The sequence below is a fragment of the Thermobia domestica genome, chromosome 13, assembly GCF_964235325.1.
Source record: "Thermobia domestica chromosome 13, izTheDome1.hap1.1, whole genome shotgun sequence".
Taxonomy (NCBI): Eukaryota; Metazoa; Arthropoda; class Insecta; order Zygentoma; family Lepismatidae; genus Thermobia; species Thermobia domestica.
Genome location: NC_137466.1, coordinates 142,735,793 through 142,879,971, shown reverse-complemented (window position 1 = coordinate 142,879,971; position 144,179 = coordinate 142,735,793). Strand labels below are relative to the sequence as shown.

The following is a 144,179-nucleotide window of genomic DNA, read 5'->3' as shown; positions in this document are numbered from 1 at the left end:
TGATACTGCAAGGATGCGATGACGAAAAGTTATGATTTAAAATGTCCACGCTGTTACACAACGGCACTTATGCTTTCGAAAGCTTGAACTCTCCCTGACTAGTAGCAGGAATTCTGAGAATTCTATAACTTTTCTTGAAATTTCAAATTCCCTGACTCCTCCAGAATATCTCGCTTACCTCGCCACCATATTGCAAGTAATACAAAGGTCCTCATAAGAAAGAGTAAGCAAAAGATTCCTGTAGTTTTCTTTTTAATTTTTAACGCTGATCCTTCTTTTTGTCATTTCATTTTGTTTTATCCTTCCTTAATTTTTTCATTTCTGGTCTCGAAGGGGGGGGGGGTAGGGATGCCCCGGACCCCCCTTCCTTGGCTACGTGCCTGGTAGGGGTAAAACTGAGGGGGAACGCGAGGGGAACATTATATATATAATAACATAGCATATTTCTTTCCAAAATTTTATAAAAACTACGTAAACATCTCCGCGAATAATTACCTGTACAAGATTATTGCAGCTAACAAGGTACGACAGTTTCAGAAAATCTGTCTATGTTGTTTTCAAGTGAGGGAAGTCTATTCATCTTATAAAATGAGTTTCGAACTGTAGAGCGTAGAGCAAACTCGCTTATTTGTTGCATCAACTGACAAAAGTTTACATACAGATCAAAGAGAAGTCTTAGGAAAAACGGACGACATACTAAATTTTGGTACTTACTGTCTGTTAGATATATTTATATCAAAATTGTCTAATAAATCTAGAAATGAGTAAAAATAAAGAACGGTCCGTACGATTCTTTTACTATATATATTTTATTTACATATCTGCGTTTTGAATGACATCGAGAACCCAATTCGTTTCCTTTTTTAAAAATCAAACTTGAGACCACAGGGGCGTACGCCTCAAAACGACTAGTCTTGTAATGCTAGTGAAACTTCTCAAAATCAAATATTTTACACTTGTATATACTGTAAAAAAGCGGCAAATTAAAATTGTCAGCAATAGTACTTAGAAATGAATTTTACTATTATTCTAGTATTTCTGCGTCATGATATTTGATGGATTCTCAAAAAACATTACAAGACGAGTAGTTTTGAGAAATAGACCGCTGCTGTGTTAGACACACACACAACTGGGGAGTAAATTTAAATGCATTAATTAATATTTATTTTAGAAAACGAAATGTCAAATGGAGCCGAAAGGCCATTTTATGCCGAAACATTAATAACAAAGGCAAAGAAATATGGAAATCAGGCAGAGCATAAGTGCGGAGTACATCATCCCGGGGGCCGCGGTGGCTCAGTGGTAGAGCGTTCACCTCTGGTGCTTGGGGTCCCGGGTTCGTTCCCAGCCCCCGCCAAGTGAACTTTGTGGTGGACAAACACCGTGTGCGTGGGTTTTCTCGGGGTTCTCCCGTTTCCTCCCACTATCTTCATGTCACCATTTCATTCATTACTCATCATCACCGTCTCCTTTAGCCTAATCGGCATATCCGTGGGACGTAAAACTCAAAGATTTCATTTACATCATCCTGGTGATATTCGCCTGGTGGGACAGAAGAAAATTGTGGGTGAACTTTAATAATAATGAAAAAATTGCTTCTTGATATCACTTATTGATTTTGCTTTATAGATCTATGGATCTATGGATTTGATTTTAGTTTGATTTCAGCTTCGAGTACCGTTCAGCAGGGAGGCTATATAAGACATGGGCCTCCAGCGAGGGAATACGAACCCACCGGAAATCGAACCCGGGTTTCCCGCGCCAAAGACGCGTATGCTACCCACATAGGCCTGAGGGAGCTCAATGGAGCTATAGGGATCAATATTGAAACTGGAAGAGTAAAATTGTTTTACGATTTCCGGTTTCAGTAGAGAGAAATAGGTGAAGATGGTATTTTTATGGCGATCAATGTTAAAAACGAAAACGGTTTATTCCTACCACTTCTGATTTCAATGCAGGATTAACGGAAGAAAGAAAGCTTATTCTTGAGACGTTGTTTGAATTCCCGAACACTTCTCGGCCTCTCTGACAGTTTTTACTCTATGAAACTGAATATTGAGACCGGAAATAGTAGTAAATTTCTACCACTTCTGGTTTTAATAATGAGATACGGTATAGGTGGTAAATTTTCTTGACGTTTGATCGATTTCCGAAATCCTCTCGTCCCTAGTTATTTCCGTCTTTGATTTATGTCCATTAATGTTGAAACTGGTTGTATTCGATTTTTACCACTTACGGTTTAAATATAAGGTTGTTGGAGGAGACGGACACGGAACCTATTCTTGGGGTGCTGAATGGATTCCAGAAAACTGCTTCTCGATATATCTTATCGTCTTTGCTCTATGAAAATCAATATTGAAACTGGAAGTAGTAGTAAATTTCTACCAGTTCCGGTTTTGATAGAAAGATAGGGGAAGAAATGGCACATTTTTGAGGGACATTGAATCAATTCCCTAAACTTGCTTGTCGCTAGCTATTATGACCCGCAAGTAGTCGATCTCTATAACTTCCGATTTATATAGAAAATTGACGGAGGAGATAGAACCTATTCTTATGACGCTAAATCTATTCCGGAAAATCCTTCTCAATATTTTTTTACAGCTTTTGGTCTGATACCTGTCAACAGGCAGAGCCGTTCTATTAGACTTCCAATACTTATGCATAACATCGTTTGGAAGCATAATAAACACAGAAAGAAGAAATATTATTCATTAAATCTATTTTCGTGCAGATTAAGGATATGGGAATTTCAAGAATTCTTTTTGCATCAGTTATTATGCCCTGAATAATAACGGGGCCATAGTGGCTCAGTGGTAGAGTGCTCACCTCTGGTGTATGAGGCTTCAGGTTCGATTTCAGCTCGCGCCAAGTAAGCTTTGTGGTGGACAAACGCCATGTGTGGGGGTTTTCTTGGGGTCCTCACGTTTCTCTCACTTTCTTCATTACAGCATTTCGTGTTCATTCTCATCATCAGAGTCTCCTTTAGTGTATCCGGTATAAGAGTGGGATGTAAAACTAAAAGACTTCATTTCATTCCTAAATAATAACCTAATGCATTCTACAGCGTTCTATTCTTGGCTAATAACCAAAAATAGCGTACAGATTGATGATATGCTTGGAAATTGATATGCCATAAAATCGACTATTCATGCAAAAAAAAAAAAAAAAAAAAAAATGCACCAACATCTCTCAGCTAGTCACTACAAGCAAGAATGATATCTGCTTCGTTCAGATAATGTTCCTCATGAGACGAGACGAGAAGTAAGGTTTAATAGGCCTAGACTAGTCTCGATCATTGAAGACTTTTTTCGCTCTTGTCTCGAAATTTTATTGCTGAGTTTTGTTAATTTATGTTTAAAAAATTTATGTCTTATTTTTCTTAATTTCAATTAGGAGTTTTCACAACCGTTCCGCGTCACGATTGTTCCACGAATAGTGTGATATAAGAACATTTAAACCACATTTATTATTGGAGTAAATTGTGTAATGACTAGGATATTTTAAACGTAGGTAAATGCTCTTCATATTGCTTTTATATCATCATTTGTGTTGTACGTATGATGCGAAAACGTAATAATGAAATTATTTCTGTGGGTATTAGCCCGATAGCTCCTAAATACGCCACTGATCAAAAGATTTTTTCATAATTTTTAGTCCATAAATACAAGTTACACTTCATAATTTTACTAAATACGTATGTTCATTGCATTGTTCATATAGAACAATATCATGGTGATGCACAGTGGTCCAGAGACCCTCAAAACCTGGCCAAAATTACATGACGCAAATCTCGGAACTAGTAGTAGTGCTCGATAGGTATTGACCTTGGGCAGTCATATCGACATGGGTGTTTCAAATAATAGCCTCCCGCAGTCTGTGACTGGCGTCCAATGTAAGAGGTTGCCTGTGCACAAAACAGCAGTCGTGTATCAGCTAGATACAACAAAGTTACGAGTGTTGTGTTATGTATGTCCTTCGTCAACTGAACAAGGGGTTCAGGATATATTATATATGCAAAGCTTATACTTGCTGTTGGTGTGCGTAGATGTGTGATGTGATTGCAGTGTCCTGTTGGAATGAGCGTTAAAGGTAAGCGTAGCAAAGGAAACAAAAGTATGCGTGTATTTTTGTGTTTCTAGACTTTTCTTTTGAGTGAAGCCAAGTGAAGCTCAGATGTTTCTCGTACATATGAGCCCAATATCCTCGGAGTTAGACACTACAAACAAACTTTGCTCCATTTTGCTCGGTTGTGTAAAATCGAGGGATGTTTGTGGGAAGCTGATAGTAAACAAAAATGTACGAAGTGACTGAACAACAAGGGTAAACTGTCGTATATATGGAAATATGTTGTTCTAAAGCATTATGTCATGAGAAGTGTAAATCCGAAACCAGAAACATGCTAACAGGATCAGTTTGTAGTTGAAGTAATGAAAATAAATGAAAGTAAGGGGTGGCCGGACCCTCTGGAAGGCAAACGTTTGATATTCATTCGTTTGCTATTGTCTCATAAACGAATAGAGATAATGAACAGTAACGTACCATGACCATAGATAATGTTAGTCGACACAAAGGAGATGGAAAAAGCACCTTCAGTATTGCCATCTGTAGATATTCAGTGTTGCTAGTCTAAAGATTTGCAAAGAAAGCTGGAGTAAGGTATTGAGTAGACAAATGAAACCAACGGCATTTCATAACAGAGTATATTATACGACGAATGTGTGTTCGACTTTGCAAACGATGCTCTCATTGTGTTTGTAATAAAATAGTTGTGACATAAAAGCTATTCAAACTAACTAAAAGCATGTACAATTGAAACGATTGGAAATTGAAACCCTAATAACGAGAAATTGTGCATGAAGGAATAAATAGAAGACTATATGCGATGTCAGCACATACATTGCCATACAAATCACAATGACAGACCTCAGCAATACAACAACAGTATGTTGTGTGTATAACAGAGTTATGACTTACAGTATCAGTAATTATGATAATCGTAATGTGACGAACTGTATAGGTCATTAATGCTGAATAGGCATTTTCTTTTCGTTTCAGACAAGGCGTATCACACATCAAGACGAAAACTTGTCCACGTTTTACGAGCCACTGCAGGACGTAGGTATGCAAAAAAGAAGCACCTTGTCGCGTTCCTGAGGGAGGAAACAGCAGCGGAACTAGCAGAAGAAGCGAAGCGAACTGTGAATGAGTTTTGCTACAAAATATTTCAGAAGCTATATCAGTGCAACAAAAATTATGAAAGATTAGAAGCGGAACATGGAGAGTGGTTGAACGATGCGTTAGTGTTAGTGCTTCGACCGGACAGTGCAGCTAAGCCTGAACCTCCGAGCCGCGAGCGCTCAAAGCGGAGAAAGACGGAGTCATTACGATCGTCGGCAGAAAGTGGTGAGTGTCTCGTATATGCGGCTGCTATGAAATACAGAGAGGAGTGTGAGTTGGAAAAGACCAAACTGCTGCATGAAATAAAAAAAATCACCAACCAGGGCTGCCAAAATGAGGAGGGCTTGGACAACAGACAACTGCAAAGTGTTATACTGCGGACGAAGCTCTGGCGTTGCTCCTTGAAGGAAATCTGACATGCCATCAGTACCAGCTGCTGTGAAACGGCGCAAAGAACTTATCATGTGATATATATATCCTGCATATAATCGTGTGCTTGACGCAAAAAAAAAGCGTGCTACCCGGAACTGATCGACATTACCGAGTCCCGGGCCGAGGTGTCTCTGCAATAGCTGCTAGACCACACAGCTGCACGAATTGTACAAACACAGGAACCTGTGCTAGAAAGAATTCCAGCAAAATATAGTATGTCACTTCAGCTCATCACCAAATGGGAATGCGATGGTACTACTGGACACGCTGAATACAAACAAGTTGCACAAGAGGAGGTCTTTACAGACACTGACATTGTGTTCACGTCAATTGTACCAATTCAACTGTTCTATGAAAGGAAGGGATTACGAGTCGTAGTGTTGCAGAATCAGCGGCCATCATCCCCGAGATTCTGCCGGCCCATAAGGTTGCAGTTTAAGAAGGAAACAACTGAACTGATACGACAAGAATTTGAATGTATGCAGGGACAAATACGAGAACTGACGCCTAGCCAAACCACCATCGCAGGAAAGGTATTTGAAGTCACACACAGCCTGCATTTCAAATGGTTGACGGCAAAGTCTGTAACGCGATTACGCACACAAAATCAGCACAGACCTGCTATGTGTGTGGCGCAACGCCAAAGGAGATTAACACATTGACAAAGGGCCCTAAGCCAGTGAAACCTGACAATCTTGGCTTCGGACTGTCTCCTCTTCATACATGGATCCGTTTTATGGACTGGCTGCTTCATGTTGCATACCGCTTGGATCTTCGAAGATGGCAAATTCGTAAAGAACACAAACCGATCATGAAGAAGAAGCAAGCCGACATATAAAAGGCCATGAAGGCCCAGCTAGGGCTGATCATCGATGAACCAAGGCAAGGCGGAAGCGGTACTTCAAATGACGGAAACACTGCTCGTCGTTTCTTTCAATATCCCGATAAGGTTGCATTCATAACAGGTCTGAACCGGGATCTTATCGAGAAGTGTGCTGTGTTGCTTCACGCCTTATCTTGTGGGCTGGAGATAAATCCACGTAAATTTGAAGCTTGGTCAAATTATATACTGGAACTGTACCTTCAACACTATTCGTGGTTCTACATGCCCGCTTCAGTGCATAAAGTTCTTGTTCATGGATCCCCAATTATCAGTCATTGCATATTACCGATTGGGCAGATGACCGAAGAGGCCCGAAACAAGCATATCAAACAGTATAGGGAACATCATTCTTGTAAGTGCACACGAGGGGACACGTTACGAGATGTATTTCTGCGACTCCTGGTCACAAGTGATCCCAAAATCTCGACGCTTCGCGAACCCATGGCACAGAAGCATAGGAAGAAGCAACTGTCTCCAGCTGTACTCATGCTTTTGAAAGATATCGAGGCTCCGCACGCACAGTCTTCTGATGATCAGTCCGAATAACTGTGTTAAAGACTATTAACTGCTTATCTGTCACGTTCGTTATTGTTCTGAACAAAATACTTGTGTTGTATGTACAATGCAACACGGACTGAGGAGTGTGCACATTTTGCAACCAACGTGGTACATATTTCAGTTAGAAAATATATATTTGTTTACTTTATATATATATTGCATGCTATTATACAAATTTGGTGACTACATGTTTTATGTTTCCATAATCCGCCATATTGCATCCGCCATATTGGATCCGCAATTTTGCATTTTTTCATTTGGATATCAGATTCGTATCCAGCGACCCCCAAAACCTTTATTTACCCAATTTCAGCTCCATGGCTTGATTTTTTCTTTTTTTCTGTCCGCCATATTGGATCCGCCATTTTGAAGTTTTTAATTTGGATATCAGAATCGTACTCAGCGACCTCACAAATCTTTATTTGTCAAGTTTCATGGACATGGAACCACATCTTCCTATTTTGGCCACATTTTCAAGGTTTCTGGAACCCTGTGATGGAACAAACTTTCTAGTGCTGTATCTCAGTTACATGAGTTACAAGTTATCCGCCTACATAAATAAGTTCTTCGTTTTTGAGTTGACGGGTTTTATCCGTAAACTTTCTAATACAAGTGGCCACCGAATTCTTGTTCTGTCTCTCTATTTAATTAAATTATTTGGTGAGCGTGAAATGTAAAGATCTATTTTCGACGCAAGTGTTAATAAACCGGGAAGTAACTACTTACCTATCTTTCTTTTCCTCTTTTAAAAATTAATAAAATCACTTATGTTCTGTCTTGTAGTTTATTTATAATAATTATTATTATTTTCAAAGTGTACAGTGAATATTTTAAATATATATTTTAAACATTCTATACAGAAGAAATCGCTACTGCAAGGTTTGGTCCCGCGAGAGTTTAGATGGCTAAGTTTTATCCCTCGAGGATCTAGCCAGGCTAGATTTCGTCTGGCAAGATTTTCTTTATGTGAGATTTTCGCCAGGCAAGATTCTGGGCCGTGAGATTTTGGTTGCGATGTTTCATTCGCAAATCATCAACAAATTTGGGTGGATATACGGACCAATATAGCTTTCTGTGGATATATTTTTATTGATTTCATGCAATTTGTGATCATTCCTCTGCGACAAGACCATTACTTTTCATGTGTCGGCCAAATGTGATTGAGAGTTTGATAAGATTCCTCAGCGGAAAATAATAATCCCAGTTTGCGACCAACCGATAATTGGTTCCTTATGTAAATCAGCAGAGTAGAAGTGATACACATTACAGGTATTTTTCTCTAAAATTATGAAGTGTTATGAACTACATAGGGAAAACGAGAATAAACGTCTCTTTGTTCAAAAGTGACGCAATTGTAGATTCCTAAGAAGTAACGTAACGTTGGTCAGAAAACTGAGTCAAAATACTATAACACACACACACACACACACACACACACACACACATATATATATATATATATATATATATATATATATATATATATATATATATATATATATATATATATATATATATATATATATACAGGCCATACTGTTCCATAATTCGTGTAATTTTCTACAGCACTGGGAGAGGATGAAGTTTTCACACCATTAATATAAAATTTGGCACTCTTATTGAGAAATATCTGAATTTTTCGAATTTTTAAAGGAAATAGGAGAAAATTGCTGTTTACCCCTCCTTTTGGGGATGTAAACACAAAAGTTCATTTTTCCTTATGGGAGATTCAATGTTAAATTTTGGAAGCAGTTTTCTCCAATAATTATTCGTAAAGATTTTGTGGGCAAATGAGTTGTATTTGTTACGAAATGCAAAAACACTCATTCACAAAGCTAGTGAAGCCGTCTCAAACATTATTTTGGGAAGCCCCCCTTTCGGGGGGCAAGGGGCGTAAAAAGATGGTGGGTGATGTGTTACCAAAATCCCAAAATGTATTTTCGGAGTGCCAGTAAACGTCAGATTAATCACGAATGTCACAGAATCAATGCTCCAATGCTCCTTACATGTAAGAGTGACTGATAATGGAAAATGAAAAAAATGAAATTTTGAGTTTTACGTCCCACGGGTATGCCGGTTAGGCTAAAGGAGACGGTGATAATGAGTAATGAATGAGATGGTGGAATGAAGAAAGTGGGAGGAAACGGGAGAACCCCGAGAAAACCCACGCACACGGTGTTTGTCCACCACAAAGTTCACTTGGCGGGAGCAGGGTTTGAACCCGAGACCCCAAGCACCAGAGGTGAACGCTCTACCACTGAGCCACCGCGGCCCTGACTGATAATGGGGCTACAGCCCCCTTTCAAAAGTAAGAAAATCAACATAAAAATCCTTAGTAGAGACATAAGGGAAAATGTTATTTTTTGTTAATTAATGTGAAATTTGGCGTCATTGGTCATTGTAGCCAAGGAACGCATATATTGTAAAACTAGTTGAATATACACATGCTTCGCACAGGGGCTGTATTTGGAAGTCAACGCCTGTGGGAGTATCACCATTGATCTCAGCGACCGCGAAAACTATGTATTTGATACTAATATCGGTCATTTTGGACTATTTCTTTACATGTGTCGCTATCCACCCCCCGCTGACTCCCGGCCCGCATACTTGCAAGTCATTGCTAATGGAAGTGTCACCATTGATTTCAGCGACCGCGAAAACTATGGGTTTGACACTAATATCGGTCATTTTGGATTACTTTTACATGTCTTGGTATCTCACCCCCCTCCGGTGACCCCCGGCCCGGAGCCGCATAGCGTGAATTTAGAAGTTAATGCGACTGGAGTTTCACCATTGATTTCAGAGACCGCGAAAATATGAATTCGACACTAATAGCTCAAGTGGTAGAGCGTTGGTTTCGCATTCGGGAGGTCGTGACTTCGAATCCCGCTGCCTACCATTCTGACAGGTTTTCCAGAGTTTCCCTCAGTCCTACCAGGCAAATGCCGGGATGGCACCTACTAAACAGGCCCTGGTCGATACCTTCCCAAATCCTTTCCATTGTGATTGTTGTTGGATATTCAATGTAAAATGTCCTCTGAGCTGTATCTGGTGATTGTTAAATAAATAAATAAATAAATAAATATCGGTCATTTTCTACTACTTTTACATGTATCGGTAAATGTCCCCCTGAGACCCCCCTGGTTTGAATTTGGACAAAAACGTTTAACTCTGGTCTGGAGCCTGGACCAAGGTATTCGTGACTAAAATTTGGTAACTCTCGGACAATTTGTCTGGTTCCCAAGCCGGTTCCGGTAAACGCTCCCCCTGATACCCCACTGTTTCGAAATTAAAAAAAAACGCTTCGTCTTGATCTGGGGCCTGGGCCAAGGTACCCCTGACCAAAATTTGGTAACTCTCGGTCCACTCGCCTGGTCCCCAGGTCGAACACAGACAGACAGACAGACAAACACACCAACAAACTTTTTATTTTATTTATATTAGAAGATAGTTTACAAGACAGTATCCAGTGTGTACTTTTTATACTAATTGAGGTCATAACGAAAGGAAAATTGTTAAATTTGAATAAACAGGAGAAGGTCGTAAATATTGCAAAATCTTTTTCAATCCTTTTTTTTATTATTATTTTGCTCGATTGATTTTGATTTTAGTACTTTAGTACACTCAGGCAAAAAAAAGCAAAATGCCCGAAGGCTTCTGTGCCTTGTAACATTGTGCTAAAAAAAACAGACAGAAGGTCAGTTGTGAGTTCCTTACTTCTTTCTAAAACACCTAATAATACTTTTATACAAATCGTTGTTGTTTGAAGCCTCTTTATTCCTCATAAAAACAATACATCCAGATTCGCGAAAGCCCACAGGGATTGTATTAGAAAGTTAAAAAAATATATTTATCATTCAGATCCTTTATTATTATTATTATTATTATTATTATTATTATTATTATTATTATTATTAGTAGTAGTAGTAGTAGTAGTAGTAGTAGTAGTAGTACCACATAATATTTTTCGTTAGTCCTTACAGCAATTAATACTTAGCAGCAGAGGTAAAAGTGCTTGGGAATGCAGGGGACGCTGTCCCCCACCTCCAAAAAATGTGTACGGCGTCCCCCCAGTTCCTAAGAAATTACAATGGGCAAAGATAGGCATGGGGGACGGCGTGACGTCATGCCGCTACCTACCGTTCCCCTACCTTTTAAGATTCATTTTATCTTTGCTTAGCAGGAAATCGATACAAGAGTTAGTAGGACAGCTACTCTTTATTGATAAAAATCGTAATTTGGAGGTTATTAAAAACAATATTTCTGTGTCTAGAAGTAGAAGAGAGGGGACCATGGAAGTTACTATTGCCACGTACAAAAATGAAACCTGTATTCAACACTGACTATGTATAATTCAAGGATTTTTTTTAAGAAAAGCAAAATGCTTACACCTTTTCAAAAATAAAATTAAAATAATTACTAAGAAATACATTCATTGAAAAACTCAGAGGTGGCAAGTCCACCGTCTCAAATCCGCTTGAGGGGTCGCGGCGGCTCAGTGGTAGAGCGTTCACCTCTGGTGCTCGGGGTCCCGGGTTCGATCTCAGCCCCCGCCAAGTGAACTTTGTGGTGGGCAAACTCCGTGTGCGTGGGTTTTCTCGGGGTTCTCCCGTTTCCTCCCACTTTCTTCATTCCAGGTGTTTTTTCTCCAGGAGTAGAGTTAAGCAAACATTAAGTTTAGTTTTTTTTTGCTTTTGTTCGTTTTATCTTTATTTTTTGTCCAATCCCTTGTTTTGGTTTCACGTCCTTTTCCCCTTCCCTTTCCTTCTTCAAAATTATGAAATAAATAAACCCAAAAGAGAAATCATTCGCAATGATGATACTTCGCCGGTTTTGAATGCTCAAGGCACCGGCTGACAGTAACGCGGCTGAGCGAATGAAAAAAAAAAACTTTCTTCATTCCACCATTTCATTCATTACTCATCATCACCGTCTCCTTTAGCCTAACCGGCATAACCGTGGGACGTAAAACTCAAAGATTTCATTTCATTTTTTCATTTTTTTTCAAATCCGCTTGAAAGCGCTCGAGTCCAAATTCAATAAAGTTAACACATGGAAGACCTAGGTCCGATTCCCGGTGGGAGTTCATGTGATTCGGATTCGACGTTAATTAATATAGCTTCGCTGCTGAAAGGGACGTTAAGCTCAAAATCAACTCAAGAAAAGTTAAAACAATGAGAATGTTTTCTACTGTTTTGGCGTATGCAATTCTATGTTAAATAAAACTACATACATTATTTGATAATGGAAGCATTGTCAGAAATACAGTATCCAATAAATCAAACTTTTCGAGGAGGGTTTATCTGAAGATACATACAAATATTGAAAATAGTTTAAGAAGGTGCATAATGCAGAAATACTATTTTATCGCGTATGAACTTGAGGCTTCTAGAACAGCAAGTTCTGACCAGATATTAACACCGCAGAACCAGGATATGATCAAGGGATGGACTAAACCATAGTTTCCAACTTTACCCAGTGTAAATAAAGTAGGATTGAAACCCACTCTACCCAGTGTATACCTGAGCGTCATGGGGGGGGGCTGTAGACCCTATAAAATTCCTCTTGGATCCGCGCCTGTTGAAACCAATTCATATTTCATAACTTCATACACGGCACAATCAAGCACTGAATCTATTGAAATCTTACTATGTAAAATAATTATCGAGTGTCTACACTTTTTCTATTAAAGCTCATAGTATATTCTATCATGACATAAATTGTCACTCATGTAGTGTGTGCTAATGTAACTAGGGATGCGCACGAGACAAGATTTGTGGCTGTCTCGTCTCGAAAATGTGCTGTAAAAGTGATGTCTCGACTCGAAAAATGTATATTCTCTATTGGAAGTGCCGTGTCTCGACTCGAATTTTGTCAGGAAAATCCTGTCTCGATTCGTCTCGTGCGCATCCCTAAATGTAACTCATGACAAAAATGTTTCGTTTTAAAACAAAATGAAACGGTTGAGGTGGACTCTGCCGAGTAGAAGACATCCAATTTATTAAATCGCCTCGCAACCCACTTGGCCGCACACTTAGGTTACAGTTTTTACCTTTTTCCCATGCTATCTAAAGTATTGGCTAATCTTAAATTCGCATTGCCGACTCGGATTTTCTAACAAAAATTATTATGTTCCAACTTAATTTGGATGTGAAATCCTTACTAAATTATCATTTAAAAACTTCGCAGTGTGCATTAAAATCATGACAGAAATATAGTTAAATCTCTGTTTTAATTTTCATGTCTACTTTGCATCCAAATACTTGTGCTGTCATTTCTTTCAATGTTGGTAAGAGCCGAAAGTTTCAATTGATCCCAATTTTTCGCTTTAATTCCCTCTATTTGTTCATACAATTTTAAAGAAATATTATTATTAACAAGCAACACTTCTGAAATGTAACACTCCGATTTTGGTAAAATTTGGAAGGTAGATACTACACATGAAATAAACGAATACGTGTTTCTTATTTTCTGCGGAAAAACGGTTTTAAGTCGCAAAAGACCCCACCCACAATTTTGAAAGTTGACGCCCCAAAGGCAAAAACCAAGGAAACCGAAGTAAACGAAATTTTACACACATATTGCAGACATAAAATGAGGGAACACGTGTTTCGTATTTTCCGGGAAAAAACGGTTAGGTGGGGATCGGACCCCTCCAAAACTTTCATCATGAAATATTGAAAGTGATAATAACAATATGACAAATGTGTGTAAAGGACACAAAGAAATGCAACGAAACTTTGTGTATGAAGAACATACCAAAAAAATAAAGGAACACGGGTTTTTTATTTTGTGCTGAAAAACAGTTTCAGGGGGCAAAAGCTATCACCCAAAATTTTGAAAGTTAAGGCCCGAAGGCCAGAGGAAGTGAACAGAAGTGAATGAAATTGTGCACAGATATTGTAGACATAAAATGAGGGAATACGTTTTTCTTATTTTCCAGAAAAAAAGAAAACCATTTAGGTGGGACACACACACCTCCAGAACTTTGAAACACACACCTCGTGAAAAATCAAATCTGCTAATAACAGAAGTGTTTGAAGGACATGACGAATTGGAACGACACATTGTGTACAATACGCAAAAAATAAACGAATGCGGTTTTTCTTTTTTTCTGCGGAAAAAACGGTTTTAGGGGCAAAAGCCCCCACCCCAAATTTTGAAATTTGAGGCCCATAATGCAAGAAGGAGTGCACCGAATTAAATGAAATTGTGCGCAGATATTGTAGACAAAAAATGAGATAATTGGGTTTCGTATTTTCTTGGGAAAAGCGGTTGAGTGAGCACGGTCCTTCTAACCGTTGATTACGGAATATCAAAAGTGCAAATAAGCATACGCAAAAGTTCCTAAAGAATATGGAGAATTGCAACGAAACTTCGTAAAGGGACTATTTGCAAAACAGTATATGAAACATGTTTTAATTTTTGCGGAAAAACAGTGTTGGGGCCTAGGTCCCATCCGAAAGAAAAGAAAATATTACCGTAATAGCTCAGAAAGGAATGGACCCAAGCAAATCAAATTGTGTGTAGATATTATATGTAAAATAAGGGCTCTCGCGTTTCTCAAGTGTTCCTATCCGTTTTGCTTCAAATTTGGCATATCAATAGCAAACTGAAAATAAATCGACACGTGTTTTTCTTTATGCTGAAAAAACATTGCAAGGATTAAAGGTGCCTCCTGAAATACTATAAAAGACGCTTTACTGTTTGTGTTTGCTGTTACTTGATCTGCCAAATTTGAAAAAATCGGATGGAGACACGACACTTGTGAAACACGGAAGGCCATATTTTACATATCCAATATCTACATACAATTGCTTTTGCTTCGGTATACTTCTCCCGCAACTCAACGCCTCGGTTCACTCACATTTTTTTTTCTTTCAGGAAAATACGAAACACGTATTCCCTCACCTTACCTTTACAATATTAATTCACATTTCATTCACTTCGGTCCACTCCTTCTTGACTTTTGGGGTCAAATTCCAAAATTGTAGACGGGGGCTTTTGCAAACAAAACCGTTTTTAACCAAAATTTAAAAATATATTCGTTTATTTTTTCCGTATTGTCCACACACGCAGTTTGATGCAATTCCTCATGTCCGTTACATACATCTAATATACTGTTACTCGATATTTTGATATTCAGTGATGAAGGGTTTGGAGGGTTCCCCGCCCCACCTAACCGTTTCTTCCAGGAAAATACGAAAACCATATTCCCTAATTTTGTGTCTACAATATCTGTATAAATTTCGTTCACTTCAGTTCACTTCTTCTTACCTTTCGCGCGTCAACTTTCAAAATTTTGGTTTTGGGTTTATTTTGCCCCTAAAACCGTCTTTCCGCAGAAAAGAAAAAACATATTCCTTTATTTTTTGTCCATACAAAAAGTTTTGTTGCAATTCTTCATGTCTTTTACACACATCTGACATCTTGTTACTAGCATTTTCATTTTTTGTGATCAGAGGTTTGGAGGGGTAGGTGCCCCACCCAACCGATTTCTCCAGGAAAATACGAAACCCGTATTCACTCACTTTATGTCTACAATATCTGTGCACAATTTCACTCCCTTCGGTTCGCTTCTTTTTGCCTTTCGGGAGTCAACATTCAAAATTTTGTTTGGGAGGTTTTGCCCCCAAAAAACCGTTTTCCCTCAGAACATAAAAACACCCGTATTCATTTACTTTCTGCGTATTGTCCATACACAAAGTTAGGTTGCAATTCTTCATTTCCTTTACACACATCTGACATACTGTTACTATTACTTTTGATTTTTCGTGATAAAAGGTCTGGAGGGGTCTGTGCACCACCCTACTTTTTTTCCCAGGAAAGTACAAAACTCGTATTCTCATTTCACGTCTGCAATATCTGTACACAATTTCATTCACTTCGGCTCACTTCTTCTTGCCTTTCGGACGTCAACTTTCAAAATTTCGGGTGGTGGCTTTTGCCCCTGAAGCCGTTTTTCCGCAGAACAAAAAAAAAAGTATTCTTTTTTGTGTATTGTTAATACACAAAGTTATGTTAGAATTATTCATGTTGTTTGCACACATCTGACACACTGTTGGTAGCACTTTTAATATTTCGTGATCACAGGTTTTGAGGTGTCCATGCAGCACCCAACCCTTTTTTCCAGGAAAATAGGAAACCGTATTCCCTCATTTTACGTAGAAATTCATTCACTTCGGTTCATTTCCTTTTGCTTTTCGGACGTCAATTTTCAAAATTTTGTGTGGGAGCATTTGCCCCCTAATACAATTTTTCAGCAGAACATAAAAGAACCCGTATTGCTTTATTTCTGGCGTATTATCCATACATAAATTTCATTGCAATTCTTCATGTCCTTTATACACTTTCTACATACTGTTATTAGCATTTTAATTTTTTGTTATCAAACGTTAGGAGGGGTCCGTGCCCCACACGTCCATTTTCTCCAGGAAAATATAAAACTCGTATCCTCATTTTATGTCTACAATATATGTGCACATTTGCACTCACTTCGGTTCACTTCTTTTTGCCTTTCGAACTCAACTTTCAAACTTTAGGGTGGGAGCTTTTGCCCCTAAAACCGTTTTCCCGCAGAACTTAGAAAAACCTGTATTCGTTTACTTTTTGCGTGTTGTCCATACACAAAGTTATGTTGCAATTCTTCATGTCTTTGACACACATCTGACATACTAGCACTTTTGATATTTTGTGATCAAACGTTAGGAAGGGTCCGTGCCCCACCCAGGGCCGGATTTCCCAATAGGCCCGGTAGGCCCGGGCCTATGGGCGCAAGCTCCCAGGGGGCGCATGGCCGAGAGAAAAAAATTAAAAAATATCTAGAAATAAAAATAAATAGCCATAACTTAACATATTTTTTGAATTGATTAAAAAAAATCAGGCTAATAAAGCATTCTGAATTTGAAGTTCATTGGAACAAATAATTGTTGGTAAAGTTAAAGATAAAATTGCATCGTGGAGTGGTGTTTAAGCAATTAACATATAGGCCTGATATATTTTTAAATGAAGGTTTTTAAGAAAGTAACTTTAACCAGACTAGGGGGCGGAAAAAATTATTGGACCTAGGGGCGCCAAAATGCTAAATCCGGCCCTGGCCCCACCCACCCCTTTTCTCCAGGAAAATAGCAAACTCATATTCCCTCATTTTATGTCTACACCGTCCGTGCACAATTTGATTCACTTCGGTTTACTTCTTTTTGCCTTTCCGGCGCCAACTTTCATAATTTTGTGTCAGAGCTTTTGACCCTAAAACCGTTTTGCCGCAGAAAAAACCCTTCTAAATTTTTTGCGTATTGCCCGTACATAAAGTTTCATTGGAATTCTTCATGTCCTTTACACAAATCTGATATACTGTTACTAGCACTTTTGATATTTCCTGTGCAAATGTTTGGAGGGGTCCGTGCCCCACCTAACAGTTTTTTTTTCATTAAATACGGAACTAGTATTCCCACTTTGTATTTTCACAATATGTGTGCAAAATTTCATTCACTTCGGTTCATTTCTTCTTGCTTTCCCGGCGTCAAATTTCAAACTTTTGGGGTGGGTTCTTTTGTCCCCTTAAACCGCTTTCCTGCAGAACATTAAAAAACGTATTCTTTTATTTTTTGCGTATTGTTCATACACAAAGTTTCGTTGCAATTCTTCATGTCCTTTACACACATTTGACATATTGTTACTAGAATTTTTTTTCGTGGTCAAATGTTTGGAGGGGTCCGTGCCCCACGCGGCCGTTTTTTCCAAGGAAATACGAAACTCGTATCCTCCTTTTCGTATGCAATATCTGTGAAAATTTTTATTCACTTCGGTTTACTTCTGCCTTTCAGGGGCCGCGGTGGCTCAGTGGTAGATTTCACCTCTGGTGCTTGGGGTCCCGGATTCGATCCAAGTCCCCGCCAAGTGAACCTTGTGGTGAACAAACACCGTGTGCGTGAGTTTTCTCGGGGTTCTCCGTTTCCTCCCACTTTCTTCATTCCACCATTTCATTCATTACTCATCATCACCGTCTCCTTTATTCTAACCGGCATAACCGTGGGACGTAAAACTCACAGATTTCATTTTTTTCTTCTGCCTTTCGGGCGTCAACTTCCAAAATTTTGGGTGGGAGCTTTTTCCCTCTTAAAACGTTTTTCCGCGGGAAATAAAAAAACAATATTCATAGATTTTTTTATCCATACATAAAGTTTCGTTGCAATTCTTCATGTCCTTTACACACATCTCAGATACGGTTACTAGCACTTTTGATATTTCGTGATCAAAGGTTTGGAGGGGTTAGTGCCCCACCTAATCGTTTCTTCCAGAAAAATACTAAACCCGTATTCCTACATTTTATATCTACAATACCTGAGAAAAATTTCTTTCACTTCGGTTCACTTCAATTTTGAGGTTGTCCCCTAAAACCGTCTTTGCGAAGAACATAGAAAATCCTGTGTTCCTTTATTTTTTTGTGTATTATCCATACAAGAAGTTTCGTTTCACTATTTCATGTTTTTTACACACATCTGACTGACATACTGTTACTAGCCTTTTCACTTTTCGTGATCAAATATTTGGAGGGATCGGCGCCCCTCTCAACAGTTCTTTCCAGGAAAATACGAAACGCGGATTCCCCGTTTTGTCTACAATATCTGTACACAATTTCATTCGCTTCGGTTCACTTCCTTTTGCATTTCGGGCGTCAACTTTCAAAATTTTGGGTTTGAGCTTTTTCCCCTTAAAACCGTTTTTTCACAGAAAATTTAAATAAATGTTTTCTTTTATTTTTTGCGTATTGTCCGTACACGAAGTTTGATTAAATTCTTCATGTCCTTTACACACATCTGACATGCTGTTACCAGCACATTTGATTTTCCGTGATCAAAGGTTTGGAGGGGTCCGCGTCCCACCCAACCGTTTTTTCGAGAAAAATGCAAAACTCGTATCCTCATGTTACGTTTGCAACATCTGCCTTAATTTCGTTCACTTCGGTTCACTTCTTGTCCCCTTTCGGACGTTAAGTTTCAAAATTTTGGGTGGGACCTTTTGCCCCTAAATCCGTTTTTCCGCAGAAAATTTAAAAATCCCGTATTCCTTTAGTTTTTGCGTATTTTCAATACAAAAAGTTCCGTTGCAATTCTTCATGTCTTTTACACACTTCTGACATACTGTTACTAGCAGTTATGATATTTCGTGATCAAAGGTTTGGAGGGGTCCGTGCCCCACCCAGCCGTTTTTTCCAGGAAAATACGAAACTCGTATTCCCTCCTTTTACGTCTACAATATCTGTGCACAATTTCATTGATTTTGGTTCAGTTGTTCTTGCGTTTTGGGTGTCAACTTTCACAATATAGAGTGGGACTTTTATATTAAAACTTACGTAACTTTATGTAACTTTTTCTTTTTTATGAGATTCTTTTTTTGGGAGGTGAGGAGAGAAATGCTTTCCTCTTATATATGTTTCTTTCCATTCATCTTGTTTGAACTGCTTAAGTAAGATCATTTTGTAACTTTTGATGTCATCCATCTCCGTCACGATAATATTATTGTCATTTATAACAATTTGTTTTATTCCCTTATTTGCAGTTTGCCACACTGATATATTTATTACAGAATTGAGGTTTGGTCCAGCGCCTTTCCAATTCGGAACCAACCGAACCGCCGAGCGTTTTGGGTTGCCTTCTTTTGCAGGAAAACGAGAATTGCAGGTGGTAATGCACTTTTGGAGTCGTGTATACATCTCTCTTTTTGAGTTGTTCGAAAAATATACAAATAATAAAGAGGAATTTTTATCAGAAATCAGAAAACTAAAAAGTAAAATTAAAAGCTGTTGCTTTAAATATTTTTCCTGCTAGCGAAATACATTGTACCTATGTATACATTCTGCATACACGTTATAGCAAATAAGATTAACATCAGGCGAAGAAATAGTTTTTAAATTATATTTTCCAGCTTTTGCCAATATTTCCGAACAAAAGATTTTTTGTAATGGGTTCAAAATTTCCGGAAATTTTCCACGGCACAAGGAAGATACGTATCTCCATAAAAAGATATATATATATATATATATATATATATATATATACAGTATATATATATATATATATATATATATATATATATATATATATATATATATATATTTCATTTTAACGTAGTTCTTATAAGGAAAATGATTCTGGCCCTGTTATTTTAACACTTCCCTGCCGTAAAACGGTAACTTTATAATATTACTCAACGTAATTTAAATACGTCTATATTAATTAATCTACCCTGGATTATATTTTAATATCTTTTGTAGACATAACTCCATTCTATCACGGTGCTTACTTTAAAGGAGTGGTGCAAATATATTTGCTGCCACAAAATTTCCCTATTCTAATACAAGAAATATAGCTATTCACTGATTTTAATTGTAAACAAGTAAATATAAAATAGTTTTCATTTTAAAAGCATAACGTAGTAAAATATTCGAAAATTTCATTTTTTTCCAATTTTTCCGTTTTTTCCAAGCTCGGGAAAAAATCAGTAAAAGACTGTTTTTTCTTCCAAACTTTCTGTTTTTTTTTCCAGACCTTTACAACACTTGTCATAACTATGAGGTGTGCGGAATAAGCTACAATGTTTTCGAGTAAAGAAAAGAAGTAATGTATATTGAACCAAGTGTGACTTTATAATATTACAATATCTTCTAAGCAGAATATTCACTGAAAACATAATTCTGAGTGCTAAAACACACCATTAAAAATGTATCCTATCAAGTACTTAGTATATTCTATGTTCTAATTTTCAATTCCATATGTAATTTTTCTGTACTAATATTGTGAAGAAATATATAAATAATTGAGACCTACAAAAACATATTTTTGTGTTAAAATCAGTTGATGCTATCAATATTATTTTATATCGCACAAAGTGCCGAATGCTTCTGCTGGTATTATGGCGTGATGCGCGCCCGCTCGAAGGTTAATTTCTCGAATCTAGATAAAGGAAATTATCTTAGAAATTGGCAGGATATACGGGATTTTTCACGTACTGTATTTACTTCATCAAAGCCAGTAAAAAAGTAATGAGCGGAAAGTAGACTAATGATTCTTTAGTATAGGCGTGGAATCGATGCTAATTGTCAAATTTTGTTACCGTAAAATACACGCTACTACTGAGGTGAATTACAAAGTATTTATGAATCTCAGAAACAAGTGCCAAAGGACGTAAATTGTAATTTGATATTAAAAAAAACGAAGAAAGTAAACTTACCGTCAAGATGTTCACTCTTGCCGTAAAATGCTTCTTACTTGACGTCAAAAACCTCACATTTGACGTCAAAATGTTCACCATTAGTGCCAATTGTTTCACACCTGCCGTCAAAATCCTCACAGTTGCCGTCAGTTCACAATTACCTTCAGAATGTTCATTGTTGCTATTAATTCTGCACATTTGCCGTCAAATGTTCCACACTTGAAAGTATACACACTTACGAACTTTAAATTGCACTATTTTATATGAGATGTGAACCCGCATGTTAATGTGGAATGCTACGACAATATTTTTCATTATAACTATCGACATTTGAAACGATAAATTTTAAATTTTTTAGAGAATCATTATCAAACATTATTATGAGAAATTCTAAGGTTTATTGAAAAAAATGTTGAATATTATTATCACTTAACGAAAAAATAGATCTTGTTTAAAGATAAAACGTAGCTTAGGATTATATATGGGTTATCCAGAGAAACTTCATACTTGCTGTCATCGGCCCCTGTCCGTCCAAGATTTATAGTGTTCGCAGTTGCCATAAAAATGTTCATACCTACCATCAGAGTGTTCACAGTTGCTGATAATTCTTCACTGCTGCCGCTAAAGTATTCACACACACACATAACACCGTAAAATTACTAAAAGTTGCAGTCAAATGTTTCACAATCTCCGTCAGAATACTCACAGTTGGCGTCGATTGTTTCACACTAGCCGTCAAAATATTCACACTCACCACGAAAATGTTCATTGATGCAGTTAAATCTGCCCAGTTCCATAAAATGTTTCACAGTTACCATCAATTTGCTCCAAGTTGTTATCAAATGTTTCACACTTGCCGTCAGAAAGTTCACATGTGCCGTCAAGATGTTTACCTATGCGCCTAAAATTGCTCAAAGTTGCACACCATTTTTCACATTTGCCTTCGAAATGCTCATAGTTGCCGTCAAAGCTTCACAGTTCTGAATGTAACTGTGAATGTACGTTCAGAATGTTCATTGTTGACGTTACATCTTCACAGTTGCCATCAATGTTTCACACTTACCTTCAGAATGTTCAATTTTATGTTAAATCTGGACAGTTGCCGACAGATATTCCACACTTGTCTTCAAAATACTCCAAGTTGCAAACAAATGTTTCACCCTTGCCTTCAGAATGCTCACAGTTGCTGTAAATTATTCACACTTGCCTTGATAATCCTCACAGTTGCCATCAGTTGTTTCACGGATGCCGTCAAATTCTTCATTCTTGCCGTTAAGAACTTCACTTTTGCCGTCAAAATGATCACAGTTGCAGTCGGAGTGCTCACAAGTGGAGTCGAGATGTTCACCCATTGCCGTTACATTGCTCCAAGTTGCAGACAAATGTTTCACACTTGCTTTCAAAATGCTCACAGTTACAGTCAATTCTTTCACACTTGTGTTCAAAACGTTCACATTTGTCGTCAGTCTGATTATAGTTGCTAGCGAATCTTCAGAATTGCAAACTTTTACGCTTGCCATCAGAATGTTCATAATTGCTGTTAAATCTTCACAGTTGCCATCAGAATGTTCATAATTGCTGATAAACCTTCACAATTGCTGTGAAGTGCTTCACACTTGCAGTCAAAATGTTCACCCTTGAGGTAAACATGCTCACAGTTGCCGTCAACTCTTTCACACTTCCCTTCAAAATTTTACACATACCCTCAGAATGTTCATAGTTGTCGTTAAAACTGCACAGTTCCCGTCAAATATTTCACACTTGCCATCAAACTGCTCAGAGTTGCAGTCAAAATGCTAAACACTTGCCGTCAAAATGCTAACAGGTCCGTCAATTCTTTCACACGTGCCGTCAAAGTGTTCACCCTTGCCATCAATTGTTTTATACGTGCCGTTAAGATGTTCACACTTGTTGTAAAAATGCTCACAGTTGCCGTCAGATCTTTCAAACTTACACTCAGGATATTCATAGTTGCCGTAAAATGTTTCACACTTACCATCAACTTGCTCCAAGTTCCAGTCAAATTTTTAACACTGACTGTTAAAATGCTCACAGTAGCCGTCAAATGTTTCACACTTATCATCAGAATGTCCATACATGTCGTCAAATTGTTTACCCTTGCAGTTAAATGTTTCACACTTGCGTCAAAACGCTTGCAGTTGCCGTCAATTGTTTCACACATGCTGTAAAAATGTTCAGCCTTGCCGTCATAATGCTCACAGTTGCCGTCACATTTTTCACACTAGCCGTCAAGGTTTCACATTTACCTTCAGAATGTTATTGTTGCCATTAAATATTCACAGTTGCCGTCAATTGTTTCAAATTACGATCAAATTGCTTATAATTGGTGCCAAATGTTTCGCAGTTACTGTCATAATGTCCACAGTTGCCGTCAATTATTTCACACTTGCCATTAGAATGATCATAGTTGAGTTTAAATCTTCAAAGTTGCCGTCAAACTTTCACACTTACCTTCAAAATGTTCATTGTTGTCATTAAATCTTCAAAATTGCCGTCAAAGTTTCACACATACCTCTTCATGTTCGCAAGCTACTATAAGTGAACGTGAAGGAAAGAAGAAAACTACGCAGGTATTTTGATGACTATCTTCGTTATGGATTTAAATACATAGGCAACGATGACAGCCAACAGCCTCAGTGTGTCTTGCGTTATGAAGTAGTGAGCAAACAAAGTACGAAACCTATTAATCTACGAAGACATTTGAAAAAGAAACACGTGGGACACATTGGTAAGTCGATAGATTTTTTTATGAACAAACTCAGGGAGCTGAAACGCAGTAAAAGTGTAATATCAAAGACTGCAGTGGTTGGTAATACTAACAGGAAAGCTGCTTTAGCATTATATAATGCGTCATTGCTAATTGCTAAATCTAGGAAACCCCACACAGTTGCGTAAAATTTAATCCTACTAGCTGCGAAAGTTATGTGTGAAATTATAGAAGTGATGCAGCTGCTAAGGAAATAAAGTCAATTCCCCTTTCCATAAAGTTAAAAGAAGATTTGACAATGTGTCTTTCATATCAAAGAACATTTAACCCATTAGTGCCCAGAATTCCCCAGTGTTATTTTAAAACGTTTCTTTTCGCCTATTTGGTCTTAATAGTACTCTAAAATAGAAATTAGAATATTTTTGAAAAATATTAATTTTTTCCTTGTTTTTTAGGCCGGCAACTCAAAGTTGCCAAAACACCGTGTGCGTGGGTTTTCTCGGGGTTCTCCCGTTTCCTCCCACTTTTTTCATTCCACCATTTCATTCATTACTCATTATCACCGTCTCCTTTAGCCTAACCGGCATAACCGTGGGACGTAAAACTCAAAATTTCATTTTCATTTCATTTCAAAGTTGCCAAATGGCACATTCATATTCAAAAAATGGAACATTTTGGAAAGTTACAATTTTGAGGGAGAAAATACACTGCGAAAACATAGCTATTAAAATCAAATTAATCCTTCCTTTACAGTCCTTCAATACTTCCTTCTGGAGTCTTTGAAATCAATCCAGTTGGGTGTTTCTCCTTAAAATACATTCTAGCCAATAACAGTGCTAACCTTGCGTCAATATATCATACAAAGAAAATGCAACGATGCTATGACGAAAGAGACTCCAAAGTATCTTCATGATTAAAACTTGCAACGTCAATCCCTGAATTTCTGCGCTATAAAGAAAAATTGCCGTGGCAACTTAAGTTGCCAATTGGTCGGAATGGGTTGATTGCAAAACTTCAAAGTAGCTCATTTTATTTCTTATAACTTGATGAAAGTACAGACACAGACAGAAAAGCAAATCTGCTGGTTTTCATCCGTTTTGAGTGTAAAGAGAGACAATTTGTGAGGAGCTTTAGTTCTGTACTGAGATTCTTCGAACAACGGCAGAAGATGTATTTTGTGCACTTAATGAGTTCATGATAAACACAATATATTAGGTGGGATAAATGTGTAGGTATCACTATGGACGGAGCAAATGCTTTTACAGGTTTGAAGACAGAGCTAATGGCTCGAGTGAAACCTTTAGCACCAAAAGTAAAATGATCTCATTGCTTCATACACAGAGAAGCTTTGGCAGCGAGAAACATGCCTGAGGATTTGAAATGAGTTCTCTGGATGAAATTACAAAACACTTTAATTTCATTAAATCACGTTCTCTAAATTCCCGTCTTTTCACAGTTTTATGTGAAGAAATTGGCAGTGAACACACTCAACTTTTCTTACATACTGAAGTGCGTTGGTTGTCAAGAAAGAAAGTTCTATGTCATTTCTTTGAGCTGCGTGATGAAGTGCGCCTGTTTCTTTTAGACAAGCAACATTCTTTTTCTTTTTCTCGATGAACTTAACTTAGGCCTGCAAGGAAGAAATATTAATATCTTCCAGGTTGAGTGTAAAATTGAAGTTACAATTAAGGAACTGTAGCTGTAGGCAGTACGAGTACAAAACAATAACTTTTCATCATTTTTAGTGCTTAAGGACTTCCTTGATTCTTCAGATGAAAAACTCTCTGGGTGAAATGCACAAAACACTTGTAGGACATTTAAAAGCATTACCTGCAAGTTTTCGAGAATATTTTCCTGTTCCATAACCTGGTAATGGTTAGATTCAAAATCCTTTCAGTAATATAGAAATCGATGACATACAAGGTAATGAAATATTTTATTTTAATTTGATAGTAGTAGCAATAGTTTGCGAAAGATTGGAATATAAAATTTTATTTTGGCAGTGTAAGATTAATTTTTAAAGATAGGCAATTAGCAATGCTGCCCCAATATGTTTTTTTTTTTTTTTAAGTGACTGAGCTCTTGATTACCGACAATACACATTTAAAGGAAAAATTGTTTTACGAATATTGATCTTTTTGTAATTATTACTACTTGATTTGAATTTTTTAACCTTTAAGTGATTGTTTTAAGAAATACTTGATATACTATTTAATTTTTTTATATATTTTGTTGCGTATGTGGTGCTGTTAAAGATTTATCACAGTATGAATCTCTTTAACACAGAAGAAGAACACCTATTGCAACTATCCCGTGATACTTCATGGAAAAATGTTTTCTTCAATCAAGAAAATGAACTTTGTACCTTTTGGTTGCGTGTGCGCTGTGATTATGAAGAGTTGTCTAAAAAGGGCAGTGCAAAATTTGATGCCTTTCCCTACCACTTATTTATGTGAGCAGACGTTTTCTGCTCTTTGCAGTATTAAAAACCTTAAAGAGAAATCGTCTTATTGTGAAATCGGACCTAAGATTAAAGGTGACAAAACTTATTCCAGATTTCAATTATGAAAAAATACAAAGAACTTCATTCCTCATATTTGCGATCCCACATTTGAGAACATTGTTCATCAAGTGGATTTCCTATTTTTTTAAAAAAAAAAAAAGATTGTCGGTCTCAAAGTTACTGTATTTTAAATCAAAATTTCGTTCGTTCACTACGAAAGAACCATATATATACAGGGTGTCCGAGAAGTCCTTCCCTGATTACAGAAATTGATAACTCAGGCTAGAAATAAGATAGAAATATGAAACTGGTGTTGAATTGTTTACAAACTATAAAAGTTTTGGTCACATCAGTACACTTCCACATGAGCACCCTTGGTAGCACGTAGCACATCTAGGCGATATTCAATTTCCATCCACACATTAGCCAACATCACTCGAGGGATCGATGTAACGACTGTGGTTATTCGTTGCTGCAGGGTTTCAAGATCTGGTACACGTGTTCGGTAGACCTCATCCTTGATATAACCCCATAAAAAGAAGTCTAATGGGGTTATGTCAGGAGAGCGTGGAGGCCAAGCTGTTGGTCCATCACGACCAATCCATCGTCCAGGAAATGTCCTATCGAGATAGGCACGGACGTCCAAACCTCAATGAGGTGGTGCACCGCCTTGCTGAAAAACGACATCGGGGCGATACTGAAGCAGCTGAGGAACAGCATACAGCTGCAACATATCCAGGTACACTGCAGATGTGATGGTATCCTCAGCGAAGAAGAATGACCCGATAATTCGATCGTGCAATAACGCGCACCAAACATTCACCTTTGGACTGCCTCTGGTGAACTCCCTGACCTCCCTGGAGGGTTCTGAACCCCAAATGCGTACATTATGGCGATTCACTAATCCACTGACAAAGAATGTCGCTTCGTCGGAAAAGGCAATTCGTCTGAGATAACCACTATCGTCCTCAATACGTGATAGCATTTCGACCGCAAAGTCATATTGACGTGTACCGTCGTCGGGCAACAAGGCCTGAACGAGTTGCACTTTGTAAGCACGAAACAATAAACGTTTGTGTAAAATGTCATGGATAGAGCTTTTTGACATCTGTAATTCACGTGAGGCCCTGCGCACCGATTTCTTAGGACTTCTCAGAAAAGACTGCCGCACAGCCTCCACCGTGTCTGCTTAGGTTATTTTTCGACCAGACCTCGGAAGGTCAGCAACCGACCCTGTGTTCTTGAACTTCTCATACCAGGCTTTAATGCTCTTGACATCAGGTGGAGTCCTCCCAAATGTTGTCTGGAACTGTCTCTGCACCGTGGTTGGTGATCGTGTCTCATGGTACCACAGGACACACTGTGCCTTCTCCTGGTTGGTTGGCATGGCTTCTTGGGCTTCTTACTTACGTACTACAAACCTAAAACAAAAAAATGAGACTTGGTAAAACAGAACAAAAATAACACAGACAAAAACTTTTATAGTTTGTAAACAATTCAACACCAGTTTCATATTTCTATCTTATTTCTAGCCTGAGTTATCAATTTCTGTAATCAGGGAAGAACTTCTCGGACACCCTGATATATATAGAATAAATTACTTATTGCATTATTTTTCTTGTTTATTCCTTGTCAGTGGTAGTTCTGTAAGTATATTTTTTAATACCATGTGAAATTTTAGATAACATTGCAAGCGGGGGCCGCAGATAACTTTCCGAATAAACAGGGGTCCGCGTTATCGGAAAATTTGAGAACCACTGGTGTACAGGGCGACGATGTATTCTGAACAATTCAGTACATCTACTATATCTTGAGAATGATGTAAGGAGATTTTAAGATATCACTGTAAGGTAAGTGTCTTTGGAAATCTTTTGCATTTCGGAACTGTATGGGTACGCTCAGTTAACTAAGCCAGAAATAATGGAATAGAAGCCCGAGCACGGACGACGAATATGCATTTGGCCGACCATAGTTGTTCCCGGCTGTAGAGCCGCGAGACTTATAAAAGGCTATGTATGACTAGCAAGATGACGCATGTTGAACTTTGTGATGACTATCTGGGCATTAGCTTCGCTCCTAGGGATCGCTATTTCTGTCTTACTTAACTGGATTTCTGTTCGTATATCCTACTTAAGATAGCTCCCAATTGTCTCACTATGCTAGTCTAATCTACAAGTCTATGGAACTCTCCAACTCCAGCTGAAATCGAATCGAACCCAGAATGACGTGCACCGTGGTCGGACGCACAAACCACGCAGCTTAGCGAACTCTCTCTCTCTCTCCATATATAACGGGTAGTGCAAAGGTAAAAAAGACCTTTATCAGGTAGAGAGCCCCTTTTCCCCTTCCATTGCTCCCTACACACACACACACACACACACACACATATATATATATATATATATATATATATATATATATATATATATATATATATGTATGTATATTGGCGGGTTAAGCACGAACTCAAAGCGGAACTATGTCGAGCGCAGCCGTATAAGTGTAATATCTTTGACAATCCGCCAGCGGTAACCGGCAGTCCACCATTTCGTCCCTTGAAGTCCGCCAGCTATCCGCCGGGAATGTTCATAGTTGCCGTCAAATCTTTCACACATGGCGCCAAAATCTTCACCCTTACTATAATAATGTTCATAGTTGCCATTAAAAATTTAACACTTTCGGCTACATGCTTCATTGTTCCTGTCGGAATGTTTACAGTTGCTATCAATATGCACACAATTGCCATCAAAATATTTACACTAACTATCAAATTGTTCAAATTTTCCGTTACAATGTTCATATTTGCCGTTAGTACTCTGTATTCCGGTTAAGTGTGAATATTTTCATGGTAATTACGTGATTGTTGATGGCAAATGTGAATACTTTCATGGGTATTCTAAATACTGACATACTGATGGCAACTATGAACATTCTGTGGGCAATGGTGAGCAGTGACTGCAAATATGAACATCGTGACAGCAATTGTGAACATTCTGACGACAATCATGCAGCTTTTGATGGCAAATGTTAAAGTTTAATTATTATAAGAATTCTGAAACTCCTCTACAAGGTGCAATTGAATACTATGCACTGGAGAAACTACATAAATGAAGAGTACAAGGTAAAAAGGGGCTCCTTGCAACTTTTACGAAAAAGCCGATAATAACGCCACTTGTTGGTGCTAGTTTGTACTTCTAAATTCACTACGAATATCGTAAAAAAATGACTGTTTGTAGAGAAACTTACAGAAGAAAAAGGAGCCATAGCCATACATGGAAAGAAAGGGAGGGCCTATCAACATTGTAAATTGTTTCTCCTGAAAGAAAATGTAAACTGTTAATTAGCCCAGTCTTTCCGTGTACCCTCCGATTTTTTTTTTAATCTCTATTCTTCAAAAGCTGACACACAGACCATGAAACATAGCATTCTACGAAACTTCTCATATGTTCTCATAGCGTGTAGTTTGGAATTCTAAAAACATACTAGAATTACAATTGATACATGCATTTTTCCCAACATTTAATAGTTATTAATGATGATAATGAGAACAAAAAGGGCAAATAATCTTCTCTTTGTTTCTGTTTACATATATAATAAGCGTACGTTAAAATTTCACCTTGAAGAATACTGTAAACTATATAAATATAATGAGACAAAAGTCCCTTATAACGTACACTGAGAAGATGATCTTTGCGTGATAGGAGAGTATCCTTTTTCCCCGCACGCCTCCGAGAAAACGCTAAGAAAGTCGGTTTTCTTTTGTGTTTTTCTAGTAAATTTACACGTCCTTGAGACAAAATGATCCACACTTTATAGTTCTATTCATTATTTAAGGCGATTGTTAACAAATAAAACCTCTCATCGTTTCATTTAAATGGCATTTATATGTCTGTTGACTATTCTTCCGTCTCCCTGTCAATTCAAATATAACTTTTTAAAATTTAAATGACTTTCTTGAAAACTGGCATGTGATTGTTCCTTTCGCTAGTTGTCTAATTTACCTGGTGTTAAAGATCCTGTGTTGCAGCCCAAAGGGGGCTAAGGCCTTCCAGTTGGAATACGTTCTACGTAGTGATGAGTAGTCAGCGCATCGGTTTCCAGGTGTGTTTATTTCCGGCTTTCTGGACAGTAGTTTACTACTTCTTAATTCAGAAAGTTTTTCAATTGACTCCTGATGCTTGGTTAACTCTGAAAAAATGTTCTGTACTTTCATTGGGGATACAGTAAGGGATCATGTAAACAGAAGTCACGCAACCTTAGAATTCGGCTAAATAGGAGCTCAGCAATCTTAAAACAATTCATGAACACACAAGTTTGATGCAAATGGTAACGGGAAAGAGCTCTAGGAGATTAAGAACACAGTATGTATTGGTAACTAATTTGCTGAAATATTACGCAGAATTAAAGTAGTGGTGGCTCCAGAGTTCAGTGATGAGCAAATGCAAGACGAAGACCAAGACCACACTGGACTTGGTCTTCGTCTTGCACACCCAGTCTTGGTCTTGCACTGCAATCTTTGGTCTTGGTGTTGGTCTTGGTTTTGCTTTTAAGAAATCTTATGCTTTTCATAGGTAAATTTTACTCTAAATGTAAAGGATAATAAATTCTACAGCGGAGTAACGGAAATACAATGTATGTTTCTAAATGTAATATAGTTTACCTTCGTGTAAGGATGATGGAGCACAAATAACTTATTCACCTTCAATTTTATGGACCTTAGGCTTCATTTTCCTATTTACTGTAGTGATAGTGTAAATCATAAGCGATGATCTTTATTTTTTTTAATGTGTGCCCACGCTTCACTACTTACAAGATAAATCACAATGTTTCGTAAGCTTTTTATACTTTTTAACAGATCCAATACTCCAATGATTCCCAAACTGGGGAGGTTACCCCTCAGACGCGTGAAAGAAAATCAATATATTTCAGAGATTACTGAAATACCATGAATTGCAAAATTATTTTTACACTTTAAAGGCGACAGATTTTTTTTTTTTCACCACAATTAGCCAAACTTTGTATTGTACAAACTTCCAATTACATATTGAGATTTTCTTTTAAGAATTCAAATATGTACTCTATGGGGCAGAAACATGGACATTATGCAAAAGCTATGAAAAAATTTGGAGGCGCTCAAAACGTGTGCATGGAGGAAAAATATGAGAGAATTAGCTGGGTTGAAGGGAAAACGAGTGAGTTGATAGAAATAGTAGCAGTAGGGAAGAAATGAAAAATTTTAGATGTGGTTAAAAGGAACTGGTTGGGCCATTGGCTGAGGAGGAACTGTATCATGGGGAACGTAATAGAGGGTATGGTAGAAGAAAAGAGAGAGAGAGAGAGAGAGAGAGGGGTGAAGGAGACTGTAGTTGAAAAAATGTATTAAAACAGAAAATTGCTACGCCAAGACGAAGAGACAAGCTGAGGACCACCGCACATCGAAGCTTCTCAGTTGTAGCTAGTGACCTGCCAATAATGGCAGAATAGCTGTGATGGTGATGATTGTGATTTGTTTACAAATATTGGTCAAAAAAAGTTTAAAAATTAAATAATTATTATTATCAAACTTCTTAATATTTTAGAATAATTTGAGTGAAAAGTGAAAACGACTCTACTGTCTATGCCTTTTGTGTAAACTCAATTTATATAAACACCTCTGACCAATCTCGTATTTAGGGGAGGGGGTTATCGGGCTCAAGTCCCGCGAAATAAATTTGTTAAATGCACAATTTCATTAAAATTTGTGGGGACCCAAAAGAAAAATTATAGTGCTTATTAACATGTTGTGCAAAGCCCCTCGAAACAAATCCTAAATACGCCACTGTTTTTGTAGTGCCTATGTAGCATACGGATAACGTATGCTCCGTACTGATTTCTGTAGTAGAACGGATTTTTCTCAGTTCATGAAATCAAACTTGCAGTCACATGCACTAAGTTTTTTTCAATGTTATTTCGATATTAATTTTATGAGTACACATTAAAAATTTCCAACGGGTGCTTGAGCATCGGAGCCAAGGACATATGCATGTAATTGGCACCTACAATATGGTGTACGGAATTACCGATGCTCATGCTATATTTCTCTTTCGTTTTGGAAAAAGAGCACCACTAATATGTATGGAAAGGAATGAAATATCTAGTTTAACGTCCCACGTTATGCACCGAGTCTATGAGAGACGGTGATAATGAGAAATGAATGAAATGGTCGAATGAAGAAAGTAGAGTGGTGCTAATCAGCCGGTTCGCTAGAACCGGTTGTTAAAATATTTCAAGTTCACAGAACCGTTTGTTATAACCAGACATAAACACACGCACACATACATACACATAACCGAGCCAGGAGTGACAGAAAGAAAGGAAAAAAAAAACTTCATAGAAATTTGAATATGAATTACGGAATTTTGTCCGGGATTTTGGGATCTGTGAGTGTAATGAGTTGAGTTGAGTTGATTTTAGTTTAGCGTGCCTTTCAGCAGCGAGGCTATATGAGACGTGGGCCTACTGATTAACGTGGAATCCGAACCACATGAGCTCCCGCCGGGAAGCGAACCCGGGTCTCCCACGCCAAAGGTGCGTACGCTAACCGCTTAGCCACGAGGGAGCTCTGTGAGTGTAATGAATGTGATACATATCTAATGCCTGTAGTGTGTGCTACTAACCTGTTTTTGAAAATGAAATGAAATGAAATTTTTAAGTTGTACGTCCCACGTTATGCCGGCCAGGCTAAAGGACACGGTGATTATGAGAAATGAATGAAATGGTGGGATCATGAAAGTGGGAGGAAACGGGAGAACCTATAGAAAACCACAAGCACGGTGTTTGCCCACCACAAAGTTCACACGGTGCGAGCTACGATCGAACCAGGGAACCCAAGCACCGGAGGTTAACGCTCTACCACTGAGCCACCGTGGCCCTAACCTGTTTTTGAATTACTCCATTGTCTTCAGTAACTCTAGATATACATGCCTTCGAAGTAATACGTGCAAAATAAAGCTGTCTTTTCAGATTGATTGTCATGACCCATACTATCATTTCTCAAAATATGGCCCTTTCCTACATATATACAGAACCGGTTGTTAAAAAAAAATTAGAATAGCAGCACTGAGAAAGTAGGAAGAAACTGGCAAAATCACGAGAATTAAAATTCAAGATGTTAATTTAAAAAAAAAAAAAACAAATCAATGCACTTGTTTCGAAGCTAAAGAGAAGTAGATATGTCTATTCAGTACGGAATGAGAAAGATTTTTCAATTTCGAATTCAGTTCCTTACTGGACTTCAGTGGCTTTTTCATCAGAAGACCGCCTGAAGCAATGCAGTCGAAGAGTGAAAAACAAATCCCTCTTTTGCTATATTTATCCTAGGACGACCCGAGAAACTTTACCAGCTCGAAGGTGAAAGCTCTAAGTTTACTCCAGATAACACACACCTGTAGAATAGTGTCTGATTTCTGGATAAGCAATCCTCATTGTTTAAAAACGCAGGAATGCATTGTAATCCAGCATCAACGCGGTGCCGTGCCGTAGAAAATCAGCGCCCAGGGCGAGAGTATACGACGGCGCCACCGTACATATTAATATGTGAGGTTAACAGACAAACCGCGAAGCGCCACCATAGTTGGTGCGAAACGTAGGAAAATTTTCAAAAACAAATCCTGCTTTTCCTTGATTTTGAGCACTTTTTATTACTTTTCACAACATAATGTGCATTAAATCCCAATCCTTTATATTGCAAATTATTGTCAGTAAATGCCTCTGCTGTAGTAGAAGTGATTAAATACGGGCATTAAAATCTTCCTCAAGAATAGCAATGAGATAAGCTCCCCCCACCCCAATGATTCGGGTGTAAAGAGACGGGTGGGGCGCGTTTAGCAAATGTCTAGGAACGCAAAAAGTATACGCGTTCTGATCCTGGTCAAATTAAATATTAGATTGAAAAATGATGATTTTTATCTAAAATATTCCAAGTAATTTTTCCCTCTTTTTTCTTTTTTCCTTACAAATTTTTGCGTCGCCCCGCTCGCTTCTCCTCACAGCACAGCGCTGCACCAATGACACATTTCTTTGTGTGCAACAAACTTTGATTAGAATGGCTTTGTGGCTTGAAATAACTACAGAAAACGCGAACAGCCGATTCAGAAAACGACATACAGTAGTTATATGCTACAGGCGCAAATAGACTCACACGGATTACATAAACTACTGGAAACACATTCACTCCAATAGCATTTTTACATTTTATAAAAGAAATCAAGTAGTACCGGTACTTGTGCAAGACTCTTGCGCAAAAGTCTTAGTCTTGGTCTTGGTCTTGCAGGTATGGTCTTGGTCTTGGTCTTGCACCCTGTTCTTGGTCTTGGTCTTGGTTTTGGTCTTGCATGCAAGACTCTTGCACAAACTACAAGACTAGGGCTCTTGCGCTAATCACTATCAGTGTTCTGCACGAAGAAAGTCACATCGGCAGTGGCGGAATAACCCGACCTTTCACCTTCGCCTCCGAGGCCTCCCGTGATTTTTCAGTTTCAAGTTAATATTTAAATTCTGATGTGATATAAAGAATATTACAGGAAAAGTTACAACGAATTTGTCATTGCATAGGGTCCATTCATATCTCCAGTATATGTCTTATGTACGAAATTCCTGAACTTAAATTTCATTTCTTTTTACTCAGAACTAAAAATTCAAGAGGCCGCGGTGGGTCAGTGATAGAGCGTTCACATCTGGTGCATGGAGCCCTTGGTTTGATCTCAGCTCGTGCCAAGTGGTGGACAAACACCGTGCGCATGGGTTTTCTCGGGGTTCTCCCGTTTCCTTAATTTCCTCAGAATTCCATAATTTCCCTCATTTCTCATCATCACCTTTTCTTTAACCTAGCCGGCCGAGATGTAAAATTTAACCCTTTAATGCGCAATGTTTCCAACCAGACTGATTTTTTTTAATTTGGAGTAGTTTCGGTGTAGGAAATGCGGGATTAAAAAAAAAAAACTTAATGCAAATATTATGGAGTCTATGGGACATTTTAAGTTGTTTGCATATAGAGTTTATGCAAAGTTGCGCGTTGACATCTGCAAAGTCCACTAAAAACAGATAAAACCAATAAAACGCGACGAATTGTCAGCGTACTTGCATTTTTGCACTCATTACTCAGCTGTTTAACAGAGAAAATATCAACAGTTCAAAATGTGTCCACCTAAATGAGCAAAGAAAGCTCAAAGATGACAAGATAACAACTCCGCTTGCAGAAAGTAAGACAGAGTCAAACGCTGGCTTAGTATGAGATCTAACGGGAAATTCAGAACTTCATTAGTGAAAGGACATCTTAGCTAATACGCAAAGCTGCTTTTTGTATGTCCGAACTAGAAACTACATGGTGCAATACAATTTCAAAGTAAACTTTGCATATATGCAAAGCTGCGCACTAAAGGGTTAAAGATTTCATTCCATTTCATTCCAAAGAACTCAAACGATTCAAGAAGTGGAAAATAATTCATGTTTCCAACACTGTTCAATTTGTATCTTTATGTTGGTTTCTTAATCAACTGTTTTAAAATCTGGATACATACACATACTTATTAAGACCATACGAAAAACTAAGTGATTGTGAAAAGTTACCTACTTTCTTTTCTTATATACTTTATTTATTTAGTAACTTTTAAATGAGGACACGATAATATTTTCATGATCCATTGAAATTTCAGTATTCGTTTGATTACGATCGTGATCGGACTGTGTTATTAATTATGAAATAACTCTGAAAGGAGAGATTTTTAGATCCATGCTTATTAGTACCTTTTTCTTTTATTTCATCGTAAGAAAAAAAATTCTCGGTGAAGTCGTATAGTTTACTCACAGGTTTTTCGCCCAAGAGACCCGGGGTCTATTCCGGGTGGAATATGATGTAATTCTGACTCAACGTTATGCTATATATCCACGTCTCACTTACTTTTCGTGCCATGAATGTAAAGGAGCTAATACGGCGTGTACTCATCAAATATTTTTATAGTTCGTATATAGTCACTCTAAATCAGTGTGTAATGGAGGGTATAACCCTTTGGGGATCTCATGGTACAATTTGTACCATACGGGGTGTTTCATGGTACATTGCGTTATAACTCTCCTATTTGAGCTTTTTCGTCCGTTTTTTTTTTTTTTTTTTTTTTTTTTTTTTTGTTTTTCAAGTCCAGAGGCATTGCAGAAGACATTACGGATGGTTTCACACCTTCCTGTGTCGAGACATAGGAGGTGATGACGTCATAAGTCTAAAATTTATATTTTCGTGTAACACTTTTTTTAGGGGGGGTTATGTAAAGTATTTTTGGCGGGCTTATTTTTGCACGTAGAAGATTGAAATTTTGCACAAACATACAATCCACCGAGTAGTATTTACCAGATTTTTTCTTCAGATTTCTGCGTTAAAACAGGGGGGGATCCAGAGGGTCAAAAACTTGAAAAAAGGGATATTTTTACCCAAAAATCCCGTTTTTCCTCATTTTCCGCCTTAGATACATGATGGAGACAAGTGAATGGTACCGCCTGAAAGGCAGTTTTATTCTGAAGAGAATGATGTGCGACACATGGCCCTAGGGTAATTAGGGAAGTGTCAGGGAATTTTTATCAAAATATACTTCTGTATAGGGGAATTTTGGACATTTTCGGTACTATTTTTGTGCTGGCTTATTTTTGCACCTAGAAGATTAAAATTGTGCACAAGCATTCAGTCCACCGAGTAGTATTTATCAGGTTTTTTTTAGATTTCTGCGTTAAAACAGGGGGGTACAGAGGGGCTAAACGTTGAAAAAGGGAATTTTTTACCAAAAATCCCTTTCACGGGATTTTCCCGCCTTAGATACATAATGGGGACAAGTAAATGGTACCGCCTGAAAGGCAGTTCTATTCTGAAGAGAATGATGGGCGAAACGTGACCCTAGGGTAATTAGGGATGTCTCAGGAAAGTTTTTACCTGAGATCATGGTGTTTTACGGTAATTTGGGGCATGGTGGGAATTCTTGATAAAATTTCTCCCGCCCTTGGTATTCAAGATAGGAACTTGAAATTTGGCACACACATTCAGTATACCAAGTACTATTTATCAGATTTTTTTAGATGGCTACGTTCACACAAGGTCGCTCCAGGGGGGGAGCAAAGTGAGAGAAAAAATCCCTCCAAAATTTTCCTTTGGCATCATTTTCCCCGCTCCTGGTATATGGTATGAGCATACAAGTGGTACCGTTTGAAAGCCAGCGCCATTCTGAAGAGAATGAGGTATGAACCATGATCCTAGGGTAAATAGTGACGATGCAGTAGCTGCTTGACTGAAAGTCTAAAAAATAGCCCAAAAACCCCGGATCTCTTAAGGGATAAGGATTGGTATGCGCTAAGTTCCTGAAAATGGTCGAGCGGATAGCTCCACAAATTTTTACAATACACAATGAAATATGTATTGTTATTATGTTTACTTTATTTTGTTATGCTTATTTTCTTACATAAGGAAATACTGAACCGTTGTTCGAAATACTAAATAAGTGATTCCTTTGATTAGCATCCTTCCGTGTTGCTTTCTGTTCACAGGCAACAAAAGGAAAACAATAGAGAAAAATAAAAAGAAAGAAAGAAATTAATTTTCTAAAGTTCATTGACCCATAAATTTGTCCTTTACATTAAAAGGGACGAACGTTTGATCAAAATAACTGATTGGGAAATTATTTTTCTGCTTTCCCTGAAAAAATCCCAGGAATCAAGAATGAATTGTAATGAGCAACCGTAATGGGAAAATAATAAATATGTTGATTGTTCTTGACATTCACATTGTTAGGTATATGTTTACGATTGTTATGCTTACCTCGTAAGTTAGTGGGGAGTTTGTTCTTCTCAACAAAATGTGCTAAACGAAATAATACTTTGCTAGAAACACCATGCAAACTGAGAAAAGCTTTTCTACATACTTCAAATCATGTATTGCTGTTCTCTTCTATTGCAAAATAATTTTAACTCGATGTTATTTGTCCGGATGATTCCTTTACAGACCGATGTCTTTGAACGTCGTCTCGCTGGATGAAACCCATTAAGTAGGTGTCTCTTTCGTTCTTACTTCTACTTTTTTTCCTTTTTTTTTTTTTTTTTTTTTTACTGGGCAATCTACATCTGATTGCGCCATGGTGTAAACTGTGTTCTTTTTAACTGGGCAACAATTAACTGCTAGTTCAATTTGCACAACAATGCACTGCAAAGAGGGAGAAAGGGAGGTGCAGGAAACACTAGTGCATTCCTACCAACATACAAATAATCCTACAACATGCAGGCTTACCAACATGTGACAATCACAAAGCAAAACATTCCCCTTTTACTTGGTTATCCTAAAGTAGGTATAATGAGTGCAAGAAGGAAAATATTCCTGTAATCTTTTCCTTTTGAATGTCATTGAAAATTAAACACCTCAGTTTAACAGTAAAAGATAAACGAATCTTTTCCTTTCAACAGTTGGTGAGGATAGGTGATGATGTATAAAGGGGTGATATGTTTATGTACTTTATTTACAAATCACGCATATCACAACTACAGCTAATGAACTGTATGATTAAACCCATATTACTGATTCACCCAGATATCATGAAGGATCGAGAAATAAGACTCGACGAATATTTTAGATGTTACTTGCTTCAATTCTTGTTCAAGTGTACATGCGTTAATATGATAAATATAACATGCTTTGTTCATATGTTAATATACTGATATAATACTTAAATATTAGTACAATGAATTACTTATCTTAACATCTTTCTGCAGTAATCGTTGCTTGCTGCTAGCTAAACCACATGTTGCTTGCTAACCATCATACTTTGTCTTCGATCACACATAAACTGAGTAGCACTCTAAAACACTGTTAAGAACATGTGAATCTTGTATATTAATGAACATGAGTGTTTCTCTAACCTATGAATAAATATGCTTTTCTGAAACTATTAATGAATATGCTTGCCTAGTTGCACTTCGCAGCACATTGTCGAATGCACAGACACAACTTGAATAGCACACTGAAGGCACTGTTGCCAGCCAATGCAAACACAACTCACTAAAACTCACCAGAAAAATCACTAAAAGAATCACAAAGAATTCACTAAACTATTACAAAAAATGAAACTAATATGAATAAAAATGATGCACATATGCAAGCTTATCCATCCTCCCCCTCCTTGATTGGACACAATCAATTAATATTCTAGGGATAAAGGAATTAGCTTAGCAACACTACGCCGAAAAATGCCACTTTTACACTTCACAGTTGCCACTCGCACTAAATTATCACTGCCCGGATGAACTTCTTCAATCACACCTAACTTCCACACTTGAGGAGGAACATTGTCTTCTTTTAACAATACGACCATGCCCGGTTGTAGATTAGGCTGAGCTGACTTCCATTTTCTTCTTTGTTGTAACTGGTTGAGGTAATCCCTTGACCAACGTTTCCAAATATGCTGCTTCATTTGTTGAATCCGTTGCCATCTTCCTAATCTGTTGATAGGTACGTCCAGTAGATCTGGTTCCGGAAGGCTGAGAAGTGTAGCTCCCATCAAAAAATGTCCTGGACTGAGATACATTGGATCTGTAGGATCGTTGGAAATGGCTGTCAATGGTCTTGAATTTAGAATGGCTTCAATTTGAATAAGTAACGTGTTCAACTCTTCGTATGTCAGACTTGCAGTTCCTGCTACACGCCGTAGGTGGTACTTCATGGATTTTATTGAACTTTCCCATGACCCCATGTGAGGAGATCTGGCAGGAATGAATTTCCATTCTAAACCTTCTTGAGCTGAGTGTTCCAGGATGTCCTTTCTGTTAGTCTTGGATTCAAAAAATTGTTGCAATTCTCGATTGGCGCCAACAAAGTTTGAACCATTGTCGCTACAGATAGATAAGCATTTTCCTCGCCTAGCAACAAATCTCTTCAATGCTGCGATGAAGGCTTGAGAACTTAAGTCTGAAACTATTTCTATGTGAACTGCTCTAGTGGCTAAACAGATGAACAACGCTGCATAGACTTTCATTTGAATTTTGCTGCGAATCGTGGGCTTGACATAAAAGAATCCTGCGTAGTCCACTCCCACGTGTACAAATGGTCTTGCTTCATTTACTCTCTCCTTGGGTAAGTGTCCCATTAACTGTGATGAACTTGTTGATCTCCACTTGAAACAAACCAAACAATTGTGTACTATTGCCTTGACCATCTTCTTAGCTCTTGGAATCCAATATCTGGTACGCAAAGATGCAATAAGAAGCTGTGGTCCTGCATGAAGCAACCTTTTATGTTCTTCTTTGACTATCAGATGGGTGAAATGATGACCTGCAGGTAGGATGAATTGGTGCTTGTTGTCGTACTCCAAGTTTGAATGTTCCAATCTTCCTCCTACTCTTAGCATTCCTTCCGTGTCCAGAAATGGAAAAAGATCCTTGATTGGGCACTTTGTTGAAACTTCCATTTGTTGCTGCAAGTTCAATATTTCTTGATGATAGGTAGTATGTTGTACTATCTTGATACATCTGTGTAACGCTAAACGAAGTTCCGAAGCGTCAAGACTATCGGTTTTTCTTTCTAATTTCTTGGAAAGACAATTATGTTTGAATCGCAAACAATATGCTACTACTCTCAACATTTTGTTTAACGATGAATACCTTTTCATAAAGCTTGTTTCATGAACTGCCACCAAACTTATTATGACTTTCTTCTCTTCTGGAATATTAGCTGGCTCATTTTGTTCTTGACATGGCCATTCTGCTGTGTGAAGAAACTCTGGACCGTGCCACCATTCTCGAGACTGAATAAGAGTATTGGGATCCGCTCCTCGACTAACTATGTCTGCCGCATTTTCTTTACTAGGCACGTGGTGCCATTGATTGATTGATGTGATTCTCTGAATTTGAGCCACCCTATTGGATACAAATGTCTTCCAACGATTGGGAGGTGATTTGATCCATGACAAAACTATCGTCGAGTCTGTCCACAGGTGTATACCACTGACCTCTATATTCAATATGGATAGCGTTTTGTCTATTAGCTTCGAAAGTAACAGTGCTCCACATAATTCCAATCTAGGCAAAGTTTGCTTCTTCAGTGATGCAACCTTCGACTTTGAACAAAGTAAATTGACTTCAATGTTTCCTTGTTCGTCTGTAGCCCTGATGTACACTACTGCTCCAAAATTTTCTTCACTTGCATCGCAAAAACCATGTAATTGTATTTCCTTAACGTTCTCCGAAGACATTACGTTTCTTGTAATTTGTATCTTCGCCATCGCAGGTAACCAAGACATTAATTGATTCCACTCAACTTGTAGGACTGTGTCTAATGGGTCATTCCAATCCATTCCTGTCTTCCACAACTTCTGTAAGAAATTCTTGTATTTGATGACAATTGGAGCGATTAGACCTAATGGATCGAAGATAGATGACACTATGCTGACGACTTGTCTTTTTGTCATTGCAACATTACTTTCTACTGCAGTTCCATTTTTACAAATTTTGTTCGAAATTATAAGTTTGGCTGTTAATGGAATCCATGCTATTCCTAAAGTCTTAACACCGTCTTGCTGACCAAGTATGATTGGCTGTTGTTTTTCCCTGAAGTCTTCAGGAACTCCTTGAAGTACTTCTTCTTTTTTAGAACTCCATTTACAAAGCTTGAAACCTGCTCTGCTTAAAATATTAATAAGATCCTTCTGTAGTTCTAAGGCCTTTGACACGTTTGGTACTGATTTTAACACATCATCAATGTAGAAATTGTGTTTTATTACTTCTGCTGCTTCTGGAAATTCCTTGGAATTTTCCTCCGCTATTTGCTTCAGACATCTTGTTGCCAAGAAGGACGCTGACGAAGTCCCGTACGTCACTGTTTGTAACTCATACGACTGGATCGGTTCTTCTACTGAATTTCTCCAAAGGATGCGTTGTAAACACTTGTCCTCATCATGAATTAATATTTGGCGGTACATTTTCTCTAAGTCTGCTGTAAATGCAACTGGATACAACCGAAACCTTAAAATAATGGAGTACAAGTCATCTTGAACAATTGGCCCAACTTGAAGAATGTCATTCAATGATTTGCCATTAGATGTTTTTGCACTTGCATCAAAAACCACTCTTAATTTAGTTGTTGTACTGTCCATCTTGAATACAGGATGATGTGGAAGATAACAACTGCTGCTGCTGTTCACGTCTTCTGCAACTTTTCGCATGTGACCCAAACTTAAATACTCATCCATGAAGGCGGCATATTGTTTATGAAACTCAGGATTTTGTAGCAATCTTCTTTCAAGCTGCTTAAATCTTTGTAGTGCCATGTTGTAAGACTCTCCTAAAGCTGCATTCTCTTCCTTCTTTGGTAATTTGACAATAAATCTTCCATCTCCATTTCTGGTTGTATTTTTAAAAAAATGCTTCTCACAATGTTCTTCTTCCGGCGTATAAATCTTAGTCTGAAGATCTTCGAGTTCCCAGAATTTTCTCAATTGTGTATCCAAGTCTGTCTCCATCTGAGCAAAACATGAAATTACCGACTGGTTGGCTTCTTCGGGTATTGAAGGCATATTTCCGACGACAACGTATCCTAGCTTCGTTTCCTGCAAAACTGGATAATTTCCTTTTCTAGTCTTCTGGCCTGGCTCAAGAAGACTGTAGAATAACCCCGCACCTATAAGCATGTCTACTGACGACGAGCGATGAAAATTTGGATCGGCTAAGCAAATATCCTTTGGCAAGTTCCAATTAGTGTAATCAATATCCTTAGAAGGTATACAACCTGTAATGTTTGGCAATACTAAACAATCGACCACTGCATTAAAATCACATGTTCTTGAATAAATATGAACTTTAACACTGTGCTGAGCTTCGGAGGTTACAGAATTGATACCTCTAATGGGAACACGATTTTTCGTTTTCTTGAGACCTAATCTATGAACTAAAGCTTCGCTTACAAAATTCGATTGAGACGCTGCATCTAATAACACTCTGCATTGTTGAAAACGACCTTTAGTGTCTGTTACGTTAACTAACGCTGTTGCTAATAAGACTTGCTGACCATAATTAATCTTAAATGAGCAATAAGAGTCCTGTGGTTGAACTTGAACCTGATTCTGTTCCTTAACTTTAGGTATATTAGTATTATTGTTATTTGTTTTGCTTGAACTGTCTTTGTTAGTAGCCTCCTGAGTAGTATCTTCATGCAACAGTGTATTATGCTTAAAATTACATTTCTTACAAGTACTTGATTTGCATGCCTTTACTTGATGTTTATTACCTAAGCAATTAAAACATAGTTTATTTTGCTTCACGAGCTCCTTTCTTTGATTAATGTTGGCACTCAGAAATTCTGGGCAGCGAAAAACAGCATGCGTTTCTTTGCTACGGCAAATATTACATGCATTTGGAAGCACAGTAACAAACGCATTCACTTGACTGTTATTCTTTCTTTTTGCTTTGGAATCTACACTTTTGTTGTCATAAGTACCTTCAGATTGAGTAGGACGAATGTTTTCTAACATTTGACAACGACCTTCTAAAAATGAAAATAATTCCGATAACGATGGAAAGGAGTCACTACTTTGCTCAGCTTCCCATTCCCTTTTGCTTGTGGAATCAAGTTTTTCTACTAAATGCTGTGTTAGTAGTACGTCATGCAAAGGTTTGTCCAAATTCAATGCTTCAAGGGCTTGAAAATTACTGCGAGCAGTATTTACAAATTGTCTGATGTCTTTAGCGTTTTCTTTCGTTACTGGCGTGATATTGAGCAACCCTCGTACATATGTCGAAGCTATCAACCGTTTGTTTTCGTAGCGTTCAACAAGAAGCTTCCATGCAATTTCGTAATTTACTTCTACCGTTGGCAGATTTGCTATTAATGTAAACGCTTCTTCCTTGAGTGATGTGCGCAAATATTGAAACTTACAAACTGTACTTAATGATTCGTTATTGTGAATAAGGGAAATGAAAATGTCCTTAAAGGGCGACCACTCCTCGTATTTACCCCAAAATGTGGGCAAGGAAATTTTAGGCAATTGTACTGAGCTACTACTAGAATTTCCAGCTTTGTTATTTGCTGTTCCTGAATCCGTTTTTTGTTCAAAACTATCAATAAATTCTTGTAACTTAACCTTTGAATCATAATACAGTTCCTCGAATGTAATTCTGTGCGTTTCTTGTTCACCCGTCTCATCTAAGAGCTCTATTTCTGACTGTATCTCATCAAACTTAATAAAAACCCCTTCAAGTGCAACTAGCCTTGTTCTTGCTTCTTGTATGCTAGGTTTATTTTCATTCTGTAGTTTTTGAAGAAATGTCTGTATTCTTGTTGCCTGACCTTTGACCGAAGCACGTTTCTTAATTAATTGACCCAACTGCACTTCTGCCATTGTTTCAGTCCTTCTTTTTTAACTACACAAACCGCTGACAATATATTTTGCTTTTCACTTCTGAGTGACCTACAAACGTGTAACCTTGAATTCAGCTGGGTTGAATGCACACACACCACTGTACTAATATGAACAGCTTTGTCCTGCTTATGACAGCAGCACCCACACAAACACACACGAGAACAAACAATGCAAAGTCACGTTTCTCGTTCTGACATCCGGTGGACGGAGGACCAAAAAAAAAATGATGATGTATAAAGGGGTGATATGTTTATGTACTTTATTTACAAATCACGCATATCACAACTACAGCTAATGAACTGTATGATTAAACCCATATTACTGATTCACCCAGATATCATGAAGGATCGAGAAATAAGACTCGACGAATATTTTAGATGTTACTTGCTTCAATTCTTGTTCAAGTGTACATGCGTTAATATGATAAATATAACATGCTTTGTTCATATGTTAATATACTGATATAATACTTAAATATTAGTACAATGAATTACTTATCTTAACATCTTTCTGCAGTAATCGTTGCTTGCTGCTAGCTAAACCACATGTTGCTTGCTAACCATCATACTTTGTCTTCGATCACACATAAACTGAGTAGCACTCTAAAACACTGTTAAGAACATGTGAATCTTGTATATTAATGAACATGAGTGTTTCTCTAACCTATGAATAAATATGCTTTTCTGAAACTATTAATGAATATGCTTGCCTAGTTGCACTTCGCAGCACATTGTCGAATGCACAGACACAACTTGAATAGCACACTGAAGGCACTGTTGCCAGCCAATGCAAACACAACTCACTAAAACTCACCAGAAAAATCACTAAAAGAATCACAAAGAATTCACTAAACTATTACAAAAAATGAAACTAATATGAATAAAAATGATGCACATATGCAAGCTTATCCAATAGGTACAAAGAGAAAAATGGCTATCTCAGTTTGAAATGTCCAAATTATATAATGTTTTCCTTTTGCATCTCACCGATTCAATTTGGTTTAACATATATGTTTTAATTTTCTATATTACGTAGATGTGATACAATTTTCTTGCATCTATAAGTGATGCATAAATGTTCTTTGCAATACCAAGCAGGATTCGAACCCATGCTGAAATAAGGAGCTCTATATAGGCCCGTAACGTTAACCATCAAACCGTTAAAGCATGACTTAGCATAAAGCAATACTCCATCCATACAAACAGATGGAGTACTGCTTTATGCTATTTGACTTTATCTACCTATATATCATTTATATATTTTTTTCTTTTGTAAGGTGATATGACTGTATTCTGTATGTCTATTATATAGAGGTCTATATATCCTTGGCGGCAACGTGATTAGTCTTCCTTGTGAAGCTACGAATGTTACTGCCTGTAAGAATGGAGGAAAAATAAATTGCTCTTCGAGCATGGATCGCGAGGGACGTATATACATAATGTATATACCAAGCTGGGTGTAAAGAAAAACTTTCTTTCGGTGTTATTAGTACCCGAAAATTTGTTCGAGGAACACAAAAAATAGCTATAGCTGTGAAATGAGATATCAAAGTCAGGGAAAGGGAATATTTACAATGTTTGCACAAATGGATGTACCTCAGAGCAGTGGCGGCGATTGGACGTTAAAAGTGGGGGTCAAGATATGATCTGAATATTTGTATATCAATGTTAGTTTTCCTGGTTGTTTCTAACACTTTGTTTGACGAAAGGTTGTATAACTAATAGGATACTGTCTTTTTCAGTTAAAATACCGTATATCGTGTTTCATATTTAATTAAGTAAATTGACAAGAGCAACGCACATTAGGAACTAAATCTTGATTTCTTGCTCATGAAAATCATTAAATTCTGTCTGGAAAATTGTGTGATCAGTTTATTTTATAACATATTTGCAAAACAAATAAATAGAAAGTATAATATTAATAATACTAATGAAGAATGAGGCTTGTTTTGTAGAAGTTATATTGAAACTGGGGATTAATAAACAACTTACATTTTTTGTTCCACACTTGCCATTAAATGTATGTTATTACTTTTAGAAAATGAAAGACAGTAAATACTACAAGCATATGCTACGACACAATTGTAATATTAATTTCTTTGAATTGCAATTAAAACGCAATTCCTGTAGTTGTCTTAACTCCACGGGAAGACAAATAATCAATACACACTTACGCAACGGCAAATATTATGTGGTACCATTTTTTTCTATGAACCAGTAATATATGCAAAAACTTTACATTTCCAAATGAAACTATATACATTACCCATTTTAAATTATGCTTTTTAAAAGGTAAATTATTGAATTTCAGTCACTCAGCATCATCCCTATTTATCCTAGGATTATGGTTAGTACCTCATTCTCTTCAGAATAGAACAACCTTTCAAACGGTTCCATTTACATTTTCCCATTATGTCCCTAAGGCGGGAAATTTTGAGGGAAATCTGGATTTTTTCAAACTTTGATCCCCTCTGGACCCCCTATGTTAACGCACAGATCTCAAAATCAACTGAAAATTACAAAGGGGTGTATTAAATGTGTATAAAAAAAATCAAGCTTCTATCTTGAAAAATAAGTGCAGGAAAATGTTTACCAATGAGCTAAGAACATTCCCACAATGCCCCAGATGACCCAGATGTAATATAAAATTTTCCTGAGACATCCCTATTTATCCTAGGATCATTGTACGTACATCATTCCCTCCAGAATAGAACATACTTTGAAACGGTACCACTTACATGTCTCCATCTTGTACCTGAGGTGGGAAAATCATGAAAAAATTATTTGTTTAAAAAATACTCCTTCTTTGTAGTTTTTTTGTCCTCTGCAACCCTTTGTTTTAACGCAGAGATCTGAAACAAATCTGGAAAATACTAAAGGGTGTACTAAATGTATGTGCAAAATTTCAATCTTCCAGGTAGAAAAGTAAGCCCGTCAAAAATAATATCTCTATAATACTAAAGATTTTCGTATAAAAAAGGATCTAAGGTAAAAATTCCCAGAGACATCTCTATTTAAACTAGGATCATGTTTCGTACATCATTCTTTTTAGAACAGAACTGCCTTTCAAACGGTACCACTCACATGTCTCCATCATGTATCTGAGGAGGGAAAATCGCGAAAAAAGGGATCTTTGTTAAAAATATAACTTTTTTCCCTTTTTGCCCCTCTGGATCCCCCGTGAAAAATATTAAGAGGTGCACTGAATGTGTGTGCGAAATTTCAATCTTCTAGGTGCAAAAGTAAGCCCTGCAAAAAGTAATAAAAAGTCATAAAAATATTTTTTAAAGTTATGACGTCAGCACACTACATCTCGACGCAGAAAGGCGTGAAAGCATATGTAACGTGTTCTACAATGCCTCCAGTCTTGAGAAAGAAACAGAAGTAGAAAGCTTTTCTGGTACTTTTTAAACCGAATAATGAAGATTATAGCTTATCACAGAAAATCAGATGATATAATTTAAAAGAGTTTAGTGGTCACTTAAAAATGTGCCCCCTTACCCCTAATCGCCGCCCATGCCTCAGAGGAATCAAAAGCGTAACCTCAAAAGAATTGTTGAGTTTTTGGAGTTTTCTATCAAAAGTTCAGTAAGGAAAATCATTAAAGGTAATGAATGAACTTTGGCGAATGCTACTGATACTAATTTTGGCAAATATCAAACGGATTTAATTACTATTAGATAATCTCATTCATATGTACTTAAAGGAAAGAAGGAAATACATTAACATACTAAAAAATAATTTCGTTAATCAGTTTAATTTATTTGTGTATATAATGATGAAAAATTTATCAATACAATATAGTAAATATGTGTACATTGTTTTCTGTAGTGATATTTGAAAACAAAACACTGAAGAGATGTTTGTGGAAAGCCATATAAAAGAGCTGAGCAACAATACAAATACACACGCCCGTATACAAATATATATAATGGAAAGTACACATGTATGTATATTTTCTTATTAATGATAAAGGAATACATTAAATATAAAGTATACGGCAGTTCGTGTATATGAGAGTAGTAAGTTAAAATATAATCTCTAATTAGCAGCTCATAGGTACATTGTATTAGTACAAGTTATAATTTCGTACTTAGAAACTTAAACATGGAAAAAGAATATATTTCTTGTATTGCTAGCAAATAGAATATCTGGAAGAAAATAATAGTTTCGTTTCATTACTCTCCAATATTTTACTAATATAATTTAGAGATTTAGAGAATCGGTAGAGCAATTGAACTAGACATAATAGAATTTACTTATAAACAGATCTTAGTAAATTTAAGAAAACAGAACTTGAGGAAGCAGAGAATGAGTAATCGATTACATCTTAATAACAAAATCATCCGTATTTTATAGTGATCATATCGTATATCTTACTAATGTTGAAAGTCCACACGTAAGTAACATCACTTCGTGTTTTGTACTCAAATACTGCTTTCTTGTTCACAAAATTAATCACTTTGAGCTTGCTGTTTTCATGTAAATGAAACATGTACACTTCTACAGGTTTATTAAGTAATACTAATGTCTACTTTACAAAATATTTATTACTGCTGTTAATATTTAACTAATAATTAAAAACATTTATTAGTTCAAGAAAAAATTTTAGTAAATAATATAAGCCTGTCTTTTTACACACTTTGTTGTTTCAAAATGATATGGTGCCTTCCATTTCAACTCAGGCAAAAAAAAATATAAAATTGTACCATCACCATCTCAGATATTGTTGAAACTTTTTTTTATAGCAACTAGACATGTTTTTAAGAGACCCATATTTTTTTGTTTTGTCGAAAAAAATTTTCCCGCCAAGTAATGGGCCATCAAAGACGGGGAGTACAATTTATGAATTGTAGAAGACATGGAAAATGGTCAATTTCGGAGCCTCACCATTCGGCTATGGAGACAGGTAAAGTTATAATTCTTGTTGTGGTATGTACATAGGGATATAAATAAACTATATTTTATTATAGTTTGGTTTGCGCATGCGTATCTTTTTGTACATAAATTAACAAATGAACGTCAATTTATCTGAAAAGTCGAAGTTTGCGAATTTTTTTCGAGCACTTCCGGTTCGAATTTTAAAATTCTGTTTTCACGGTTGGTAAGACCTAGTTACCCGCTTTCCGAAAAAATTTTGTATCGCTTCTGTAGTCAACCGTTTTGTCGCAAAAAATTCGAGAAATTGTAAAATTTTGAAAAATCGCCATTTTGGGCGCCATTTTCTCGAAAACGCCATTTTTTAAAATTCTGAAATTTTGTCACATGGTTCAACTTTACCTGAATAATAAACACACCAAAGATCATTCTCGACCAATGCTTCATGAATTAACTGCAGCCTTTTAAAGTTAGCAAGGTTTCGCTAATTTTGATGTCACAGTTAGCAACATTGGGAACAATGAAAGTGCAATGATTTGATTATGTTTGTGGTTCACATTCATTAAATGAAGAATAAATGGTTTTCTTGGCTGTTTTTTTATTATTTTGATTAAAAAGGCTCTCTGAAATAATAAAATGAGCCTCCCTCTACTTCTCCGTTTTCTTAAACTGAAGTAATCTGAGGTGGAAATTACGATTACGAAACACACAAATTTCAAGTTCACTGACTTAAAATGGTCTTCGGAAACAAAATTTCACTTTTTTTTTTTTTTTTACATGGACCAATCATTTGCTTGGTTGTTGTCTTCTTTGCTAATAGCATGTAACCGTGCAGATGCTCCAATAGATGTTGGTTCACTCATAACTCATCCAGGAGTGGATCTAGGGGGACGATTGCCGCTCTCCCCCCTCAGAAGAAGAAACTTTCTTATTTATATATAAATAAAACCCATCCCAGAGTTTGGAGCTCTTAAAAGTAGCTCTAAGTAGCAGTATTACAATCCTTACCCCCCAGAAGTCCGTCCTGGATCCGCCCCTGCGTAGCACATTGTCGATAGTCACAATACACTTATTTTCACTTCTCTTATGCTCTTCTGTAAACCTGTACCCTGCTGAAGGTTCATGTGGAAGCATAAACAGCACTTCAACTTCACGTAATTCATGATTTATTCATAATATTTCTGCTACGCACCACTGGTTATCATACATATATGTATATAACAAAAGTTCCTTTTTGCAGATTTCTTAAATCTACACTTTGAAATGCAAAAGTTCGATTTTGGGGGAAGTATGAAGTTAGTTCATGGTGACCCGTTACTGCCATAAAAACTTCGCAATTTTCCCGAAAGCCAAAGATAACTTCGTTGAATACCAGTTACCGGTCGCATACTTCCCCTTTTTTCTTCAAGAAGTCGTCGAATTCAGTTCCAGGTAACAAAACGAGAGTAATACCCGGAGTTTGTACTTGCACTATACTCACGAATTCTCCTGCGGTTTTAGTGAGGACGCGGTGGCTCAGTGGTAGAGCGTTCACTTCCGGTGCTTGGGGTCCCTGGTTCAATCCCAGCTCGTGCCGCTGGGCTTTGTGGTGGACAAACACCGTGCTCGTGGGTTTTCTTGGGGTTATCCCGTTTCCTCCCACTTTCTGCATACCACCATTTCATTCATTTCTCATAATCACCGTCTTCCTTAGCCTAACCGGCATAACCGTGGAACATAAAACTTAAAGATTTCATTTCATTTTTTTCTTCTGCGGTTTTAATACTGTGTATTTGTTTTAGCCTAAGGCTATGGCGCGTTGCCACATTCTTTGCCCCCCCCCCCCCCTTCCCGGCATGGCAGGTTTCACTGCAAAAACACTGCTTTATCGGACCTGTCTGCATCTCGAACATCTTAAAGCGATTTTTAAAGTGGGATGCAGCACCATCAGAAATCACTGACACGGTTTGGGAAATTGTAGACACCTATTTTCACGTATTCAAACCTTTTTCTATAAAATATATTTTCGCTTTTCTTCGAGTATGTTTCTCCTTTAGCCTAACAGGCATAACCGTGGGACGTAAAACTCAAAAACTCTTCGAGTATGTTTAGAATCTTGTCTATGACTATGAGTACATGAGCCGAATCGTGTGTTTTATCGTCGTTTATTACAACAAAACTGTCAATTGTTTCATATTTCGGTGATAACTCTGAATTTCACTTTGCAGAATAACAGTCCAGTTTTCAACGAAGTCCACATGAAGTAAAATAGAATTTGTATCTTGAAATTTTATACGGTGGTTTTCGGTAGCAATCGATTCTCTTTGGATTTTCTTGATGTAGTCATGAATTACAATTCTTACAGTTAAACCGGCAATGTACGATACGAAAACAGAAAGTGAAACAGTTTTTTTTTTTAACGAGATCATTATTCTCCCATATGGCATACGTAACCACTTTCATTTTCATCAGGATCAATAATTAAAGACACCACACTTATTTCTTCCACTCCAGGACATTCACCACATTCTTGAAGAAGACAGCTGTCATTTTCTACGGATCATACTACTAAAGGAAATAGGTCACTCATGACAGCTTCAATACAGGTTGCACCTTTGATTTGTAGCAACGCAGTAGCAGCTAACTTAAAATTTGCACAATATACACACACACACACACTTCTCTCTCAGGTTGCGGACTGACACACTTTAGTCGAATACTATAAAATTCCGAGTGACCCGTTTTTATGCTGGGATTGTTCTGTTTAAAAATTCAGTAAATTTCTTTGGAACGCGTAAGAAAACGTTTCGATTTTTTTTTTTTAACATTTTGTCATTTTTCGATCCTGTAATGACATCGCACTTAATTGAGACTTTGTCTGGAGCATTCCAAATCATACTGAGGTAATAGTTTAGGCCTTTTATAGATCATCAGAATTCATTGGATGGCCATTTCAAGTAAACTTAAAATTTGTGTGTTTCGTAATCGTGATTTCCACCTCAGATTACTTCAGTTTAAGAAAACGGAGGAGTAGAGGGAGGCTCATTTTACTATTTCAGAGAGCCTCTTTGTTCAAAATAATAAAAAACCAGCCAAGAAGACCTTTTATTCTTCATTTAATGAATATGAACCACAAACATCATCAAATCATTGCACTTTTATTGTTCCCAGTGTTGCTAACTGTGACATCAAAATTAGCGAAACTTCGCTAATTTTAAAAGGCTGCAGTTAATCCATGAAGCATTGGTCGAGAATGATCTTTGGTGTGTTTATTATTCAGGTAAAGTTGAACCATGTGACATAATTTCAGAATTTTAAAAAATGGTGTTTTCGAGAAAATGGCGCCCAAAAATGGCGATTTTTGAAAAATTTTCAATTTCTCGAATTTTTTGCGACAAAACGGTTGACTACAGAAGCGATACAATTTTTTTTCGGAAAGCGGGTAACCAGGTCTTACCAACCGTGAAAACAGAATTTTAAAATTCGAACCGGAAGTGCTCGAAAAAAATTCGCAAACTTCGACTTTTCAGATAAATTGACGTTCATTTGTTAATTTATGTACAAAAAGTTACGCTTACGCAAACCAAACTATAATAAAATATAGTTTATTTATATCCCTATGTACATACTACAACAAGAATTATAACTTTACCTGTCTCCATAGCCGAATGGTGAGGCTCCGAAATTGACCATTTTCCATGTCTTCTACAATTCATAAATTGTACTCCCCGTCTTTGATGGCCCATTACTTGGCGGGAAAATTTTTTTCGACAAAACAAAAAAATATGGGTCTCTTAAAAACATGTCTAGTTGCTATAAAAAAAAGTTTCAACAATATCTGAGATGGTGATGGTACATGCTCTGCCTGAATTGAAATGGAAAGCACCATATAATTTTGTTGTTATAACTTTTAAAAATTGTCAACATAATTAGTCATAACATGGTAAGGCAAATATGCACAAATCTATTGATAATTGTATTTTTCAGTGTTTAAATGTGATTAAAAACGATTTCAATCATAGACTCATTAGTTTTAAGGTGTAGGAGCCTGAACGTTCATTGACACAGATACAAAACCTTTCCATTGGATCATATCTGTGCCGACCCAATCAAATTTTTATTGTTATGACCATATTTCTTTCAAGTTCTGCTACATATTACACTTCTACTTTCTTATTGAACTACCCAAAGGTCACTCTCTTCGCTGTTCCGACGAGAAATGCCTCATGTCTTGCACATAATATGCGTCCTTAAAACTTAACTCTTTTTAAATCGGAATGGCATCTAGTGACTTACTGCTACTATAAAACTCAGTTTTGGGTAGCTTTATACACTCACTCGTCTGTTAATCTTATCCCGTATCAAATAGCTTCGAGAAAGTTTTGAGTTTCTCCCCCACCCCAAAAAAATTTCCTTCTGTTTTTTTCTAAATTATTTAATTTTCCTTCTTAGAAACAAATTTACAAATTCAAATTTTAATGTTAATCAACATTTCGTTATGTTAATTACTTAACAATTGTAAACATTTTTACATAATCATTAAAATACACCTTACAGCTTTAAACTGAATATCCGAAAATATAACAGGCAAACTGATGGATGCAGATTTTATTCGCGTTGGGAAGCTAAACATTTAGGAAATATAACTCTACCGTATATTTAGCTCAATAAGAGTAGAAAAATAATTTAATCACCTGGAAAAGTATTACATTATCAAGAGTTCGACATGACAATTAAACTTGTATATTACATATTTTAAGAACTACGATGTAGTAAGAACAAAGATTTTCCATACCGTGTTTGTTTTCTTTTCTATTATCACATATCCCATTGCCTAGTAGTAAATATATTTCGAATTTTTCATAATAATAATAATAATAATAATAATAATAATAATAATAATAATAATAATAATAATAATAATAATAATAATAATAATAATAATAATAATAATAATGTGGTTATACTTATAATACATTCAGAATTGTGTCTAATACATTTTTTTGACACTCGCTCTTTGGCTGTTAAAGTTGTTTGAAGTTTTGTGACCCTTTCAGCTCCGGGGCTATACGAGACAAGAACTCTTATTATTATTTTGACACAAGCTCTCAAGTTGTTGTCGAAACTAATTCATGAACAATGGTGATACTTATTTTTAAATCTAAATGAAATATTTAGTTTAGTGTCTCACTCTTTCTCCTTTAGGCGAAATGGTAAGGTTAATTAGTGAAAAGTGAATAATTACGAAATTACTGGAGAAATAAGACTCTAGCAGTAAAGCGGAAGAACATCATGAAAACTCACATATACAATGTTGTACATCATAATCCCAATTGAAAGGAAACAGAAACACGTATTCTAGAAGTTTGCTTTATTATTGTACAACTGTAGTATGCCACCTAATCTCTTACTTTATATGAGAATAACTTGATTAAAGTTTTAAATTTCATATTAGAAACGTTGTTATGTATTTAATTACCTATCTGATGGACTTCTAACGTAATTACGAAAGGTTACTTGATTAGAAAGATCGCCAGGATCGTTTTCTTGTTTACAATATGCAAGAAATATGAATATACATTAATTTTGAGATGAAGTATAATGCTTCATCTAATATTGATAGATAAATAAAAATTAAGTAGAGCTATCAGTTTGTTAACTATAAATGCCTAATGAAATTTAAAAATTAAGTTTATAGGAAGGTGTAGATACTTCTGTTTGATATGTGAAGCAATGACTAGTGAAGTCAACGTGTAAGATTTAGTTGTGAGACTTGTCCTTATAATTTTAAACAAGAATGAATATAGTTTTATTTTCTTACTTTACGTTAATATAGCAATATTTAAATTTGTTATTCAAATCATCATCACTAAAGTGATTTCTAATTGCCCTTTATCCAAATATGATTTTTAATGATTCTAGATAGTTATTTCTTCAAATGTTATATGTGAATGAGAATCATCTACACCCTGTTGGAGAATTGACACAATTTTCTCACAATTAGTAATGATTAATTAAACTTTTATTTATTCTACAGGATCATTTCAACTCTTCTATGAAATGACGCAGTGGCGCATAGAATAAAATCATCGTGAAATTCAATTACGAAGAAAGGGAAGAAGATGAGGTTAGAAAATGGAAGAAGCGTGTGTTGAAAATATATGCATACTTGTGGATCTGTCAGCACAGCGTTTTCAATTTATGAATTCTCAATTGTGACCCATAAAGTTTTAATAACTTTTAGACTGTCATATATAGAACTATTTGCCACAATAGTGTAACAGGTGGGAGCTTGCAGACTTTGTTCCATTCTGAGGCAGGTACACGTTTCAATGTATTTGAAACTACAAGTATAAAAATGAACTTAATAATTAATATAATTGACCCTTCCTTCCACTACAGAAAAGCTTTAAATAAATTTCAACAAAATGGATTTTAATGTATGTATACGATTCTGTGAGAAGATGTTCTCTACTTTATATCTATATAATGTCAACTTTCTGTATCATAAACATGCATGGTTCCGTTTGGGAAATTATAGAGCTTATGTATAGGCCTCAGCTCAGTTGTGGTTATTAAAGTAGATATATGGGCTCCAATTTACACTTATTTTACTTATGGGCCCCATGTAATGAAATGTTTGGTCTGGTGACTTGAAACTGTTGCTTTTGTTGTTAAGTATGAAGATAATTGTTAACGTAATTGTTTTCGTTCAAGTACAACCTTGTCAACGAACTTTAAAAATGTTCTTTACTGAATTATCTATGTCTGTGTGTCTGTTATTTGCGATTTTTTTTCAATTTTGAACACTGCATTCGATAGAGCATCAAAACCTATCAGAGAAAGTGATTAAATGTTTCGTGTCACTCATACCGTTCCCGAGATATTGGCCAAAAAATGGCCGATTTCCGGAAATTTAAGGACCCACATCTCGGTAACCGTAAGCCATAGAGAGATCATATTGGTGTTGTTCAATATCTGAAAGGATGGTAAACATTTTGGTAGAAATAGTAACCGGTGGCCTCTGTCCAACTGGCCAGTGGTTTGGCCAATAGAAGTTGGCCAGTGGCCACCAATTAATATCGATACGAAAATGTTTAAAACTCTATTACGGATTGATTATCACTAATATCATCTCTCTATGACTTACCATTCCCCTGATATTGGCCAAAAGTGACCAATTTATAGATATTTAGAAAGCCATAGCTCGGGAACCATAAGTTGTAGAGAGATGATATTGATGTTGATCAATACCTAAGAGGATGTTAAATATTTGGTACCAAATAGTAACCGGTGGCCACTGCCTAACTGGCCACTGGTTTGGCCAATGGCCAGTTTGCTAGTGGCCACCCATTATTATCGGTACCAGAATGCTTACCATACTCTTAGGTATTGATTAACATGAATATCATCTCTCTATGACTTACCATTCCCGTGATATTGGCCAAAAATGGCCAATTTGTTGATATTTAAAAAGCCATAGCTCGGGAACCATAAGCTGTAGAGAGATGATATTGATGTTGATAAATACGTAAGAAGACGAAAAATATTTTGGTACGAAATATTAACCGGTGGCCACTGTCTAACTGGCCACTTGTTTGGTCAATGGCCAGTTCGCTAGTGGCCACCCATTATTATCGGTACCAGAATGTTTACCATATTCTTAAGTATTGACTAACATGAATATCATCTTTCTATGACTTACCATTCACCTGATATTGGCCAAAAATGGTCAATTTGTTGATATTTAAAAAGCCATAGCTCGGGAACCGTAAGTTGTAGAGAGATGATATTGATGTTGATCAATACGTAAGAAGATGGTAAATATTTTGGTACCAAATAGTAACCGGTGGCCATTGATTAACTGTTTACTGGCCAAGTAGCCACGTTTCCCTAGATATTGGCCAAAAAGTTCGAATTTCTAAATATTTAAGCAGCCATATATTGAGAACTGTGAGTCATAGAGAGATGATATTTTGCTAATTTTTGCGAAAAAGAGAAGGTACGGCTAAAAATATTTACTTTACATCTAGGAACCATAACAGTTATCCTCCCCGCTCCATATCTCCATTCTTTTTAGGTTCGTTCTGGCAATGCTCTTGGAGCATTCTTAACTGGTATTTTATTTGGAATATATCTTCGGAACCAATCGCTTTAAACAGGATGTAGCTTCTTAACATGCTAGCAAGGTAGTTTTCTCAGATTGAATGTTTAATAGTGCGATAGACTTCAGTTCTCCAATTCAAAATTTAGATGTCATCTTAGAACGTCTATGTGTGATATAATTCTGTAGGATAAGGTAAAGAGACATTAATAAATATTTACTTTAAGAAATATGCAAACGCATTACATTGTGAGGAAAACTGCTCAGTACTTATTGGGTTAGGTGTCTCAGAACTTTGCATTTTCCCGTGAGATGAAAAGTTTTACAATTAAGAAAAACATATAACCATATTATGAAGAATTATTTGGCAATTTTGTATTGCTATACTTTAGCTCAATTTTACACTATCCTATTGATCATACATGAAACACATATTGCACTGTGCATACATCTTTATAAATGCGTAACTAAAATTGATATAATGTATTTGCATGATGTGAATTAAATTGACGTTATAATTAAACCTACAGTGTTGTGATATACAACGAATGCTAATTTCTCTTTAGTACACATACAAAATTACACATCAGATACACAAACTCCTAAACAGTGATAGAGTGCTCACGTTTATCGAATAGGACTTCTGGTTCGATTACAGCTCATTACAAGTGAACTTTGTGGTGTACAACCTCAGCGTAAATGGGACCCTTCGATTTGTACCACCTTCCTCATTCGGCCACTTTATTCATTATCATCATCACTGTCTTTCTTAATCTCGGTGCATAATCATCAGTGGTTAAACTTAATAACAAAAATAAAAAGAAACAGAACCAAACAATAAACGAAATGTGTAGTGGAAACAGTTTTAAACCTTCTTGGGTTTTGGCTTTACATTCCCCGTTCTGTTGATAAGAGTTAGCCAAAGAGGTTTGTCTGGAGCAGCGAACAGGTGTTTGGGATGAAGACCCACATCCTTTGGAGTCTTATCACATGTCCGCAGCTCAAAGTGGCTCAACATGTAAATGATGCAGACTTTTAACTCCAATAGCGCGAGCTGCTGACCTGAAATATATTAAAATATATTTTAATAAGTACTATTTTACATAAACTCGCAAAATCTTTAATCAAAATACAAATTAAGTAGAAAATAAAGGAAATTATAAATTGTTTCTAATATCTTATTGTCAGTAAGCGAATGTCCTTTCATCGGTTAATATCATGCAATGTACCGTCGTCGTCAGAAAAAAACTGAGAGCGCAACACCATCTATCATTCTTTAGATCACGCTTCACCCTCCTTTTATTTGCCTGCCCTCTCCCATGCAAATACCACTGCTGGACTCTAGGAATGGTCATGAGACACTTGATATCGAGAGTGAACAATGGACATTATTCCTGTCACAGGTGGATATGAACAATCTAACCCTGCTATTTGTGTGAATGCGGTGTTTTATTTATTTTTGTTCAGGAATTTTAAAACACAAAAAATCTATAAAGATATAAACTGTTAAAAAGTCTAATCCCTTTGGTTTGTTACTTGTTTTAAATCTGTAAGTGTTGTGCTTGTTTAATTCGTTTCCTATTGTTTTCTTCTTCTTCTTCTTCTTCTTCTTAATATTATTATTATTACTAGTAGTAGTGGTAGTAGTAGTAGGGGCAGTAGTAGTATTTAATGATTATGTAATTTGCCGATGAAGATGATCGTTTCGTCTTATTCTTCTTGATCATCGTCAACCATGCTGATAACTTCGGTGAGGAAGGGTCTACAGCATTGCTAAAGGGAAGCGCTAGTTCTCACGAACGTCTCGGTGTGTTGTTGCTTCGATCCAATGGAGTTTTCACTTGTAATGTTAAAAAATAAAAATTTTATGAGTAAATAATCCTTAATTTCAGATTAGGACTCACCCTCTCCTAGAACTCGAAATCTCATATGATCCCAACGTAGATAATATGGAAAATAAGTACCTGGATTCCTGAAGTCTAGTGTCGTGTGATAACAGAGAATAGTGAGGGAAATACAAGTACTGAATTTAATTGTTCGAGTGATGCTAATAACCTGTCTCCTCTTATAATAGACAAAGTTATTACATATACAGTTGGGCAGAGGAAGGCTGTTTTTAAAATACGAAATCGAAAATTGTCGCTCTGCACAAATCATCATCAACAAATAAAGAACTACTCAAATTAGATAAATTTCAAACTTCCGTTGAGGCTCACCGACTACTGAATGTTGGTCGTGGAGTAACATCATATTGGAATGTCTTGAATAGAAAAGACAAAGAGATTAAATCTCAACTAGCACACCAGTGTGTAGTTACAGTAGCTCGAATGAAAGTAAATAGATAGGTGAACTAATTTTAACATACTACTGTATTTTACCTTCAGTTTATCAACGATTTAAGAATTTCTGAAAGCTGAGGGATAAAAGTGCTCCACTACATACTTACCAATCTCAGTTACTTTAAATGTAACATTTCGAAAGCACCAGAACATCCTGTAATGTAACGTTGTTATGTGTCCTTACTGTGCCTAAGAAAGCCATGGTGTATGTGCTCTGCAGCTATCAAGTCCTACTAAACAAATCCGAGAGCAGGTTACAGTTGAGCAAATGGAAGAAAATTGTTGCAAATAGATTGTTCCCAATCTAGAAAAGTGGATGGTTTGCAATCTCACCAGTCGTTTGGGCACTACCTGGTAAGGACTTCAACGTAACGTGAAAAAGCAAAGTTGCCTGTTCAACAGTCTGTTCCCTTAAACATTACATTGAGTTGTTGAAACGGATTTTAGGTGTAATAGGTTCCCTCACAGAATAATGTGCACATTCACCGTTTCACTTTTGTTGTGCTGTAACGTTTACTAAGAAAATAGGCTGAAGAACTGACACTCACTTTATGGATTCTTTCATCCAGTGTATGTCTTTTTTCTAAGTATGTATATTATACTCTCCTCAGGGATGAGATTTTCGAGTGTAATAATGTCTCTATAGACAAGTTCTTTCAGGGCGATGCCTTCATGAAGACAAAGTCTAGGCGACATTGCACTAGATCTAATTTTGAGGAAATTCAATACTTTCTTTGCAAAATTGCTCAGCTACAGCTAGAGTTACCCTTCTTTAGTTCAGATGTGTGATATGGAAAACATACCGTATTATTAATAACACAATGCAACAAATTGCAAGCTGACAAAAACTTTTTCGAAAATGTGGGATTTCTTTATGTATTTCAACCTCCTGAATTCGAAATTGACACTGAAAATATCGTATTACCCACAGTTTTGGCAAAAATCGCTTCCATTTGCGATTGATGACAATGCAATATAATGATATTACAATATATAGGAAAACATCATATGAAGCTCAGAAGAGAGCATCGCTTTCAACTGTTCAACAATTCCACCCCTAGCGGCACACATCAAACTGTCACATTCGAGATAGCGATTCCTGTTCGTCACTGTGTTGTTTGAGGAAGGAAGTACGTGTTAGTGTTAGTGTACAATATATATTCGAGGCTGTGTTAACTTTCCTAAGAGTTTTTGTTATATTTGTGGTGAAAAACGATGGAAGAAACACTACTGATTTCGTGAAAAAGGACTACGAAGTCTATTTCAGAGTGAAAGTAGGCTTACATCAACAAACCATGGACTCCACAGGTCGTGTGGGTTGTGTATGCTGAAGATTTAGGACGGTGGGCGTCAGGAAAGAAGAACAAATCATTACGATTTGGCATCCCTATGGTCTGGCGGGAGCTACAGATTCATATCGACGGCTCCTACGTTTGCTCTTGAAAGGTTACTGGTTTCAACGAGAGAAACAAAAAGACTATTGAGTATCCGATCAACATTCGCTCAGCGATTCGTCCTGTTCAACATGGCTCGGTTATACCTATACCACATCCTCCGCAGACATTAGATACGGACGACAGTGATGACATAGATACCGTGCAGGACACGGACGATATCGAGTTTGAAGTAGGCATAGATGAGGACACTATTCTGTTCACTCAGTGAGATATAAATGATTTAGTCCGTGATCTGGGGCTGACAAAGGACAAAGCAGAGCTTCTAGAGTCAAGACTGCGTAAAAGACATTTGTTACGTCACATTTTACAGACAAAGGGACTTGATATTCACACAATATTTTGCTCAAATAGACTTTTTAGTATACTGCAGTGATGTACAAGGTCTGATGGGTCAGTTGAACATGGGCCAGGTGACTGGAGACTGTTTGTTGACTCATCTAAAAGAAGCCTGAAGGCAGTTCTGCTGCACAATGGTAATATGTATACCTTAATATCTGTTCTCCAGTCTATGCACCTGAAGGAAGTATATGACAACATGAAGGTGCTTTTTACTACCATACATTATCGAAATCAAAATGGATGGTGTGTGGTGATTTGAAAGTGTTGGGTATGCTTCTAAAACAACAATCAGGATATACCAAGTTCGCTTGTTTCACCTGCGAATGGGATAATCGGACTCGTGACAAGCATTGAGAAGAAAAACAGTAGCCCCGAAGATTGGAATTGGTTCCAGGGACAACAATATGAAGTGTGACCCTCTAGTGGAAAGAGACAGGATATTCTTGCCACCTCTGAATATCAAATGAAGCAGTTTGTTAAAGTATTACCTCAGTGTGGCAACTATTTCAAATATCTTTGTAAGAAGTTCCTCAATCTGTCAGACGCTAACATGTAAGTTTAAAAGTGTATTTACTAGTTCCAATGTTCGGAAACTAATGCTGGATGAAAGTTTCCATCATTCAATGAATACCGTGGAGTGAGAAGCCTGGACTGCCTTTAAGATTGTGGTTCAAAAAGTCCTAGGAAACAATCTTAGCCCAGATTATATCTACATATTTGAGAACATGCTCACGGAAGTGAAAATGCTGGGATGGTCAGTGAATTTGAAATTACACTTTTTACATTCGCATCTTGACTTTTTCCTTCCAAATCTCATTGTTGTAAGTGAGGAATAGGGTGGAAGATTCAATCAGGATATCAAGGGCATTTAACGGCAATACCAGGGCACATAGGATGTTCGAATGCTGGACGACTAGTTTTGGATGCTTCACCGTGAGCACCCGAAAATGCCACATAAGAGGGAAAGCAGGGCCACGCCATAACCACTAAGAAAGCACGGAATGAATGAGCTTAATGCACGTTTTGTTTCACATTCTCTGTATGCATCTGTTCACAGTTTGCCTGTTCCAATATTTTGTTGTTTTCAACTTATATTGTACTTCAGCATGATTCGCGTTGCATATATATATGTAATGCTTCAATATGTGTTATCAATTTTGGCAAAGTATAAGATTTCTGCGAAAACAGTGTATGGTAGGATGTTTTGAGTGTCGCTTTCGAATACAGAAGGACGAAATACATAAGAGCGCCTACTTTTGCAAAAAAAAAAAAAAAAAAAAAAAAAAAGGTTTTCACTGTTGCACTGTGTAATGAATCATTTTACTATAGGAAACTCCAGTATAAAATCTTATCACATGGTCACATAACTAGTTACATGATTTGTTCCTTTATATATACGAAAATATACATTATGAATAAGTGAAGGAAAGGAGACAAGTTACCATATATGTTCAAGAAGTATTAAAAAACTAAAACAAGTATTTTAATCAACCCTAATTGCAATTGTATCAATATTTCGACTTCATACTTACCAATACACATCCTGGGCCCTCCTCCAAAAGGAAAATAAGTAAAATTCTGCTTATCTTTCTTATTACTTTCAGAAAATCGTTCAGGATCAAACTTATCTGGTTCTGGATAGTACTCCGGGTCTCTGTGAATACCATGCAGTGCAATGTATACTTGTGATCCCTTTTCAATAGTTACATTTTCTCCGGGAATTGTATAATCCTTCGTGCAAGTTCTTGATATAAAGTTAACAGGTGGATACATTCTTAGAATCTCTGAGAAAAAAGGAGTTGATACAATATGCTACAAATCATTAAATCTATTAATAATTATTTAAAAATATAATTCATTATAAATTAAATAACTGAGACAAAAAAGTCATAGACTTAACCATGAAATGTATTTAAGAAAGCCTAATTCTGGAGAATGTACTTGATTGCATTTAACACAAACCTCAAATCAACTACTCATTCCACTATCGCCTTTGTATAGCTTCCCAAAGTGAGCGGCTTCTTCAAAGATCCACAGCTTACCAAGGTACATAAAAAGACATTTCGATCTGAACAATTGTCAGTATCATAAGCAGTCCATCATGTACATTTCCAAACACCTCGCTACCCATTTGAAACCGTATCAGAATTCAGAAGGAGGAATTCAGAATTCAGCAATCTACACCAATTTACACAGTTTCTTCAGGAAATAAGCCTGATTCCGGAAGACGAATTTGTCGGAGTGCAACTAACATTGGCGACTTCATATGAATGCTAATTCAGTGGTATCAGTCTTCATAAACTGTGCCGCCATCGGCCAAAAACTCGTGTTGAGAAAGAACGAAGACCTTCGTCCTCAAGGAGATACTATATCAGATTGTGTTCTGTTCGAACATACTGGGTATATAGAAAATATGTTTTGATGATAAATAAGGTCTGCAACTCAAACACACGGTAACAAAGTGTGTTTAAGCAGAACCTCCTGAGTTTAACGTTATTTAACAAGGCCCAAAATTATTCATTTGCCGGCTGCAACCGCCGGGCTATTGATGGAAGTAGCCTGGGACACGCAGGCTTCAGGACAAGACAGTCAGTTGTTGTGGATGTTAAAGTGTAAATTGAAGTAGTTGGAGGCGTTTGAAGGCACAATTTATGACGGCTGTCGTGCCGATTGCTTCCAGAGATTATAGAATCTACAAACATGTCCCATTGTGAAGTAGTTCACAACCTTCCACCGGATACTAACTCCGGCTCTTTTCAAGACCAGTAGTGATTTGTGTGGTGATGTCCTTCTGGCAACAGAGTAAGTCTCCTGTCTAGTTGACTATACTTACCGACTTGTAGCCGGAGGGAATTTGCTGACTGATGACGGTTGTGGTCTCCAAATACTTCATGCGTTAGTATGATCGAAATCCGAGGGAAATGTTAACTTGCAAACACTTACACACTCACGATGGTCACTATAGCTTTCACCAACTTGAGAGTAAAGCGATCCTATTGAGGACAGAAGAACCTGAAGGTTATATCTGCTGCTTAAAAGACAAGGCTTGCTTGAATAATTAAAAAGTACTACCTGTGCATGGTGTAGTTCCTACCAATTGGAACTTATCTGAAAACCTGACTATCATTGTAGTGCGCCTCCTTCTGACTTCCAGCACTGGTTTTGACGTAGTCTCAGTGCTTGGTAAATCAACTTCTATTCCTGTCCGGTAGTAGTCCCAATCTATGATCAACCTGAACCGCAAACAGTAGGGGATTAGTTCTTCTGGTTCGTTCTCCGGCTTTCAGTTATGCATCTCAGTGTTTTCTAGATATTAGAATCTAAATGTGGGATGATAATCTCAGATTCATTAATTTGATCCATTTACACACTCCCAAACGGTCTTTCCTAGTACGATAGTGAAATCGGTTCTTGATCCAAATTTCGTTGCTATTGATCCAAAAAGTAACCCTTCACCTGAAACTACCTCTCAAACAATTTTACCCCTACCCACTCCCCTTAGCGAATTATGTATAAAATTGAACATTTTTAAATTTCAGTGCGGGTGGTCGAAAAATTTTGAAATTTCCACTGATTGTAGATACTATCTAGATGTAAATGTTCATTTTTTTCAAAACCATAGCTTCGTATTTTCTTTACATTTTCGTATGTTCAAAATTTCAAAAAATGTAGAAAAAAAATTCCTTTTGGGGGGACATGTCACTGATTTTTTTGGATAAAAGGTTTGTTATACCCTTCAGTACAACATATATTTTTTCGGGGCCTGAAAGTGATGGCAACATTGTCAAAAATAAATAAAACTAAAAACAAACGTGTTTTTCGCACAGTTTTCCCATAATTTTAAAGGCCCTCGAAGTGAAGGCCTCTTCAAACAATCCTTTACCAAAGTTCACAATTTTCATTTTTCTTGTGTCCCTTCTTCGGCTGCTTCGATTGTGTCCATTTCGGAACAGAAACACCAAATATATCTCCGTAACAGTGCTTCCACTTCGAGAGACTCTTGCACAACGAAGTTACACACACCTCGCGTCGGCTTCTCATATAGATTAGTGCTTGCTTCACCAGCCACATACAGGGGCGCTCTCTACTTGTACCTCTCTCTACCGCGACCTGTGTGTAACTTTGTGAGATATATTATGTGTGAGATATATTTGGCGTTTCTGTTCCGAAATGGACACAATCGAAGCAGCCGAAGAACGACAGAAGAAGGGACATACACACACAAACGCACACACAAAAAAATGAAAATTGTGAAATTTGGTAAAGAATTATTTGATGGGGGCCTCACCTCGAGGGCCTTAATATGATGGGAAAACTGTGCTAATAACACGTTTATTTTCAGTTTTGTTTCTTTTTGACAATGTTGCCATCATTTTCAGGCCCCGAAAAAATATATGTCGTGCTTAAGGATATAAATTTTCTAGCCAAAAAATCAGTGACGGGTACCCCCAAAGCTTTTTGTAATTTTTTTTTTGAAATTTTCAACACGCAAAATATAAAGAAAATACGCATCGATGGTTTTGAGAAAAATGCACATTTACATCTAGACAGTATCCACAATCTGTGAAACTATCAAAATTTTACGACCACCCCTACTAAAATTATGAATATTTATTATAGGATAATTCATTAAGGGGAGGAGGTAGAGAGTCAAAATTTGTTGGGAGGTAGTTTTAGGTGAAGGATAACCTTTTGGGTCAATAGCGACCCAATTTGGATCAAGGGAAGACCCGATTTCACTATCTTATTAGGAAAGACCCTTTACTACTGTTATTTGTCGCCAATTTTCACCGTTTTATTCCAGGATTCTGACAGATAGCTTCTCGCGAATGCTAGGAGGCAGAAATTAATAAATTACAACACTGCATGTTACTAGTAGACTAACTTAGTGAGTATAGGAACTGGAAAATAGATTGAGAAGAATAAATCGATAGACAGTACAAAAAATCTCTTTCAACCTTCATACTGACAGTGAGGAGACTGGGAATGGAATCAGGAAAGGGACCGTCGATTGTAATGACTAAGCACACAATTGTAATGCAAACCATGACAACCTTCGTAAGAAATAACTAAGATACTTTCAAAACTTTCCATCAAAAATAGAATAAAATAAAAGTGTAGCGTTTGCAGTCTACACTTACTAACTTGTAGTGATAGTATGTTACTTTATAGTTTCCTGTTAAGATTTCTGTTAGCTAGCTCAGTCTATATAAATAGTGCTGTGTTGAACAAATAGAAATTTGAATCTCTAGAGCTATAATCATGATCACCGTGGATTGTATAAAGAAATGTGACTTTTGTTTTAGGTATACCTCACACGCTTTGATTATTGGAGATATCTACTTATACAGATAAATCGGACGTAGTAGTGCTTATGGAACACGCTGCTTTATTACACCGTGTCACTCGGGAGATGGTACAACAACTTGATTTTCGATTTTTCTGTGATTGCCTGATTTCATATTATTTTGCAACATCTTTATTAACATATCTTTGTCAACAGATAAAGTCATGATCGGTAGTTAAGTTAATGAAGCCCGTCGTTGAAAACAAAACGGATTGTATGTGGTCAGTAGTGAATTCTCAAGTCCACTAAATAGAAAAACTTCAAAAGCAAAATGAATGTAAGTAGTGCACGAATGCAAATTCTGCATTTTGAGAAAAAAAATATGGTAATCTAAAATACACTACGGATATGTGATTTGTTGATGACCATTATCATTATTTATTTTTTAAATAGGTAAGAATAGTTTGGATTTTCTAAATACTTGTACGGATTCTCCTGTTATACACTGCTCTTTATCTAAAGGTTAACTGATGTTAATCCAAATATATGGATTGTATATTTTCATATCTGAGACCATAATTCAATTATTTATATTAAATGTTCTACAACTCAACGAGCTTCTAACAGAAGGTTAAAGAGTTTTGTATCAAGTGCAGCATAAATGTTTACACAAACAACTGTACGGAACAACAATATTATGAGGACAGTAAGAACACTTGAGTATGCACAGTACTATTTTTTTTTGTCTCGCTTCTAAACAGTTTAATAGAACATAAGTTATTAAGAAGTCTCCTTTAGAAAGCTCAATCTTTATTTTTATTTTTTACTCATATAACTTTTTCTGAAACTTATGTCGAAGAAAGCACGTTATAATAAGTTAGACTCATGTCCTCTGGTTATTTCAAAAGTAGAAACGATCAATAGGATGTGTGCAGCTAAGAGCAGAAAGAGAGAAGAACAAGAATTAAAGAAAAAATACATGCCAATTTCGTTTTGTGCCAATTTCCAATCACAGCTACTAAAACTGATTTATGTGCTTTGAAACATCACTATAAAATGTTTACCTGATATGACTTTCTCCAACTGCGGAAGATTGTTTACTCCTTCGTATGTAATACTCCCATCACATTCTTCTAGATAGTCGTCAATTTCTTGTCGTAGGTTGTCCTGAATCATATTGTTTTTTGCTAGTTGATAACAAGTAAAAGCTAAAGCATTTCCAGTTGTTTCGTATCCAGCTACCAGCATTCCAAGTGAAAATCCTATTAGAACTGGGTCTGACAAGTCTACAAAGAAAATTTGGAAAGAAACAAAATAAATTAGTATTTTTTTTGAGTTTTTGCATGTAATGCAATCACTTCTCAAACCACGAAAATAGTTTTGTAAAGTTTGTACACCACTCAACCTGTAAGTGTATTGTTATCTTCTAATGTAATTGTATAAAGTAATCAATTTATTTTTATAACTGAAAAGTTTAACTCATAAATTATTAAATCTTTTGAGACATGTATAGTCAGACCCGAGCAACCAACTGAAATTAACTTTACACAGATTATTATCCTCGGTGACTAAATGAAAAACAAAAACTACCGTAGTATGCGTGATGATTACTGTAGCTAATGCTTTCAGCGATGAAAAATCGTTAACATAGGAACTCTAAGACTAAGTTAAAGGAGTTGCTCGTAAAAATATTATATTATTTACTTTTGATAATTTTACGAAATAAGAAATACAGCAACTTACCAACTTCATCATCTACCATTTCTTCATATTCATAATTATTTTTCTTGTAGCCATCATTTTTATAATCTCTTTGATTTCGTAGCTTACTCAGAATAGCAGTAACGTCTTTACGAAATATCTGATTATTTTCTCTAATATTCAATGTCTTATTAAAAACTATAGTGAACATATTGTAAAAATATGCTTCACCTACCGCAATTCTAAATTTTCGTAAAATTTGTGGAATGAAAATCATACATAAGAATGGCAAAATCCTCCTCCAATATGGTTTTGTAGCATTTTTAGCCATTTCAAGTTCAGAATTTGTCAAAAGTTTGCCATCAACTCCAAATGCGAACGTTACAATTCCATATAATGTATAGTTTTCGCAATGTTCTTTGATTTCAACTTGATTTTTAGAACTTCTGTTATTCACAATTTCGTCCATCGTGACTTCGGCACACTCACAAATTGAGGAAAACGAATCTTTAATTCTCGCCAGAGTAAAACATGTAGTGAAATATTTCCTGAAAAATCTCCATCGGTTTCCCTGCATCCAGAAAAGTGTGTTGGAAGCTATAGGATCTGCTAGGGTATCCGGACGATAACTCCAATCTGTAAAATGTTCGAAATCTTTCACCAAAATATGTTTGATTAATTCAGGATCTCGCACTAACAGACATGGCCGAGAACCAAGGAAGAACCCACCATACCGATGTCCATTTAATTTAGCATGAATTTCAGCAAATTGTTGACCCAAACTCATTTTTAACATCATCAAGTTCTTGAAATTACCGAATATCGGAAGTGGTTTTAAATAAGGGACGCCTTTGTTTTTCCAATGTTTAAAATGCCTCGTGACGTATAAATAGAAAATTATTAGAAGTATCACTAAAGTTGTAAGTGTCACCATTACACTTGCTGGTGGCGTATTCATTGTAGAACCGCTGTTGAAATCAGAATGATCTAGAATATAGCCCTGAAATGAGAGTAAAAATATTAAAGAATTACTACACAAGTGTTGTTACATAAAACAATTTAATTACCTATCTTAGTTAATTAAAACTAATACAACCAACAAGGATTTGACTTTTGTTAACTTTCCTAGTGAGAAAAATCTCTTAATATTCCACTTCTTTTGTTCTCCATTTAATACATTTGATTAATTAAGGGAATGGTGTGTGCCTTTAGCAACAGCAATTAGAGTGAACCTACAGCTTATCTTGAGATGCAAACATCGTAAGGCCTCCCACAGCACCAACAATTAATCTACCAATTTGAAGTGTGAGATAAGTTAACTGATATCTAATACAAAAGAAATATGATCAATTAAGTGTGCTTAAATAACGGTTGCATAAAACATCGGTATTTCTTTGAAAGAAATCAAGAAATTAAATTTTTATGAATTAGTTATTGTTAATGAAATTATTATTAGGAGAGATAGTAAATACAAACTTAACTTTTATCTTTAATAGTGTGTGCGTGTGTGTGTATGTATCTGTGGAGAGATGTTCAATATATAGGATTTAACTACATAAACTAAGTTGTTCACAGATTGATCTTTACCACACACCTAGTGCCATGTGTTTCCCATTTTTTGATTAGGCTTGCCATATGTGGGTGTAAGAAATGTATGAAAACTTACGCGCGTTTCCCGCAGTTTTAAAGAACATCTTACCTATAAACAGTCCACAATACGTCGTGGTTGTGCAATCACACATAACAACATAGGTTAAAGTAGAAATGGATAAGGACATTTACTCCTCTCTTTTAATCATGGTAGTGAGTTAAGAGCAGTCAATGTTTCGGAGTCTGAAAGTAAAGCAACATTGTCAAAAAGAAATAACATTGAAAACAAATGTGTTTCTCGCACAGTTTTTCCACCATTTTAGGGCTTTGAAGATGAGGACCCTTCAGACAATCCTTTGGCAGAGTTCACAATTTCCCCTTCTCTTGCGTTCCTTCCGCTTCTTTCGTTCTTCGGCTGCTTCGATGGTGTCCATTTCGGAACAGAAGCATCAAATATATCTTTGTAACAGTGCTTCCACTTAAACCCACTCCTGCAGAATAAAGTTACACACACCTCGCGTCGCCACCTCGTATCTACCAGTGGTTGCTTCACTGTTGGTACAGACTGGCGAGCTCTGTAACTCGTACCGGGAAACGGCGACTCGCTACCGATGAAAATGGTTTCCGCAACTGACGTTTCAAATATGCATCAGAGGCAATGAGCAAGCAAGATAAGTCTTCTATTTCTACGTTTTAACAGGAATCGAAGTAACTCCACGTTTATTTTGATTTCTCTTTGGTGATTTAATCTGTATTTTAATGCTGTTTCGTTTCTTCATTTACAGGTATCTACAACTTATTCCAAAAACTTTGATAGCTTTGACTATGGCTGTTTGGAGGCAAAACTTTTCTAAGTTCAACTTCGGAAATTAAAAAAAAAAAAAAGATGGCAATGTTGTTCGAGCCCCCAAGTCAACTTTTGCAATTTGGAGAAATTGTGCAGAAGTATTTTTCTTTTAAGTCAGTCATGTTGAAATGTTATGAAGCGTGAAAAGAAGTAAAATTGATTGAAAAATCTAACGATACAGTATTTCGAATCTATGTATATATGTGAACATATACTGGCTTTGTCATTTATGTTTCCATACATAAAAGAACATTTCCAATGAAAGAAAAGAAAGGGAAAATTTTCAAATTTAAAAGTTACGTCAAATTCAGAGGCATTTAAAACCTCCTAAGAAATAACGAATGGTAACATTTATCCCATACTAATACAGCAAAGGGGTCACGAATGATGACACTTCAAAGTACAAGTTCAATTTTGATCCTTACGACGAAGTAATGTGTAACTCTAGATCATTTTTATCAGAAAGCATGGGGGTGGTTATGGGAAGTGATATCGTGGTTTTCTGTAGGTCCCATCATAGCCCCGCATGGAATGATGAATGCTAAGGCGTATGAGACCATTTTGGGGGACCAGGTTCTTCCCATGTCCCAAATATTGTTCCCTGATAGTGATGGCATCTACCAAGATGATTTGGCACCCTATCACGCTGCAAAAATGGTGAAATCATGGTTTGAGGAGCATGACCAGGAGCTACCAGACGTCCCCTGGGTCCCACAATTACCAGATCTGAACATCATTAAGCCATTGTGGTCTGAGTTAGAAAGACGTGTTTGGTCTCATTACCCTTCACCAGCATCCCTTAAGGAACTGTAGCATGTTTTGGAGGAACAATGATACAAAATTCCACACACTACAATTCAGGAGCTGTATATGTCCATTGTAAATCGAATCCAAGCTGCTTTGGACGCAAAAGGAAGTCCCACACCATACTAGGTATGATTTTCACACTTTTGCTAACGTTTTAGATTTTTTGGTCACACCCCTGTATAGTTAAATGATTTATACATTTTATATTATCTGCAAATGGGTAACAATTAGAATTGCTTACCACTTAAGGAAATCAATAAATATAATTAGTAATAATAACAGACCACAGTTACAACTCTGAGGAAGATCAGTAAAACTTGCAAATTTAACAGATATTTCTTGCTGAAAATCCACATATTGGTGTCTGTTATTTTAATAAGAAAATACAACACAAACAATCGTTTGGATAATATAAATTTGGTGATTTTCTTATTTAATTCTTTGTAATCTAACTTGTCAATGACCTTCGTAAAGTCCATGTATATCGCATCCACTTATTCCTTTCTTTCAAAATAATTATAACTGTCCTGAACAAATTGTAACAAGTTAGGAATTGTTGATTTATTTGGCATAAGACTAGATGAAATACATTATGAAACACTTTTCATATAATATGTATTCATATATTTTGCACATTGAATTAATGATGGAAATAAACCTATGTTTAGTTATAACATCTGCATATCGTGACTTCAGTATAGGACTATTTTGTTTAATTTCCGTCTTTGGCAGAAGCTATTTGTTTTCAAAGACAAATTATTATAAATTTAATTTACTGACATAAGACCTCTCCGATTGCTTTTATATTAAGGAGTTCCTTCTAGACAATAAGGATTGTTTGAGCTCTAGACGTTGAGTGATCTCATTTTTAACCTCTTCTGTTGTGACACAATTAAATGTAGTATTTCAAACTTAAGAACACTATTCGAAAATTCGGTGGAAATATAATTGATTCTCTAAGAAAAGTTTGATTTTTATAAACAAAAGAAAAATATTTTACCAATCCATTTTTGTTTTCTACGGGAAACCCTTCTCATCATTAAAAGCAAACATCTGATTCCTTAGAGTGTATTCCTTTCTAGCTCTAACAAATCATCAAAATCGGTTAATATTATAATTATCACTAATTTGGAGTTGTTGCATGTAATCATCAAAGGCTCTATCCGACCTGTAGTTCATGAATCTTTCATCATATTACCTGGAGAATTTGCAGCTTTTGGCAAAGTTTTTCTTGATTTTAACTGTTGGGATTACACCTCTGGTAAACCATACGGATACCAGGTGTACGCAGACTTTATAATGCTGGTACATATTGGAATACAATCTTCGAAACATTTGTATAGTACAGGATATAGACAATATATGTTCCTAATTATAATAATGTATTGTACAGTCCTGGCTATGGAAACCTAGAGGGCCGTAAAAGAACTAAGTCCAGAATATGAACGTAGATCCTTTCGAAATTCTCTCGTGTCTAGCTCAATTTCCCTGGATTTCGTTCGCGCACAGGAGTAGAAATTGAACGATAATATTACTGAACGTACAATGGAATTTTGTTTCCTCTACATGTGGATCAAAAATACCTACTTTACAGGAAAATACGATAATTTTAATTCGAAAACATTATAACTAACTAACTAACTCTATGGCCTATGGAACCCGCAGGTTCAGTGCCGCGTTCACAAAAGCTCTCCACTGACTTCTATCCTTAGCTAATTGCATCCATTTTCTACTTTGTATTCCTATCTCTGCGAGATCCATCTTAATATTATCCTCCCATCTGCGCCTAGGTCTTCCTAATGGTCGTTTTCCTATGGGTCTTCCAGTCAAGACTTTGAAAGCGTTTCTACTTTCATCCATTCTAGCTACATGACCCGCCCACCTAAGCCTCCTAGACTTGACGACCCTAACAATGTTGGGTAAACCGTATAAACTATGTAGTTCCTCGTTATGAAGTTTCCGCCATTTTCCTTTCTCGTTCCTCTTGGGTCCGAATATTCTTCTCAGGATCCTGTTCTCAAATACTTTCAGTCTATGTTCTTCCCTCAGAGTAAGTGACCATGTTTCGCAACCATACAGAACAGCAGGCATACATGATATATATTTTTATAAACATTATATAAAAATATATATAATTCATAAACATTAAATATGATACATATTTTTAAATCTAGAACTATTAAAAGTAGATTTAACATCAGAGTAACAAAGAGTTTACAATGATTAGCTAGCTGTTTAAAGAGATTTGTTTTTTCTTCTTTTCTTTGTTTCACTGCCTATTCAAGTTTTCCTAAAGCATAACCTTGCCAAATACACTCGCTATTTAAGATAGAATGAAATTCGTCTTAGATATTTTAAAATCAACTATTAAACTAATCTAAACAACCTTTCACTAGGGAAGAAAGAGGTGCAAGTTTAAAATACCAAATGCAAACCAACTATTTTCATTGCAGATTCGGATTCTGCGATCCAAAATACGCAACTTTTACTTGAAGTACTTTCGTTATCCTACTAGTTGGCGATGTAAATGAAAGAAAATAAATATCATTCTACGTTATCTGAGGTTGATAATAAGCTATATATGTTGAGAAATACACTTGAAATTAAAAAAAAATATATGAAATTCATGTTCAGTGTTTACAAATTGTCTTATATACAGGTAAAATGAAATTGCTCTCATTTTTACTTCAATACTACCATGGTAAACCATTACTGTATGGAAAGAAGTGTTATTTTGCTTTGCAACTAGAAACATCTTCGCTGGAAGTGTAAAGGTCAAATAGACTGATTTGCTCGTTAAGTATCACGTGACAAGTCACTATTCCACACCATGTAAAATTACAAATGACCATCACATCTTGTATATGTCACAAATTTACAAAACGTGGATAAGTAGAAAGAAACTTACTTGATTTACAAGGCTATTTTTAATGGTCTCTCAGATTTCAAAGGTTAATAACTAACGTTTATTTAGTGACAAAAAAAGCAACTTATGTTAAATGAAAGAAACACTCAAAAAGTTTGTTTTCTTTTCTAAACACATAAGTCTTATATTCCACGTTAAAGATGCTCGATATCATTTGTACCATTTGTAGTTCGGAACACACCAATCTAATAGTCTAATTCTTGGCACCGTCTTTCCAAAATTCCACAGCCAGTAGAATCAACTGCTTCTTGAATGCTTTCCCAAATTTTAGGTACAGTTCGAAGCATAGAAAATGTTACAAAAAGTTTAAGTCCAACTTAGGAACAAACTCTTGCGCCGTGTGCTTATGCATTCCGAAATATACTTCTCATCGACTAGTTACTTCCGGTATTCAACACAACACTTCCCCTCTTCCACCTCTCCTTGTCTAAAGCGGTGTGTGACGAAATGTACTCTTTCCATTCAGTTGGACAAAACAGGAACAAGTTTACAAGGTTTATAGCTCTAAAACTGCCTTTTTCATTCGTTTGTTCAGAAATGCCTTTCTAGAGAATGAATAAAACAAGACGCCACAAAATGTTCCCATAGCTTCATAAACACTATTATTTGCATTCTTTCCCTTCTTCAAAGGCTGAATATCACACCAACCTAGGAAGATGCTCGTTGTAAATGCTATCCAAATTGTTGATCATGACAGTAGGTTTTGTTCTAGCCAAAGTTTATAATGGGCGTGCAGAGCTCTAAACACTACTGAAAGGAATTAGTGTTATTAATTTCTTGTCAGTAATTGCAAGCAAATGTTCCAGTTGTCGTAATTTGGGCAGGACAGAAGGGAGTAATTGCCCCTCCCTTGAGCTTGAAAAGTACATATTGTTTGATCAAATGTGTAGTAATATAATAAAAAAAAGTTTGTTCCCAGCTCGCGCGAAGTAATCTTTTAGTGGACAAACACCGTTAGCTTGGGCTCTTCCGTTTCCTACCAATTTTCCTTCCACCATTTCCTTCATTACTTATCGTCATCGTATCCTTTATCCTCCCCACATAATAGTGGGACGGAAAATTAGATTTCATTTTTTGCTAATAAAAAAAATGAAACTATTATGTCGGCGGAGAATCTCCGCCTCCCCTACGGACCTGGGCAAAATTTAAAATGACACTTCTTTTAAAAACAAACCTATATAGCACATTGTTAGAGCACTTACATTTGGTTTCAAGAGAGATTCAAATATGGAGACAGAAATGAATGATTTACATATACAAGTTTAGAATTGGAGAAAAATGAAAGGACAGCATCCGTATTATGGTGAAAATTGTGACTGTGAAACAGAAGAAGGAAAGGTTGCGAACTGCGAGGATCACATTAGGCAGATGTTGAATTAAGATGGAGAATTCTGTTTAGAGCATCAGATGATTACGAAGGGAGAGAAAGATCTTAAGATCTGGTGAATTAAGAATTTAAAAAATCTTTAGCTTCCGAGCCACGAACCTTTTAGTTATCGATACATGACTTTATCCACTAAGCTACGGAGAGCTCTAGGCAGCATGTCACATACTTTTCCTTTACCTACTAGAATGGGATGCTCCAAACGTTGGCTCGGTGCATGTGGCGTTCAGACGGGATGCAGACCTCTTGTAGTTTAGTTATAGGGTGTCTAATGAACTTCCCCTTGTTCAGGAACACTTTTTAAGTCAGTAAAATGTATTCTTATTGTGTTGATTAAGTTATATTTGATAGAATTGTATGATAAAATAATGCCAAATACTTTGCGTCATTGTATGTTACATGAATGTTTAATCTAAGGGATTCCTACTTGGATGGTCCTAGGTTCGAATCCTGACCATTCTTATTGACTTTTTCTTCTAGCCAGGTTCATACTGTGCAATCGAGAAACTCAATTTTGAAATAAATGTAGTTACAAGTAGTTTAAGACGAAATTATATTCAAATATGATATTTGTTATTACATTCTCTTCTTAACTTACGGTGTTTCAATGTTGATATTAAATGTAATTCATTTCCCTACGTCATATCATGCTGAATTTTTTCACAAAGACGATAGTCGGGCGATAATAAAAAATCCATTGTTACTTTTTCCTTTTAGTTACACTTAGTTTATGCATTTAGATGTTCACGCTTGAATCAACAGCCAGTGAATTGATTGTAGCTGACATTCGTTTCAAATATGACACGTTAATACATGCTTTCCATTATCTTACACCTTTGAAAATAATACTACATTCAACTTTGTAGCTACCTTTAATTCACTAGGTGTTATTGTATTTGCTTTTATCTTGAAGATCTGGAATGCATAAACTAAGTGTAGCTAAAAGAAAACAGTAAAAAAAAAATGGATAATATTTGAACTCAGGAACCCCAGTGTAGAAATCTCGTTCACTAACCCCTCATCTAATAAGTCATGATTTAAATATGACTGTTTGTAAGTTATAAATTCTCATCCAAATGACACCATTATGAGAATGTGTAATAAATTTCTGCTCTTTTCCTCTTCAAAAACGTAACATATTAAAGAAATTTGATTCATTTTCCATTAGAACTTTGAAAAAGATTATTTGTGTTTGAGTATATTGTCTTCTTTATCAAACATTTCTACCGAATTCAACTCAATTCACACAACAGTAAAAAAAAAAAAAAAAAAAAAACCTCTTACTGCCTTAGTAAATGTTCTTAAAAAGGAAAACTGCATCATGCACCCTGAACGGTGGCATAACTAACTGGAGCGCGGTGTGGAAGGCTCACGGCAAAAGGGAGCCCATTTAAGTTTCGTAATTTCTGTTTGTAGGTTTTTATATTTTCACACTTTTCCCCCAATGTCTAAAATGTCTATTTCATTCTTAGAAGAAAAACAAGTTGTAAACGAACTGTAGACTGTAAAATCTACTCAAAACATTTATCACCTCTTTGCTCCAAGAACTTTAACGGACAGTAATAAAGGAAAAGATTTAGTTAAATTTAAAGTTAGAATAAATTAGCTGAAGTTCCATTCCTAAATAATTGTCATTGCTAGTAGTGTTTTTATTTGTTTAGACACCAACTTACTTATAACTGTATCTCACTGTTCCTGTAACGAGAACAGCATCTAAGCGAGCATTCAGTGAACTAAATGCCATTAAAACCTATATTCATAGCACAATGGTAAAGATGACGTTGAGCTCTTTGGCAATCTGTAGCATGGAAAGCGAAAAAAACCACCACATTGGTATTTGAAAAGTAGTCAACGATTTCCTCTTCGAAAAAGATCACATGCACAGTTGTTTATTTCATGTGATGGTCAGATGGTCAGATGGTAATTCATAGGTATATTCCTTAAGTTTATTGAAATTCCTGCATAGTTAGGGGCTAGACACTGAAACCGTCCTCAATAAGGGAGGAAGGTGACATGTAAAAGTAGTCAAATACGAACGATATTCGCGTCGAATTCATAATTTTCGGGGTCACAAAAATGAATAGTGACACTGTTGATTATGCATAAGTACGAGTTATGTGATACATAAAAAGTAGTTACAGATTTCATTTTCTAAAGCACAAATTCATCAGATAAACATGTAAAGGACAGATTTCGTGTTGCACAGTGTAATTTACCAAAGAGAGCTGACGATGTGTGACCAAGCACAGTTCATAAGCCATTTTAACTAAAGGTTAAGGCTGTTTTTGTTTTAAATTTCAGTTCACCACACACATAAAAAATAAGTCAGGTTTATTGTATACGCACGGGACATTGCACTCCACTGGACGTAACCAAACTAAACATTCAGCAGTTTCTTAAAAGACAGATGCACAGCACACACTACCAGAAAAAGATAGAACTCGGAAAATCTGCTCACTAGTAACGAAATACCAGTCAGCAAATAACAATACAATCAAACCAAATTGTTCTGAGAGAAGGATATTGATATGTCTCCAGTTTAGTTAACTCTTTACGAAGGAGATTAAGACAGCATAGAAACTAATGGGAACTTCACAAGACATAATCTTCAATAATTTCTTAGTCAAAAATAAGTCTCTTTTCAGACCTGCCTAAATTGCATCCATTTTTAGTCTAACTTTACTCCAGTTGTAAACTTGTGACTTCCCATGTATTTCTGAATGATATTACATTTGTTTATCGGAAGATGTTAACTGTTTCTATGGATAAGTGGTTAGCTTAGTTGCTTTCAAAACCGTAGATCTAAATTCGATTCTTCGTGGTAGAGTTTTATTCGTGTGTTCAAGGAGTAACATTTGCTTTATAATCATACACTTACTTGGAAGTTGTAACTTTGTGGTATATTTGCAGCAAGAAAATTCCAACAAATAGCAAAATTAGCCACATAGCAATGTTGCCATTAAAAATGCCATTAAAATTCATAATCACCAATAGAAAAGAAAATCAATCTGGTGAACTATACAAAAAGTGGAGGTATAATAAAAGCAGGGTGATGAAAACAATAAATAAAAATTGTAGGAAAAAGTCCACTTGTCAAGTATATATGAATCAGTACTGTACAGTTTGTAGTGTAAGAAGATACATTTTGTTTTTAAATTTTACACATAAGAATGTAAATAAACAAGCAATGCCAAATAAAGATAGACTTTACTGTATTTGTTAAGAACTTGCCTAATCCTATTGACAGGTTTTATAATTTTATAACTTCTTCCCTATATATATAATAAATTAATGGCAGTCATGAATGAAACACAGGCTTCATTAATGTATTCATATATTAAAATAAATTACTACCAAACTGTAAATTTAGACTTCTAACTGTGCTACACAGAGAAAAATCCGTTCTCTGGACAGCGGTATATTGTACAAATATAAATTATCCTTTTGCTTACTACACAAATCAGTTCGTAACATTCGTTATCCGTATGCAACATAGGTACTGCCCTTAGATGTTACATCATGTCGTTACAGGATGTCTGACTTCTAACAGTTTTCCGTATATTACTGTCCCCTTCAGAGGAGAATACAAGTGCGGGGTGAGGAAGCGGGGAGCAGAGGGTATAGTTGTTGCCCTCTGAAAAGTTCTACGATAGTTTATTATTCTCCAAAAGCAAACTTTTTTTCAGAGTTGCCAGGAATATGGTGAATGCCATGCTTGTGTAGAAATCCAAAGAAATGCTCCCTTCTGATCATTTGGTGGGAGGAGATGCTGTAAATCAAGCTTCAGTGACACCTGACACATGGCTAGCCAGCAGTTAAAGAGCAGAGAAATTCCGTCTTCCTGTTAGTCTTTAAAATGAAGGGGAAAAAAAAGCGTTTGAAAAACATCAATGAATATATTGTATTTGAGAGTAAATATGCTACTCATTTCGCTAGTTTAATTTATTAGAGTACAGGGAGAGTCTGGAGAGATTGTTTGAAAAAATAAATACAAATTATTTGACACATTTTTCATTCTCGATACTTCCATAGTCAGAAAATAAAATTATAAATCAATTTACCTCGCATCATCATTGAATTTATACTTCTTGCAGCTAGCATTCATTATCGACTCGAACAACTATTATTATTATTATTATTATTATTATTATTATTATTATTATTATTATTATTATTATTATTATTATTATTATTATTATTATTATCTCATATTTTAGTTTAAAGTAGTTTTAAACTTAAAAATTTAACAGGATCTGTGATTACTGTCCTTCTTGGTGATTACCCGTTTGTTAATTTCTTAGTTTTCTTCCTGAAGAAGAATATCATCATGGTTTATTACCTAAAGGAATTAGCTGTTATTCTTACAGTTCCCAAAACTTTCTTACAGCACTTACGAACATTAATGATGGAAATGCAAATCGGGATAATTTATACACAACTGAAGGGTAGTTACTGGGATACATATAGTATGTAGTTGAAACATGAATGCAAATGTTTGCTTTTGATTGGTCAAAACAGGAAATTGTCAACAAATGTTTATCTTGTCGGTGTAACAGCTGCCTATAGTTTTTAAAGGAAGTTTTTCCAAACATTTTTTTAAAAAATAGTTTTAGTTTTGTTAACAAAATTTCAATAACTAATTGTCAATGGTTACTCAAAATATAACTTCCTTTCTTTTTTTAATATCGTATCGAGATACTTATAATTACGGTTATGAAACAACTATCCAACAATTTACCAACGTGAGCGATTTGATCCAAAATTATCCATTTCAGTTGATCATTTCCATTTCCATTTGGCTAATAAGGGCAAATTTAGGGGCACTTGATCAGATTTGACTCGGAATCTGAACAAATTTCACACTGATTATAATTATATACACATTAATAGAAATACTTATCAGGCATACAAACAAGCAGTAGAATTTAGTAATAAACGGAATGAGACATTCTGAAAGATTAGTGAAAAACAGTAATTAAAAAACTCGAGCAGAAACAGAAAGGTAACAATCAATAGATATTTCTGTTCATACTCTAAATATAAGCCCTTTAACGTACAATATATTTACTAACATTCTGATATAAGAAATAAATTACAAATTAAGAGTACTTTTTAAAAATGCTCGCTTTTTAAGGGATGAACAAAAAAGGATTAAAAATGGAATACAATGCAAGCAATTACATACATTATAACCACCCCACCCGCAGCAATAAAAAAACCTTTCTTTAATTTCAGCCATCATATCTTAAATATATGCCTCTTTATCTTAAATATAATATACACTACTTTTTTCGATTATGGAGTGGTGCTTTGTTTATGACTAACGAAAAGTAATTAGAAAACTTTTTCGAGTTCATCCTTTTAGGTTATGTTGTTTCAGTTTGCGGCTCACATAAAACCAAAGACTTCTTCAACGCTAGACTAAATCATAACTAATGGGAAAGGCCAGTCCGGTAGCCAGACCAAAAATGTAGGGGGTGGGCGGTAGAAATTACGGAGGCTCGATCCAACCATATTATAGTTCATCTACATATTATAGTTCATTTGCAAACCTACCGTGAACATTTTAGGGGTTCGGCCCTCCTAGACCCCCGTGGATAAGTATAAAATAACTAAGAGGAACTTACGATAGAGCAAAACCCGTGCAACGATCTGACGGACAGCTATGTCTAATAAGTGCAATAAAAAGAGTTCTCTAAAGAACTTTCTTACCACACGACCGGGATCAAGACATTTTTTTTTTGAAGGGGGGTGTCTTAGAAAATGTTTTGCATTTATCTATTTAATTAATATTCTTATGTATAAGTTCATATGTAGAAAGGTGAGAAAACTTGCGATTGTTGGACATCAAAATGCCACTAGACTAAACTTCACATTGTTTCCTTTGTTGGCATCTTGCACGTATACTTTTATCTCAAGTCTAAATACCTGCTTACATTTTATGACATAAAATGAGGAAGAAAGTGGTTCAAGCTTTTCTAAGTGTCGGTCCCAGTATTTGTCTGATATGAAAAAGGAAAACAGGAAGAGTTTGGGCATTTGGTATCCAACATAGAGGCGGGATCTCGGTCAAATGAAACGAAAAAGTTGCAGTTAGTATTCTTAGTTTTTTCTATATTGTAGGATATTTTCTATGGATGAATTGTCAATAAGTGAGAAGATAATCCTTTATCTTGAAGCACGAATGGATACACACTTAAAAAAGTTCACTGGGAGGACTTAAAACGAGTTCTAAATTATCGTGAAATGAGAGTATTCTTTACAAATGTGAACCAGTAGCCATGTGATAAATGTGAAACAGATTGTGTCAAGTGTCATGTTGAGAATGGACAATGCACACACCTAACACTATCTGCCCTTCCTTTGCTTCGTTTTCTCCAAGACCCTTCCATTTCAAGAAATAGAGTTAGTCGTGTGTTTGTATATATAAGACTGGCCACCCTGAAAAAATCTTCACAGCCGGGAGTGGGTGGAGAAACTCAGCTGGAAGGGTCGCGAAGATCGAATTCCGTAGACTTGCAACCTCCTGAGATGCGGCCTATACTTTCATATACTTATGTTACCTTCGTCAGCTATATGTTATATACGTCCATTTGTATGTTAAATCCTGACCACCTACATTGTTTCATACAGAAAGTACGTATAGATGGAACACTTATACTTAAAGTATTATGAAACATGCTTGTCAGTTATACGACTGCTGTACGCTAAGTCCAAAAGCTACGGGAATTACGCATGTAACCTATCTTTTTAAGTACGCCACCTACATTTTTTTCTCAGTGTATAAAAAAAGACGACAATTTTTAATGAGTGTCAAGTTCTGTGGCTATATATCTCTACATATGTTCTCGGTGAAAATAATTGTCATGATGTTACAAGACAGAAAAATATTGATGTTACATTCTGGTATTATCATGGACTAGTCGGACGTACACACATCCACAATTGCTAGTTGAATAAAATAGCAAAAGCAAGCGTAGTGCATTGTAATAGCTGCCGTTTGTCCAACACTAATGAATCGGAACCTAGTATCTTCGAACGAATAGTGGCAACCGATGAAACATGTTATCAGCACTATGACACAGAGAGTAAGCAGCAAAACCTGGAATTGATACATCCATCGTTTTTTGTACACAATAAATTCCAACATCAGCCGTATTGTAACAAAGTGATCCTAATGCTGTTTTCCAATATTAAACGACCATCCTGGCGGAGTTACACCCGTATGGTAAAATGATGAATAGTATTGAAACCTGGAGTTCGTAAAAAATGGCGAGGAATGTTGTCTAATGGGGTGTTGATTGTCCACAACAATGATAGGCCTCATGTAGCAAGGGCAACAGTAGACGATTGACTTTAACTTTTTGATTACCCTCGTGTATTAATAAATATAATGCCATTCGGTTAACCTAGACTTCGAAAACGTTACATAATAAGGAAAATGTTACATTCTACACAGTAAAATTTATGAAATTTTACACCTTATACTCAAATAAACGTAGTAAACAATATCGAAAACTCAAAATATATATTTTATTAATTATCAAGTATCGTCATACTTACAATGATTAACATGTATCATCATCAACAGCACAATTTACGGTAAAAAATAGTATCAGAACTACAAAGAATAGCGGTTGAAAATATCTTATATCACAGATCATAATGAACTCAATGGTATTGCAGAATGCACCATATGAACTCCTACTACATGTATTTGCTTGGAACAAAATTTCATGGTATTTTTTTTCCATAAGCTTAAATGTTACAAACGTGTTTTAAGGTAAATGTTCTAATCTGTGCATTTGTACTGAGTAAACCATTTATCTTGAAACACCGTCGTAACTTTTAAACTATTAGAGCAAAAAATATTCAAGTTTGTAGGATAGATATCTTCGAGAGTAGGTATTGTTGGAAACATCTACAATACTACATGATTAGTAGTGTTTCCGACCCCACATAATGTTGTTCGGGTTTCAAGTTATCCGTCGAGCTTATTACATACTTCAAATCTACATATTAAAAAAAACTTATAATAAAATACAGTACACAACATACAGTGTTATAAAAATGCTGTAGTATCACAAAATCCATAAACGTCCTAATTTTTAACGCCTCTACAACAGTAATAAGGCAATTGAGATGTGCATGTCAAAGCGTATCGAAAGTATCGCATGGCCATAATATAATGGATTTTTAACAAGTACTAATAATGTTAGAAGGGATTGAAAATGATACATTCTACGATAGGTTCTAATAAAAAAAGGTATACTGTAAAAACCTGCTTATCTAAGTGCTGCATAAAATTATATAAATGCGTTACAATAAACGTAAAGGTCATAATGTCGTTTAATGGAATTTGATATCTGAACTGTTCTGGAGATATGAGAAACACAGATAGACATTTTAGCTGTTTACAGTAAACGTATAGATTCAACTCTGATCTGACCAGTAAGTAAATATTCTGATGAACAACCTCCGTAAGTACATTTTCTGGATAAACACACATTATAGGTGAAAGATTAACAATTTTTAGCTAACTGGTTCATACTAACTTTCCTATCTTAAATAATTTACACTAAAAATAGAAATCGCTGAGCAAATCAAAGTTTACTAATAAAATAATAAATGTGTGACAGTTTCGCCAACTAACTGAACTTATTGGCTTCATCAGACACTATCTGTGTCACACATGGTGGATGAAAAAGTTTAAGAGAGGTCGAAGATTGTCTGATAACGAACACAAGCTACCTCGAATACCGACAAGTTTGAACTACGTGTCGCTCAACTGCATAAAAGTGGTAATAAGCACCGTCAATTAGACGTGTGTAATATTATCCTAGGATTTAGCATTTCCATGCGATCTATTTTGACTGTTCTAAATGAAGATCTGAAAACGCGAACATTTCTTTAAGATGAATTCCTTGAAGGCACTCTGCGTAAGTAGCAATATGTCAATTAATGCCAACACATGATGACGGCATGAATTGCGCTTGCTTTTCATGAAATGTCAGAGACATTAAAACCACTTCTAACTTTATAAACAAGACTACAGTCGACACAACGCAAGCTTATAAACTTCTCCCTACTCAACAAATTTCAGGTTATGGCTACAACAGATATATGTTTGGGAACAGTGCAGACGTATAATCCACACTGTTGTGTTCCAGAGAGCTCTACAGTTACGGCTACATTTTAGCAATATATTTTGAATTCTAAGTTATTCCAACTCATTGCAAGCAAAACGACCAAGAAGCGACCATGCCTGGAGAGTTTTATTAAGAAACATTTCATGGTCATCGTACGCTCCAAATACAATTTTTTCTTCGTGGCAACAACTGAAGTGATCTCCCATGTTTCCTAATCAACATACCACGACTCTAGGAATTCTTGTCTGTTTTTGACAATACTGTGAAGGATTTTCCTTGAACTTCACTGGCCAGTCGAGCCATTTTTGCGTCAACAATTTTCCAATGATCAACCTACCCCTAAACATGCGTTCTTGGTTTCCATATAATCATGGTGCCAATGTACTGATACTAATGAATTGAAATTTCACTTTAAAGTGATAAAATATTTCTACTTTATGAGGCAAGGTATTAGTAAAAGTAAAAATACGGGAACTTAGAACTTAAATATAATGCCTATGTATTTACTGAGAAAAGACATATTTGAATATATATTTTGATATTATCACTTGCAAGGTCATGCACGATAGAATCAAGAATAGAATGCTTGTATAAATAACATAAATATCAACTTTTATAAAAAAAAGTTTAATTAGGGATGTTCTTATAAAATAAAGAAAAATTCAATTTCTTATTCTCTGACTATTTTCAAATCTCTCTTATTATTTCTTAAATAATTATCAAACTATGTTATCTTTGTATAAAAGTTCATTAATGATTGTTAAATGGTAATACAAAATAGCCCACATCATCATTAGTATTTTCTGTAAAGGTAATCCAATACTAGACCTAGAACTTATACTTACGAACGAGATCCTTGATCCAATACAACTAAGCAATTATATAAACTGCTTCGTAATATATAATATATATATAATACTTTGACATTTCACGCAATGTTTTACCTCTTTCATGATGTGTTGAACAAACAAATATATTAAATACGTATTTTTTCCTAAAGTACGACTTTGGTTCATAACTATGTGAATATCTTTTGATCTCTTAGTTTTCTTAATGCTAATGACCAGGATGTCACATTACACAATAACATTTCATTAAAATTAACCTTGACACTGTATAATCATAAATACTCAGTCCATATACTGGTTAGAAAATATGGATATCTGATCTGCATTAAAAATCGTTTTAAGAAAAGATAAACTACACAATATTAAATATCACTTTCCATTTGACTTAGCACTCTTCGAATGCCTTAAACTTAGCTCTCGTTCTCGATATACTTAAACAATTATGGAAATAAGAATGTGAAAAGTCGAAGTAAAGCATGCATGAATCAGTAGTATAGTGTTTACGAGCATACAATGGTTTCTTTCATTGTAAATATAATAATCTAGTATATAAAGAAACAATTCAAATAGAAATATTTTACACCATTTTACTGGCATTTGTTAGCCAAAGGTGGAATGCTATTGACAGGTTTTAGAATTTTAAAACTTCCCTTCCTCCCAATATAAAATAAATCAATAGTAGCAACAGAATGAAACAAATGCCGCACCAGTGTATTCATATCTTAAAATTAATCATTACGAATCTGTAAGTTTAGACTTCTAATTGTGCTATTATTAAGATGAGAAGTGTTAAAGAATGCCAACTTCTGTGGTTCTCTGTCTCTATATAAGGTTTGATCGTCCGAGTAATAGCTGTTATATGTGTCTTTATTTCTGTACTGAAACCAGAAGTAACAGCCTGCTATACATAGAGACTGCTATACATTGTAAGGCCATGAATAGTACTTGTTTCTACAATACATTTGAGTGAGGTAGGCTTATAGAGAACTTCTGTTGTTTTACGTTTTCTGAGCATATATATTAAAGTTCATTGAATATTGCCACTTGTTGCGAACTTCTTTATTGTGTTTCCGTTTATGCTCTCCTGTAATAATGAGATGAATACTACCATTCAAACGTTTTTATTTTGAAAATCCTGGGCTTTGTGAGTGAGGATATTATTTTCAAATGCTTCTGATATAGACGTTTTGCCTACTGTAAGGTGCTTGCGATATCTACATTGTTTACTATGTAGAATCGAAGTCGGGTAAAAGGAAATACTTTAATATTTTTGATCGAGTTTTCTGTAATGTATACTTCCATTTGTGAAAATTGCAACATCAGAGCGAGTGGCCCGAATGAATCCAAATTCTGAGAATATCTTTAACGATGTTCTAGGAAGAAGTCATTAAAATTTCAGACAGATGGCTCCAACGTATGTTCAGCAGTGTCCTCTCGCCTGTGATAGGAACGGCACCACACAAGGTCAATGCACGTTGCACGGAAGTAGTGGATAGTAATCAATTAAAGTGGAAACACACAGGGTAACTACCAGTATGCCTCATTTACTGACAGCCAAATGGCACAATCTCAACGAGGCAAGTTGAGTGAGTTCGAACAGGGCAGAATGATTTTGCAGCAAGAAGCAGTTTTGTCGACATTGCTGCTCGTACAGGACGTGCTAATACGACACTGATTCGTGTTTGAAAGCAGTCGACAGAAAAGGTTCGTACAAAGCGATGAGTAGAAACTGGATCTCCCAATGTGGCCACATAACGAGATGGCACACACGTTGTCCGGATGTCCATAACGGAGAGGATAGCAGCATACACAGCGTTGGCTCAATGGTGGAGCATTGTCAGTGGTATTGCCATATCTACGTCGACTGTTCGACATCATTTGCTTAAGGCTGGACTGGTGACTCATATATCGTTACGATTTTGACACGTAGTTCGGATTCCACGTCAATCGGTAGGTCCACGTCTTATATAGCGTACTAAACGAACTGGAACTAAAGACTAACTAACTAACTAACTAACTGTATGGTCTAAGGAACCCGGAGGTTCAATGTCGTGTTCACAGAAGCTCTCTTGTGACTTCTATCCTTAGCAAACTGCATTCAGTTTCTACTTTGAATTCCGTTCTCTGCGAGATCCATCTTAATATTGTCCTCCCATCCGCGCCTAGGTCTCCCTAATGGTCGTTTTCCGATTGGTCTTCCAGTTAAGACTTTGGAAGCGTTTCTACTTTCTTCCATTCTACCTACATGAATCGCTCATCTAAGGCTCCTAGACTTGACGACCCTAACAATGTTGGGTAAACCGTATAAATTATGTAGTTTCTCGTTATGAAGTTTCCGCCATTCCCATTCCCGTTCCTCTTGAATCCCAGTATTCGTCTCAGGATCTTGTTCTCAAATACCTTCAGTCTATGTTCTTCCCTCAGAGTAAGCGAACATGTTTCGCAACCATATAGAACAACAGACATGATCATCGTTTTGAATATTTTATGCTTCAGATTGCTCGATAGAATAAGCGACAATAGATTTTGAACCGAATAGTAACACAAATTCCCTGCTTTTAGTCGACATTTAAATTCTTCGCGAATATGATTTTCCTATGTTAATACTGATCCTACATATTTGAAACTATCCACTTTATCAAAAGTATTATTTAACATTCTGACGCATTCATAATTTGCCGTATTCCGGTCCCGAGGCACTTGCATGTATTTACTTTTCTCTGCATTTACTTCTAAACCCATGTCCCTGCAAGCGTTTAATAAGATCTCTGCATTTCTTTCTATTGTTCTCCAATCATTCCCTCTTAAATTTACATCATCAGAATGTGCCATAACTGGTGAATACCGTTCAACTCTAGGCCCTGGTTGCTGTTTTTGATTTTCCTTATAGCGTATTCCAGAACAAAGTTAAATAATAATGGCGACAACGCATCTCCTTGATTCAGGGCATTTTCGACATGAAAGCTCGTGGGCAAAAATTTTCCTCCCTGGACTTTACTTTAGGATTCATTTAAACATATCTTAATTAATCTATTTAGCTTTCTCGGTATTCCAAGTTCTGTAAGAACATTGTATAATTTTTCTCTCCTAACCGAGTCCTACTCCTTTCTAAAGTCAATAAATAGTTTATGTACCGGGGTATTGTATTCCCACTTTTTTTCGAGTATTTGGCGAATGGTAAATATTTGGTCGATAGTTGATCGATTTCGTCTAAATCCGCACTGATAATCTCCAATAATTTCATCTGCGTATGGGATCAGTCTAGCTAATAGAATATTTGAAAGGATTTTATAGGATATTGAGAGAAGAGAAATGCCTCGATAATTATTACAGTCAGTTTTGTCGTCTTTCTTGTGAAATGGAACAATGATTGATTCTTTCCACTCTTGTGGCAATTCTTCCTTGTTTCAGATAAGGAGAATGGGACAGGAACTAGAGACATTATTTACAAAATTTATCTGCTTTGAAAAAACACCAGCATTACGTAGAATGCCAATGTGTATTTAAAACATTCTTACAAAATTTGAAGCCACAGAATTATGATTTCCTGTTCGAAGTAATTATACTTAAGGAACGTATAAGACGATTTTTTGTTTCTTTTACTTTTATTAAAATTTAAATTTCCTATGCTAGACAGAAGATCAGAAACACGACTAAGCTGTAGAATGTTACTAACGTTGAACGGGAAATCAATTGTGTGCAACGATAAAGATGAAATCTTTCAATTTAGCTGCCAACTAATATCTCTTTTAGGCTAAGATCAAAGGATGAGTAAGGTAAATAAAATGACATAATGAGATGTAGCGGAAGTACCCCATGAGAATGAACGGACACGATGTTGTCCCCCACAAACTTATTTAATGTCCTACGATTATGCCCATTATGCTAAGGGCACCATGAGCTAATATATCCGGTAGTTGAACTAGGGACCTCATACACCAAATGTAAGCGCTCCCCCGCTGTTCCATCTGGCCATCTTTCCGTTATTAAGTTCTTTTAGCATCCCCAGCTGGTCTAATAGCTAACACGGACATGTGATGAACGTTGTTCTGAGTTCGATTTCCGTCGGTGAGAAACCATCAAATATTTTAAGTTAATTTGATCCTTTCTGTAGTGAAAACGAAAATCAATGCGAAGTGCTTTATACGTGAAATTCTTTTTCTTCATGCAATGACTAGTTCAACTCTAAAATCATGAAGTACCAAATTCGATCACAGTTCCCTAACAAAGTGGATTTTTGTGTACAGAACCTTTATATCGTAAGTTAGCGAAGCTACAATCAAGGTTAGTTGTCTGCTTCACTTTCAATCCCCCTAAATAGTAATAATAATAATAATGTGATGCTGTATTTTTAAATTTATTTTTGTTTGTTATTTACGTTTTAACACCACTTTGGTCCGAATTCGATTCTCGTTGAAAGAGAGAGAGAGAGAGAGAGCGATAGAGAGAGAGAAAAAGAGAGCATTCAACACTTGAAAACATTATAGTGCTTCGAAATGAAGAGTTTCGAACGATATATATCATATGCTGCGCTACGGGAGGCCTAACGTCAATCAATCAATATATATATATTCTTTGCCAGAGGGCTAACTGGGGTCCAAAATAGCTTTTCAATACAAGACGAAAAGACGAAGACCAATCAATTCGGATGCTTCGATCACTGAATATAAAAGATTGGTTGAAGGTCTAAAATAGCTATCCAATGCTATGCAAGATACCTATTCAATACAAAACGAAAAGACGAAGACCAATCAATTGAGAAGCTTCGGTCGTGATAACTCAACGAACTGTGATGAAGATCCGGTAGTCATCCAAGAGTATGAGCATAGAAACAACGGGTTCCCAGGACCAAAATTTTCCCACGTTCTCTTCGCGGGAGGTGCGGGGCGTGGGGATCTAAATTAGCTATCCAATAGATGAATAGAAAAGGAAGACGAGAAGGCATGTTTTCTCATGAACCTATAGCTCGTGGTAGCCCTAAATTCCTATGAGCATAACGACTAAAAGCCTGTTGAAACTTGCCTTCGAATTCTAGGAAACAATATCGAATGCTAGGAAAACAAGATAATTTTTTGTTGACTCAGCCGTCTATGGAGCCTCACCACCTAATTTTAGGTGGAGCTGTTTGCGCCTAATTTTATCAATCAAGCGGGAACTCCAGCTTACCCAGTGTTTGCACCTTGTGAATGCCTTACTTTTATTCTTCTTAACTATGGTAATTCATGTAGTTACTTATTTTTGCTTCCGTTAAATAACCTTGATGTTAGCTAATCACTGGAGCGTCATTCTGTATCCTGTTTAAAAAAATCAGCCTCTGAATTGCTCCGTGCGAAAAAACGCAACATGACTAATATAATGGAAACATTTCCCGTATACTAATCGATCATCAAATGCTATAAATGAGGTTCTGGCTCCAGAAGTATTGAAATAGATATGAAAATATATAATAATCATATAAAGTTAAGGATATTGAAATCACAAAACACAATTCATACTGCACAAACACAGAAGAATTACTGAAAACGTTTCTATAATTAATATATAAAAAAACACATGTGAAGGTCTGGAAATGGTTTTATTGTTCTGTATAAGAACATTGATACACTTTTAAGATCGATGCACTTTTGCATACATTCAAACTAATTTTGAAACCATATTTTCCAGTCTGAAGTTGCTACTTGAGAAACCGCTTGTTTGAGATGCATCAACAGTTGGTTTATGGGACACAAATCTCTCACTACGAATCTTATTCATCCTGTGCGGGAACATAAAGAAATCATTAGGTAATAAATCAAGTGAATACAGACAGTAAGCAATTTATTCGATTTTTTTATTAGACAAAAAGTTTGCAGTTTGGTGTGATGAGATGGGAGATTGGGAAGTGCGGTGATGAATAATGCTAGTATTTAGGTTTTTATAATAAAATTCATTGAAGTCCTCTAAAAAAAATAAATAAACAGAATAACAAATAGGTCTACAACAGATTTGTAATATGTACAGAAAATTTTGCGTAATTATATCCATAGAAACAGAATCAACCGAATTACAAATAGGTCTAGAACAGATTTGTAATATGTACAGAAAATTTCGCGTAAAGAAACAGAATTAAAGTAGCAAAATAATTTAAATTCTAGCATGTAACAGGGGGGCGCGATGGCTCAGTGGTAGAGCGTTCACCTCCGGTGCTTGGGGTCTCTGGTTCGATCCCAGCTCCCGCCGTCTGGACTTTGTGGTGAATAAACACCGTGCTCGTGGGTTTTCTCGGGGTTCTCCCGTTTCCTCCCACTTCCTTCATTTCATTCATTTCTCATAATCACCGCCTCCTTGAGCCTAACCGGCATGATTGTGGGACCTAAAACTCAAAGATTTCATCTCATTTTTCTAGCATGTAACATTCAGAAACATCGTGTAATTGAAATAGGAAAACGGCTTTTGACAATATTTACTGGAAAAATAGGAAAGATTGCTCTAGCTTTAAAATAATGCTAACATTTAACAGGCAAAATGTCCGAAAATAAGAAATATGCTATCGGTAGATTTCATTGAATTGAACAGAATGATGCTGCAGAATGCGATTCCTCATTAATATTTTTCAAGAAAATTGAAAAAATTGCTATTTTATGCCGTTTGATAATGTTTATTCTACTGAAATTATTTGCCTTCTAGCGATGATACGCAAACCTTCCTAACAGTGACATAAATATTCCTAATAATGATCCGATAGGTCTAACAGTAGTACTTACAATACCCCTAATGAATTTAGTAATTAGTAAAATGAGAGAAATATACAATAATTAACATTAAATCACATTTTTTGCTCTTTCCGAAAAATATACCGTATAATATAACATCAACATCAGCATTTTCAAAAGAAGAAAGCTTACAATTCTATATCTCTTTAGATGTAAGCGGGAACTGAAATTTGAGGTTCATAGATTGGAACTTATCCTGCGGATGAATTAACATATTTATGGTAATTTCTCAAAAATACATAAGTAAATAAAATATAAAAATTAATTATTATTTAGAACAATTTATTCTGATCAACCAAATTGAAAACGTTTTTTATAGATTTACTTCAGTAAGAGGGGACTCGTCGCTCCAAAAAACTTCTGATTATAACACCCTAAAATTTTGAAAAATAACAAACTTGTTATTATAGAACAATAGCATAATAAAAATAATATATCAACGTTCAGAGAAATTTAACAGTATTTTAGGTTTAAGCTTTAAATGTTGTTAGATTCACCTGTAACATAATATTTATTCAAATTGCGTTTGCTCCTTACAAATCATGTCTAAATTTCATTGTTCTTATTGTTATAAAATATTAATATAGAGACTTAACAATAAAATTTAATCATTGAAAATTAAAAAAAAACTTGTTTATTATGTATTTTCAAATACATTTCGTAACACGTAAGAATAGAAACTGTAACAGGAACGAATAAATATGGACAATGTAAAGAAAAATCAAATAATCGTTAATACAGTGATTGTTCAAAACTGGAAATCAAAATAAATGCTTCTTTCTTATTTGTCGAACTGATTTACTATTTACTAATGTTTCTTCACGGTTAGCCTCTTAACTAATAAACCGGGGTAAAAAGGGTCTCAAAGGGGTAAAAGTGGGTCTGAAAATTTAGGGGGACGGTAGGTAGCGGTATAACGTCACGCTGTCCACCTGTCTATCTTTCCCCATTGTACATTTTTAGGAACTGGGGAACGCCATACGTATTTTAGGAGGAGGTGAGCGGCGTCCCCCACGTTCCTCTGTACTTTTAACCCTGCATCAACATATACACTATTTTTTCAATAATGAAATGTTATTTAGTATAGTCGAATTTTAAGAAGACTTTCCGACTTAGTTCATCGTCTGAGATTTTGTCCAGTTCAGAATGATCCAAGGAGCTCTTCGCGTTTTTACAGATGGCTTGGGAGAAAGAAAATAAGCAGAAATAGCAGGGCGAAACCCATGTTAAGGAAACATCACAGGGAGGGAAAATCACCCAACTTTTGTCAGATTTATCTTACCAGTGCTACAATAAACTTTCCAAGGAATTGCATGTATTATTCTTTTATTTAGTTTGAAATTCATTTTACAATCAAGTTCTTCAGAAATAGCAACTATTACATATTATTACAAAAACAAGATACCTCAAAAGCAGTGAATATTTTGCTCATTAGATGGCGCTAATGTCCCAAACCCAAGGCTATATGAGTCGTAGTTTGTGACGAATAATGCTACTCGACAGCTGACAGTAGAAGCAAGTTTGTAGATGTGCAAACGCTGATGTAATTCTTATAATCAGACATAAAGTATTGCGCCGTAAAAGAACTAAACATTCCATGGAATAGAGCTACATTTTACATTTTTATTTCGATAAAATAATAAATACGGCGGAGGCCTATGAAGAAAGTTGTGTTGTTTATGGGAGATCAACAGTCAAAAATGATAGAGTCACTTTTGCTCTGGAAATTTCTATGTCTGAAATGCTCTTCGTAGTCTGTTATCAATCACAAAATTAGCTGATATTCTGAAAAACTCAAACAAGATCGTGGTAAGCCTCATGGTATTTCCAATAACCTAAACATCCGTCACCAAATAGTCATAAAGCTTTTGAAGAAACCTCGATATTTGGGTGATATAAGATGTAACCCAGAAACATATTCGATCGAATTTCTAGCTGTTAATCTCTACAGAAAGAAAATGATCTCAAGCCCTTACTGAAGCGGTTGATCACAAGTGATGAAAAGTGGATAATCTATCACAACAATGTGCGAATAGAAGCATTTTTGAAGAGTGGGAGTGTATCTACCAACTCAAAATAAACGGTCGGAACTGGTTAGCAGAAAGAGTGTAGTACACCACACAATACAATATTGATACATCTTTAGCAACTCACTAGAATTTGAAAGAACTTGGCTGGAAAGTTTTAAGGCATCTACAACATAGCCCAGACCTGGCACGGTAAGACTATTATTGGTTTTGATCTGGGCAGAACTCCCTGAATAATATTATGTTGGTTTTAAAAGAGGACTGTAGAAATTCAGTTTCACAACTTTTTTTTACAAGAAATCACAAACGTTGTACAGCAATGAGATTTCTTTCTTTCCTATAGCGCATAGAAACTGGATATAATTTTCTTTCATAATTTTCTTTCCAAATAACAATAAACGCATTCTCAACTTTGACCCTCAACGGTCCAACACATTTCTGATATCATAATATGACGTTTTCACAACATATAATTTGACCATGGTATTTGTCTATTATAATTTGCTTACCATAAATATAGATGTTACAGTATTCATTAGATAAAAGTCCCACACTGTCGGAAATCATAGTAGCAAAGTTTTCGTCAGTACTCAAAATTAGATGAAAGAAGAAAAGCTGCGATCTAAACACACAATTTTCAACGAAATAATAAATAATGATACTCTAAAGTCTACATCACTACGGACTCAGGAAGTATATATACACACTGTTGTTTAGAACAATCATTTTAATAGTTGCTCCTACAAAGAATAATTATTCTTTTTCATTTTTGTATATTTTACTTTTTTTTCAACTTATTTGTCTAGGATTTATACATACAAATTCACATATGCTATTCTGATTTTAGATATAAATTGTCAACTCTACATGAACAAGAACTATTTCATATTTTTTTCTTTTTCTTCTAACAAGTTACTTCCTAAGACTAATATCATAAATGAGAGGAGAGTGATTACAAAAGGAAAATTTCGTCCAAAGCTTTTCCCGGAGGGAGAGTTCCTAGCATCGCTGCTACGTTCCCTCTTTGCACCGCCATACTTATTCTTTGTATAAGATAGGATGAAGCTCGGGTGTCTCCTGTGTTAATAGTTATGCGGTGTCCAATTTCCTTAATGAAGTTTAGACCTTCCTGACCCCAGGACCCACAAGTTTCGATGGCTATGGTGACGAAGTGGTATTTGTCCAAGAGGTTGTTATATTTTCGTCTCTTTTCATGTTCCCTGCGACTTGCAACCGTCCCAGCTTTTGTGGAAGATGAAGGAAGATTAGAGGGGGCTAGGGTATCGGTACAAGTAAAATCCCATATTAAAGCCTTCCCTCGTTTCCAAGGCACCAAAGACATTCCGTCAGGTCTCTTGCCATCAGAGCGACTACATCCCATTGGCTCTCTCACGGAAGGCGTTTCCGAGGAGATTTTACTTTTTATATTTTTCTTTTTATATAAACTACATGAATTGCCATAAATTAAAGGGATATTTCTGGTTGATTTGAAAAGTTGGAATTCGACATGATTGTAGCTTTCTGGGACTAACGATACAGGAAAATTGCCAAAAGTGAATATTTTTAATTTTTAAGAGGTGTAAAGAGGAGATAAAGAAATTATGCAAGTCATTTAAACGGACCTTTTCTTGGACCTATAATCTCATATTTGGAATTGGAATAAAAACTTGAAATTCTCTATAATTGTGTTTCGTCGTTAGCCTACCTAAGTAAATCAGTAAAAATAAGTTTCCAAATTTAGAGTGATATTATAGAGAACTGAAAAATATTTCCTATGTTATTTATATAGGACACCTTTTACACCCCAAAATTATTGAGCACTTCCTGTAGGGTTACAATGATGATATTTGGCATGATTGTAGCCTTGTGGGATTACCCTACAGAAAAATTGCCAAAAGTAAATATGTTTAATTTTTTAGGAGGTGTAAAGAGGAGATGAAGAAATTCCTCATGTTATTTAAATGGACCTTTATTTACTTACAATCTCATATTTTAGGTACTTGGAATTGGAATGCAAACTTGAAATTCGGTATGAATGCACGTTTTCGCTAGCGTTACCTAAGTAAATCACTAAAAGAAAAAAGTTCCAAATTTAGAGTGGTTTTATGGGGAACTGAAAAACCTTTCCCATGTTATTTATATGAGACGTCTTCTACACCCTTAAATGTTTAGGCACTTCCGACAGGATTACAATGGTGAAATTTGACATGTTTGTTGCCTTCCGCAACTAATCTACAGGAAAGTTGCCAGAAGTGGATACTTTTAATTTTTGAGGGGTCTAAAGGGGGATGAAGAAATTTCCATCATATATAAGTGGTCGTTTTATTTTGAATACAAAATCTTATCTTTTAGATATATGAAATAGGAATAGAAACTTTAATTCGGTAGAATTGTGGATTTAAGAGATGCGACGCAGTAGGCCAAGCGAACGCAATAGTCTAGGGGCGGAGCCCTAGCTAGCCGAAGGCTAGTCGTAGTATAAAGCTACATCTGGGACTGGATTTAAGGCTTTTCTCCCTCTATTTACCGACCCCGACCGAGTGCCGAGTGATTTGTTCTCTACCGAAAACTGGAAATACATAATACCTGAAAACGGGCTATAAGTAAAACCTGTGAACTTGGCCACCTCTCTAAATTGGCCACCTGGTCGTCACAGAATGTTTCGTCTTGAACCTGCATTTTCCCATAAGGCATTCGTTACTTATTACTCTGTAAGTTGGCCACCTGTCTATCCTGGAATTTGGCCATATTAAAGAAATGTTTACCCTATGATGATAATGATAAATATACCTGCAATCCCTGGACCAGCAAAATACCGTTTTGTTATTTTTCTGAACTCTTTCATATTCCCATATGAGATGCAGATGTTCTGTATTTGTGACTGGACACTAAGAAGCATGGACTCGCACGATTTGTTCTTGGAGGTCAATGGCCAGAACACTACCCTCAGAATGTGAAAAAGCAGGTACAGGAAATCAGGAAATGGTTGTACGTATTTGTTCACCCTGTCTATTTTAGTAAAATCTTTAGCTATATCAGCTCCTTTCATCAGTGGTGAGCTTTAGTAATTCCGGAAATCTTAAGGTTAAAGCTAACCATGTCAATTGTCAACTATTGGCACCTGACGACTTGTCCGAAGCTATCGGATGTTTCGAGATATGAATTCCCTTAAGATTTTTTCAAAACATATTTTGCTCCTAGGGAAACAATTGTAGCTCATTAACAAGAGGTAGTTAACTACAAAATTTGAATGTGCATATGTGCCAAAAGAAGAATAAAAGAAGTACGTTTAGAATGAACCACTATGAATAAATTTGTATAATAACTATTTGCTATTTTTTTCCGAAGGATATCTACAGAAAATATTTGTCACTGTCGAAGAAAAGTCATATAATCTGCACTTAAATTGCTCAACTAATAATTTTGCTTTTCTTGTTTTCAATCTGAATAATTCACTATACTATAATATCAATATCAATAAACTGCTTAAATACATTTCTATTTTATGGTTGTTTGTGTTGTGTTTTCAATCCGAAAAACTGAGTGTAACAGATTAGTTTTCACGAAGAGAAAGGTACATATACCAAACATACTCTAGTAATTTCTTCTAGCACTGTATATTGTTATGATTACTTTGCATATATTATTTAAAAGTAGCTATCGTGCCATTGCTGAATAAAATTTTACAATCAAGTTATACTAGAAATAATATTTTAAAAATAGCATGAATCACACTTATTTTCTGTAAATTGGCCACCTGTCTAAGTTGGTCACTTTTCAATTGAACCGATCGTGGCCAACATAAACAGGTTTAACTGTATTTAACTCTGAAAAGAATGTTTCAAGAATCTAATATTTTATGAGAAAACCATTTTCTTTTAAAGGTGATCACTTCAAGGTAAGCAAGTTTAACTATAGGAGAGTTATTTTCTACTGGCGAAACAGACAACAAAACATTCACCTGGTTTATTTTTCCCATTTTAACAATATGGACATAGTAATTCTGTTGATCTATTTTGCTGTCCTTTCTGGGACTTTGAACCGCCTATAGAAAATCTGTCTAGTATAAGTAGTCTTACATGTAAATATAAAAATTAAATAAAACAAAATGAAATCATATTTGTACAATGTATAATGTTTCTTTTATAAAAATGAATACAAATGAATGTATCTGAAAGTAGAATGCTGGACATAACTTGGTGGACATAACAGCTGTGATTGTCTTTTTTTCTTTTCTGCTTCTTTTGTGGTTAGTGACCTCTTCTGAAAGTAAAACACGCAAATTTGTTATTTTGTGCTATTGCGATTCTGTAGTCATTCGTTCTATAATACGTTACATTGGTTGCACAAACATGGTTTGTATACAGATAAGGAATGCATTTAAAATTTTTTTGTTAACATATACAAAATAACCCCGAAGTGTTCCATTCGGTCGTCTATTGAATAAATATACATTTCTCATGTTTAGTATTTGGTCTAGGAATTAATTCGTGCGGTTGGTGCGCACACATTGAAGCTGTAGTACAAACACAAAATACATAAATACCTTAAGAAAAATATTGTCCATCGCTAGCCACCACTTTCGCCCATCTGTCAGGCAATGTACGGATTCCGTGGCGAAAGAAGTCCTCATCCTTGGAAGCGATCCAGTCAGAGACCCATGTTTCGATATCTTCTGAAGAAGTAAACCGCTGTCGAATCAAATCGTTGTTCATGCAATCGAACAAGTAGTAGTCCGAAGGAGCAACGTCTGGTGAATACGGCGGGTGGGGTAAAACTTCCCATCCGACATTTTCTAAATAGGTTTTGACCGGTTTTGCGACATGTGGGCGAGCGTTATCATGTTGAACAATACGTTTATCATGTCTGTTCTCCCATTCTGGTCGTGTTCTGGCCAGAGCTTGCTTCAAACGCATTAATTGTCGTCGATAACGTTCTCCGTTCATAGTTTCACCCGGTTGCAGCAGCTCATAGTACACCACACCTTTCATATCCCACCATATGCACAGCATAACCTTTGCACAGTGAATATCTCGTTTTGGTTGTGATGGACCTGGTTCACCTGGTTTCACCCAGGCCTTTTTTCGTTTAGGGTTCTCGTAATGGATCCACTTCTCATCACCCGTAATAATTCGATGCAGAAACCCCTTTCTGCGCTGTCGTTGAAGCAGCAATTCGCAAATGGTTTTTCGTCTTTCAACGTCTCTGTCTTTCAATTCATGTGGAACCCAATGTGACATCTTTTGAATCATTCCCATGGCTTTCAAGCGTTTGGAGACTGTTGTTTGATCAACGCCTAATGCTGCTGCAAGTTGTTCCTGCGTTTGACACGAATCCTGCTCGAGCAATGCTGTCAATTCTTCGTCTTGAAATTTTTTTGGCTGTCCAGCTCGCTCTTGGTCTGCCAAGCCGAAATCACCACTTCTAAACCGTGCAAACCACTTCTGACACGTTCGCTCAGCTAGAGCATGGTCACCATATATTTCCACCAAAATACGATGACTTTCAGTCGCACTTTTCTGCATGTTAAAGTAATGCAGCAGGACACCCCGCAAAAACACTTTATCAGGCACAAATTGCGCCATGTTCACTTAACTACAAACTGGTGTTGTTGACGCTTTAATCCACTGCCCTATACTACGAACGATACGCGATGACAGGGGTTTGCAACACATGTGTGGATACACGGAACTGTGGGACGCTCCGTTCGTTGCGCCATCTCTTGTCCACCCGCACGAATTAATTCCTAGACCAAATAATACAATAATAAGAAAATACATGACAATGTATTCTTATAATTGAATATATTATTAATTTTCAATTTTTGTCAGTCTTGTGGGCATAAATAAGGACACGAATTATATTTTAAGAAATTTACCGCTTCAAAAAATGTTAAATTTTGCTCTTTCACTGTTGTAGCCTACAGTCTACTATAACTTAATCGTTTTTCCCTAGTACAAATAAGTGAGTTGCACAAGTATTAAATTAGCAGAAAAACTACAAATGTTGCTTATTCCTATGTTCATACTTGAAGTCTTTAATTACTAATACATTATTGGACATTTTATACAGAGTGTTCCACGAACGAGGGCAATCACATTCTTTCACACATGAACTTAAATGTTCTATAATATTTGCATAAGGCTCGTAGTTTCTTTAATTTTTTTAACTCATCCAACTAAATGTTAGAAATTTCTTCTTGTAAGACCTCAAAAACATTTATCGATAATACACGATGATTTTCACTGGGAAATAATCTAGACGGTATCCACCGGTACATTTTCAATCCCTTTGATATGTTTGACTTCAAAATCGAAGGATTGTAATTCCAACGACCATCTTAATAACCGACTATTGTAGCCTTGTATTTTCTTTAGGTGACACAATGAACTATGATCGGTAATAATTGTAAAGTGACATCCACTGATATAAGGTGCAAATTTTTGTAATGAAAAACGCACTGCAAGTAGTTCAATTTCTGTAATAGTATAACCTTTTTCAGCATTCTTCAAGGTCCGACTGACACAATGAATTACAAGGGTTCGTTAGAATCAGCATCCGGTTGCCAAAGTATTCCTGAAATTCCAGAGAGTCCCCCATCACATTGCACGAAGAAAGGACGATCGATGACGTAATAGTTCAAAAATTAATTCCAGCGAAATATGATATAGCTAGTCAATGTCAACCTTTCGTGAACAATGTGTCAGAAATTGACCCTTCCAAATCTAAAAACATTCGTGATGCCGAAATGGAAGAGAAACCTATTTTCACTATAAATGAGGAATTTTCATTTTCTAAACACGTAGATCATATCCTAGATTCATTGGATTTTATGGATACAGAGGTGAATTTATCATTTAAGGATATAATGTATAGACATAAAAAGGTTTTTTCATCCAAACCCGGATGTTGTAAGGATTTTGTATATACCATCGAAGTAGACACCAAAGATCCGATAGTGACTAAACCGTACATTATTCCTTATCGATTCCGAGAAAACGTACGTAAACGAATAGCCGATATGTTAATTCATGGGATTATTCTACCTTCACGAAGTATTCACTTAAACCCATTGCATGTAGTTCCCAAGAAAGACGGCAAACATCTACGTGTGGTAATGGATCTCAGAAAGTTAAACTCTCATATCAAATTACAACAAGTACGTTACCTCCCTATAGATGAAATTCATCAAAATCGACGACCTTCTCAAAACATTCTGCAAGGCCATGGATTTCATCGTGGTTTAACTTGGTGGGCCATGCAGTGAAGAAATTATCAAGTGCATTTTGATCATACACAAGAGATCTAAACTGGTGTATTCTTAAGTGATTGTCCAACGAACGCAAGAAGTGATAATCGTACGGTGCTATGTCCGGAGAGTATGGTGGATGCAATAGTGTTTCCCATCCAAGGAGTACCACCTACACACACACCTGTGTGTGTGATTTTAAGATGCAAATGACCTAGATATTCCAGTGAATATATACAATTCTACAAGAAATTATTTCAAAATACATATTATGCAGATATTACAATATTTTTAATGCATCATTCTTTTTTATGTTTTCTAACTGAAAAGTACCATGACATGTTATCCTTGTCAAATATCAATATTACCATGTTGCACTTGAAAGCAATTCAATTATTTCTACAAAGGTAACCAAGGTATATGTATAACTCAATACTTCAAATAATTTCAATATTTCATGATTGGCACAGCGTTTGATTTTCATTAAGAGTAGAGAGATTTCTTTTCAATCTTCGTTCTTGGTTTGTCCTCGATGAAATACGGGGCCGCGGTGGCTCAGTGGTAGAGCGTTCACCTCTGGTGCTTGGGGTCCCGGGTTCGATCCCAGCCCCCGCCAAGTGAACTTTGTGGTGGACAAACATCTTGTGCGTGGATTTTCTCGGGGTTCTCCCGTTTCCTCCCACTTTCTTCATTCCACCATTTCATTCATTACTCATCATCACCGTCTCCTTTAGCCTAACCGGCATAACCGTGGGACGTAAAACTCAAAGATTTCATTTTATTTTTTCGATGAAATACTTCAAAAATTACTTGAATAATTGGATCAGTCGTTTGAAAATTCAGAAAAATCGGTTTTATTTTATGATATAGTAACATCCACAAGACAAAATTTAATATCAAGAGAAGCCCGACTTATGCGTTGTATAGAAATACCTCTAACGGATAATGATATGTCAGAATCCAAGGGAATGTCGACTAGTTGAGGACACGTTTACCGAAAACTGAGTTTTATTTAGAAGTCAGGTTTCTTAAACGAGTGATTGATTTGTATATCACTGTACTTCAATTGTTAGTCCATTAGCCATTTAAAGGCTTTAAAATAAGAAGTTTAATTTTATATCAAAAACAATTAATCCTGTAACAATTATTAGAACCTTTTAGTTTAAGTCTGAAACGAGTGTATATTTTAAGTTCTATTTCAATTTCTTTTTTGAATACATACTCCATGTATACAGGACTCCAAAAGTGCATTAACACCTGCAATTCTCCTTTTCCTGCAATATCAGGCAGGAAAGGCATTGGGGCAAACCTCAATTTTATAACAAATATATCAGTGTGGCAAACTGCAAATAAGAGAATAAATCAAATTGTTAAGAATGACAATATTATTATTGTGACGGACTTGGATGACATCAAAAGTTACAAAATGATCTTACTTAAGCAGTTCAAACATGGTGAATAGCAAGAAACAGATATTAGAGGACAGCATTTCTCTCCTTCCACTACAAAAGAAGAATCTCAAAAACAAAAAGTTACATAATGTAAACTTTTAATATAAAAGCCAACCCCAAAATTTTCAAAATTGAGACTCGAAAGGCAAGAACAACTGAACCGAAGTGAGGGAAATTGTGCACTGATATTGCAGACGTAAAATTAGGGTGGGTTACAACTGTGTGGGGCTCGGAAACCTCCAAATATTTAATCACGAAATATCAAAATTGCTAGTAACAGTATGTCAGATGTGTGGAAAGGGCACGAAAAATTGCAAGGAAACTTTACGTATGGACAAAACACAAACAATAAACGTATACGTTTTTATTTTTCTGCGAAGAAAACGGTTTTAGTTGGCAAAAGCCTCAACCCCAACATTTTGAAGTTTGACGCCCGAAAGGCAAGAAGTGGACCCAAGTGAATGAAATTGTGCATAGATATTGTAGACGTAAACCGAAAGAACACGGGTTTCGTATTTTCCTGGAAAAAAGGGTTGGTTGAGTCCAGGACGCCTCCAAACCGTTGATCACGAAATATCATAAATGCTAGTAACAGGATGTCAGATGTGTGTAAAGGACATGTAAAATTGCAACGAGAGATTGGGTATGGACTTGCAATTTTTGGTATGCAAAAATAAACGAATACTTGGTATAAAGGACATGTAAAATTGGAACATAACTTTGTGTATGAACAATAGGCAAGAATTATACGAATGTTTCTTTTTAATTTTCGTGGGGAAAACACTCTTTAGGGGCAGAAGCTCCCGTACAAAATTTTGAAATTTGACCCCGAAAGACAAAAAGAAATGAACCGAAGTGAATGAAATGTGCACAAATATTGTAGAGGTAAAATGAAAGAATACGTGTTTCGTATTTTCCTGAAAGAAAAAAAACTTGAGTGGATCGAAGCGTGGAGTTGCGAGAGGAGTATACCGAAGCGAATTAAATTGTATGTAGATATTGGATATGCAAAATATGGCCTTTCGTGTTTCACAAGTGTCGTGTCTCCATCCGATTTCTTCAAATTTGGCAGATCAGCTACACGCACGAGCAGTATAGCGTATTTTATAGTGTTTCACAACGCACATTTAACCGTTACAATGATTTTGCGCATAAAAAAAACACGTGTCGATTTATTTCCAGTTTACTCTTGATCTGCCAAATTTGAAGTAAAACGGATAGGAGCACCTGAGAAACACGAAAGGGCTTATCTTACATAGGGTCTATATAATATCCACACACAATTTCATTTGCTTCGGTCCACTTCTTCCTTCGATATTACGGTATTATTTACTGTTTTTACGGATGGGGCCTAGGCCCCAACACTGTTTTTCCGCAAAAATTAAAACACGTTTCATTTATTGTTTTGCAAATTGTCCCAATATTAAGTTTCGTTGCAATTTTCCATATTCTTTACGGACTTCTGACGTTGGCGTATTTGTATTCTCGTCGCCAAAAGTGCCTTTACATCGCCGTGAGGGTATGTGACCGCGCGGAACTCCAAGGAAGGGATGGTTGTATAACAATTTGTGATTAATTTTGAACAGTTTTTATTTTGACTAGGAAATTAACATAGGTATAGGGAGTAAAGATACAGATTTGAAGCATCAGTGCAGTGTCATCTCTGAAAATATTCGTATTCTCAGCTTTTCTATTTATTGTTTTATATGCTAAGTAAAACTCCACAACATGTATTCTCATATCGTAGATCTTATTATTTTTTTTTAAAATCGTGTCTGTAAAGTGTTGTCAAAACATTTATCTCCAGACATGATGTAGAGAGAAGAGAAAGAGATACATCTGTAATATATGTATATGCGATTTATGAATTAAGTGTAGGAATTACGTAGTTAAAGGATACGTAAGAGAGCGAAAGGAGATATAGAAGTCTGGACTTTCAGAAACGTCCTAGATAAGTGAAAATATAGTTAAAAATTGCAAAAGGTATCACGTAATATCTTTCTTTGCTTATATTCTAGTATACTTTTTTTCACATCAAAACATCTCTATTTAGAATTACGAGATAAAAATGAATAGAGAAACATTTCCATCTGAAGGATTAAATCAGAAAAAAATATTTTCACTCGGACTAGTTTCGAGCTCACAACCCTTGAATCCATGAGTTAGCGCTCTACCGATTTAGCTATCAACTGCTGTTGCAAAAGACTCATTTCTACAATTACCGGTTGCTGAATGGTGTGTATTAACGGAATTGGCTGAGATAATGGCTTCATATAGCTATTGCTATAATAATAATAATAATAATAATAATAATAATAATAATAATAATAATAATAATAATAATAATAATAATAATAATAATAATAATAATAATAATAATAATAACAATAATAATAATAAGATGATGATGATGATGAACAGAGTTTTAAAAGTCGCATTTGTTAAAAGTTTGTCTTGTGGAGTGAGTCTTAATATGAGATTTTAATAAATATAAATGTAAGTGTAGTTTATTCGTGAGTCCTGCTCAAACTCTGCAATTGACTACCATAACTCCATAGTGGTTGTACGCTCATGGTACAGTAGCCTTGCATCCTCCAACCATGAAGTAAGTTTTGGTTTGAACCTATGCATTTCTTAAGGGGGAGGGGAGGATTCAAAGACAGAACAGTAGTTTAGAAATTATAGAAAAGTAGAATATCTCACGAGGTGAGGTGATATAGAGTATATCGTCCCTTTCAGCTGCGAGTCTATACAAGACATGGTTCTACAACTTAAGGTGGAACCCAAACTACATGACTCCCACCGGGAATCGAAACCCGACTGTCATGGGGAACCCAGGGACATGTAAAAATAATCGAAAATGAACGATATTAATGTCAAATCTATAGCTTTTGAGGCCAGTAACATAAATTATGATACTCCCGATATCGTTCACATCAAAGTTTAGCACTAGCGGTATAGAGGTTTAATGGGAAGGGTGAAATTTAAAAATTCCTAGTTGAAAGATATGAGTGTCTATTCAATAGTTCTCGGAGTCGCTGAAGTGAATAACGACATTCCCGATAACATTAAAGCCCAAGGCTTTATTCTTCGTTAGCGGCAAGTTTATTCATTTGCTCCAGCTAGAAATGGATTTGTACTATTTCATTCCGATTCAAATAAGTATTGTACTGGAAAAAACTAATCTCAAATATATCTTTAAAATATAAACGTATTCTCCCCGTGGAACACCGGGTATTTCAATTAGTAAACAAATAATTTAAGAAAGAATGAGTATATTTAATAAAAATAGTCATATGTATTTCTGAATGTTGTATATGAATTGCTATTTCATGCTTTATCTAGTAGAAGATGGTGCGCCCAGGAAATATTCTGAAGTAATAGGGAGAACTATGGGAGGAATATTTTATTTAACTACTGTCAAATTTTGTGTGGAATAATTTCACACAATTTATTTCGAGACTATCGAGACGAGACTGGGACAGCTATTTGTCGATCGAAAGGAGACTAATACTGTAAGTAATGTCGTATTTTCTCGTTTTGATACCAGTCCTACTTCGGGGTTTGTTCTCTAGTAACTGGTGCACCTACATAAGACGTCGTATATTTAAATGTTTGAGAACTTAGGCCTATCCACCTCCACTTGACGGATCGTTCTAACTAAAACTACCAGACCGTTTATGTAATTTTGCGTTTAAGCACAGATCCTATCCTTATGCCAATTATTTTCTTGCAACAGAGAAAGAAAAATGTAACAGTTATAATGTTTATCGCGCATAATTCTGTACTGTTAAAAAGCACTAGAGTGTCAGACTCCGTGGCGTAAATAGTTACTGCCTTGGTAAATTCATTAGCGAACGCATTTCAGTCCTACTCGCGAAATGACGTCACCTTCAACACACGCTAGGGACAGGACCACAGGAGTAACGGTGTTATCTGTGTGCTCGCTTGCTGTTGCGTATTCTCCTTGAAACCTGATGTGAAATTATTGTTTTCTCTTTACTTTCAGCTGTCTTTCCTATGTCTAATTTAGATGTCTATTATATAAGTGGAACTTTATTCCGTCATGGAAATATATTATATTTCTTTTTAAATGCAAACAAAAAATTCTCTTTGGACAAGTTTCCCCACACTTTAGACGTATTGTCCGTGGTTCGTTTTTCTTTTTTCCTTAAATGGTATCCTCATTAGGCCTAATTCACTTGCGTTTGTCAATCAGAATTTCTTTCCTGAACTTTTAATTCTCTCACTTCACCACTTTTTTCATTTTCTTTTAAAATATTATTTTGGAGGAAGAACTTTTCAGTTGCTTGTTTAATTCATTTATTCTTATGTATGTTCTAAATCGAATAAAATATTAAAACCTCCGGCTCATACTTGCTAACAAATTCATTTTTTATGATACCTCTTAATTTTCTAATGATGTTTTTCCTTCGCGATTAAGTTCTCCATTACATTCAGGAACATATTCGTTAGCTTTTTTGATTGTGTGTAGAAGTTTCTTTAATGAAAATGTTAGTCCTCGTTTTGAGATGAATTTTGTCCAGTTGCACTGTAGTACCTGAACAGTTTTTTTTGTCATAGAGCTGTGTATATTTGACTTTAAATTAGAAAGCTAGATTCTCAGCTATAAATATAATATTTTGTTCTTCAAGATCATGCGCATTAAAAGAATACATTTGATCTTCATTTTCATTTTCATCTTCTGGTAAAATATGCGTCAACAGCTGTACTCTTTAGTGATATCCGCCGTCTTGGCTCGGCTCGGTTCAACTGAGCCATCGGATGGAGCAGGCTTTGTTGCAATGAGCCAGCGGCTTGGTGCGGCTCGGCTCAGATTAGCTATCGTCTCGGTTCGGCTCGACTCAGGTGAGCCATCCGCTCAGTTCGGCTCAGTTCAGGTGAGCCACTGGCTTGGCTCTGTTTGGCCCAACTGAGCCGGGTGCCCGAGCCGGCTCGGTTGGGTGAGCTGTTGGCTCGGCTCACTTGTAGGCTCGGAGGTGACAGCCGTGAACCGGAGCCACTCGAACCGTTGACAACACTAATTCCAGGAAACTACGATCTCAACCTTCAAACTCCGATTGCTCCTTGATCTTCACTTGGTTCGGTTTCAACCTCCGAACTGCAACTACCCTTTAACCTCCGAACTCCAACAATCAATCTCCGTCAACCTCAACCTTCGAATTACAACTGTCAATCGACCTCTACCTCCAGTCTGGAGGTTGAGGTCATATGAGCGTGAGTCCTATGTATGATTGATACAGTGCTGACGGGTGAAAACTCCCTGGTTCGAAGACCAAGACCGAGTATTTATATGCAAGACCGAAACTAAGATCAAGTGTGCAAAAACAAGTCAGGGTTAATTATTGGCTGCTAATATCATTATTACTTGGTCAATCTGGGTTCGATGATAGCGAACCAGACAACCAGCTAAATAACTACACTTAACGTAATTATGTTATTAAATAGTTTATTTTAAATTTTTATAACAATTAGACTAATAATGACTTAGGTCTTGCATGGGCAGTGTGGCTATTAGCTATCTTTTTATTTTTTTCATAAAGTCTTAAATTTACAGTTTGAACACCAATTAGTTTAATTGACTTTAGTTGAAGCTAATGATCGTTTGGTTTTGTTAATAATCGCTTAACTTAGACATTTTAAGAGAAATTACTAACCTGGTTGCTGTTGATATACTCCAGTCCTGGTGTGGAAGTGTTGAAATTACAATCACTAGAGGTATAGAAACTTAGATGCCGAATTGAGGGATTTTCGCGAAACTAGAACTTAATTAAGACTTCTCTTCTTAAGTTTTACATGAAGGTTGAAAATTATTTTTTGTGTTTTTTGCAATACTTTAAATTTTTACCGTTACAATTACCTCGTAGGTGACTCATTTGTCTTCCTTATAGCAAGACTTCCTTATTTCTGACTTTGGATTTTTACAATTTTTTTTTTTGTTTTACATATTTCCTGATTGTGAAGTCTATGGATATATACAGATTTTTTTTTTTACACGGAAGTTGGGCTTCAAACAATGCATGAGATTCTTAAGTTAATTCTCGTATACTCTTATACTTTCTGACCTGAAAATTATTAATATATCCACAACATTATTATTATTATTATTATTGTCATTATTATTATTATTATTATTATTATTATTATTATTATTATTATTATTATTATATTTTATTTTTATTATGGAAACCAGCACCAAGACTGTGTGCTCCTTTCGCCTCCACTGGGAATGAAACCTGAGAACTTCTGCGTCAAACATAGGTGTGTTATACATTCAATCATAGAGGGCTCACGTAACAAGTAAAGAATTGATATAAAATATACGTATTTTGGACATAAGTCTTCATATTCATCTGGTTATTTTGTCATAATCTTTGCAATTATAAAGTTAATACTTCATGCAGGTTTAGGAATGAAATAAATTTGTGATTAAAGTTGCTAACTACTTGCTACGAAATGTTAAAACAAAAGCCCAATTTTCGGAGTTGGGTTATGTCAAAAACAAAATGTTTTTTACTTGAGTTTGTAGTAGGATTGTTTTGTTAATCAATCTCTTAAATCAGTGGGCACTAGTTTGATATCTGTTGTAAATATCATTCATTAAACTAATGAAATAGAAGTGGAAATATGTAAAAGTTCGAGTACTTCTAAAACTATTATTGTTAAGGTCATGTAACAGCATCTATTTAAATTTTTAAAGACATTCTTTGTGTTTATCTAGAGACTTGTTTTGTTTTATTATTTCCATTTATTTATCAATAATTGAAAAATATTTCTAAGCGAACTTGTATTTTTTCTTTGTTCTTAAACAGGACGATGTTGCGCTCAACCGGCTCGGCTTGGCTCCGTTCACCTGATTTATCGACTCCAGCCGGCTCGGTTCGGCTCGGCTCAGATAAGACATCTACTCGGTTCGGCTCGACTCAGGTGAGCCATCGGCTCGGTTCGGTTCGACTCAGGTGATAAGTCTTCTCGAGTCGGCTCCGTTGGGTAAGCTGTTGGCTCGGCTCGGTGGTGACTCAGCCGTGATCCGAGCCGCTCGAGACGTTGACTAAACACTAGTACTGTTGTAAATAATTCATTATGCAGTGCGGAGTTTCTCAAGTATATATTTCAATTAATGCAGATATTACTGTTTCCTTCTGCGTAAAAGGTTCTTCAATGACTTCAACATTTTCACCGTAGAATGTTTTTCCATTATATACGCTCTTATCTGTACTTAAATTCTAGAGAATCCGGATAATCATTGCTTGAACGCATTAATTTTCTAGGTATCAGGACATTTGCGGTACAACTGGAAAACAAGTTTTTCTGAAAGCTATGAAAGGAAACAAAAATATAAGTATTTCTAGAAATTCCATTTAAATATTATGGGCAGGCGTTTGACCAATGAGAGGTAAGGATTTGTTTACATTTTCCAGTTTTGGCCAATCACAAACAAGCATTTGTTTACATCTTTCGGATGTGTCTACCATATATCCTAGTAATGATTTTTTTTCACTTTTCTGTATAATTTATCCTTATATTTGGGTTTACATATTCTTAGTGTTCTGAGAAAAGTTTGTATGTATGCATGGTGAGTTAATAATGGTTTCATATTGTGGAAGATTTTTAGTCTGCTTTTAGTATGCAAAATATCCCCCAAGTCCCCTAAAAAGTCATGTTATGTTCCCCTTGAACAACGTGCTTGCTACACCAATGTTATAAAATTTGGTTTTTATGTTGCAGTTGATACTGCGTGCTTATCCTCTAACTGAACACTCGAAAATATTATCTCTCAGCAGGGAGAATGAGAAGTTATTTCAAATAGTACCGCAAATGTCCCAGTACCACAAATACCAATACTCGAAGTACAGCAAATGTTGTAGTATCGCAAATGTCGATACCGCAATTGTTGTCCTCTCAATTTTCTAAACAATCTTCATTTAATTCCCTTGTCAAAAGCAATTTCTTCAGCACAATTCTGTACTTTGATTCTTCGTCAAAACGAAAGGTGCAAATAACAGTTGAAATACAAACGGAAAATGGCGAACTTCACTTCTTTCTTTTCCTTACTTGATCTACATAAATAATTTCAGAAATAATAGGATTACTTAAAAAAATGAAACATGTGGCATATTAAAGGAGGGTGCTTAAGATTGAAACTATTGTATATCAAGAGACTCAACTATGAAAATATTCTAATTAATTACCTTCTATCTTTCTGATAAAAAATAAAATTGATATAAATTACGAGAAAAGTATATGAATTTAAATGTAAAATTTGATTCAAAAATACCCTTTTATAAACCACTACTGAATTTTGGAAAATAAACACATATAAATTGAAGTCATGTGATTAACTTGGAGCTTCAAAAGCAAAGCCAGAAAACGCCGTGTAAAATCTAACTGATGCAGATATTTTTAATTGCATAACTAGCTTTCGGCTAGGTGGGGGAGTCCGCCCCCAGACGCTTGCATTTGCTCTTTCTCCGGCCTCTCACTTCTCATATTCCTAAGATCTCTAATCTTAAGTGGTTTCGAGGCATGGTTATCTTATTGTAACAATTTCAACATCCAACTTTGTCTTCCAGCTCTTTTTCTTCTAACCGTAATATCAAAAAAAACCTGAAATACATCTTTAATCAAGATGTTTTTACTCTTAAGGGATTTCGGAATATGGCCATTCTATTTTACCAATTACAATTTAAACCTTTTTTCTAAGAAAACATTAAAAAAAACGCAGAAACATGTCTTAATTGTTTTACATGAAAAACATGAACACCAATTTTCATTCCCGGAAGGAACTCATGTGGTTCGGATTCTACGTTAATCAGTAGCTTCACGTTTCATAAGCTTTGCTGCTGAACGTGACGTTAAACTCAAAATCAACTCAACTCAACCAATTTTCATGTCAACAACCTTAACGATTTTCGAGATTTGACTATCCAATTATAACAATTGTAGCTTCACTCTATTTTCTCTCTGTCTAGAGCAAATATAACAAAAAGGCTTGCATACATATTTAATTGATTTAAATGAGAAGTCCATATACCAAATTTCATGTCTCTAACACTCAAAGATTCCAAAGTATGGACATTTTAAAATAATAATTGCCAATCCTTTTTATCCCCTTTTCCTTAGAATTTCGAAAAATTTATATCCACCTTATTTCTATATTTCAGAAGAAGTTAGCTCCAATATCTGAAAAATAAAAAAAATAATCAATATAGAAAAGTTTTTTTTAAATATGTTCTTAAAAGTAGTTAAATTTTCTCACATTTTACTTTATTACATTGATTTCATTAACACACAAATAATGCACACAAAATAAAAATATGGTAATTTGTAATTTCAAATTTCACTTTTGATAGTAAGGCACCTCAGTCAAAAGTTGAAACATTATTATCTGTGTACAAAAGTTGAAACATTAAGAATTTTAGTGACACAGGCCTACTTATGTAAATCGATATAATAGGAGCTAATAGATTATACGTATGTCATAGAATCAATAGGGATCATTTCATAAATGCCTTTAAAATATGCGGAAAACTGCAATGCTAAACTAGAAAAAAGCAATGAAGGACACACAAAGTGAAACCCAAAATCGACGTAGCTTTAATACAGATCGTTAACTAATAAGCCATAAAAGCAAACATACTTGTACTTAGTGGTTAGCCTACCAATCTCTGCCCACCATCTAAGGAACATCTTGAGTATAACCACAATATAAAAATGTGTATAGTTCAAGCGTTGTAATACTCATGACTGTTTATTATTGTGAAAAGACATACTTCTGAGTTTTAATAGAAGTCACAAAATTGGTTGTGTAGTTAGGATACTACCTCAAAAAATCATTATTTTCACTCCAAGACCCAGTATATCTATCATATAGAACAATATCATACAAATTTATAACCTTCTTTCTTTGTATTAACTGTATAAGTTTCAAATTTTGGCCATTAACTCCCTGTTACATAATGACATATGTCCTCTTTGCGTAGTTTAAATAAACCGATTGAAGCAGAAGTTATTCACGAAACCAACGACAAACTCACCCTTTGTACAATTTATACTTGTTTCTACGTAGAAATTCTATAACACTGTATATTATCTATAAATCGAATAAAATATAATATCACTTAATGTTCTATTTGTACGACCCCTTATGCTATTTACGTTACTACATTACGTTTATTTTTTCCAAACTATTAGCAATTTTCGTAAGTTGCCTGTCTTTAAGTAATATATACTTATAACACTACGTTTCTAAACTAATATTAAAGTGAAATTAAATAGACTAATCCTGTTGTCGGTTGAATACATTTCCGATAAAAGAACATTTCAGGTAGTATAGAGTGCAGTGCTTCAAAAATAACAATAAAATAATTAAAATTTATTGTTATATGTAAGGCAGTTTTTTTTTCATATGCATCACTTGATTATAATTTCTTTTCATAAATCTTTTATATTTATATCTATTTTGTATAGGAAACTACAATTAAGCCCAAGCACTTAAGTGTATACAGCAAACAAGCATCGATGAAGTATTAGACGCCAAACAGATATCTTGTTAATATATACTTGTAGTGAAATAATGGTGGTCTATCATACCTAATTTAATTTTGGGAACAATGAAATGATACATGAAAATCAAGAAACCCTCAAAGCAACTGCAATTGTTGGAAAATAATTAGTATTAAATTTCCCCTTTAGCAAATGTTATGTAGCACTGTAATTCCTTTTCTCCCTATAGATAAGATCAAAAGTGCTAGAAAGAGTAGGAGGGTCATTAGGCAGGACAGGAAGGAATAGTGACACAAATGATCACGTTTTCTGATCGCTTGTCTAAGTACTCCACCATCTGAAGAATACGTAAGCCTGCCTTTCACTGTGCTATTCGAGAGCCAGAAGGAGAGCACTGTCTTGCCTCGTATTCTCCGTTCTGCTGGAATTTAAATTATACTTGTCGTAGAGATTATGTGAGTTAGATGCCTTCATGTCATACGCCTTGGTGTTTACTCAAACTTTCTTAAAGATTGAAAAGGCTGGTGCTGTTAATTTTGTTTTATAATAGGGATTTTATTTTAGTTTCCAGCTGAAATTGCAAGCTTTTAATTTCATTGCACAAAACTGCAACTTGGAATTAACGCTTTAGAACTTTTTCTTCATAAGATTTAATTATCTGTCTTCATTGCTCATTCTTAAGTATAACATACTAGTTTACCAGCATGGAATTACTACTTGCAGCTGGGAATTTGCGTAGACCCCAAGCTTATTTGGGACGTAGAATACTTAAGGGAATAAAGTCCACTTTTGGTCATTTGGACATATTTTACGTTCTCTATGTGAAGTTTTTTCCAAACTTTAAATCATAAGTGTTAGGGATGCGCTCGAGTCGAGACATGTCTCGAATCTCGACTCGACTCGACTCGAATTCGAGTCGAGATTCGAGTCGAGACACACATTGTAAAATTCGAGACGAGTCGAGACAAACGTATTTCTCGACTCGAATTTTCGAGTCGAGACACGAGTCGAGTCGAGACGGCTCTTAAAAATCTCGACTCGACTCGAATGTCTCGAAAATCTTTCTATAATTTTTAATATTATTTTGAAGAAAGTATTCACTCAGAAACAACCTTGAAACCAATTCCAGATTTTATTCCTTCAGAAAGGTACAGAACGCATAAAATTAATAGTTAATCTTTAAAGATCAAGATTTAATTTTCAGCTCAATTCAGTTAACTAGAACTAATAGTTAATGTCGTTGTATTTGGTTGTACTGCAAATATAATGATAATAATAATAATAATTGATTATCTAGTTTGTATAAAACTATTATCCGTAGTCTAAATCTAGTTTGTATTTTATAAAACTATTGCGATAAAGTGAACTTCATAAATTCTCTGAATGAGCAGTTGGTAGTCTATAGTAATTTAGCATAGTTATAATTATTGTGTTTTCGTTCCCATGAACGCAATAGAGTTACGTAACTTCTGGATTATTCGCTTGCCCAACTATTCTGAGGCTTTAATATGTTGCAGCATATCACGAGCTACGGATAATATATAATGTAACATTTGTTGTACATCACATATTATGATACGAGACTATTTTACATAGTATATCTTATCTAATATAAATAAAATAAAGAGTTTGTTTGTGTGTTTGTCTGTCTGTCTGTCTTTGTGCGACCTGGGGACCAGACGAGTGGACCGAGAGTTCCCAAAATTTGGTCACGGGTACCTTAGTCCAGGCCCCAGATCAAGACGAAGCGTTTTTTTTTTAAATTTCGAACCAGGGGGTCTCGGGGGGGGGACGTTTACTGGGATCGACCTGGGGACGAGACAAGTTGACCGAGAGTTACCAAATTTTGGTCACGGATACCTTGGTCCAGGTCCCAGTCTAAGGCGAAGCGTTTTTGTCAAAATTGGAACCAGGGGGTCTCAGGGTGGCGTTTAGCGAGACATGTAGTAAAAGTAATCCAAATTGATCGACATTAGTGTTAAATCCATAGTTTTCACGGTCGCTGAGATCAATGGTGACACTTCCATCAGCGATGACTTGCAAATTCAGCTACTACTGTATGCGGGCCGGGTGTCAGCGGGTGAGGAATACCGAGACATGTATAAATAGCCTATATTGATTGATACTAGTGTCAAATCCATAGTTTTCGCTGTCACTGAAATGAATGGTGATACTTCCACAGGTGTTGACTTCCAAATACAGCCCCCATGCGAAGAATGGGTATATTAAGCTAGTATTACAATAAATGGACTGCTTGGATGCCAAGAACTAGTACAGATAAGTACCATTCACTTCTATGAATAGGTATTTTTTAAAAGGATTTTTGTAAACACTAAGTTATAAAACAATGAACTACATACAGTAGTTATGGTTTTGGTTCCCAACATAAAAGAAATATGGATTGTTCATGAGATATTGAACTTCAACTTTCACTCCTGGAAAATTTCAATTTTGGAGTTGGGCCACTTGGCATCAAAGCAGTTCACTGTAAGATAAATACATTCCGCACATTAGTAACATAGTTGTTCAGGGGCCTACGATTTCCATCCTCTCAAATGAAAGCTGAACGATTGCTTGATACATGCTGACTATATAGGAGAAATAGTGTATTAAGTTTTCGAGCTTTGGTGCGTATCCGTATTTACACTCTGATATAACTTGAAGTTCACACTCAAATCGAGCTAATTGTTTAATGCATTTCGAAAGCTTTTGTTCTTATGCAGCTCATTAAGGAAAATCTATTTCATAATCGTAACATTTATGTACTAAGAAACTATGAACGTAAAGTGGACTCGACCTAGCCCCGGGCCGCTGTGACTCAGTGGTACAGCTCTCACCCTTGGTGTGTGAGGACTCTGATTCTGTGTGTGAACTCCGCGGCTAGTGTACGCGTCTTTACCGTGGAAGACTCGGGTTCAATTCCCGGCGCGAGCTCATGTAGTTCGGATTCCACGTTAATCAGTTGGTCTACATTTCATATATCCTCGCTGCTCAAAGAGACGGTAAAGTCAAAATCAACTCAACAATATATATGTGTGTGTGCTTATGTGAATTTCCTCGTGGCTGTATGGTTAACACATACGCCTTGATCGCGGGAAACTCTGGTTCGATTTACGGTGGAAGCTCATGAAGTTGTTACCGGTATCCCACTTTAAACTGTAGATCCATGCCTCATATAACCATAGATATAATATATATGCCTTTGATACACTTATTTTCCGACTTGGAAGCCATCGAAAATTTCCGGACACAGAGTCCCGTAGACCGAAAATGAGAAACATGGCTACAGAGTAAAACAGCCATAGAAATTTCTTTTTAGGCTAACTTAATCCTTACATATAATGCAACTAGCTTGGCCAAGTTATAATGGAGGAAATGCTATCATTGCAACACTCTGAGAATAGAAAATGTTCGTCAGGTATTACTATCCCCCCTCTCCTGCAGAATGAAAACCCTGACTAAAACTCAATATATATATATATATATATATATATATATATATATATATATATAAAACTATTTTGTGTAATGTAACAAACAGTGGCGGATAGTATTCATGTTTCCTTGCAGAGGTCCTTACGAGGGTTCGCTTCCATCTTCCTCTCCCCAAGAACTAAGATAAATTAAAAAATTGCTATTACTTGTTAATCTTGTACAAAGGACGCAATTAAAGTCCCAGTGTAACACCCCTTCACATTTAGATTTTTCCCCTGGAAGAAAACCAGTTTTTATTGTTTCTTGATTTCTCAGTCTCACCTACATAAACATACGAATAGAATTACAGGATACGACATGTTTAGATTGCTTGCACGTGACATCTAACTATATTTCTCATCAAATGTGTCACAGATGAAAATTTCCGTTTGTACTGCCTCTATTTTCTGGTACATATGTTCCATTTATGTTATGTTGCTAAAATTCGTTAGGAAACAAGTACAGACTGCGCCTGTGTGCCTGACAAAACGTAAATGTACTGGATAATTATTTCATCACTTTCTTCCAGAAAAAAAAGTAACCCATCTCATGTTGGCTAACAAAAGGAGGTAGCGGACCAAAGATAGCCGTTGTTTACCTAAGGTCGTTACACAGCAGGGGTTTCATTCAGTCAGAGGGAAAAGAAAAAATAATTTAAGGTTTCTACATTTCTTTTGAAGTGCAATATACTTCTTCCTTTTATTTTAAGAACCATTTCCTTCTCATTTGTCTGCATCAGAAAAAATGCAAAAAAATCACTAGAATTTGTTTATTTACCCAAAGTACGTACTAGATCACTAGTTCAATAGTAAAATCACTAAATCTAGTACGAAATCATAAATGTGGCATCCCTGGGTTGGAGCGAAAGTAATGGTTGGAGTAAAAACTAGTCCGTATTTCTACTGCGTTCGGTTGTTGAATTCACAGAAATGTTCAAAAATAAATTCAAGAAGTAAAACACGATCCTACAAAAGACTGTTTACTTACTCACTGGTTTTAGTATTGTGAACTGAAACTCAAGTGCGTAGTCATGTCGAATACTTCTGTCCCTTTGTACTTTACAACTTGAGGTGGGATGAGGGTCAGGATAGATCTAGTGATATACCGCTAGAGGAAGTGCTTCAGTACAGAGTCGGAAGCGGTATGTATTGTTTATACTACTTACAACGTTACCCCCACATAAAATATAAATTCACCCTTTCCCCCTTCCCTTTTTCGAATACAATGAACCGACTCTTTTGCTGAAGAAAGATGCTAAAAGAAAATTGAAACATCTGTGTCTAAACTTTCTTTCAAGCGCAATCTTTTGTATTTGTAAGGTTTTGCGAGTGTTTTCGAGATAGTCAAATCTTTTACCATGGACTCCTGCTGCGAACTGACCGTGAGTAAACACCCGATCTCGCTGTGCTCAATTTCTCTCGCACACGTGAAATGGGTTTGTTGTTTCCAAACCAAATAGGAAGTTACCTTGTGCTTTTGCATTTCTGCACGCACACAGGTACCATTGTTGTTTTAATGATCAGAAGAAATATCAAAACCATCCGATATATATGATACAAAACAGCTAACAGAGGGAGGCAAATATAAAAGTAGGCCTATACCAAGTTTTCCGCGTGGTACCATTATGGAGAATAAATATTTGATAAAGTCACGTAGATGCGCTTAAACCTATTCCATCTGTCCTTATAATTTTTCTGGTCTCATCAATTTCTCAGGAGAATACGTACAACATATGTCCAAATTCCATATATACTCTTTCTAAACTAATGAGTAAACTGATTAAGAACACCAACTGATATCAATAAACAGGAAAGAAAACAATACTTTATACTTCTATCATTTGGTACACATCTCTATGAAGCACAGATTGTTTCTTTTCGAAATAGCTCCTTCGTGTCACAGCTGTGGTTAGTTTTGTTTTGTGTTAGGATGAAAGAGAGAAATGCAACATTTGCTTCGCGGTGAAGTTATATATATTATTAAGATGATGCACAATTTAACGGGTAGTTGCAGCCCGTGTTGAGAATCGAACCAAAGCTATGTAAGACATGTTAATATTGAGCTCTTTTGTGGTAAAAGTGAACTTCAGAAACACACAAAAGACTTCAAAAACATCAAGCTAATGTAAAGCAATTGAAAAATAGCCTACCTATCGCTGCATCTTTTCTGTGGCTAGGAACATGCAGTGTGTAGCAACAAGAATCGTGTTAAGGACTTTTTTTTTCGAACATAACATTCCCTTCCACACCATAAAAGACAATATAATGTTTGTTAAAAGAAAGTGCACATAATATTTTTAAATTTTGTTTGTGATCCTATCATGCATAATTATAAATAATGCCTTTCATACTACGAGAATGAGTTCAACTATACGTCAAGGCCCCTCTAAAGCGGGGTCGAGAGCCTCAGTGGTAGATCGTTCACCTCTGGTGCTTGGGGACCCTGGTTCGATCCCAGCTCGCACCAAATGAACTTTGTGGTGGACAAACACCGTGTGCGTGGGTTTCCTCGGGGTTCTTCCGTTCCTCCCACTTTCTTCATTCCACGATTTCACTAATTTCTCATCATCACCCCTCTCCTTTAGCCTAACCGGCATAACCGTGGGACGTAAAACTCAAAGATTTCACTTCATTTTTTCCCTCGAAAGCGATATTTTCAAAATTATTTATTGTTAGATATTGTAAATTTACGGTATCTATTTTAGTGGACGGGAAATTTTGCATCTAATCGGATAATTTCATGGCTTCTAACAGGAATTCGCAGTTACGAAATTTGCATCACTGTCTTTTGAAAGGATGCCTATAAAAAATACTACTAGAAAATAACTGAAAACACAAAATGGATTTGATAGCCAAATTCACGTCATCTTGGTGCGTCATCATTTTTCTTTAAATATTTGTATTTAGTATTAGATTAGAGTTTAGTGTCCCTTTCAGCATCAAGGCTATATGAGACGTGAACTTACAAATTAACGTGGGTTCAGAACCACAGGAGTTCCCATCGGAAATCGAACCTAGGTCTCCCGCACCAAAGACGCGTACGCTAATCATATGGACAAGGGTGTTCGATATTTAGTAATGTGTACATAAAGTTGTGAAATTGCGTTTGTATAATGGAATGCAATTCCTTCTACTGACATAAACCTTCACAATACTTAGCTGGACAAAGTATCTTTAAAAAGAAAATGTCACTCTTTATGTTTCAGTTCCTGGTTCGACTGAAGGATGGAACAAATTGCAATGAGCGTTTTTGGATCCTACTTTGTGTAGTTGATTCATCATAAACTTGGTATTTGATACGGATATGAACTATTACACTTATTTGGTGTTTATTTCTAAATAATAAGTCCTAATACAACTTTATAAAGTTGTAATTCTTCTTTAGTTTGTATCACTTTACACAATGACAAATCCAAAAGGTGTGTTGTATCGGTGCAGTACCAGTTTTTCACGTTTTTTAAAATGTTCCAAAACCCAAAGAATAATATTTAATTTCTGATATTTTAGTCGTCACAAATTACAAATTTATAATGTAGTCAATGTTTATAATTACTGGGCAGTTGGGCGTTTAAACTAATGACATCATAATAAAGTCAAAACCATAATTTTGAGTTGAATTGATTCTGAGTTTAACGTCTCGTTCAGCAGCGAGGCTATGTGAGACGTGGACCTACTGATTAACGTGGAATCCGAACCACATGAACTCCCACCGGGAATCAAGCCCAGGTTTCCCACGCCAAAGGCAAGTGTGCTAACCGTTAGCCACGAAGGAGCTCCACCATAATTTTAGTGGGCGATAAGAAATATCTCGCCAGTGCTTTTACAATAAATAAAATTTTATAAGTATTAAAGAATAGTGGTAAGAGATTTTATAATAGCTCTTTTATTTATGAGATATGAGTATTTTGAAAAAAAAAAAAAAAACAACTAAAGAATAGGCTGGCGGAACCACAAAAGACTCGTAAAATAAACTTTCTTATAAATACATACGCACCTTACTCACCTTTTATAATTGCTATGCTTACGTTCTCCATAAAAACAGAAATTCTCTTTTAGTGGTACTTTACACAAGATCATGAAGTGGGTTCAAATTTAATTAAAGGCAAAATACAATACAATAATCCTCAAATATTGCCTCAAGTGAGTTTAAACATTTCTAAACACTAGTGCGAAACCGGGCTCTGCCGTTGCGATCGATTTACAGATCTTGAGACGAAAGTAAGAAGGGACTTACGCACACAGTAAGTAAAAACAATTAATATGCCTGTAACTTTCCCCCAAATGGGTGTATCTTAAAACTAACCTCACCATTATTTTTCTAATTAAATTCTAGCCCGAAATTATGTATCATATTACCCTATTCCCATTTTGAAAACTTGATCTTAATTCAAAATGACGGATTTCAAGATGGCTGCCATCAAGGTCATATCTACCATACGACTTCCCCCCAGGACTTATATGTATCCACATGGTTTTTCTTCACTTTTCTTCATTAACGCTCCGTTTACAAAGGGTAGTAAGGGACTTCTGTAGTAATCTCTAATAACCACATCACAACTCTTAAAAGTTATTAAAAAAAATAGAAAACATGCACCATGGCAAAAATTTGTCATCACAAGTAATGATGCATACATGTCTTCTATCAGCAAAAAAAAGTTTCATTGAAATTGGAGCCGGAGATTTGAGTGATGTCCCTTGTGGGATGTGATTGAACGTGACGTCAGAACACATCGCCCCCCTTCCCGGAATTTACGGGAATTAGGTGAGCTGAGTGAGCACATGTGGTGCCAGCTCTCTCCAGCGACCTATCAAGGATCATTGCGTGTATGCCAAGACGTGTCGCCGTTTTTATCCATGCCAAAAGTCGACATACTGACAATTAGGTAGGTAGTCATGATGGTCTGGCTGATGTGTGCGTATATTTTAACTCGTACATTTTGTCTCGACTCGAATTTCGAGACGTCTCGACTCGAATTCGAGTCGAGTCGAGACAGAGACTGTCGAGTCGAGACACGAGTCGAGACAGAAACATATTTTCGAGTCGAGACACGAGTCGAGACAACATTTTCTCGAGACGAGTCGAGACAGGCTTAAATCTCGACTCGACTCGACTCGAATGCATCCCTAATAAGTGTCAAGATATTGTAAATAACTTTCATAAGTAGAAGATAATGTTAACTGTTCCATGTGCGGTACCAATCTTAGGTATCTCTTTCTGATAGTTTCGGTAATTCGGCTTGATTGTCTCGTGCTCATTTTTTCTTTGACTAGAATTATTTACTATGAACAAAGAACGATTATATCGTACAATTCGATTTTTTCCTATATGGCCTATACTGTTCGAAATATGAAGAATAAAACGTTTCACAGACGAAAGTCTACATATCTATCTACGTATCCAATCTATCATTAATATGACAGAGTATCATATTAGAGTTCTATTGTTCAGAAGATTAGCCTCTTGGCGATCGAACGATACTTGTTCGGAACCAAATACGATCAAATGACGATTCAATGATCTGACCCTATTTCGATTCAATTGTCGTGCAATGGGGTGATCAAATGATTGTTGGTAATGAAAGATGATCAAACGATCTGGTTTAATTTTGATCAATCTTGCTACTAATGTGTTAAGTTTCTAATTCCCTACAAAATTATGCATATTATTTTGGTGGTGGTGGTCAAAGGATGACGTTGGGGATTTAACGAAACTCGATCCAATTCCATAAGTTTTTCTTCTATAGGGATTAGCAGGTTAGCTTATTAGCTCTCCATTACATAATTATGCATATTACGTCACTTTGAGTGACAATCAAGCTAAAATAAACCTATCTGGGGACAATGGGTTAGCTAGTTAACCCCTAAATTATTATGTCATTACACGAGGTAATCTAACGCTGATTGTTGCCAATCAAGGGCAAATAAACAATAACGGAATGATCTAGCCCAGTTCCTATCAACTTTCCTTGCACTACGTAGCAGGATTAATAAATTGTTACCCTTCTACTAAATTGTGCTTATTACGTCACTATGTGTGGCGCTAAAGCGATAATTGTTTGATATCAAACAATGATCAATCAATTTGGCTCAATTTTGATCAATTTTTCTTCTATTTGTAGAAAAATACTTCAATGTGTTAATAAATTATGTATATTATTTCACTACGCGTGGCAACCAGACGCTGATTGTAGACGCTGATTGTTGGCGATTAAACAATATTCAATGATCTACCCGATTAATTCGATTAATTTTGCTCGCATTGAGAGCTAACTGGTAAACTTGTTAGCCCCCTACATAACTACTCACATTACGTCACTACACTATGCAATAGAACTTCGGTTCTTGACAATTAAACGCCATCAAACTACGATTAAACGATATGATTCAAGACAAATAAATTTTCCTTCATGTGACAGAAGTTAATTGCTAAACCTCTAAATAACTATAGGTATTACGTCAGTGTGCATGGCAATCACTGATGATTTTTTGCGATCAATAGAGATAGTCAGTTTACTAGTGGTCACTTTCTTCATCCATGTGCAATTTAATGGTAGAGTATTGTGGATGCTATCATTTTGTTCCTCATAAGGCAGGGAATGAGAAAAGTGATGGTAGATATGTCAGATCTGTGACTGGGAGGGAGGAGGGGGTTGAGGAAAATGATAAATCATCGATCGCTTAACCCCTTATAACTTCGCTCCTAAATATTCGATTTTAATTTACTTTTTTGAAAAGGAAAGTTTTAAATACGTTCTACCCATTATGTTATTAGCACGTTTTACGTAAATGTAGCCGTTTTGGTTAAAATTTATAAAAAGGTTTTTCCTAAAAAAAGATATTTCATTTGAGAAAACATTCATTTTTGTATTATGTCAAATAGATAAATTTTAAGAAAGAGTATGAAAGAAGAATATTTATTTTTTATTTTCAAAATCTTTGTCATATAAAACGTAAGGAAAAGAACAGTATACACAATTTAATATTTCACTCAAGAGAAGCTATTAATATCTTTTTGTTATCATTACACCTATTTCTACAATTTATTATATTATGTAATCCATATTAATACTAATTCTGTGGATGTTCATAAGTATTTTAGAAATATGTTTTAATTATTATGGAATAAGTACTCCAGTCATGTGTCTTCTTATTATATTCATTTACTGAAAAGCAAAGAATACTCTTCTTCTGCAGCGGGGGCGCGGTGGCTCAGTGGTAGAGCGTTCACCTCTGGTGCTTGGGGTCCCGGGTTCGATCCCAGCCCTCGCCAAGTGAACTTTGTGGTGGACAAACACCGTGCTCGTGGGTTTTCTCGGGGTTCTCCCGTTTCCTCCCACTTTCTTCATTCCACCATTTCACTCATCTCTCATCATCACCGTCTCCTTTAGCCTAACCGGCATAACCGTGGGACGTAAAACTTAAAGATTTCATTTTTTCTTCTTCTGCTGCGAACCGACACGTTAGTCATCGGGCACTTTTAGAATCCAAAGTTATCCTTCTGACTTCAATCTTTATAACATTTTAATATACATTACATTACACTATGACACGACATTCAAAATGCACTAAGAAGAAACAAGAAGTGGTTAAAAGGGGGACAAAAAACACAAAAACTTCCTAATATCCATTCCTTCAAGTCACAGGGATTTTACGCTGTTCAACCGATCGGCAGCAGGTCGAAAGACGGACGGATTGGTTCACTTAAGAATAGAAAAAGAAGTCACATAATAAAGGCTTAATTATGTGAAAGTCTTAATCGAATTATGACAGTGCCCAGTTTCTTCTAGTTTCAAGAGAATTTATTATCCTTCGCATTATCCTAGTAACAAATTCCCTACCTGCGAAGTTCGCTTCGAGGTACCCATCTCATAACCACGATTCAATTTATCAAGATCATCATTATCATTAGCAGCATTACAAAAGCCTATTCCATTTGAGATTTCATATTTATCTTCTTTCTCACTGACATTACTGCATTTTTGTGGATCAATAGAATAGGAACACATGTCTGTGCAAGAACGTTTATTTAGAGCACATTTTTACGGTGGAACACATTTTGATGGACTACATGAGCACTTGGCGACTGAAAGATACTCTTGAGATAAACAAGGAATATCACACATTATTGGCTCATATTATCCTTTCCCATTAACAATCCAACCCGAGTCATCACTGTAGGTAGTTCAGGGTTCACAATATGTGCTTTACGCCATATTGAAGCCTTTAGGGCTTGAAAATGTGCTCTTTTAATGGCCGGACGCATAGTATCTTTTGTTGCAGGCATGCATGATCCATCGTCTTGCTTTTTAGTGAGAAATGACCACCGTAATTCTTTTTGGGATGTTATCTTCGGGATCCTTAAGTATGCAGAGCATTTAAATGCTTACAGAACTCGAAACGTTTCCTCATTAAAAGTATCTTTTCTCAGCTATGACAAAGTGTCAATAACTGTCTCATCAGCGTCCATAAATGTATTAACCTCTTCACCACCAGTGGCATATATGTGTATGCCATGATGATGTGGCTCCCAGGATCCAGATGGCATACATGTATATGCCATGATTCTAATTAAAACCGAAGTGATTTCTAAAGTCAGAAACTAGTGATATTTGTAGGGATAAGTTGTTGAACCACCACCAGGGACATACGTGTGTATGCTTTGATGGAAATCCCACAAAATCCAGTAGATCGGAGGACAATATTGTTTCTGCATCAACCAGAAGTTCTATGCGCATTGCTAGGCCTACTTTCTGGCTGGAAGCTTTTTGTCGGAGATGTAACTTTCTATTGTTTACGAAAACTGCGGGAATTTGACATGGCTAGCTCAAGCGGATTTGCCGGGAGCCATAGGACGATCCAGGAAATGGGTGAAGATATGTATTTTCAGTGTACTTTTTCAGATGTTATAAAACAAACATTTGTTACGAAAGGAAAAATTTCACACTGATCATGATAAAAGTATGCAAGGAATCGTTGTTCCATAAGTTGGCCAAGTCTCTCAACATATACTGAAAGATCAGACCCCCAGTCTCTGCAGTAATGCAAACAATGAAATGCAATGGCATGGAATATTGAGATTTATTTGTCAAATTCTAAATTTGGGGATGTTCTAAAATGATTTGCAGTATTGGAACTCACGGGTTTCAGTGTTGATTTCATTGTATGTCCTGGGGCAATCCCCTCTCCCGGAGCTACGAAATTCCCCCGACGTGCATGAGATCTTGGCGGAAACTTCTGCTGTAAAATATGTATTTTTCAAGCGTTTCTGTAAGTTGAAATTACCCGAAGAAATGCACTGAAATCATCACTGACTGGTTCTCTTATTTCCTACTTTATTATGGTTTTCTGTCCAATGTACAAAGTGAGTCAAAATCATGACTAAACCAAATAAAACAAACAAAGAGAAGGTGTAGAATAGTGATGTTTGGAGATAATAGTAAGTGAGCAAATATTTAGTTGAGTAGATCCAGAATATTTTTACTACTAATATAGCCAATTGTTGTTTACTAATACGAAATTATACTTTCTTATGATATGATGGATGAATTTTTGGTAGTAATATAGCTCTTGCACTTTGATACGAGGGGGGGCGGTTGAAATATAAACGAACCTTATGTTGAAACAAAATATATATCGTAGAAAATAGAGACATTGCCACAAACTAATTTTCTAAATACTCTCCGCCTTTACGGATACACTTTTCCTGATGTTTTGGTAGGCAATTGATGCCTTGCTTGTAAAATAAAGCTGGGCGGGAAGCCAGACAGTTGTGTACGAAGGTTGGTCACAAATCTCTCGTTCCTAAGTATTTCTTTGCGGGGTCGAAATAGATGAAAATCGCATGACGATAAGCAGTACGGTGGATACTGAAGGTTTCCCAGTGCATTGCCATCAGTTTCTGTTGCCTAACACCTGCTGTGTTTGGTCTGGCGTTGTCGTGGAGGACCAACACCCGGCGGATGGATTTATGATGATTGATTGGAAATTTTCATAGCGCACACAAAATTCCGCCTCAATTTGAGGCTCAGTGACGCTTCGATCTCGTTCGATAATCTCACGAATACGTGCCATGTTGCCATTAGTGTCACTGGTGCGAGAACGATGGGGTAAACTTAGTTTGCAACACGTTCACGGCCTTGCTTGATTTCGTCTTATACCTTCACTCTTGTCCACTAAAGGGTATCTTTCCTGGAATCTGCTTGCAGAGTGCTTTACATTTCGTTCCGTTTGACGTTTTCCTGAGTGAGAAACTTGATCATGATGTCAGTTATCTATAAGGTACTGAATCCTTGTCAGTGTCAGAAAGAGTTGTGTTTTTTCTGGCACAGAGTTTGTTGAACCAAGGTCGGGAAATAATTTTGGACAATTGGTATATGTCTGATAGGCTTTGCGATTATTTACTGACTGTGAATACATATGCCACAGGAACAATAAGACCTGCCAGAGGAGTTCCAAATGAACTTCCCAATGTTCCTTTGGAAGAACATCAATTTTGTTTCGTGAGGCAAAACAACAAGTTACTTGTGAGGTATAAAGATAAACGTGATGTTTATGTACTAAGTACGAAACACACTGCTGGTTTTGTAAGTAAGGAATGGTACCTCAAAGGTGGAAGAAAACGGATTTCAAGAAGCCAGCACTATAATACTCACATGGGTTCGGTAGATCTCATCGATCAGAACATTGAGCCATATGACTGCACACGAAAAAGTTACAAGTGGTTCAAAAAGGTTGGTTTTCACATGTTGCAAAGAATGGTACTAAATGCACGTGGGTTGTACGAACATGCAAATGGAAGGAATGTTCCCCTCTGCTTATTCATCAGAACTCTGTGTGATGAATTTCAGACAAAATATTCCCCACAGTACACAATTTTTGTAAGGAAGGTAGAAGCTCCAGAGAAGTATCCCAAAGTTAGTCATTGCCATGTGAGACTTGGAACTGTGACGTCAGTAACAGGAAACAGGAGAAAACAACAAAAAAGGTGCAGGGAGTGTCACAAGAGCAAGAAGCGAGTGATGACGACTTTGGTGTGTGGTGGATGTAAGGATCTCCCAGGACTTTGTTCACTTCTTTGTTTCAAAAAGTTCCATGGCATGTCCAAATGACTTTGGAAAGAACTGTGTTGTGTGTAGTGTGAAACGAATCCTGTATTTTTTGAAGCCTAAAGTGTCATATATATATAATAGAACAAATGTATGCTTGTATTGTGGTGACATTTCCATACTACTCATAAGAAACAAAAGTCAAACATTTTTTGTCAAGTAATTTTTAAAATTTTGTATTTATTATAATATACGTTGATTTATCCATTTTATGTAATAAAATAAATGGTTGAGTAATCGAAACAAAACAAATATTGAAAATATGAAAGAAAATTTTCACGAAATCTGAAATTCCAATATGGCTGCCGTCACCATTTTGTTTATTATATACATCTATACTAGTGTACCACTTTGTATTACCGTCCCATAGCAATGTAAAAGAGTAAAAGCTTGAAAACATCAAAGAAAATAGTGAAATGATACAAAGTCTAAAAATTCAATATGGCTGTGGCGGCCATTTTGTTTATTATGTGCATGTATACTGGCGTGCAATTTTATATTATTACCCAATGTAAATGTAAAGTAAAACAGCTTGAAAATATCTAGGAAAAAGGGTGAGAAATTCGAACTCTTTAAATCCAATATGGCTGCAGCGGCCATTTTGTTTATTATGTGCACGTACACTGGCGTACAATTTTGTATTATTACCCAATGTAAAGTAAAACAGCTTGAAAATATCTAGGAAAACAGGCGAAAAAAGACGAACTCTTAAAATTCAATATGGCTGCCTTCCGCCATTTCGAATTTCTAGAAAAAATTATAGAGCATGTTGCGGTCTTCTTGTGTGAGCTGCATCATTTACTATGAATTTAGCATCAACCTAGCTTGCATAAACGATGAGAAATAGGCTTGAAAAATTATATTATTCTCTAAGAAATTCTGGCTCCTCACAACAAGTGGGCGAATTTTTGCTGGTGGCGAAGGGGTTAAAGAAACTAGTTTTTGTTTTACTAGAAAATGATTCAATGGTATCAGTTTCTGAGAGAGAATACAATCCAATCAAAGCATCAGCTTGGTTGTGACCTAACGTTTGATATACCATACGAACAGAACGTGTTTTAGCTCCTGAGACAAGAAACCAGTGTCCTGTGGTAGTTGAGTGTAGAAATTCGTCGCTAGCACTAAGACATCAGTATCAGGAGAAAATATCTTTAGAGTTCCTGATCCATTTAAACTTGGGAAGAGTGCATGTATCAGCCTCCGTTCTGAAGTCAAGTTCTTGAAGCTTTTATATGTTCTGTATACTTAAAAATCCCGAAGATAATATCCCTGAAGAAAAATTGGTGATGGTTTTTCACTAAAACGCAAGTCGATGGATCATGCATGCCTCCAACACAAGATACCTTGCGTCCAGCGTCAGCCCCAAATGTAGCATAAACCATATATTGCGAATCCTGAACTACCAACAGTGATGACTCGGGTTGGATTGTTAATGGGAAAGGAAAATACGAGCCAATAAGTGTGATATTCTTTGTGGATATGAAGAGCTTCTCTCAGTTGTCAAATGTTCACGTAGTCTATCAAAAGGTGTGCCACCATACAAATATGCTCTAAATAAACATTCATGCACAGACATGTGTTCCTGTTCTGCTGATCCACAAAAATGCAGTAATGTGAGTGAGGAAGAATATTAATATGAAATCTCAAATGAAATAGGCTTTTGTGATGCTGCTAATGATAATGATGATGGTGATAAATTGAATCATGGTTATGAGATGGGTACCTCGAAGCTGACTTCGCAGATAGGGAATTTGTTACTATGCGAAGGATAATAAACTCTCTTGAAACTAGAAGAAACTGGACACTGTCATAATTCGATTAAGGGAAATCCTTTATTATGTGACTTCTTATTCTATTCTTTCGTGAACCAGTCCGTCCGTCTTTCGACATGCTGCCGATCGGTTGAACAGCGTAAAATCCCTATGAAATGAAGGAATGGATATTAGGAAGTTTTTGTGTTTTTTGTCCCCCTTTTAACCACTTCTTGTTTCTTCTTAGTGCATTTTGAATGTGGTGTCATAGTGTAGTGTAGTGTATACTAAAATGTTATAAAGATTGAAGTAAGAAGGATAACTTCGGATTCTAAAAGTGCCCGATGGATAACGTGTCGGTTCGCACCAGAAGAAGAGTATCATTTACTTTTCAGTAAATAAATATAATAAGAAGACACATGACTGGAGTACTTATTCCATTATAATTAAAGCACATTTCTAAAATACTTATCAACATTTACAGAATTAGAATTAATGTGGATCACATAATATAATAAATTGTAGGAAAAGGTGTAATGATATTTAAAGTATATTAATTGCTTCTCTATTAAATTTTGTATACTGTTCTTTTCCTTACGTTTTATATGACAAAGATTTTAAAAATAAAATTTTATTCTTACTCCATGGTCCTTTTTTGAATTTAGCTATTTGACGTAACACAAAAATGAATGTTTTGTCAAATGAAATATCTTTTCTAGGCAAAATCTTTTTTTTTTTTTTAAAAAAAAAAACGGTAATATTTACTTAAAACGTGCTAATAACATAATGTGTAGAACGTACTTAGACCTTTCCTTTTAAAAGAAGAAAATTAAAGTCGAATGATTAGAAGCAAAGTTCTAATGGGTAAAGCGATCGATGACTCATCATTTTCCCCAACCAACTCCCCCTTCCAGTCGCAAGTCTGACATATCCACCATCACTTTTCTCATTCCCTGCATTATGAGGAAGAAAATGACACCATTCACAATACCCTACCATTAAATTACACACAGGATACGACTTGAAAGCCCATTAAGATCAATGATCTAGCCCAATTTCGGCCAATTACGCCTTCATTCGGTGGAACAAATTATCATGTTAACCCCTAAAAATATTGTGCCCAAAATTAATGGTAATCCGTCCATAGTTTTTTCTGGACTTTTTGTATCCAGAACAGAGGGACACATGGACAAAGAAGTATTACGTGGGTACGTGTGGAAAAAATCTACGTTCAAACATTTTATCCAATTATGTTCAATATTTCTTTCATTGATAAATAACAGGTTAAGTTGTTAGCATTAAACACAAAATTATGCGTATTGAATCACTACGTGTGGCGATCAAACGCTGATTGTTGGCAATTAATCGCAATGAAACAACTATCGAACAATGTTTAATCTTTTTCAATCTCAACCAATTTTACTTCAATGAAGCCAAACAGTTTAAACTTTCGACATTCTACAAATTATACCTGTTACTCCACTACGCGTAGTGACCAAGGAATAACTCTTGACGATCAAACGAAGAACAATTGATCTGCCTACTTTCATTAATTTTTGTTTCGTCGAGGGCTAACAGGTTAACTTGTTAACCCTTTACAAAAGTTTGCATATTATACATTAAACATGTCGACACTACGCATTACGCATGGGGAACTTAATAGGTTAACTTGTTAGGTCCTGTACAAAGTAATGCGTATTACGTCACTACGCGTGGCGATTAAACGAAAAATTATTGTTGGCAATTAAATTATCTAGTCTAATTCCGATCAATGCTTCTTCCATGGAGAAGCTAGCAGGTCAATGGTAATATATCCCATGACTACTAATAAAAATAAAAATAAATATTTAAGTTTTACGTCCCACAGTTTGCCGGATACGCTGAAAGGAGAAGGTGATGATGAGAAATGAATGAAATAGTGGTATGAAGAAAGTGGAGAAAACGGGACAACCCCGAGGAAACCCCCACACACGGTGTTTGTCCACTACAAAGTTCACTTGGCGCGAGCTGGGATCGTACTAAGGACAATATGCACAAGTGGTGAACACTACACCACTAAGCCCCTCCAGCATTATTAAGAAATATATTCCATTTTAAAAGGAACTTCTTTCAGGCTTTCCAAGAATTCTACAGTACAGTTCAAATCACTCAATAATCGGAGACATATTTAGAAATTTATTATTTTTCTAGAAGTGTATTGAAAGGAAAAAAAAAAACAACTAAGCCTGCTTTTTCAAGACTATTTCGCATAAATTAGTAAAAAAACCTTAACTTTTATTTAGTGAAATTGATAAATGATAAGGCAATGAAATCCTGCAACTAAAACAAAAAAGAAACTTCTATCGCTTCTACAATGCACTGCATGGTTGGTTATAATCGAAAGGATTGTAGAGAGCATCTACATTTTGTCTCAACCGACATTTTAGTATATAAGATACCTCCCATAAAAATTATCTCATTCTAATGAATGTTGATTTGTGTACCCCACTTTTCAATGTAATCCTACTGTTTGAAACAGAGATGGGAAGTAACGAACCCCAGCAACCTCGATCGCTGACTAGTTGGACCTACATGATAGCACTGGTGAAGAAATTAGTTATTGAATACTGCATGTGTGATATTATCTGTAGATTTAGCATTTGCATGCGATCTGTTGATATCAATCTGAATGAGAATGAGAAAGTTTTTTCACGATGGATTGATTCTCTGAATTTTGACTGTTGAGTAGAAGGCTGTCAGAGCCTAACCAGGGATCTCGAGACCTGGGGGAAGTAGAATTTGGTGCTCAATATACTCATTTCATCAGGTTTTATTATAATTATAATAAATAATAATAATAATAATAATAATAATAATAATAATAATAATAATAATAATAATAATAATAATAATAATAATAATAATAATTATTATTATTATTATTATTATTATTATTATTATTATTATTATTATTATTATTATTTTGTTCTTAAGCCAAGCTGAATTATCATCTAGCTGTTTGGACAGACCATTGCAACAGCCAAAAGCTATCATTATGTATTTTTTTAGAAATAAAATCTTTTTACAAGAGGTTTATTTCGGAATATTTGTTAAACTTGACCAAACTACATTTCATTTTTATGCAGATCCACTTGGAGAACTGTTATGGAAATTTACACTACAGCTATTTACAACTTTTCATGCAATTGATAAATGAAATTTCAACACAAAGAAACTACGTGCTATTAAAATGTTAGAAATCTGTGACAGCATTAATTTCCTGTAATAATTGTAAACTTTTGAAACTTTACTCTGTATAAGACTGCATAAATAGCCCTTTAATTTTGATTATTTTAGGGTACAAAATATTTTGTGAAATGCAACGGAAGTTCTGAAGCAGCTTTCATTCGGAATTTCTCTATAGTGATTGATGAAACTCAAGAATATGCTTAATGTTTATATTTAAAATCCGAAATATTGTTTGGCTACTACATATCTTTGAAATTACAGTAACTAATTGATTTCTTTTAGCAAATGAAAATACTGAATTAAATTTAACTTTTTATTAATTAAAATTAAAAATACGCTAATGCACTTAAACACTCACAAACACACACACATATATATATATATATGTATGTAGATAGATACAAAACATCACACAACTAGAAAGAATACACAAAAAAGTTCAGACAATGGATAAATGATTTCACTAAATTCCTTTAGATTGGAAGCATTTTACATATGGAGGGAATAAAAAAAAATCACTTATAGTGATCAATCTTTTGGGACAAGTTCTGACTCTTTAAGCCTCTATTTTAAAACTGCTTCAAGTTCGAAAATATTATTTCCTTTATTTACCCTCATTTATTCCCGCACAAACGGTACCTTGCGTATGAGTAGTATGGGCCTGACCTGAGGACACTTTTGGCCCCTGGGTCCTTGCCTCAGGACCCATAGTCCCAGGCAAGAGATGAATGACCTAGCGGTACTTAGAACCATCCGCACTAGATTTTGGAAGGAGTACCTTGGCCCACCCCCTAAATTTTGGCAGAGGTACATAGGATCACCCCCTTAAATTTTGGAAATTGCCAAATCTAAAAATCGGGTGTGGTAGCCTAGGACTAGGGTATGTACCTCTGTTAGTATTGAGGTCCACATCGTTCCCTTTTATGGGTAAAAAATTGCAAAAATTCAAAATTTAGTGGGTTTTTGACCTAATTTATCCCCTTTGATGAGGTTTAGTTACCATATATAGTTAGGGGTCCATTCTCTTTCATAAGATATGGGTATATTGATGCACCCCTTTAAACTTTTGGGATGGGTACATTGGCCCACCCCTTAAATTTGGAAATTGTCCAATTTAAACATTTGGTATTATAGTATAGGATCCTAATATAGATTATTATAAATTTGGGTGGTCCACCTCGTTTCCTTTTAGGGGTACAAAATTGCCAAATTTTAGTACAACCACGTGTTTGGTTTAGGCCCATTTTATCCTCTTTGATGAGATTCTATTACCTTATATGTTTATTTGGGCGTATACACGAATCGATAGGTTATTGACCCATTTTATTTCATTTGATGAGGTCTTATTACCTTATATAATTATATGGACATGTATAGGGTTCCATATATTTCTTAAGATATAGATACATTGGTGCATGTGTTGAAAAATTTGAGGGAGTGCATTGGTCCCCCCACGTTAAATTTTGGAAATGTAAACATTTAATATGTAAATGTAAACATTTAATATGTATATGTAAACATTTAATATAGTGCTTTTTGACCCTAATAGGTATTAGTATAAATTTGAGTGGTTCATTTTTGTTCCCTTTTACGGATAAAAATGTTAAAAATTCAAATTTCGGAGGTTTTTGAGCCCTTTGATGCGGTTTTATTACCTTATATGAACATATCAATGTGTTCAGGGGTTTATTTTCTTTTATAAGGGTTGAGAACATCGATGCTTTCATCTTAAAATTTGGTAGAGGTACAATGGCTCACCCTTGATTTTAGGAAATTGCCGAATTTGGTATAATAATATAGTTTCTTAATATATACCATTATAAATTTCGTTCCCTTTCATGGGTAAAAATTACCAGAAATTAGTATGACCACGTGTTCGATTATTGACTCAATTTATTCCTTTTGTTAAGGATGGGTATGTACAGTGGTTTATTACCTTTATATTTATATGTTCCCTTTTAAATTTTTGGGGGTTACATAGCACCATTCCTTAAATTTGGGAATTATCAGATAACAAAATTCGGTAAAGGTTTTCTATGACCCTTTGAAAAACGTTGGTGTCCCTCTTATGGCCAAATATTCAAATTTCGAAGGTAATTGACCGGCTTTATCATTGAATGAGTACAGGATTTATTACTTATTTCGTAAGACACAGGTGTATTTGTGTACCAATCTTAAATTTTAGGAGCGGTACATTTCTTATTGTCATATCAATAATTGGTAGTTGTTCTTAGAATTGGGTGGTATCTCATTCTTTGGGTAAATCATTGTCAAATATTAATATGATCACGTGGTCAGTTATTGACTAATGATGGGATTAGGAGTCCAGGACATTGGTACATTGAAACTTTGTAGGATAATTTGAGAATTGTCATATGAAATTACGTAATTGGTTTTGATTATTCCAGCGTATGAACCAAATATAAACGTAAGTAATACCATGTACGACGTGATTGACCTTGATGAGGTAGTGTACAGGGATTCATTTCCTTTGTTGTGGTACTTCTTAAGTTTGAGTACACACTTCTAGAAAACAGTTGGTTCTATTTACGTAAACAATTGACGGACATTATTGACCTTATTGAACATACATTGATATGATTAATTCTAAAACTTAGGTATATCAAGAGAAGTATTCTTGAAATTTGGGAATTGTGATAAACAGAATTTTAACATAAGGCGCGAAAGATGAAACAATACTTCAAACTTTAGTCACAGCTCATAGTCTAAGATCATTGGTGGTGGTTGATTTGCCCTTGAGCTTTAGAAATCTGATAGCTAACCTTATAAACAGAATTTTAACATAAGGCGCGAAAGATGAAACAATACTTCAAACTTTAGTCACAGCTCATAGTCTAAGATCATTGGTGGTGGTTGATTTGCCCTTGAGCTTATGACTCATAGTCTAAAGGCAATATATGCTACAACATTGAAATTTAGTCACAAGATAACGTAATCTGACGCTAGTGTTACATGATGAGAAATATGGTCCCGGAAGTCCGTCGTTCGATTCTGGTGGATGTCACTTACATTTATTTTTTTTTCTTTCTTCAAGAATATTTGAAATGTAGCCTCAAGCTTCTTTGAAGCAATTTGTAATACTTTTCTGGTTCATTAAACTAGATGCAATGGCAGAAGTCCTTTACCCTGCACATGTCTACACCTTATTAATTGTCCTGCCTTTTTTCCCCTTACTTGCTACTTTTCACATTTCACTTCGAGTCATATGTCAGCTATATTTTGTTTTGTCACTTTGTTGAGTCAATATTCTGATATTGACTAACATGCCAGATAATGCTCTTTTTACTGAGTGAAGTGATTTATATCCGCAAAAATAAACATTATTTTATTGTGGAAATACTTATTTTCTACGTTATCAGCTATATTGGTGAGTTCACGTTGGACGATGTCACCTCCTGTGAGGTTCATTGAGGGTAATGTTTGTGGTACTGAACTTGGGAGGTTTTTGCCCTAAACTTTATGGAACTTTCGATTTTACGTCAAGACAACGTGATTGTGGGTGTTCCTGAACATTTGAAGTTTTGCTACCTTTTATGGACAGAAGAAGAAAAGGGGTTGGGTTTTGTAAAACCAGCCTTTGAATAAAACCACGAACACCGAGTTTGTCGAGGAAGTGGGAGTAAGATTTTGACGGAGAAAACATCGTTAAACGACACGTCATGGAGACACTTCGATACTTGAAGGTATTGTAGTTAGCTGACATATTGAAGGAACTTTACATTTAAAACCACTGCAATTCTTCAAGACCTAACATTCTAGTCTGCCTACCCAAATTCTGCTGCATCTTTTGAAATATGTATTTTGTGTATTTCATTTATTATTACAATATTAACCCTGTTAAAGCTACATTCAAAATTTAGTATCTTTTGCATTACTTGAAAGAATTATACATTTAATTATTCATGTTTCCAGCTTTTCATAAAAGCTGGTGGTGGAGACAACATCCCCAATCTGTTGGGCAACGATTTTCTTACTGTATTAGGTTGCCTTCAGTGCATACCGACTCTATGTACGGTGATGCAACATGGTGGAATTGATGCTGTGTTTTTTTTGTTTTTTTTTCTTTTTTGTCTCTGTAGTACCTTGCAGCTCTACGTAATTGAATTTTAGCAGAAATTGGTCTGGTGGTTTGGTGTAAAGTAATTTTAATATGCTATATTTAATTTGTGCTTTAATTAGTATATTTTTATGTTGCGTCATCTTGCAGAAGGCTATAACATTAGTGATGAATTAGATATAACTGAATTTTTTGAGCCTATTGCTTCCTCTTCTCCTGGACGTGTTCATTTTACAAGAAAGTGTTTAGATAAGCTTAAAGAAAATTTACGGTTTTCCCACTCGCTATCTAGTATAGAAGATCCCTGTGTTTCGGTTTTTCAGAATAGTGATGGTGTGTTTCAATCAGACATGGCTGAAGGTGGACAGACGGATAACATAGGGGTTTTGTCACATATTCTCAGGCCAGAACCATTTTATGGGCGGATAGGCGATGATGTATAGAGATATGTTGATCATTTTGAAATATTAGCCCAGGTGAATAACTGGTCGGATTTGAAAAAGAAATGGATTTTAGGTTCCTTGATGAAAGGTCCTGCGGGTTATTGGTTTGACACACTTTCGAAACAGTCAGACTTCCCTGATATGACATACGCGCAATTTAAACAAAGGTTTCTTGATGCATTTAAGAGTTCTTTGTTACCTCAGTTAACGGAACAGGAAATGAGGGCACGTGAGCAGAATGAGACTGAATATGTAGTTTCGTACGTATGCTAAAAGAAACCTTATACTTCGTAATGATAAAGACGCTCCGGTTACGAAACAAATTCAGCTCATTATTGACGGACTTATTCCTGAATACATGCGGTTGGCAATAAAGAAGAAATATGATACTGTGGAAGCATTGCTTCAAGATTTATTGAGGAAGAAAAAGCTCGTGTGTTGCTTGAACGTAAAGCAATAGAGAAAATCATGAAGAAAAATCCATTCCTAGCAAATTCTTCGATTCAGTTAAATCCTCCGGAGACTACAGCTGTGCAACAAACACATTAATGCAAACTCAGCCTTCTCAAGTTCCGACTCGGACTTTGAACTCTCCTGTTTCCGCTTCACAGCCGAGAGAAGAGTACAAAGATCAGTTAGCTGCAATTCAGAAACAGCTAAATCAGCTTACTCTAAAAGTAGATGAGAGTGAAAAAAATACTGACCAGCGCAACTCATTTAGACGTAATAATAATAATAATAATAATAATAATAACTTTAGACGTAACTTTTCATCTCGTAAGGGGAATGGAAAGAGATCACAACACACTGAGTCTCGTGACCACAATAATAGTGGCAATTCACGGAATTTCAATAGACGTCCTGTAATTTGTCACAAATGTGGCAAAGAGAATCATTTTGCTCAGCTTTGTAGGAGTAATTTAAACTAGTACACAGGGTTGATGATGAAGGGCCATTGACTCTTAAGCGTGTTAAAGTCCCTATATACATAGAACGAACTCTACCACATATTAATGCTATTATAAGTGGACAAGAGGGCCCTATTCTTCTTGATTCTGGTTCTCAGATTTCGTGTATAGGCTCTCACATGGTTCCACGAGGTGCTAAGTTAATGGGCACGCGTTCATTTTTAAAAGGAGTTACGGGGAACACTTTGTCAGTTAATAAGATAGCTCTAGTTCGATTCCGGTTGGGATCGCATATTTTTTGTCATCCATTTAGAGTGGTTCCTACGTATACACATCCTCCACTTCTTGGACAGGATTTTTTGCTTGCACACAAGGCTAATTTAGATCAGAATGATTTGACTTTAGAAGTTACAAGGTTCGGAAAGATTCCGCCATCAACGTTGCCAACTTCTCCTCATGTTAATTATGTGTCTCATGAATTTGCAACTTTAATCACACCAGTTTTTAAGGTTTTCTCTTCCGTTTGGTTGCCACCCCGTACAAAAACATGTGTTCCAGTCACCAAATGTTTTTATTTAGTGGGTTCCAGAAATTGGTTGCAACCTAACAAGTTTTTAGCAAGTACTGTCAATTTGTTAGTGCAAGAGTCATATGTGGATAATGTTAATTCACATATTTGGGTAACTAACCCCACCAAGAAGCGATTTCTTTTTATGGCGCAATAAGATTTTAGGTAATGCGGTAGAAGATAGGGAAGAACATTTGTGTACTAACGTTACGCTTGAAAATGGTCCTCAACCAACCAAAAGTGATCAGTTTGACTGTACTAGAGTAAATGTGAATCCTGAACTGTCAGATTGTGAAAGACAATGGTTTTATGATTTAATAACGGAATTCAAAGATGTTTTTAGTTGGTCCCCGGACGATTTCTCTCAGGCCCGTGACTATGAGCATGAAATTCAACTAAAAACTGACCAGCCAATAAACGTCCGTCAATACACTATTCCGTATCATTTACGTGAAGCTGTTAATGAACAAGTGCAGCAGTTACTTAAACAAAAGGTTATTAAAAAATTTAGTAGCCATTACAACAGCCCAATCATTTTAGTTCGTAAGAAAAATGGATCTTATAGATTTATTGCTGATCTTAGACAGTTGAACTCTTGTATTGTACCCACCGACTTTCTTGTGCCACCTATTCAAGACATTTTGGTACGTTCTAGGGGGAAAAAGTATATAAATATCAGTGACCTCTCGAGCGGTTTTTTTTCAAGTGAAATTGACTGAAAAGAGTCAATTATATACTGCATTTTCGATTCCTGGTGACCAGCAGTATTGTTTTCGTTCGTTACCACAAGGGTGCATTACTTCCCCAGCTGCTTTGAACGATCTGATGAAGTTAACGCTTGCTGGTTTGGAGAAATATTCTGTGTATTATTATCTTGATGACATAGTGTGGGGATCGGATACCTTTGATGAAGTTATTGAAACCACCCGAAAGTTATTCGAGAGATTGAGGAGGAGAGGTCTAAAACTTTCTCCAGAAAAAACAAAGTTAGGACACTTTTCTTTAGAACTTCTTGGGCATACTATTTCTCGTCATGGTGTGTCGATCTCTGATCGCATTACGGATTCCATTGGAAATTACAAGCGCCCGAGAACTCAGAAACAACTGAAGAGTTTTTTAGGACTGTGTTCTTTTGTGCGAAATTATATAGACAAGTTTTCAACTTTAACTGAAGATTTAAAAAAAACTGCTTAAAAAGAATGTTCCATTTAAGTGGACTGCTGTCCAGCAGCAGGCAATAGAGCGGCTTAAGGATGCAATTTGTTCAGCCCCAACTCTTATGCAGTTTCACCCGCATAGAGACGTATTTGTTTATACAGATGCCAGTGTCCATGGATTTTCTGGATGTGTCCTACAACCTGAAAGTGACGAAACAGACGCTCCATTGGTTCCTATTGCGTTTTGTAGTCGTGCTGTGGGTCCCCATGAAAAAAAATATCATCCTTTTGAACTCGAATTAGCTGCATTGATCTTTACTCTTCGACGCTTTCGCTACTTTTTATTAGGTAGACATTTTTATTTACGAACCGACTGTAAGGCCTTAACGTATCTTCGTCAGGCGAAAAATGTGGCTAAATTTGCACGGATTCTCGCTGAATTAGTGCAGTATAATTATACTATTTCACACATTCCTGGCAAGTCGAACACTTTGGTAGACAGTTTGTCAAGAAATGTGTTAGCGCCACGAGACATCGACGACGAGCAGAAAAATCTTGAAGATCCGCGAGTTTTCCACATCGAAATTGATGACACATTGAAAGAAGAACAGTGAAAGGACCCATATTTCAAGGATATCATTTTGTTTTTAGAAGGGCAAAATTTACAGGATTATACCACGGAACGGCATGCGTTGCGTTATGAAATGAAAGATGGAATTCTTTACCGTAAACATCGTGGTCCATCTGGCCCTCAGTGTCTTGTTGTCATTCCAGCTACTCTTCGTGAAAAAGTATTTTTTTCCGCACACACTTCAACGTTGGGATCGTCACATCTGTTTTTTCCAAGACATACCAGTTGTTACTGAGAACTGTATATTTTCCTCATATGATGAAATTTATTGCTACCCGGTGCCGTCAGTGCGAAGTATGTCAACGCCACAAGAAAGTCCCAGGATCGCCTCCAGGAACTCTTCAGATGATGCCATCGGTGGCTCCCTTCTATCGCCTGAAATTGGATGTAAGTGGACCTTACTCAGACGCTAATATTTTACGTCACAAATATTTAGCAATTGCAGTTGATCATAATACAAGATATGTTGTTACTGCTACTATTGGTGACCAGACAGCAGCAACTTTAGCTGATTTTCTTTATAATCACGTAATAATTCGATTTGGCCTTTGTAAAGAAATTGTATTGGACAGATCAACGGCATTTACTGGTTCCATATTTCAGGAATTCTGCAATATTTTGGACATAAGGATGAATTTTATAAATCCATATTATCATCAAACGAATGGTCTTACGGAAGTTATGGTCCGGAATTTGGAAGCGTTGTTAAAAAGAAAAGTGGACCCCATGAACCATGGAAGTTGGGTAGAGCATGTTTCTGCTGTGACCTTTTCTCAAAATGTGACCGTGAATCAATCCACGTCTTACAGTCCATTTTATCTTCTTCATGGATTTGAACCATACTTAGAACATCAGGCGTTTTTAAATGGACCTTGTTTTCATATTTCCAACGAGGAACGTTTAATAACTCTTCACGATATCAGAGAGAAGGCACAGGATAAATTATTTGACAGGTTTCGGACATCACAAAAGTCCTACGAGAAACATCATACAACAGTGACGTATAATGAGGGTCAACGTGTGTGGATTTATGATCCAACTAGACGTCGTGGCCACGCCAGAGTATGTTCAGGAGTTTTCTTTGGTCCAGCAATAGTTGTTCAAAAGGACAACGCTAATTCTTATTTTGTTAAATATAAAACTTCGAAAGGCAGGCAAAAGATCGAATCGATAGCCATTACACGATTGAAGCCCTATTACCCAGATGTCACACCGAACGAAGAAGATGAAGAAGTGTTTCATGCAAGTAATTGTGTTCCGGACTCAGAAGATCAACGACCCAATGAATCTAATCATGCTGCATTAACAATAGAATCTGAACCATTTACTGAAAGTTTTGCTGTGGTCGACGTGTTAAAGTTACCAACTATTACTCAAATGAAATATAGATTTCCGGTGAAAAAACCGTTGTATAATTATAATGAGGAAATTAACGATAAAATTAGTATTTATCATGGAAATATTGCCACACTGAAGTGTGATGCAGTCGTTAATGCTGCAAATAAAACTTTAACACCTCTTTCAGGAGTGGACGGTGCTTTGCATTTTGCAGCCGGGCCACAATTACGAGAAGTTTGTGTAAAACTGGGTTCTTTGAAACCTGGTGAGGTTAAAATTTCTCCTGGTTTCAATTTTCCAGCAGATATTGTTTTATTTACATGTGCTCCAAGAGATAACAATAAGCGTATTTTACGTCAATGTTATGTTAACTGTTGTCAGCGAGCTATTGAAAACAATTATAGAACTTTGAGTATCCCATGTTTAGGAACAGGCGCATTTCATTTTGACAAAGCTGAAGCTGTGAAGATTGCTTTGTCAACAGTACGAAATGTTTTGGAGAAAAATTTAGCTGATTTTGACCGAATTGTTTTCTGCGTTTTTGACAAAGACAACAAAGATCTCTATTATGACAATATTTCCATCTATTTTCCTATGACTGAATATAAGTCTGCTTAGTTTATTCTAGATAAGACATATAACGGGAATATCTCCGCTAAAAAAAAGCCTTGATTAGGCTATGTGTATATTTTTCTCTCGCTGAGATAATTTACATCTAATCTCTGTTAGACGTTTTCCCTTCAACTATGGAATGGCCATCCATAATTGATTATTTGTGATTTTTTTCTTTCCATATGCGCATATGAACTAATATTTGACATATCGATAATATTATATTGGATAATATTTATCCCCTAATTTGAATATTTTTTTGACTTAACGCCTAATTTGTGAATTGCCAACACCATCTGCAATTAAATGGATTTTGTATCTTTGATACTTTATTTACC

At 35.9% G+C, this 144,179-nt stretch overlaps 2 protein-coding genes across 2 annotated transcripts; both read right to left on the bottom strand.

The window, feature by feature from the left end:
- Positions 1-39,698: 39,698 nt before the first annotated feature.
- LOC145667804 (uncharacterized) lies at positions 39,699-42,821 on the bottom strand. The gene is made up of 3 exons (XM_081735237.1): positions 42,276-42,821; positions 41,205-41,867; positions 39,699-40,670 (listed from the first exon to the last, which is right to left on the bottom strand). The coding sequence occupies exons 1-3, from the start codon at positions 42,819-42,821 to the stop codon at positions 39,699-39,701; spliced, it is 2,181 nt and encodes a 726-aa protein (XP_081591363.1).
- Positions 42,822-58,734: 15,913 nt separating this feature from the next.
- On the bottom strand, positions 58,735-98,001 carry LOC145667803 (cytochrome P450 6l1-like). Its single transcript, XM_081735236.1, has 5 exons — positions 97,909-98,001; positions 69,035-69,992; positions 68,356-68,577; positions 63,537-63,788; positions 58,735-58,931 (listed from the first exon to the last, which is right to left on the bottom strand). The coding sequence occupies exons 1-5, from the start codon at positions 97,999-98,001 to the stop codon at positions 58,735-58,737; spliced, it is 1,722 nt and encodes a 573-aa protein (XP_081591362.1).
- Between the last annotated feature and the right edge of the window lie 46,178 nt (positions 98,002-144,179).

What these genes read in the sequence shown, in the direction of transcription:
- LOC145667804 (XM_081735237.1), bottom strand. Translation starts at nt 42,821, where the DNA reads ATGGCACTACAAAGATTTAAGCAGCTTGAAAGAAGATTGCTACAAAAT. An exon ending in AATTTCCAGAAGCAGCAGAA is followed by an intron (nt 41,868 to 42,275) that starts GTAATAAAACAC and finishes AATTTCTTACAG; the next exon opens with AAGTTGTGGAAGACAGGAAT. An exon ending in ATATTCCAGAAGAGAAGAAA is followed by an intron (nt 40,671 to 41,204) that starts GTCATAATAAGT and finishes GTTTGTTTCAAG; the next exon opens with TGGAGATCAACAAGTTCATC.
- LOC145667803 (XM_081735236.1), bottom strand. Translation starts at nt 98,001, where the DNA reads ATGCAGGTTCAAGACGAAACATTCTGTGACGACCAGGTGGCCAATTTA. An exon ending in TACTTATAGCCCGTTTTCAG is followed by an intron (nt 69,993 to 97,908) that starts GTATTATGTATT and finishes CTCTCATTTCAG; the next exon opens with GGCTATATTCTAGATCATTC. An exon ending in AGGGCCCAGGATGTGTATTG is followed by an intron (nt 58,932 to 63,536) that starts GTAAGTATGAAG and finishes AATATATTTCAG; the next exon opens with GTCAGCAGCTCGCGCTATTG.